The sequence below is a fragment of the Scyliorhinus torazame genome, chromosome 4 (genome assembly GCF_047496885.1).
Source record: "Scyliorhinus torazame isolate Kashiwa2021f chromosome 4, sScyTor2.1, whole genome shotgun sequence".
Classification (NCBI taxonomy): domain Eukaryota; kingdom Metazoa; phylum Chordata; class Chondrichthyes; order Carcharhiniformes; family Scyliorhinidae; genus Scyliorhinus; species Scyliorhinus torazame.
In genome coordinates this window covers 144,572,654-144,716,832 of record NC_092710.1, presented here as the reverse complement: position 1 = coordinate 144,716,832, position 144,179 = coordinate 144,572,654, and positions in this window count along the sequence as shown.

Sequence of the window (144,179 nt, the reverse complement as noted above, 5' to 3'; positions counted from 1 at the left end):
AAATTCAAGCCTGACAATTCACCCAGAGAGGAGGGCTATCTGGATTTTCTGCCCCTAAACCTGGTCCCCACCAATTTCACAAAGGGTGGAAATGATGGATGGACGTTGGGGGGGGGGGGGGGGGGGGGGGGGGAATCCAATTTACACATTCATGGTTCACAGGTAACAGTGTAGTTGTTGCCACAATCAGATCTGATTTTGACTCCTATTGTCGAAACCCGGGGGCGCGATTGTCCGAGCCAAGCGCCGGTCCGGAGAATGGCCGCAACCGCGCCACGATGCCCCGATGTCGGGGCGCGATTCTCTGAGGTGCGGAGAATCAGAGCCATTTGCGCAGGCCGCTGGAATCGGCGGGGCCGCCGATTCTCCGGCCCGGATGGGCCGCGCGGCCGCGCGGATACGACAGAGTCCCGCCAGCGCCGTTCACCCCTGGTCGCTGCCGACGGGAACTCTGTACGAACGGTCGGGGGGCGGCCTGTGGGTGATGAGGGGGGCTCCTTCATCGGGGGGGGCCCTCCAATGGGGTCTGGCCCGTGATCGGGACCCACCAATCGGCGGGCCGGCCTCCCCCCCCCCCCCCTCCCGGGGCCTACTTCCCTGCGCGGCCGGCCCCTGAACACCGACGCCATGTTGAGTCGGGGGGCCGGCGCGCTAAAGAAGTCCCCTGTGCATGCTCAGGTTGGCGCGGCGCCCATTTGCCGCCGGGAAATGAGGCAGTGTGAACCGCTCCAGCGCCGTGCAGGCCCCTTGTGGGGGACAGAATAGATCATAGCCGGGCCCGGTTCGCGCTGTCGTGAAATGCGACGGCGTTCATGACGGCGCGAGCACTTGGGCTCCATTTGGGAGAATCGCCCCTCAGATGTGCGCATTAGACCAGTCAGGAGATCTTGTTGTTAAAACGATAGAAACACTAATCACTTCTAAGGGATTGTGCAAACATGTTGTGGGTTTTTTTCACTTAGACTAGGCACATGAGAACATTTATACAAAGGTAGAAATATTAAAGACCTCACAGTAAAGCCACGTGTGTGTGGTTTGTGCAAAAGTACAACTAAGACTGGATTGCAGGTTACTTTTTAAGAGCGGCCAGGTGTCCCTTGATGCTCTTTAGGATTGTTAAAGGTGGACATGAATGTATGTAAAATATCCATTAGAACTGTCAAGAGAACTGTTAAACTGTAAAGGGATTTAAATCATCTGGCCTTTAACTCATAAAATGGTCTACAGTGCTTTAAAAATTCAGTGCTTGTTATTTCAGTCTGTTGACATAACCATGGGAGTTATCAATACAGGATTAGAGCTGTACGGCTGATTTCACAACCTTTCATTATCACAGTGCAGTGCCTGTCAGTTCACAGATTGACTGACCGCTCCAAGTGGTTGTAGTCTTTGAAGTAGGTCTATGATTACAAATGCTTGTTTTCATAAGGAAGTAAAGGGATTTAAAGGTAGTGAATGGATTTTATCCATGAGTCTTTTTTTAAATAGTGAATGAATCAAAATACTTTTTTTGCAATATTTTTACTCGGTTTTTAACATTTTATACATAAAAGCGAAAACACACCCATCCCATACAGAACTAGAACAAAAAGAAACACACACAACCCTCTGCACCCCAACCCACCCCCCAAAATCCCACTGCCCCCCATCCCGAACAGCTTCCGGCAACTAACTCTTTGAAATACAGTATGAACGAGGTCATCTTTTATGGAACCATTCGATTGCCCTCTCAAGGTGAACTTAACCTTTTCAGGTGTAGGAATTCCATTAGGTCCCCCAGCTATACTGAGGCACAGGGCGGAGAAGCTGACCTCCACCACAACAGTACCTGCAAGCGATCAGCAAGACGAAGGTTAAAACAGCCGCTCCCGTCTGCAGCTCCAGCAGGTCCTGCACATCAAATATGGATTGGGCTCCAAATCCATTTGCAAGATTGCCGACATTGGCCGGGCCCCTCCAACATTGCTCACACTGGTCCTCCACTCCCTCAAACAGCATCTTCGACTTTGTTAAATGTGCCCTATGCACTACCTTTAATTGAATTAACCCTCATCGTGCAGGCAAAGTGCTGATGTTCACTCTACATAACACTTCACATCACATCCCCTCCTCCAGTGCCATTCCCAACTCCTCCTTCCATTTAGCCTTCACCCCCCTCAAGCAAAACCATATCTTCCTCCAGAATCCTCCCATAAACCCCCGAGGTACCCCCTCCTCCATACCTGCCACCGACGCACTCTTTCTAACAACAAAGAAAGCGGCATCACCGGGAATGCCGGAAAGATCTTGCTTGCAAAATCCTGCACCTGCACATACCGGAACATTTACCGCACCTGCATATACTGGTTTGTGGGACTCCATACCTCTCCGTCAACTCCTCCAACCTCGCGAATTGCTCGCCCAGAAACAAATCTGTCATTCCTACCACCGCCATGTCCTCCCAGCCCCAGAACATAGCATTTAATCTAGCCGGTTCAAACAGGTGATTTGCACTCATCAGTGCCATCTTTGACACCGCACCTAACTTACAATGCTGCCAAAATTGCCTCAAAATCTTCTGAGTCGCTAACATCGACTGCCCAAGTATTTCCCTGTGGAGAACAGGAGTAATGCTGTCACCAGCAACTGCAAACCTAACCCCTTACATGAACCCGCCTCCACCTTCACCCAAATTGATCCCTGTACCATCTCACCACTGTCTCGGCTTTCGCTATCTAGTAGTAAATCAAATTCGGCAGAGCCAAACCACCTGACTGCTGACCCCTCTGAAGTACCGATTTCCAAATTCTGGCTGCCTTCTCCTCCCAGATAAACAACGTAATCAACCGCCCCACCCTCTGAAAAAACACCTTCAGCAAAATCACTGGCAGGCATTGGGAAATCGTGGTAAAATATTCACCTTTATCAATTGAACCGGGCCAACAATGACAGACGGAGGCTATCTAACCGCTGTAAGTCAGCCTTGACTCTATCCACTAGGCTCGTGAAGTTCAATTTACGGAGCTGGTCCCAGTCTCGAGTGACCTGCATCCTCAGATATCTAAAGTGGGAGGTCGCCACACAAAATGGCAACCCATCCAAATCTGCACCCTTCCCCGGCAGAGAAACCGCAAAACACTCATTCTTTCAGTTTGTATCTGAGAAAGCCCCAAAATCAGATCAACCACCCCATTATATTCCCCACCATGGGGACCGGGTCTCAGATATACAAAAGAAAGTCATTGTCATATAGGTAAACCCTATGCTCCACCACACCTTCCCCCTCCCACTACCCCCCTCCACTTACCTAACTGCCTCAGCGAGATGACCAAAGACTCTATCACCAACACAAACAGAAGAAGGGACATAGGGCACACCTACCTCATCCTATACAACTGGAAATATCCCGCTCATTCAGACGGACACCCGCTTTGGGCTCCCTATAAACCAACTTAATCCACGACACAAACATGGGCCCTATCCGAAACCATTCCAACACGCAAACAGATAACTCCACTCCACCTTATCAAAGGCCTTCTCTGCATCCAGTGCCACAATAGTCTCCTGCTGCCCCCTTCCTGACGGGGAGAGCACCATGTTCACAAACACTGCACATTCGTGGATAACCGCCTGCCCTTTACAAACCCTGTCTGGTCCTCACCAACCACCTGCGGAAGACACTCCTCCAACAAAAGCGACAGCACCTTATCAAGAATCCTGGCATGCACATTTCGTAGAGATATTGGCCGGTATCGACCTGCACTTTACCAGGTCCTTATCTTTCTTCAATAGAAGCAAGATGGAAGTCTGCCTCATCATCTCGGGGAGCAACCTCCTTGCCACCACATCCTCAAACTTCTGCGCCAAGAGTGATACCAGCCAGTCCACACACTTCTTCTAGAATTCCACCGGGAACCCAACCAGTCCCGGTGCCTTGCTCATTTTTCCAATAGCTGTCTGAACGTCCTCAAACACCAATGGCTTCTCCAACCCCTCCCTATCCTCCTCCTCCATCATAGGGCACTCCAATCCCTCCAAAATCTTCACCATCTCTGATTCATCCCCTGGCGGCACCGACCTATACAGCTTTTGATAAAACTCCTCAGATGCCCCATTCACCTTCTCTGGAGCAGGTGGGCACCAAACCCCCCCCCCCCCCCCCCACCCCCCGCACACTCGCCTCCCGTATCTGAACAATCTCCCGGGAGGACGCCTTTCACCTAAGCTGACCAACCAACAAAGGGCTGGCCTTCTCCTCATATTCGTACATTGCTCCTTTTGCCCACCTCAACTGGCCCACTGCCTTCCCTGTGGACAACAGATCAAACTGTGTCAGCAGTACCTTCCTGCTGGCCAGAAGCTCTGGGATGGGATCTTCCGAATACTTACCATCTACGTCCAAAATTTCATTTATCAGTCCCTGGTGCTCCTCCCTTACCTCCTTCTAATCCTGTACCATATGCAAGATTATCTCACCTCTCACCACTGCTTTCAAAGCCTCCCACAGCACCGACGGCGAGACCTCCCCATTCTTATTAAACTCCATATACTCATCTATCACTGTCGCCATCTTCACACAGAACCCCACACATGTCCGCCAACAGCCATACATCCAAACTCCAATCCAGCCACCTTGCCAGCCCCCTCTCCAACCCCGCATCCACCAGGTGAGGGAAATGATCAGAAATGACGATTGCCAAAAACTCCGCCCTCCTTTCCCTCACCAACAAGGACGTCCACATTATGAAAAAATCAATCCGAGAATACACATTGTGTGCCGGAGAAAAGAAAGAGTACTCTCTATCCCCCTCCCCAGGTTTAAAAACCTTTAATGGGTTTAAACCCTCCCATTTGCTTCAGAAACGGTGTCTTCACCTTCGCACCCCCAGCTGGGCCAAAGACCTTTGGCTTAGACCGATCCACTTTGGGTTACAATGATAATAATATTTATTACTGTCACAAGTAGGCTTACATTAACACTGCAATGAAGTTACTGTGAAAAGCCCCCAGTCACCACATTCTGGAGCCTGTTCGGGTTCACTGAGGGAGAATTCAGAATGTCCAATTCGCCTAACAAGCACATCTTCCGGGATATGTGGGGGGAAACCGGAGCACCCAAAGGAAACCCACGCAGTCACAAGAAGAACGTGCAGACTCTGCACAGACAGTGACCCAAGCTGGGAATTGAACCTGGGACCCTGGCGGTATGAAGCAACAGTGCTAACCACTGTGCTACCATGCTGCAACTGCCCCCCCCACCCCCCCCAACAAAAATAAACTGATGTGTGTCCATGTCGGCGACTGCCGGTAACAACTTCTTCATGAATGCTACAGGATCCCAATTGGGGGCAAACACCACCGACCTCCGATCCAAAAACCCATAACTATCATGTAGCTACCCCAATCTGCCACCATCTGAAACCGTACTCCCTTATTAATCGGTATCGGGCCCTACTATTAAAGCCAGAGTGAAACATCTGACTAACTCAGCCTTACCTGGTCTTTTACCCGCAAATGGGCCTCCTACAGTCACACCACATTGGCCCTCAAGCCCTTCAATGGGCAAAAACACTTGCCTGCTTTACCTGCCCTCCCAATCCCCGAACATTCCACGTTACTAACGGGGGGTCTCTCAGACCCTCCCCTCCCCACCCCGCCCCTGCATATCAGCCATGTCCAAGGGATAATCCAATCCCCCCCACTTGCTACTGAAAACCAGATAGCTGCCAGCCCCACCCCACGAATGGGACCAAAACGTACTCCCAGTCCCCGTCAGTCAGCTACCCCTCCCCTCCGATCCCAGCACCCCCAACCACTTCACCTCGAAGCAGCTCCTCTCTTCAATCCCCCTGCCATTCACACCGTGAAGGCAAGCTGAAGCCTGCCTCTCCAGATTCGGACGACCGCAACCCCTCCCCCACCTCGCTCCCGATCACTTGCCAACTCCAGTTCCCTAGTGAGGTGGCTCCCACCTCCTCATTCATAACAAAGGAACTAAAAACAACAACAAAAATATTAACAGGCCCCAACCACAAAACAAATCCCCCTCATCCCGACCACAACACCAAAGCCCCAATGTCTATCTCAGTTCATTCCCAAACCTTCCGTCTTCACGTACGCCTCTGCCATCTCAAAATAATGGTCCCTGGAGTTATGCATGACCCTCAGCCTCACCGGAAAACCACCCCGAAGCGCACTCTATTCTTGAAAATCGCTGCTTTCGCCCTGTTAACAGCCGCATGCCTTCTCGCCAGCTCCACTATGACATCCTGGTATATACACGAATGCCACTGCCTTCCCACCTCACCTCCCGATTCTGCTTGGCCCATCTCAGTATCTGCCCCTTGATCTGGTTGCTAAGAGAGCAGACAATCACAGCTCTTGACTGCTCGTTCGCCCATGGCTTCGTCTGGAGCGATAGGTGGGCCCTATCCAACTTGAGGGCCTCCTCCCCCTCCACCTCCAGCAGCTTTCCCAACATCTTTCCAAAATACTCAGTTTGCCTCAGGCCCTCCACACCTTCAGGCAATGCCACTATTCGGAGGTTCTGCCGTTCCTTCCTGTTCTCAACTTTGGCCACCAGGCCCTTATTTCTGTCCTCCACTCTCAACAACTCCGCTTCCAGTGAGGTGAGCTGGTCACAGTGTCAGGACAGTGCCCCCTCCACCCCCTTCAGCACCTCTCCATGTTCCCGGTCAGTCTCAGACATCTTTCCAAGAGCCTCCTTTATCAGGGCCAGCGACTCTTCCACCTATTTCCTCAGAGTTTCCATCATCTCCTTCCTTTGCCGCTCAGAATATTTGGTAAATTGCCGCTCAAACTCCACTGCCAACACCTCGGCCAGCATATCCACTGTAATGGGCGCAGCCCTGCCCAACGAGCTTGCTCGCCATCTTTCCTCCAACCACACTCCACGCCATTGTTGACTCTGCTGGCGGACCAGCACTCCCTCCCTTTCTCCCAGCATTCTTTCATTGGGACTTCAACACCCTCCAGTGCCCGCAACCCTATTTGGATGAGTTTAGCCACAAATTTCTCCCCAAAACTAGATGAAAAGGACAAAAACTAAGCAGGGGCCACCCAATGTGCGACCTCCACCTACATGTTGCATCCGGAAGTCTCCTGATCAAAAGACTTTTCAGAACTTAATTTCATCTCAGTATCGGACCTTATGTCTGCTCATGTTGGGTCCTGGGTGAGCTGATGTGGCAGGTGTAAGAGAAAAGGGTGGTGTGGTCGAGGGCATGGGTTGGCATGAAGTGTCACTAAGTTGCCATGGGGCTATGAAAGGCTGTGGAGGGTAGGTGAAGGGGCATAGTTTGGTATAGGGGCTATAAAGTGTCATCGGGGTTAGAGGAGGGACATAGATTGGCATGGAGGGTCTGCGAAGCCATGGATGTGGGTGGCATGGATAGGGCATGGAGCGTGTGGGGGGGGGGGTTGAGAGGGGTAAGGACTGGAGGACAATTCTTTTTCTTTAATTGTTTATTTTGATAGACTTGACAAAGTGTCAGTGCACCAATGCTGGCCTTTTGCCCAGCTCACTTCTGCACTATACCTCTTTCCGGAGTCGCCTGAAAACCTCCCCACCCCCTCCTTCCCGGACCAAAAAATTTGATATTCTGAGGCACTTTTTCTGGTTTGGATTTGTGGAATCGGGAATTTTCTCGACTCTGTGTCTCCCGACCCAGGAGCAAGATTCAGTCCTCAGTTTGATTTTTAAAATTTGGAGTGTGCATAATTCAGTGACTACAAGTTAGTGTCTTGAGTGCTTCTGGGTATAAGATAACACCTTAAACATAATGATCCAACTTTTCACTCAACTACTAGCTGTTGCTCAGTGGTAACAGTCTTCCCCTCCCTCCCTGCATTGTAAGGTTGAGGGTTCAAACCCCTCTCTAGAAACTTGAGCACATAATCTAGATTGACATGTCAGTAATACTGAGGGAGTGCTGCATTAACAAAGGTGCCATCTTTCAGATGAGATGTTTAAACAGGAAAAGACTGTTCTCGCAGGTGAATGTAAAAGATCTCAAGGTGCTTCGAAGAAGAGAAGGGGTGTTCTCTTTGGTGATGTGCACGTTATCTATCCCTTGAACAACATTGCTAAAACTATTAGATTGATATTGTGGGACCTTGCTGTATGCAAATTGGCTGCTGCTTTTCCTACATTACAACGGTGACTACGCATCAACAACATGCTTCATTGGTTGTAAAATTGTGAAAGGCATTACATAAATGCAAATCAGGCTTTCCTTCCAACTGTGAAAAATGGAAATTATGTCTCAGTGGACCGAATTCTGGAATTAACTTGCCAGCCAGTGAAGGGATTTCCAAATGGGTGCAATTCAGTTAACTAGGAGAAATGTTTCATATGAATTGGTAGGTGACGGTAAACTCTCGGGGCAAAGTGTATTGTCCTTCAATCCTCAGAGGCTAAGCTCTGTCTGTCTGGCAGCCACTCATGATCCACAGTCATTGCTCCTCAGGCGAATGGCATGGGCACAGCCAAGCAGAAGAAATGAAGTCAGTGTGTGGAGTGCCCATCATGTCACCTTCCTCACAAATGCACCATGTGGGGTCAAAATGATCGATTGCAGCAAAGCAGTATTGACCACAAAGCAAGCGTTTCTCGGGAGTCAAGTCTTCTAAAACCTGTCACGTAGGACAAAAAATCCAGCTATTTATGAATTCATTGGGCTAAGTGTACAGTGTCTCCTAGATCTGGGCAATGTTGCATGAAAGACTCACAGGGGACTCGTAGATGACAAGATTTGTACAATATTATTTCAGCATCTTCCTGCTCACAGCACTTGGCACACGAATGTGAGTTTTAGGTATGAGCTTTGAATATGTACAGTGCGACGTGATATCTCCTTTAAACATACTTGATATTGAATTGCATCAACACCATTCACTAACCTTTTCTTCTGGCGGGGCATCTGCTGAGTTTGCAATCCCTGGCGTAAAGCTTCTTGTGTTGTTCATGACATCAATCATGAGTAATGTATCTGGATAGCGCTGATAACACATGATGTAATTGTCAGAGGAGTTTAATTATCAGCACATTACTTGTGGGATTACTGCAAGAACAGGCTGTAATTTACTCTTGGCTAATTCATAATCAACATGACCAAAATCACAACAGCCAAACAAATGTCCATTTTGTTTGTAAAATATCGCTATTTTCATTCTTTGTGCTGAGTACAGTGGAATTGTGTTTTAGCCATTAATGCTTATACTGGCTTGAAATGATTGAATTGCTCCTGCTTAAATCAGGATCTGTGTGGCTGCTTTCACTAAAATGATAAATGGTGTGTGATTGTATTGATCAAGTTATCCGTTTTGCAGCTGTAATCAAAGTCTCTTATTTCCACAGAAGAAAGGACTTTACAGTTCATTCTGTGCATGAGCTGTGAAATTCTTTCTTGCACTGGAATAGATGTGTTCAACCATTAACCTTGTGTTTATGAAGCAAACCTTCAGAAGCAATCTTCTCGCTGAAACTTCCAGCCCAAGTCTGGATATTCTGCTTCTCCCTATTTATCCCCCTGAGTCTCGCTGCTCTATCCATCCCTGTGCATCTAAAGAAATAAACTAGCATTTATATAGCACCCTGCATGACTTCAGAACATCCCAAAGTGCTTTACAGCTAATTAAGGATGCTTGAAGGTTAGGCAATATTGCAATGTAGAAAATGCAGCCTTCAGTTTGTGCCATGCAGGGTCCCACAAACAACAATGTGATAATTTCCAGATTATTTGTCTTCTTGTGAAGTTGGTTCAGGGATCAATATTGACCAAAATATTGGGGTAAAACTTCAAATCGCGTCAGGCAATGTTTTCCATCCACCTGAACAGCTGGGCGGCATGGTGGCGCAGTGATTAGCAATGCTGCCTACAGCGCTGAGGACCCGGGTTCGATTCCGGCCACGGGTCACTGTCTGTGTGGGGTTTTCTCCCAGTGTGTGGGTAGGTTTCACCCCCACAACTCAGGTTAGGTGGGTTGGCCACACTAAATTGCCCCTTAATTGGAAAAAAATAAATGGGTACTCTAAATTTATTTTTACAAATCTATCTGAGAAGCCAGATGGGGCCTTGGTTTATTTTCCCATCCAAAAGACAGCATTGCACTGAAAGTCATCCTACATTAAATGTAATCCAGTCTCTGGAGCCGGACTTGAACCCAGAGCTGTCATGGTTGAGAAGCAAGAACACTATCAACTTAAACCACAGCTGATAGCTAACTGAAAGCTGACATTCTTCTCCTCCATGTCTACCTATGAATGAGACTGTTATGCATTGTTTCCCCATACAACCTGTTCCTGCCCTTACGGCAGTTCAGGAAATGTTGCTTTGCTATCTGACGTGTGAAGTGCACATCTGGATTCTGTAAAATGGCAGAATCCTTTAAAGATGCTGCCACTGAAAATGTTGATTCTAAATTTCAAAAGTACATGTTATTGAATGTACAACAACCAGCTGCTATTACATTCAACAATGGTGCTGAGAAATCTAAATTTGGGATCTTGCCGGGCCGGTCCGTCAAGCATAGGTGTGACACTGATCAGAATTTTGTGTAGATTGGATATGGGCAGCAAAGTTCTGGATGAGCTTGGTTAGAATTGGGGGTGAGGCATTGGAATTGATGCGGTTGCGGAAGAGGCAGAGGGCCGGCCGGTGACCGAGGATGATGACTTCAGTCTTCCCAATATTTTACTGGAGAAAAACACGGCTCATCCAGGAATGGTTAACTGACAAGCAGTCTGACAACGGCAAGTCAGCGGAGAGGGTTGGGAGAGGACGAGCTGGGTGTCAGCAGTCAATCTTTCCTTCTATCACTCATCCAATCTAATCTTGAATGTTGACAGAGTTCCTGCCTCAACCATTAACCCTGGAAATGAGTTTCACAACTCTCTCTCAAAAATGTTCTGGCATTTTCTGTTATATACATCTCCTACATTTAATCTTGCATTGGCATTTACCCTCTGAGAGCAAATGATTGTATGCACATTCACCCAACCTGTTCCCAGGTCCCTTTATCCCCATTTCCTTCATCCACATATCTAATCTTGAATATTGACATAGCTTTTGCCTCAGCCACCAATCGTGGAAATTAATTCCATAGCCTCATCTCTTTGTGCAAGGCAGCCTATCCTCTCCTGGAGTTAGATTTAATCTAATGCTTGTGGTCTCTCATTCTAGACCCTTCATCTTCAGACTGCTTTGATCAACACTGTGCAATTCCCTTGCATAATTTTAAACAGCACTTTCATATTGCCACATAAATCTGCATTGTTGTAAGGAAAAATCGCCCAGTTTTTGCAGCATTTTTTCATAGAATTACAGAAGGAGGTCATTTGGCCCATCAAGTCTGCACTGGCCCTTGGAAAGAGCACCCTATTTAAGCCAACACTTCCAATCTATCCCCATAACCCATTAACCCCACCTAACCTTTTTGGACAATAAGAGCAATTTAGCATGGCCAATCCACCATAGTGGATCTTTGGACTGCAGGAGGAAACCGGAGCACCCGGAGGAAACACACGCAGGCACGGGGAGAATGTGCAGACTCCGCACAGACAGTGACCCAAGCCGGGAATCGAACCTGGGACCCTGGAGCTGTGAAGCAACTGTGCTAACCACTGTGCTACCATGTTGGAATTTCCTCATCCTAGGAATCATCTGAGTGAATCTGTATCGGACCCTGTCTAAAATTGCACGGTAGCATAGTGGGGGCAGCATGGTAGCATAGTGGAGGCAGCACGGTAGTATAGTAGGAGCAGCACGTTAGCATAGTGGGGGCAGCACGTTAGCATAGTGGGGGCAGCACGGTAGCATAGTGGGGGCAGCATGGTAGCACAGTTGCTTCACAGCTCCAGGGTCCCAGGTTCGATTCCCGGCATGGGTTGCTGTCTGCGGAGTTTGCACTTTCTCCCCATGTGTGTGTGGGTTTCCTCCGGGTGCTCCGGTTTCCTCCCACAGTCCAAATATGTGCGGGTTAGGCAGATTGGCCATGCTAAATTGCCCTTAGTGTCCAAAAAGGTTAAATGGGGTTATTGGGTTACAGGGATAGGGTGGAGGTGTGTGATGTGTTGGGTACTCTGCTACACAGACGAACTACCATGGTTGCGAATGGTACAACTCAGTTTTATTGCTAACATTTATTTACAGTGGTAAACTGGTTACTGAAGTTCGATCATAACCCTAGAATCTGAGGACCTAATCCTAATACTATCTTGTAGTGGCACTCAGCACATGGTGGATGCCTGAGTGGCTTGCTATGAGCTCTGTGCCCTGAGCTGTCTCCTGCTGGAATGCTCAGGAAGTGTTGTGTTCCCTGTTTTGTACTGTGTATGCTCTTGCCTGTGATTGGCTGTGGTGTTGTGTGTGTGTTGATTGGTCCGTTGATCTGTCCATCAGTATGTATGTGCTATGGTGTTTACCTGAATATCATGACAGTGTGGGTTTGGGTAGGATGCTCTTTCCAAGGGGCAGTGCAGACTCGGTGGGCAGAATGATCCCCTTCAGCACTAGTAAATTCTGTTCTATGATTCAATGGACCAGTCCCATTATTGCGCATAGTATGCTCCTTGAGAGTCTGGTCATTTAGCAGATGATGCTATTAATCTGAGTTGTTTAAAATTTTGAGATTAGATAAACATGAATGGAGTTAGACTTGATTTTTCTAATTGGTTAAGCATGACAAGTAGAATTTTATAGATCTACATTCCACGGTCCAAAGATCCTAAGAAATATTTACAAAACCGTATTGATTCAGGTGATCTTCAAGTGTCTTTGGCATTGGGGTACTTGCATGTGCTAACAAAGGGCTAAAGCGCCTCCCCACAACTTCAGCAGTCCTTAAGGGAATGCTGGAGGCTGCCAACATACGATATGATGTGGAGATGCCGGCATTGGACTGGGTAGGGCATAGTAAGAAGTCTTCCAACACCAGGTTAAAGTCCAACAGGTTTGTTTTGAATCACTAGCTTTCGGAGCGCAGCTCCTTCATTAGGTGAGTGAAGATGTGGGTTCCACTACCACATATATGGACAAAGTCAATGATCGTAAAGATATGTTTTTGAAAATGTATCATACTGTTGAACATGTGAGCTTCTTCTGACACCAAACCACAACAGTGCAATGTTGTCATCCCCTGTTCACCTGCATCTGTTCATCATACTTCCCACCACAGGATTTGTCATAGAGCTATTGATAGCAACAACTTGGTAGATGGAACCATGTGAGCAACCTCAAGAGGCCTGGTAGATGTCCATAACTCACCAGAAAAATTCAAATGATGGCCCAGGCCCACTTTTGAATGAGCCTCAGGCTTCCAAATGCTGGAGTGCACAGCAAGCACACTGACAATGCTGGCACCACTCTCCATTTTAACAATGCAACTTTCAGGTACTTCACCGGACACATAATATACACAGAACCTAATCTACAATGACAAGGTAGTTTTTTTAATGAGTTGTAGCTAGGAATAGAAATATCAGATTTTATTTTAGTTTGGTGAATTTTATTTTGAACTCTTGAATTTAAATACATTTTACCTGTGTTGCTGGTGGGGTCTATGGGGTGGAAGTGGGTACCGGGTTTCCCAATTGGGCAGAGAATGGAGCATCAGACAAAAAAACGGGATTCGCGCTCAAACCCGTTCAGATGCTCCGATCCCCCGCCGGCGGCAACACCGAACTACAGGCCACACGCAAGTGGGAGGATGCAAATCGCTGATTTGTATCCATTTCCATCTGACTAATAGGCTGGAAGTCAAGGTCTCCAAACACCACCCCTGCCGCCGGCAAAATCCCCCCCCCCCCCCCCCCCCCAACAGATCCCAACAGTTGGAAATCTGCCGGTCGGGATTTGATGCAGGTTTGCCAGGCATGGCCCTGATGCAGCTAAGTGTTCACTTCCTCTTTCTCACAGCAGAAAACTTTCAATCGCCATTGATTTGACTGAAGAAATATGGAAAAATAATTTCCATGCAATATTCCATTTTTCATGGTATAAATGGATAGGCACACAAATTCTGAAAGTGGTACTTTGTGATAAGTACGGGCGCAACTCATTTAAACCATTATCTCCTTCGACCTTTGCTATGTAAAATGAGGCCAGTGCATCCATGTTCCATTCTCAGAGAGAAACCTTCAATGAAATTCTGGGCCATTACGCCATTTGCAAATATTAGGTGTGTTATTTTGGTGGAAGCGTGAAAACTGGCACTAAGTCGGTGCAATGCGAATAAGACACGGTATAGAAGTCTGGTTTTAACCTGCAGTTTGGGTTAATTGATGATTACGCCGTGATATAAATGCAGATAACTGCAGGTTTAAGCATTGATTCAGAAGTATTTCCCTGGAACCTTTCCCTGCACCCACTCCACTGAAGGTGTGAAGTACGCTGGCTGATAGACAATGAAAAATTTCAGGATAGTTCAAAAACTGAGTGAAAGGGTGCATGGTTTCGGGGACCCAGCTCTGAATGTACAGGCCAAGTAGGACATCTAGCAACATGCCCATGACCATAGAACATAGAACATACAGTGCAGAAGAAGGCCATTCGGCCCATCGAGACTGCACCGATCCACTTAAGCCCTTACTTCCATCCTATCTCTGTAACCCAATAACCCCTCCTAACCTTTTTGGTCACTAAGGGCAGTTTATCATGGTCAATCCACCTAACCTGCACGTCTTTGGACTGTGGGAGGAAATCGGAGTACCCGGAGGAAACCCACGCAGACACGGGGAGAACGTGCAGACACCGCACAGTGACCCAGCAGGGAATCGAACCTGGGACCCTGGTGCTGTGAAGCCACAGTGCTATCCACTTGTGCTACCGTGCTGACCAAACATTATTTTTTTCCTGGTGACACCCATATGACCTTCAATAAGATGAGTGGCACAGCAGTCAATCTCTTTCAGTGAAGATGCTTGCAGAATTTCTAAAGTAAGTATTGTCGAGGTCTTGACAAAGTGTCCCAGACTGTCTCCCAACGTGTCTCAAAAATCGCTTCCATATTTCATCTTGTCAGGCAATCACCAGCAGCAAGTGAACAGTGAAAGCTGAGCTTGGTCAAAATCCTCAGCAAAATCCTTTATTCCTATTCAGATGGTGACTGTTAGGAGAGGTTGATAATTGAAAATATCATGCAAACAAAAGCAAAATGCTGGAAATCTGAAATAAAAACAAAGCGCTGGAAATACTCAGCAGATCAGGAAGCATCTGTGGCGAGAGAAAAACAAAGTTAACATTTCAGCGTGGTAGCATGCCCCTTTTAAGGGCGCGTTCTCGGAGGATCATGTGATTTGTTTGGCCAATCGGGCCAGAGCGTGCAGATCCTGATGCTGAGCGTGCTTTTTCCTCGCCCAGTTTTTGGAGTCTGGAGTATGTTAGCCTTTATCTTACTCTCTGTAAATAGTTACTTACCTTAATAAACTGTTTACTCATTGATCTTCTTGGTGGCTGTCAGTCTTATAGGATATTACATTCAGGTCGATGATCTTTCTCAGAACTGTCGATGTTAACTCTGTTTTTCTCTCACAGGCACTGCCAGACATGCTGAATTTACCATCCAGCCTCTTTTATGAACACGAGCAATCAATTTAATTGTCAATCATTCTCTTAGTGATCCTCAGGCCTCTCTTCCTTGTGGAAGCTTTAAATTCTACCAAGATGGCACCATGCGCTAAAGGCCAACATTACAACCGAAGATCCCATCTTGGCCACTTTGGAGGCTCCTTAGCACTTAAGGTACTGGAAAACCAAATGTCCCTAGACATTGGAAGAGAAGATTTCTTAATAATGTTCAGAAAGTTACATTGATATAGGTATTGAAATGGAAAGATAAGGCTATAACAGGTGATCTGGGCTGTACAACGTGGAAGGTAACACGTTGCTTTCCATTTGTTTAATGTTGAAACAAAGCGTACATGGTTTTGGGTAGATTATGACACCTGCACAGAAGAAATTATCTCTGGACCATAAAATTTACATGTATTGGATAATTAATTGTGAATGTCAATGAAACTATTGAAAATATCCACAGTTTTGCTTGTCTCTTGCCAATTTCAGCCTGCTGTGAATGTTCGGGCTGCAGCTTTTGCATTCACAGAATTTTCATGTGTTTTGTCTTGTTTTAATTGTTAATTAAGTGACTTGATCTATTGTAATGACAGCTTCAATATATATTTGTTCAATCTTGGCTTGTAAGCTCTGAAAGCATACTTATTAACAGTTTCAATAATGTTAATTGTTAGTTTGCTGCGGTTGGAATGAAGTGCCATTCTTCTGGGGAAAGAAGATATGACATTCAGACCTCTAATCTCATCTATACATCACAAGCTGCCAATTGAATGGGAGCTTGATTGCCTTACAATGGGATTATACAGAGTTTACCAGCACAGAAACAGGCCATTTGGCCTATGCAGGCGTTTAGGATTCAGAAACGCTTCCTCTCCCTCTGCCTCATCTCACCCTATCAGGATAACCTTCAATGACTGAATAATTCAGGTCTGCTTCAATTGAACAGGCACTTGTCTTTGTTCAAGGTAAGGTTACATTCTCTCAGACGTTGGAAGCGCACGTGTAGGTGTGCCTCAAGTTCACTTTTAGACTGACCATCGATGAGAATGTTATCACTGGTGTTCACCGTGTCTACTAGTCCTTGCAGCGCAGGCTGAATCTCATATTGAAAAACCTTAGCTGCTGAGTTGACTCTAAGGCTGAGCCTCTTATGTCAAAAAACTCCAATGTAAGTGGAGAGTACAAGAAAATGCCTTGAATTTTCTGCAGTTCGACTTGACGGTAACCAGCATTGAGGTCAAGTTTCGTAAATGTGTTTAGCACCATTCACTTGCTCTATGATATCATCAATTGTCGGTGTTAACTATCTTTCTTGTTTTATGGCTTGGTTTGGTGATTACTTCTGTTACCATCCACCACAGATGAGGTCCCCCAAAATTGTTGATCCAGGTGAGACCCTCAATTTGTCACCATCTGCCTGGGATACCCCCAAATTGTTACAAACCCAATTGGGGATGGATAAATCCTCTCTGATGGTCGCAACAAGATTCAATCTAAAAGGATCCCTCTTCGTGGATACCTTTTCCCCCAACCCAACAGGTATGTTTTAAAGTGGTTAATTTAACTAGGCTTTCTTGAGATAAAGATAGAGTGAGTTTATTAATTAAAGAGAAAAGAAAATGGTAAAACACATGCAAATACATTCATCCAGATTATAGGGGAGAATTGAGTTCAAAGTAAAGAAATATTTTTTTAAAAAGTTTACAGAATCGTCCTTGACTCATGAGTAGTAAAGGATTAAGCATTGCGGTCATTGTGATTCAAGATTCCAGTACTGTTGACTTCAGTTGGCAAATAGTCAGTTCTGAGGTTCCAGTAGAATTGAATTTAGCAGGCATATAGTTGTTTCTGCGATTCTAACGTTCTATAGTTTGGCGGAGAAGCTGCCCAGTTCTCTTTTCAACTGCGGTCCTTGCCAACTTTATAAACTTCCACAGTCAGAGAGAGAGAGATTCCTGCAAAATGTCTATTTGCAGAGTACTGGGCTGTGTTTGCTGGCTTTTACTTCTGTGTCAAAACCTCCAGGGCTTGTTCTCACAGGGCACAGACAGACAGACACCAAAGGCAGCTTTTCAGCTGGCTTTTAACCCATTCCTTCCATATCCCATGATGTGGAGATGCCGGCGTTGGACGGGGGTGTGCACAGTAAGAAGTCTTACAACACCAGGTTAAAGTCCAACAGATTTGTTTCAAATCACTAGCTTTCGGAGCACTGCTCCTTCCTCAGGTGAATGAAGAGGTAGGTTCCAGAAACATTTATATAGACAAAGTCAAAGATGCAAGACGATACTTTGAATGCGAGCATTTACAGGTAATTAAGTCTTTACAGAGCCAGAGAGAAAGGTAACCCCAGGTTAAAGAGGTATGAATTGTCTCAAGCCAGGACAGTTGGTAGGATTTTGCAAGCCCAGGCCAGAGGGTGGGGAGTGAATGTAATGCAACATGAATCCAAGGTCCCGGTTGAGCCCATACTCATGTGTGTGGAACTTGGCTATAAGTTTCTGCTCGGCGATTCTGCGTTGTCGCACATCCTGAAGGCTGCCTTGGAGAACGCTTACCCGAAGATCAGAGGCTGAATGTCATCGACTGCTGAAGTGTTCTCTGACTGGAAGGGACCATTCCTGCCTGGTGATTGTTGCGCGATGTCCGTTCATCCGTTGTCACAGCGTCTGCACGGTCTCACCAATGTACCACGCTTCGGGACATCCTTTCCTGCAGCATATGAGGTAGACAATGTTGGCCGAGTCGCACGAATATGGACCGTGTACCTGATGGGTGGTGTTCTCATGTGTAATGGTGGTATCCATGGCGATGATCTGGCACGTTTTGCAGAGATTGCAATGGTGTATGGTGTCGTGGTCGCTGTTCTGAAGGCTGGGTAGTTTGCTGCAAACAATGGTTTGTTTGAGGTTGCGCGGTTGTTTGAAGGCAAGTAGTGGGAATGTGGGGATGACCTTGGCAAGATGTTTGTCTTCATCGATGACGTGTTGAAGGCCGCGAAGAAGATGTCGTAGTTTCTCCGCTCCGGGGACGTACTGGGCAACGAAGGGTACTCTGTCGGTTGCGTCCTATGTTTGTCCTCTGAGGAGGTTGGTGCGGTTGTTTGCTGTGGCGCGTTGGAACTGTCGATCGATGAGTCGAGCGCCATATCCCGTTCGTTTGAGGGCATCTTTCAGCGTCTGTGGATGTCTGTTATTCTCCTCCTCGTCTGAGCAGATCCTGTGTATACGGAGGGCGTGTCCATAGGGGATGACTTCTTTAATGTGTTTAGCGTGGAAGTTGGAGAAGTGGAACATCGTGAGGTTATCCGTGGGCTTGCGGTAAAGCGAAGTGCTGAGGTGACCGTTCTTGATGGAGATGAGTGTGTCCAAGAATGCAACCGATTCTGGAGAGTAGTCCATGGTGAGTCTGATGGTGGGTTGGAACTTATTGATGTCATTGTGTAGTCGTTTCAGTGATTCTTCGCCGTGGTCCAAAGGAAAAAAATGTCATTGATGTATAACGTCGGCTGAAGGTCCTGTGCGTTGAGGGTCTTGTTCAAACTTGTGCATGAAGCTGTTGGCATATTGAGGTGCGAATTTGGTCCCCATGGCTGTTCGGTGTGTCTAGATGAAGAACTTGTTGTCGGAGGTGAAGACATTGTGATCCAGAATGAAGCGGATGAGTTACAGAATTGCATCTGGAGATTGGCAGTTGTTGGTGTTGAGTACTGAGGCTGTTGCAGCAATGCCGTCGTCATGGGGGATGCTGGTGTAGAGTGTTGAGACGTCTATGTGACGAGGAATGTTCCTGGTTCAACTGGTCCACGGATGCTGAGTTTCTGTAAGAAGTCTGTCGTATCGCGACAGAAGCTGAGCATTCCTTGTACTATGGGTTTCAAGATGCCCTCGATGTAGCCAGAGAGGTTCCCATACAGGGTCCCATTGCTTGATACAATAGGACGGCCTGCTGTGTTGGCCTTGTGTATTTTCAGGAGACAATAGAGATCCCCAACATGGGGAGTACATGGGATGAGAGCACGTAGGGTTCTCTGAAGGCCTGGTTTGAAGGTCTTGATCAGTCTGTTGAGTTGGCGAGTGTGTTCCTTGGTTGGATCTGCAGGTAACTGTCTGTGGTGTCCCTGGTTGTTGAGTTGTCGGTACTCTTCTTTGCAGTAGTCCGTTCTGTTTAGTATGATGGTGGCCCCTCCTTTGTCTGCTGGTTTGATGACTATGTTGCTGTTGGTCTTGAGAGCACAGATGGCGTTGCGTTGTGCTTGGGTAACGTTCGGGGCTGTCTTGTGAATGCGACTGATGAATCTGGCATTGACGCGACTCCTGAAGGCTTGAGCATACATGTCGAGTCTAGGGCAGCGGCCTTCCGGAGGGTTCGAATTCGACTCTTTCCTCTCCGGTTGCCGCAAAGCAGATCTCTCGGTCTGCTGTTCCGGTTCAGTGGTTGTCTCATTGTGTTCGCTGTTGGCCTCTTGTGGTCTGTGGAAGAATTCACGTGATGAATTCCTCCGTGTCTGCCGTGAGACTGATGGGGTCCATTTTGGTGGTGGTGCAGAAATTGAGCCCTCTGCTGAGGACTTCAATTTCGTCTGGTTGAAGGGTGTAGTCCGACAAGTTGACAATAGATTTCCCTGTATTGTTTTCTATGTGATACCAGGGGAGCCTTGGTTGCTGCTGGTGGTGATGCCGAGTTTCATCAAGTTTCCTGTTCTTGGTGTGCATATAGGTGGCATAGTATCGTTGTCTCATCTGTTTGGCGGTGTTCCGCAGCTGGTCTGCTGCATCCTGAGCGCAAGTTGAGAATATGGCCTCTATCTTGTTTTCAAGGTTGCGTTGTCTGCTGTAGAGCTGTCATACGAGGTGGTTGAGGAGTGTGAGAAAGGTGTGACGGCAGAGTCACTCAGTGTGCTCTGTGTTGTAGGTCGACTTGAGTGGGTTTGTGATCTGTAGCCCTTTTGGATTCTTGTCTGCTTTCTTGCATCTTTGTGAAAACTTAATGTTAGTGTCCATATGCGCGATCTTCTTGGAGATCCTCTCCATTTTGAGCCAGCAGTTTGCGGTGTTAATGGTAGCCATGACGTGACGATACCGGCATTGAACTGGGGTGAGCACAGTAAGAAGGATTACAATACCAGGTTAAAGTCCAACAGGTTTGTTTCAAATCACTAACTCTGTCGGCTTGCTGGCTCTGGCTCTGTAAAGACTTAATTACCTGCAAATGCTCGCAGTCGAAGCATCGTCTTGCATCTTTGACTTTGTCTTGTCATGTGAGAGTAACTTTAAGACATGGATGTTTAAGCAATGCACCTTTAAGAAACCAGTGATGTCAGAGAGTGGGTGGAGCTGAGGTCAGGTCAGCCATTTTGCAGTTTAGTTTTGCAGTTTGAAAAGCAGCTTGTGTGTGTCTGTGTTTTGCTGTGAGCTGGATCTCTGCCATAAAAGACAGTTAGTGTCTGGATCATTTGGGTGATTTAAACTTATGATAGTGAAGCCTTTAACCTGATGTGATTTTGTTTAACGGTGTTAAGTCTCTTGGAAGTTTGAAGGAACATTTTGAGGAATTATTTACTGTTGTAATATTTTCGGAGTTATCTTTGAAGTAAGGGGTGTAAAGAGATCCAATGTTTATTTTAGATGTTAAGGTGAGTTCATGGAATAAACATTGTTTTGTGTTTAAAAACCCACGTGTCCATAATTGTAATCCCACACCTAGGAAACAAGCCGTGTGCTAGGAAAAGCAACAAATACATTAAAGGGAGAGGTTGGTTGAACTCCATGATACATTTTGGGGTTCTGAAAATGCCTCGCCCATATCAGTCTCGATAAATGTTTCTGGAATCTACCTCTTCATTCACCTGAGGAAGGAGCAGTGCTCCGAAAGCTAGTGATTTGAAACAAACCTGTTGGACTTTAACCTGGTGTTGTAAGACTTCTTACTGTTCCATATTCCAAGCAGGAAGGCACATTATCTGAGCATTACATAGCAATTCTATTGATGAGGTAGCAATTATGTCAACTTTTCTTTATCAGAAATGGAATTAGTTTCTGAATGCATTTAGAAGTACCCTGTCTGGTAACAGACTGGGTGGGGTTCCATTGTCCCTTAGAAAAGCAAACTGCAGCAATGTAGCCATAGACATGTGTGCCTTATTAAAAAAACTCAAGTCTTTTTTAAAGATGGATTTCTAGGCATAATTCAATGTTTTCTCCTTCATTATTATGGCACCTCAGCAATGAATTCTACTCTGGTTCTTGTTCGTGTGTTCCTTGATGATGTGCATGGGTGAGAACCAAGGGATGAGCTCACCCCCAGCTTTCTTCATGATGTCAAGGTTAAGTTCCATCTCTTTTTATAATAATGACAATTTTTATCATTGTCACAAGTAGGCTAACATTAAGACTGCAATGAAACTACTGTGAAATGTCGCCACACTCCGGGAGCGCCTGTTTGGGTACACTGTGGAAGAATTCAGAATGTCCAAATTACCTAACATTACTGTCTGTTTCCTGACATGAAATAGTATTTGTCTACATTGATGTGTGACTGGGGCACATGAGGGCCTACATGCAGCTTACATGCGACACCTTTTCAGTTTGCTGAGACCAGTGAAGCGGTCAACATACAACTGAAGAATATTTTTGGTGTGCTTAAGGAGCTGCTCACGCAATAAAAGAATGACTAGGGTAAGAGTAGGGCCAGTCAAGGACAGTAGTGGGAAGTTGTGCTTGGAGTCCGAGGAGATAGGAGAGGTGATAAAGGAATATTTTTCGTCAGTATTCACACAGGAAAAAGACAATGTTGTTGAGGAGAATACTGAAATTCAGGCTACTAGACTAGAAGGGCTTGAGGTTCATAAGGAGGAGGTGTTAACAATTCTGGAAAGGGTGAAAATAGATAAGTCCCCAGGGCCGGATGGGATTTATCCTAGGATTCTCTGGGAAGCTAGGGAGGAGATTGCTGAGCCTTTGGCTTTGATCTTTAAGTCATCTTTGTCAACAGGAATAGTGCCAGAAGACCTGAGGATAGCAAATGTTGTCCCCATGTTCAAGAAGGGGAGTAGAGCCAACCCCGGTAACTATAGACCAGTGAGCCTTACTTCTGTTGTGGGCAAAATCTTGGAAAGGTTTATAAGAGATACGGTGTATAATCATCTGGAAAGGAATAATTTGATTAGACATAGTCAACACGGTTTCGTGAAGGGTAGGTTGTGCCTCACAAACCTTATTGAGTTCTTTGAGGTGACCAAACAGGTGGATGAGAGTAAAGCAGTTGATGTGGTGTATATGGATTTCAGTAAAGGATTTGATAAGGTTCGCATGGTAGGCTACTGCAGAAAATACGGAAGCATGGGATTTAGGGAGATTTAGCTGTTTGGATCAGAAATTGGCTAGCTGGAAGAAGACAAAGGGTGGTGGTTGATGGGAAGTGTTCAGACTGGAGTCCAGTTACTAGTGGTGTACCACAAGGATCTGTTTTGGGGCCACTGCTGTTTGTCATTTTTATAATTGACCTGGAGGAGGGCGTAGAAGGATGGGTGAGTAAATTTGCAGATGACACTAAAGTTGGTGGAGTTGTGAAAAGTGCGGAAGGATGTTACAAGTTACAGAGGGACATAGATAAGCTGCAGCTCTGGGCTGAGAGGTGGCAAATGGAGTTTAATGCAGAAAAGTGTGAGGTGATTCATTTTGGAAGGAATAACAGGAAGACAGAGTACTGGGCTAATGGTAAGATTCTTGGCAGTGTGGATGAGCAGAGAGATCTCGGTGTCCATGTACATAGATCCCTGAAAGTTGCCACTCAGGTTGAGAGGGTTGTTACGAAGGCGTACGGTGTGTTAGCTTTTATTGGTAGAGGGATTGAGTTTCAGAGCCATGAGGTCATGTTGCAGCTGTACAAATCTCTGGTGCGGCCGCATTTGGAATATTGTGCGCAATTCTGGACGCCGCATTATAGGAAGGATGTGGAGCATTGGAAAGGGTGCTGAGGAGATTTACCAGAATGTTGCCTGGTATGGAGGGAAGACCTTATGAGGAAAGGCTGAGGGACTTGAGGCTGTTTTTGTTAGAAAGAAGAAAGTTAAGAGGTGACTTAATTGAGGCATACAAGATGGTCAGAGGATTGGATAGGGTGGACAGTGAGAGCCTTTTTCCTCAGATGGTGATGTCTAGCATGAGGCGACATAGCTTTAAATTGAGGGGGGATAGATATAAGACAGATGTCAGAGGTAGGTTCTTTACTCAGAGAGTAGTAAGGGTGTGGAATGCCCTGCCTGCAACAGTAGTGGACTCGCCAACACTAAGGGTATTCAAATGGTCATTGGATAGACATATGGACGATAAGGGAATAGTGTAGATGGGCTTTAGAGTGGTTTCACAGGTCGGCGCAACATTGAGGGCCGAAGGGGCTGTAATGTTCTATGTTCTAACTGAAATCACACACTGGTCTGTTGTGAGGTAATTGATAAGCATGTCACCATCTCCAGATATGTCATAGAATGCTACAATTTTTTATTGAGGTCTTTGAATTTCTCAAAAGACGCAAGAACCTTCAGAGTTTCATCACTGCGTTAAAAACAAAATTCCTGGTTTGCAGAGAATGGGACAGCTCTGAAGTTTGTTGAATGTTTTGCCTCCCATGACGTTGGCAGATGCTCCTGTATCTATGAGAACATCTGCTTCCAAGCAGCCAATGGTCACTGCCACGAGCGACTGCTGGCCATGTCCGAAAGAGAGAATAAAAATATTTAGTGCTATCCGAGTTCACGTTGCCTACTTTCTCTCCTTTTTACTTTGATACATACATGTGGCATCTTTCTGACCATCGGAGTTGTGTTCTCTGATGAGTGACAATGCGTGCAAAGTGGCTAAGTTTTCCATAGGCATTTACACTGTGAGTGGCAGGACACCCTGCCTGGTCTGGCCAAGTATTGCCACAATGACTGATCAAAACCCCAAATTACATATGGACATATTGAACTTTTAAATAAGACATGTGTTTTTTAAAATTGTTATGGAAGCCAAAGGTGGCTGAGGATGTAAATCCTGAGAATATAAATTCAGTAACTGTCTGAATTTAGTTGTTCCTGTCTGGATTATACTAAGATCTGGGGGAGAATGGCAGGTCACACCAGGCATGACGAGGATGAGACCGTCCAATGTCAGAAGAAAATGGACGACCTCCAACGAGGAGCAAGGGTAAGTTACCCACGCTCTCCCCACACACAATTCACTGGCTGACACCACTCATCTCCCAGCATCCGATATTCAAGTTTGTTCCTCAGAAGCACCTGGCACCCACCAGCACAACCCTTTCATGTCTAGACTCCCTGAAACATTGAGCATGTGGCTCACAATGTCCCCTCTTTGTCCTCGCAGGAGAAGATAGCCCATAATAAGAGGGAAAGGACTAAGGACTCCTGGAGATTCAAGTCCTCATCCCCTATGAGGAACTGGCCCTGGAGATCACTGGGTTGCCCGAGGAGAGAGCAATACCTGACAGCGAGGTTGGTCTGCACCAGAGAAGTGAGGATCCATTGTTCCTTCATCCAGATGACCTGTCTCAAGTGAGTTGTTCATATTCCATAAAATGATCCTTCCTTCTCACTGTCCACATATCCATCGTCTCGCAGGATCACCATCCAATGGGGCTGGGCCATCCGGAGATGCACCCACCTCCCTGCCACCCAAGAGACCATCTCAGAGGAGAGCGCCGAGTAGTAGCATCACAGCTATTACCCGCACCTTCCACCAGTGCAGAGACACATACCTCGGTGGGTGACATTAGTGGTCAGGCCTCAGGGGCATCATCTGATGAGCACCCCACAGTTGCTGATGCACATCAAGTGGAGGCAGGACATCAAAGGGAGACTGCAGTCGGAGGTCTGCTGGATCCCAGGACTCAGCTGGGTCCCAGCCAGATGTTGGGCCTCTGGAAAAAGTTCTCCTGGAGCTGATGTAAATGATAGGTCACTGCTGTGAGATTCATGAGGAGGTGTCAGCGACAGTCCAGGTACTGCAAGGCCAACTGAGGAGTTTCAAAGCCTTTCAGGCACAGGGGATAGTGTCGGCAATGTGTAGCACCAAGGCCAACACTGCTAGGGTGGCGACCGCAGTCGAAAATCTGGAGCACGACCTGTGCGCCTTGAGTGGTGGTATCTAAGGTATGGCTCAGTCTGTTGCGACCATGGCTGAGGGCCTCGGCATCATGTCCCAGTCAATGAGGGATATGTCCCAGACACGTGAACATTGCTGAGGCACTGCAGAGCGTGGCCCAGTCACTGAGGACCATCGGTGAGGGTGGCATCTCCATGGTGCAGCCAATAGGGTGTCTCCAGGACTTGCAGTGTCAGATGACCCCAGAAGCTCCTGCCCCATCAAGCGCATGGCTCACTATGCCCTCTCTTTGTCCATAATAAACGGCAAAGGGCAGAAACAGAGGGGGAACGGAATCCCAGAGATCTGAGTTCTCCCCCATTGAGGAACAGGCCCTGGAGACCGCAAGGCCGATCGAGAAGAGAGAGCAGTTACCGACAGCGTGGTTGGCCTGCGCCACAGAGGCGAGGATCCACTGTCCCTTCACCCAGATAACCTGTCTCAGGTGACTCGTTCATGTTAGGCAAAATGATCCTTTCCTCTCACTGAGCACATGTCCATTGTCTTGCAGGATCTCCATCTGATGAGCCCGGGCCACCCGGAATAGCTTCCCCCCCCCCCCCAACCGTCACCCGAGAGACCACCAGGAAGGAGAGATCTGAGGAGACCACCATTGAGGCGTTACAGCTGTCACCGCCATCTTCCACCAACGCAGAGACACACACCTCGGTGGATGATATTAGTGAGCAGGCTTCTGGGGCATAACCCGATGAGCACCACACAGTTGCTGATGTGCATCAGGTGGAACGTCCAAGGGAGACAGCAGTCGGAGGTCTGCTGGATCCCAGGAATCAGCTGAGTCCCAGTCAAATGTCGAGGTGGGGTTACTGGGTTGCGGGAAAAGGGTGTGGGCTTCAGTAGGGTGTTCTTTATGAGGGCCGGTGCAGATTTGATGGCCCGAATGGCCTCCTTCTGTACTGTAATTTCGATGATTTTATGATTCTCTGGACAAGGTTCTCCCAGAGCTGATGCAGATGATCGGACACAGCCTTTGGGACAGATTATGGAGGGCACAGCGTACCACCACAAAGCGGGAGACCCTCTGGGCAGCCGTACTGTAGAGCTCAGTCAGAGCGGTCCAGACATCGGAACTGCATTTTGAGCAGCCCGATGGTCTGCTCAGTGACAGCAGGGGTGGCAGGCTGGGCCTCAATGTAACGGGTATCCACCTCGGTCTCCGGCCTCTGCACTGGCATCATCTTTCCAGGTGGTTTCCTGGCATTTGAATGATGAGCAATGTCCACATGAGTTGAACTTGGTGTGGGGCAGTTACTGTCGACAGCCTCAACTTCAGTAGCTCTGGACTCTGAAAGCGATAGTACCCTTGCTAACACCAGCAACTCTTGCACCTTTCTGTACTTCCTGATGCCTTTCAGTGTGGTTGGTGAGCGAGACAACTGTAGCCATCTGGGATGGCCACTTCCAGAATACAAAATGGATGCTCACAAAGAATGTAGGGAAATGTGGACAATGCTAGACAACAAGCAGGCACAGTGCCTGAATGTATATTTGGGAAGCAGTTACCAGACGGAATCGAAACACTGGGTCGATTAGCATATTGATGGCCTATCTCCGAGGAACGAAGGACTAATGCTCAGGTAGTTGATACTGTCGCAGACATCCCGGCGCCAGTATCCCAACTGAAAGGCACAAACAAAGCAAGGCCAATGGCCACCTAGGACACGCCCAGCCTTCAGGGCACCCACCCCTTTACTGGTTAAGATCGATAACTATGATCGAGAAGCGGCCCAATTAATTAGGACCAAGTTTAAGGCCTGCCTAAAAGCACGCAAAGCCCCTCCAAGTCTAAGAAGGAGCCCCCACCAGAGATTCAGCCTCTTGGACTTGGCTCTCAGGCAGAGAGACCCTTCCACCAACATCACCAGAAGCAAGTAAGTTCAAGGTCAACGCTCGCTACCAGACGGAAGATCTTAGCTGTTCTCTAGTTTCTCTTCGAACCCAACAGCCTCAGATCTGAACAACGGCCATTGTTCCTCTGATTAAGTGGGCACCCAAAGTTAAGTATAGGCGTTAGCGTTAGAGATAGTTTAGTTTGTAGTACAGTTGTGCATGAGTAGATCTTACTGTGTGTGTAAATAAATAGTATTGACTTTGAACTGACTAACTGGTGTATTGGCTCTTTGATCGGTATTCGGGTTGAACCTTGCGGCGGTATCGAGAGATACCTGTGACTCTGAAAGTAGAAATGTAAACATAATTAGGATTAAGGAAGGCGACCATATTAACCGCCATATTTATAACCAGATAAATATAGAAACATTACTGCGACTCTGGTGGGACTCGACCTGGGCAGCACGGTAGCATTGTGGATAGCACAATTGCTTCACAGCTCCAGGGTCCCGGGTTCGATTCCGGCTTGGGTCACTGTCTGTGCGGAGTCTGCACATCCTCCCCGTGTGTGCGTGGGTTTCCTCCGGGTGCTCCGGTTTCCTCCCACAGTTCAAAGATGTGCAGGTTCGGTGGATTGGCCATGATAAATTGCCCTTAGTGTCCAAAATTGTCCTTAGTGTAGGGTAGGGTTACTGGGTTATGGGGATAGGGTGGAGGTGTTGACCTTGGGTAGGGTGCTCTTTCCAAGAGCCGGTGCAGACTCGATGGGCCAAATGGCCTCCATCTACACTGTAAATTCTATGATAGACGTGGCTTTGTCACTCCGAGAGAACCGAAATTTGAATTAGAATCCAATTGGAAAAAGAAAAACCACAAGCGTAAGACCAATACCGATCAAACTTCCAAGATTCGGAAGTGTGTTATTTGCACGCGTACTAACAGAGATATAAGGTAACCCTGAGAGATTTGTTGCGTAAAACTGTCAGGAGATTTGTAGACCGGAAAATAGCATAAGCCGTACCCGTGTTTACATCACCACTTTATTCCCCCCTGTTCCAAATTCGGTAGAAACCGCAGAGATAACAATAGAAATGGCAATGAAGGCAATGGAACGCCTTATGAACCCCCAGGAATTTGAGGTCGCAGCGACCAGTAGAGTAGGACAGTGTCCCGTATGGGAAGAGGAAATTAGAAAATATCTCAAAGGGAAAGGATGGCCCCTTTTGGAGTGAATTTTGTGCGAATGATGAAACGGGTCCCAGAAGTATAGGGCAATTTTATTCAAAGTCGAGGGCGCGACCTGCGGGTGGGTCGCGGGCGGGTGTCGGGAGGGTAGCGGGGCCGTTGACCGCGGCGCTCCCTATCGCATAAATCCTGGCGCAGCAGCCGGCCTTTCATAACGCCGGCTGCAAGCGGCTGCGAACATGTTTAATAAAAAAGATTTGGGGCTGCATTGTGCATGCGTGCATGATGATCGCCGATGATCGTGCACGCATGCGCAGTGTGCGGCCGCTATTTTTTAAAAACTGTTGCAGATTTTTGTTTTACAAGTTCTGTAGTGGTTTTTATTCATTCATTCATTTATTTTATTCATTTAATTTTTATTTTTTTCATTTATTTTACTCATTTTATTTTTATTATTTTTTACAAGTTCGGGGGGGTTTATTTGATAACATTTTACAGGAAAAAAATTCAGAACTTTGGACAGATGGAGACTCCATACTTTCCGACACCAGAAGGTTTCACCTTCATCCAACAGGATCCATTGGAGGAGCGTGTACGAGGGCCAAAGGGACCCAAAACAATTTCCTCCATTTTTGTCAGCAGCAAACAAGGTAAAAGAAAATGGTGGGTCGCGCAGGTCAGCCGGTTGGTAAAAATGGGTCCCCAGAAAAAAAGTTTGAAGAACACTGGTATAGGGCATACTTGGCGGGAGAACCTGACAGAAATCCATAAGAAGAGCTTGGGGAAAGCTTGTAAGCCGATGGCAACCGTGTCCTGCTTGGCACAATTGCGAGGCACAGAGGAGGTCGTGAGGACGCTCCACCGAGAGATTGAAGAGAGCGATAAGAATCGTGGGGGAGACGTGAGTGAGTACGAGAAAGCAAACAAGGTACTGAGAGAGCAGTTAGCGGTGAAGGACAAGGAGATGGCTGATGTCAAACGGGCACACCAATCTTGTCTCGCCCATTTAAGCAGCTTTCAGTCGCATTATGATAAGGCTTACCAAGACACGCAACGCGCGGTGTTGGTAAGAGAAAAAACAGAACACCAAGTCGAGCAGTTACAGAAACAATGTAACGATTTAAGAGTAGCCCTACGAGCACTCCACAGTTCCACGACGGAACAAAGGCAGAGCTCGGTAGACCACGCTAAATGCCGAAAGCAAATTGCAGACCTGCGATCTCTGCTTTCTGTACAAAATGGATTCCAGAACACGTTTGGACTCCATTTAGACCAAGAAAATTGCCCCGATTGGCAGGAGTTAAATGAGACCATAGATATGTACATGGAACATGTACACTGGACAAACCACAGAAAAGGAAAGCACCCCCACCCCCGACTGTACAGGCAGAACACAATCCTATGAAGTCTGTCAACCCTACAGTGCAGGGCCACAACAAACGGAGACCCAGACTTTCTGTACACCACCCCATTAACAGTCACTCAATTAAGGGACGCGTGCGATAAGATTACACCGTTTGTACCCACATCGGACCCACACCATTATTTCGCAAGAGTCAAACAACAGGCGACCATGTACGGCCTGGATGAGAAAGAGCAAGTGAAGCTCACAGTTCTGAGCCTCGACCCCTCAGTTGTGTCAGCCCTCCCCGACCCACAAAATGTAGGAGGAGGCACCCTCCAAGAAATGCATGCAGCGATCCTAGATGCGATTGGCTACAACAAAGGAGACCCCGTAGAAGGCCTAAACAAATGTAGGCAGAAAAAGACAGCGCGCCCCACAGCGTTTGCTGGACGCTTGTGGATTCATTTCACAGCAGTATTTGGAGAGTTAGCCCGCGCCCATTTGACACCAGAAAATATGGCCAAATGGACTCGAATCCTAGTCTCCCACGCGACTGAAGCAGGACAGAGCTTGCGCCAATTATGACCCCTCAGACCATACACACAATGAGAAATGGGTTTTAAAAAGATTATGCTGCGCTTGGGAACAGTCCCTTCAGGGAAAATCAGATTACAGTAAAGCAGATGAAGAGCAGGCAGATGCTAACATGCATCCAGTCAGGACACATCAAAACCCCGCATGGATAAACGAGGGAAGAAACAGCCCACCGCAGTCTAAATCCCAAGAATGCTATATTTGTAGACAGTTAGGGCATTACGCACGAGAATGTCCAGCCCCACTGAAACAGCAACGGAATCAGCCCACAAATGCCCCCCGAACCAGCAACGACACCAACAGCCCCAACCCCCCACCCAGGGAACTATACCCAAGGGAGCAATGCATCAGAGAGCCTGCTCCACCTTCCGTGCCCCAGGGGTCATGTTATAACTGTGGGCAGTCAGGTCACTTCGCCCGAGATTGCAGGAGACCCCCACCAGCTAGACTAGCCCCCAGATATGAAGGAGAACACCACCCACAGCGGCTACAAAGTCCTAGCTGCCCTATGCAAACTGTGAGCGCTTACCCACCGCTTCTCATGGCAGGGACACCTCAGCAATGCCACTTCATTTTTGTTTCTCTCCTCCTTCCTCTCTTCTTCGGTCACACTACACTGACTCCATATGCTAGTTACACCCCAAGCCAAATGTGATTTATTGTGTCCTTCTTTCTGATGGAGCCTGCCCGATTTTGTTATTTTAATTTTTTAATTTTTTGTTTGTGCACTTAGTACAGTTTATTCATGGCCCCATGCCACATTTTGAAATCGTCATAACCACTCTTTTAACGCCAAGTAGCAGTTAAAGGAACATGTTTGTCGGCAGACACCCATTCATAGCTACTCTTCTGATTCGAAGGTAATCATAAGAGGCAGTATCCACGATGAACACATTCTTCCCATTCTTGTCCAGTCGCTCAGGCAGTGGAGTAACGGCACTGATCCCCGCCCTGCCTGAGGACCCCCATCTGGTCAGCTACGCACTGGAAGTGCATCTACGGCACTGACCACCATCCTACCCAGGGATTCTACCCATTCTTGCCCCGCTGCGGCCCATAGGCACCCCATTCGGAGCTTTTGGTTCGAAACTCTTTTACTGTTCTTTTAGTCTGTGGTTTAAAGAATATTCTTTGCCACAAGGTTTGTTTGTTTTCCGGCGACCCTTAGCACTTGGATGGCACACTCACTGCATCGATCACACAGGCTGTGAGACTGCTCTCGCTTTGACAGTATTTTCTTTTGCATGTCTTGTCCCCAAAATTTTTGGTTTAAAAAAAAAATGAGGGAGTCACATATGGTAACAATTCTAATGGGCAATTGATAATAAAAGGACAGACAGACAGACATATGAGATATTAAACAAGGTAATAACAGATATTATGCTTGTGTCCACAGGAAATCCAGAACAACAGAAGACAAAGGAAGATCAAGAAGGAAAAAGACAACATGAAGACAGACATCATGATCTACATTTGGATCTTCGTGGGATCACTACAGTTGCGCGCGGACGCGACCCCCTGACCCCTACCTCACAGGCAGTAAATGTTTCCCATCCCTGCCATACACCACACCCAGAGACAGGCACTGATACACCAACCTGGTGTGACAAATTTATCAAATGGTATTCCCTATCATACATCGTGGAAGCATTGTTAGTCATATTGATACTCTACAGTGTCATCCAGACACTGAGACTTAGAAAACGGCGAAGCAAAGCCTCCCCCACTCCGGTATTTACCCTCAGACACCCTATTTTTGGACTTCAGCAAACCCCCCACTCGCTTTAAGTGAATAAAGTGCATCGACTAATTTTTTGTTTTGTTCTAATAAAGATGTGAAATTCTGTACTTGACCGCCAAGATACAGAGACATGTAATGCTGCTATTGTATAGTTTATACTGTTGTAAATTCTTTTAATTGACTAATAGTTTAGAGAAGAATAGTTAGAGGTTCCAGTGTTTTAATTGTAATGCATGCCTGAATATCATAGCGCCCCTCAGGATTTTATAATAATGTGATATATATAAAGCAATTTAGGTAAAAGTTCCAATCCATAGGACAGAGTAGAGTAGAACCTGTCCTTGATTGCAGGTGCTCGACTTAGGCAGAGAACAAAGAAGACTCAGTAATATGATCATTCACGCTTCGCGTTGAGGATCACAAGGAGGGAGTGTAGCCATCTGGGATGGCCACTTCCAGAATACAAAATGGACGCTCACAAAGAATGTAGGGAAATGTGGACAATGCTAGACAACAAGCAGGCATAGTGCCTGAATGTATATTTGGGAAGCAGTTACCAGACAGAATCAAAACTCTGGGTCAATTAGCATATTGATGGCCCATCTCCGAAGAACAAAGGACTAATGCTTAGGTAGTTGATACTGTCGCAGACATCCCGGCGCCAGTATCCCAACTGAAAGGCACAAACAAAGCAAGGCCAATGGCCACCTAGGACACGCCCAGCCTTCAGGGCACCCACCCCTTTATTGGTTAAGATCGATAACAATGATCGAGAAGCGGCCCAATTAATTGGGACCAAGTTTAAGGCCTGCCTAAAAGCGCGCGAAGCCCCTCCAAGTATAAGAAGGAACCCCCACCAGAGATTCAGCCTCTTGGACTTGGCTCTCACAGCGGAGCGACCCATCCACCAGCATCACCAGAAGCAAGTAAGTTCAAGGTCAACGCTCGTTACCAGACGGACGACCTTAGCTGTTCTCCTGTTTCTCTTCGAACCCAACAGCCTCGGATCTGTACAATGGCCATTGTTCCTCTGACTAAGTGGGCACCCGAAGTTAAGTATAGGCGTTAGCGTTAGAGATAGTTCAGTTTGTAGTACTGTTGTGCATGAGTAGATCTTACTGTGTGCGTAAATAAATAGTATTGACATTAAACTGACTAACTGGTGTATTGGCTCTTTGATCGGTATTCAGGTTGAACCTTGTGGCGGTATCAAGAGATACCTGGCGATGAAAGTAGAAACTTAAACATAATTAGGATTAAGCAAGGCGACCATATTAACCGCCATATCTATAACCAGATAAATACAGCAACACAACCTTCAATGACTTGTGTTTTGATTTCCCGCTCAACATGTTTCAACATCAGTGAAGTCAAGGCCTTTTACACATATGTGAGAAATATGAGAATGACTAGAGCGAGGGTAGGTCCGATCAAGGACAGTAGCGGGAGATTGTGTATTGAGTCTGAAGAGATAGGAGAGGTCTTGAATGAGTACTTTTCTTCTGTATTTACAAATGAGAGGGGTGATATTGTTGGAGAGGACAGTGTGAAACAGATTGGTAAGCTCGAGGAAATACTTGTTAGGAAGGAAGATGTGTTGGGCATTTTGAAAAACTTGAGGATAGACATGTCCCCCGGGCCTGACGGGATATGTCCAAGGATTCTATGGGAAGCAAGAGATGAAATTGCAGAGCCGTTGGCAATTATCTTTTCGTCCTCACTGTCAACAGGGGTGGTACCAGGGGATTGGAGAGTGGCGAATGTCGTGCCCCTATTCAAAAAAGGAACTAGGGATAACCCTGGGAATTACAGGCCAGTTAGTCTTACTTCGGTGGTAGGCAAAGTAATGGAAAGGGTACTGAAGGATAGGATTTCTGAGCATCTGGAAAGACACTGCTTGATTAGGGATAGTCAGCACGGATTTGTGAGGGGTAGGTCTTGCCTTACAAATCTTATTGAATTCTTTGAGGAGGTGACCAAGCATGTGGATGAAGGTAAAGCAGTGGATGTAGTGTACATGGATTTTAGTAAGGCATTTGATAAAGTTCCCCATGGTAGACTTCTGCACAAAGTAAGGAGGCATGGGATAGTGGGAAATTTGGCCAGTTGGATAACGAACTGGCTAACCGATAGAAGTCAGAGAGTGGTGGTGGATGGCAAATATTCAGCCTGGATCCCAGTTACCAGTGGTGTACCGCAGGGATCAGTTCTGGGTCCTCTGCTGTTTGTGATTTTCATTAATGACTTGGATGAGGGAGTTGAAGGGTGGGTCAGTAAATTTGCAGACGATACGAAGATTGGTGGAGTTGTGGATAGTAAGGAGGGCTGTTGTCGGCTGCAAAGAGACATAGATAGGATGCAGAGCTGGGCTGAGAAGTGGCAGATGGAGTTTAACCCTGAAAAGTGTGAGGTTGTCCATTTTGGAAGGACAAATATGAATGCGGAATACAGGGTTAACGGTAGAGTTCTTGGCATTGTGGAGGAGCAGAGAGACCTTGGGGTCTATGTTCATACATCTTTGAAAGTTGCCACTCAAGTGGATAGAGATGTGAAGAAGGCCTATGGTGTGCTCGCGTTCATTAACAGAGGGATTGAATTTAAGAGCCGTGAGGTGATGATGCAGCTGTACAAAACTTTGGTAAGGCCACATTTGGAGTACTGTGTACAGTTCTGGTCGCCTCAGTTTAGGAAGGATGTGGAAGCTTTGGAAAAGGTGCAAAGAAGATTTACCAGGATGTTGCCTGGAATGGAGAGTAGGTCTTACAAGGAAAGATTGAGGGTGCTAGGCCTTTTCTCATTAGAGCGGAGAAGGATGAGGGGCGACTTGATAGAGGTTTATAAGATGATCAGGGGAATAGATAGAGTAGACAGTCAGAGACTTTTTCCCCAGGTGGAACACACCATTACAAGGGGACATAAATTTAAGGTAAAAGGTGGAAGGTATAGGAGGGATATCAGAGGTAGGTTCTTTACCCAGAGAGTAGTGGGGGCATGGAATGCACTGCCTGTGGAAGTAGTTGAGTCGGAAACATTAGGGACCTTCAAGCAGCTGTTGGATAGGTACATGGATTACGGGAAAATGATATAGTGTAGATTTATTTGTTCTTAAGGGCAGCACGGTAGCATTGTGGATAGCACAGATCCATGGTCCCAGGTTCGATTCCGGCTTGGGTCATTGTCTGTGCGGAGTCTGCACGTCCTCCCCGTGTCTGCGTGGGTTTCCTCCGGGTGCTCCGGTTTCCTCCCACAGTCCAAAGATGTGTGGGTTAGGTGAATTGGCCAATGATAAATTGCCCTTAATGTCCAAATTGCCTTTGGTGTTGGGTGGAGGTGTTGAGTTTGGGTAGGGTGCTCTTTCCAAGAGCCGGTGCAGACTCAAAGGGCCGAATGGCCTCCTTCTGCACTGTAAATTCAATGATAATCTATGATTAATCTAGGACAAAGGTTCGGCACAACATCGTGGGCCGAAGGGCCTGTTCTGTGCTGTATTTTCTATGTTCTATGTTCTATGTTAAGTCACATTTGTTTGCTCGTTAATGCATTTGCATGCAATATTGATCAATTGTCTCATTTGCTTCTTGTTTAGTGCATCAGAAGACAATCCTTTTGTGTATTGTATTTTTCTTCATTCTTGGACATGAAATATGTTGTTAGCACATTTTCTTTGTCCTATCGTCATCCAGCCTTGTCGAACCTTTTCACTTGAGGGCCAGATTTCCATAATTTTTCTCATTCAAGGGCAAGTGAGCAAATTTTGGAAAGAGGTTTAGCACACCTTTAAGCTGAAATTCAAAAGAGTATTAAAAAATGAAATAATTGCTTAGCAAAGATAAAGTAACATCATAACAATAAATAGTTAAGATAAAAAAAGTATTGAATAAAAATGACCAGAGTGTGAGGGAGTCTCACTCACTCACGTGTCCATGTGTTTTGTGGGGATGGTGAGAACAAAGAAGAACAAAGAATAATACAGCACAGGAACAGGCCCTTCGGCCCTCCGAGCCTGTACTGGTAATGATCCCACCCTTGGCCAAAATGCTAAAGGACAAAGAACAATATAGCACAGCAGCAGACCTTTCGGGCCTCCAAGAATGATGAGAAACCAATGACTCGGAGTAAGGCAGGCACACTCATTCTCTTATTCCCATACACACACACACTCTTATTCCCACACATACACTCACTCTCTTATTTCCACACACACACACACACACACTCATTCCCACTCACACTCATTCTCTCATTCTCACACGCATACACTCATTCTCCCATTCCCAAACACATGTACACTCATTCTCTCATTCCCAAACACATGTACACTCATTCTCCCATTCCCAAACACATGTACACTCATTCTCTCATTCCCACACACTTACACTCATTCTCTCATTTCCACACACAGGTACACTCATTCTGTCATTCTCACATACATACACTCATTCTCACACATGTACACTCATTCTCTCCCACACACTTACACTCATTCTCTCATTTCCACACACCGGTACGCTCATTCTCTCATTTCCACACACAGGTATGCTCATTCTCTCATTCTCACACACATATACTCATTCTCTCATTCCTCCATATACAACTCACTCTCTCATATTCACTCACAGACGTTCTCAATCTCCCATACACTCATGCATTCTTTGCCTCAATCTCCCACACACACCAGTCAGCCTGTCACCCACCCACCTCCACTCACCTGGGGCTCCGCAGCACCACACACCCGGGCCTTGCAGCCAGCCTCTCCTCCCAGGGCCCCGGCACTCTGGTTCCTGCTCCCTGAACCCCAGCATTCTGGTTTCCCACTACTAGGCTCAGCATATGTGGAGAGAAATGGCCTATGATTGAAGGAGCAGCTCATTACAAAATCTTTCGCTTCAACTTACCTGTTCGAGCAGAATATTGAAAACTGACTTTGGGGGCTGCATCCGGCATGCGGGCTGCTGGTGGGCGAGCCTGTGTAGTCATTTTAATCTTGCGCAGAATAAAGTGCCTCAAAGATATAAGGCAGGATCCTCCGTTTCGACGGTGAGGGGGTGCCCATAATGGGAAACCCCATTGGCCTGCTGCAGGGTTGGAGAATCCCTCTGCCAGTGGGGGCGTGCCGCAACAGCAAATGGGTACCGCGAGAATCCCGCCTATATTCTTCACCTCCAAAGTGGAGAACTAAGGCCTTTTTTCTCTTGTCATCTGTAATTGCGCCTTTGAGATGTCACAGTGGCTTTTGCCAACATGACAGTATAGATGATCCCAACTGCATGTCAAAAGGTAGTAGATTGGTCATGGACAAGAGCATTTTGATTGGTAGTGCAGTGATAGTGTGTAATCAATAATCCAGGACCGCATTTCATTCAAAGAAAGGTTCTCTGTAATGACGGGAGAGTCAATTAATTCCCCATTTGGAAGATCAGAATGTATGTATTATGCGCAAAACCCCCTGTTGTTAATTCCAACAGAAGTGCAATATGTGGGCACGTGTAAGTGCATGTGCGCGTGTGCCTGTGTGTGTGCACGGGTGTGTAACAATAGGGTACAGCTTCAATGTGTTCCCTAAATCCCCAACATTAAATGCTGTCTCCAGACACACACCTTCCAAACATTGCATGCCTCAAAGCAACGTTTCATATTTTCACCACCTTTGTTGCCATTCTGAAGTTCTTGGGAAGGAACAGTAAGGTTCAATAAGAAGCAGAACTGCATGTGCTGTTAAAACAATGGATTCCTTTATTCTCCTTCCAGGCTCTCTCCACGGACACGTCTAAATGAGAACCTTAAGTGGACAAAGTGCACAATGCAATTTTCAATGTACTCAAGCAGGAAGCAATTTGGCTGCCCAGAAGTGGTCTGGAATTAAGGCCTGACCCAACTCTGGACCAAAACAGTATGAGACTCACTCACTACCACACCATTTTAGATTGGCAGGATACGGAGTATAAAACAAATGTGCCTACAAACCGGGTTTGCAAAATGTTTAGGCCCTGGGCATTCTTTTCAAAACTAACTAATCTAAACATCAATGTTTAGTGAGCAAGAATGTTCCTCCTCAGCATCTGAACTTTTAAGGGTTTAATTATGGGACAGTGGGGTGGAACTTCGGCTCACAATTGGATTTGTATTGAGGGCACTCTGTGACAATTCCTGCCAAAGAGGAGACAAGCAGCGCAAACACAGTTCTGCCTGGGCTGGAACACGAACTGCATCAGACTTGTAGCTGAAACGTAAATGCAACCTTAAAATATCTGCATTTTCTGTGATTATGGTCCTGGATTGTTTTGATGATGAAATTATTTCCCATATTTGTATGTAATTACAAATAAGATATGAAAATAATGAATAAAGTTCATCTTTGGTAATGCAAATACCTTGTAATTTGCAATGTGCAATCATTATGGGTTCTTTGTTCGCCATTTGATTTATAAAAGTTTTGATATGATCTCTGACATTTGAAATGTTTTACAACTTAATGAACTTCACAAGAATGTAGTGGAGAGTCACGCGGAGATGATGAATATCCTTTTGTTGACGCTATAAGTTGATATTGGTGAAGAATTGCATAATTTTCAATTTCTACCTGGAGCTGATCCTGAGAATGCAATTGTGACCTCTACTATTTAGCATCACAGCACGGTACAGTGCTCCTTCATTATATATTAGATACCATCAATATCAAGAGCTATAACAAAGGTAACAGTTAATATGGTCCCCTGATGATTGACGCCACTGATACTGAGAATTAGACTGAGCCATACAGTGACATAGGAATGCATTTTGGAAAAAAAATTGCCAAGTTATAGACAACAATGGAAGCACTTTTAAACAGTATTTATTTTTAGTAATGATTTGTAGTGACAGTGGAATTCTAACGACCAGTGAAATAATGCACAATTGTTTCTTTCGATACACTTAGCATAAGTTGAGGGTAGCAGGACAGCCAAATTGGAAGATATGTTCTGCTGAATAAAAAGAATGTTCAGCATTCTTCAGTGACCATCAATAATTTTTTTCAGATTGAAGTGGTTTGCTCTGGAAAAGACTTGCATTTATACAGTAATTTTCACAACCACCTGACATCCCAAAGTGCATTACAGGCAGTGAAGTACTTTTGAAGCATAGCTACTGTATAGTATAACCTCCTGCCCACATGAAGAAGGATGAGTTACAATTATTAGAAATGATTGCCCATTTGAGTTTCAGAATCCTTTCTTGCTTCCAGTGAATTTGCTATTCAAGAGCATGGTGGTTAAAGTGCACAGCAGTGACACTAATGCATTGGTTTCTGCAGAAAATATCTATTCAAATACCTTCTGTCTACAACATAACAATCTACGCGATCCCTGTTATATGATTTGGATGAATTACAAACAGGATTCATGTTTGGTGTTTTAGGTGATTAGGACACTGCAATTGAGAGCAGAAAACAATTCTGATATGTTGATCCAATGGCAAAAGTTCCAATTTCTGGTGTAATTGAGAGTGTGAGGAAGACACGTGTATTGTGAGAGAGAAGGTGGGATATAATTTCAATGGGATAAACTAGCGAAACCAACTTCAAAAACAGTGCTTTGAAATGTGATAATGGTTGAACATTGTGCTCTAAATTGACCTAATATTGTGGTAGATTTAGGCTTTGTGAGATTATATAAAGCCAGCAGCCCATTTTAGACCTTTCCTGATCTTTATTTCCATTGAAGTCAATGGGATACCAATACTATCACTTTGAATGGGTCATGGTTTATGATGTATTTTAGAAATATTTGATTATGTTACAGACTAACTGAGGTAGATCTTGACTTGGTGTGACTTCGGTTAATACTGTCACACCAAGTCAAGATCTACCTCAGTTAGTCTAAGTAACATAATCAAACATTTCTAAAATATATCAGAAATCATGACACTATCATTCAAAAATGTTACATATCTGATCCTGAAATGCTTTGCAGCATTTTATCTCTCTCCATGTGCTGTTAACCAAAGATTTAAATTTGTCCAATGTACATTGAACATTGATTTGACCTTAAAAGACCTTCCGTTCTGTAGGACGCAATCTACCCGAATGGGGACAGAGTCCTGTAATGCATGCGATTAGCTGGGTGTTTCCCAGCGCTCGGATCACCGAGTAATACCACGCTATCGAACAGCTATCCTGGTAGATCAGGGGCCTCAGCGGGGAACGCACGGCCAAGGCTGCATTTAGTCCCGTTCCCTGTACTGAGAATCTCCCATCGCCGAAACTGCCCAGTTCAGGATGAGATCATGATGCCATTTATAAATGGTGACCCAATTTCTCGAAACCCCAACGCGACCCCCAAATCCCTCCCAGGCCACAACTCACCCATAAGGGGGTCCTCCACCCCCCCCCCCCTCCACATACCCCCAGTCCCACACAGGCACCCCTGGACCTGATCCCCATCATGGGAAGAACACCATCCTGGCACCCTGGCAGTGCCAGGCTAGAAGTGCCAAGGTGGCACCAACACTGCCAGGGTGCCACTCTGCTCAGAAGGCAAGCACCCGGGAGCCTCTGATCCCCTGGGAAACCCCCACTAGTTTGCTGAACACCTGTGACCTTGCGCTGGAAGTCAACATCCCGCCATTTCTTCATGAGCTCAAAGTTCCAGACACCATATTTAGAGGGCAATCGGACACCCCCCGCCGCCCCCCCCCCCCCCCCCCCCCCCCCCCTGCCTTCCCACCCAGCTTGCTTGCCAGGTCCACTGTTCCACTCTCCCCCGTGACCCTTCCAGCCTTGGTGCAGCTTTTGCTACTGACATTGGACATGAATGAAGTTATGACAAATCTCCAAGAGGGTGAAAGCAGCATCTACTGATCTCAAAGTCATGGATGAAGTAAAGCTCATCAGGAACATGCCACTATATACATTCACAAAACAAAATGTTCGAAACTTAATTTGCCGGGGAAACTAAATACTGCCGAGGTGGCCATTTCATGAGCATGCACGATGATAAGACAATACAGGCGAAAGGGCTTCCCGGCATTGTTTGTCAGGAAACTTGAACCGCCTTTAAAGTCCCTAGAACAGACTTCTGACAGTTCGGGGCAGCACGGTGGTTCAATGGTTAGCACTGCTGCCCCATGGTGCCGGGGAACGGGTTCGATCCTGGGTCACTGTCTCTGTGCAATTTGCACATTCTGTCAGTATCTGTGCGGGACTCACCCCCACAATCCAAAGATGTTCAGGATAGGTATATAGGCCACGCTACATTGCCCCTTAATTGGAAAAACATTAGGAAAAAGAAATCACTGGACATCCGACAGTTCATCCCAGTGTTGGGAAACTGATTTTTGGCCTCATACCAAATTAAGTTCCCCGGCTCGCCATGCTCCTTGCTGCTTGTGAGACCATAAGAATCTGCACTTTGTTTCTTCCACGTGTACCTGTCTGATGTTGCGAAGGAGTTTCCCAATTCATCGTGACATTGGGAGAAAGAGGAGTCTTCGAAACTACAGGTGACAAGCAGCTGAAACAGTCAAGTGATCTTCCTTCAATAACACTGAAGGTCGGATAATGATCAACCCATATTCAACATTTATGTACAGCTTGTATATCCTAGAATTGTTTTAGCATTCTGATGATATTTTGGATTCATAAATTGCAAATGTGAATGAATATTGGAAATGTTTTAAGTAGAATTTCTTTCATCGTGTCACTGGGGTGGTTGCCTCGTGGTCACTGGCTCCAGATTCATTGTGCTTTCTTCTTCTACCTTTTGTCCACTCTCTTATGGCAGCTCAAAGTCATGCAGCGTTTTGGTTCCACACTGCTCAAAACCGCACCATGCACTGCCCGCATGGCAATTCTTTCTGTGCGAATGCTGAATTTTCTTTGAGAAATCTCCTGAGCATAACTAATGCTGCGAGAAAATTTAAACTATGGAGCCAACTGAAGCCAACAATACCTAACAACCCTTTGGTGAGCCTTACGTGAGATCTCAGCCCATTATTCACCCTTTCTGAGGCTCGAGTGAGTAGAGAATGGGGCAGACAAAATGGAGGGATAAGAAGCTGAAGGATTATGCTTGGATCTGGAAACAAGTGAAAGAGCACACTGGCACTGTTTAATGACCATTAGATTCACATGAAGCTGCAAGAGGTGCAGGCAAAAGACCTAGTTGCAATCAACCCTCAGAATCTCTTCCACCAGCCTTCTCTGCCCGTCCTGCCTTTTCCCTATGTGCCAAAATCAAAATAAACTCCCCCCCGCCCCGCACCACTGCCTTGGGTGCCTCCCACAATGTGACGGCTGTGACCTCCCCCCGTGTCGTTGAGCTCCACTTACCCCCGAATGGCAGCCCTCACCCGCTCGCACACCTCCTCGGCCGCCAACAGCCCCACATCCAGCCTCCACTGGGGGCACTGCGACCCACCCCGCCACCGAATCGCCGGATACTCTGAGTCGACCACCCCCGCCAACAATGCCTGTCCACCACACAAAAGTCAATTCGGGAGTACATGTGGGCAGCACGGTAGCATAGTGGTTAGCACAATTGCTTCACAGCTCCAGGGTCCCAGGTTCGATTCCCGGCTTGGATCACTGTCTGTGCGGAGTCTGCACATCCTCCCCGTGTGTGCGTGGGTTTCTTCCGGGTGCTCCGGTTTCCTCCCACAGTCCAAAGATGAGCAGGTTAGGTGGATTGGCCATGCTAAATTGCCCTTAGTGTCCAAAGTTGCCCTTAGTGTTGGGTGGGGTTACTGGGTTATGGGGATAGGGTGGAGGTGTGGGCTTGTATAGGGTGCTCTTTCCAAGAGCCGGTGCAGACTCGATGGGCCGAATGGCCTCCTTCTGCACTGTAAATTCTATGATTCTACACCCTGTGCACATGGGAGAAATATGAAATTCCTTCGCCCTCAGCCTCCCACACCTCCATGGGTCCCCCCCCCCCACCCCCTCCCCTCCCCACCGCCTATATGCTCCATTAACCCATTTAGATCTTTCGCCACAGCCAGTACCTTACCTGACCTCGGGCTTGACCGGTCCAAACTTGGCTCAATGACCGTGTTAAAATCCACCCCCCCCCCCACCACCGATCAACTGGTGTGAGTCCAGGTCAGGGATCCTCACCAGCACCCGCCTCATGAAACCCAGGTCCTCCCAATTTGGGGCGTAGACTTTTAGCAGGACCACCGGCATCCCTTCCAGCTTTCCACTAACGATCACAAACCTCCCTCCCGAATCTACCATTATGTTTGCCACCTCGAACCCCCCCCCACTTATTCACCAGCACAGCCACCCCCCTCGTCTTCATGTCCAGTCCCGAATGGAACAGCTGCCCTACCCATCCTTTCCTCAGCCTTGTGTGGTTCTCAATCTTTAAATGTATGTTTTGTGAACAAGCCACGTCTGTCTTCAGACTCTTCAGGTGGGCGAACACATGTGACAGTTTGACCAGCCCATTTAGCTCACTCACGTTTCACGTGACCAGCCTGGTTGGGGTGCACCCTGCCCCCCCCCTCCCCTGCCAATCAGCCATACCCTTTATTGGGCCAGCCCCGGTCTGTGTCACACGACCTCTCGGCCCACCCTTGGATGTCCACCTCCTCCTTCAGTCTCTTCTGGGTCTCCTACATCATTCCCACCTCCTGCCACCAATGAGGCCAACTGCTCCTCGTGCTCCCCAACTGCCTCCTCCACTTTTTGGATCACCCGGCCCTGGGACTCCGGCCTCTGCTCCACTCTCTCAATACCCGCTTTGAGCGGCTCCACCACCTTGGCTCGGTCCTCCACGGCCTTCCTCCTCTGCCGACTGAACTTATCATTTGAAAAGTCCACCAGTTGCTCCGTTGACAACTGGGCGGGCAGATCAGGCCCTTTGCTCTCCGCCATCTTAACCTGTGATGGACCTTAAAGTCCCTCCTGCTCCAACAGCTTCCTCCTCGACCCACTCCTAGTTCCTGGATCCATTCACCAGCCACACCAGAGGAGTTACACCTTCTCCTGACACTCCACCACCTCTTTCCATCCAAAGTTCCACCCCTCAGATGGGGAAAAGAAAAAAACGAGAAATTCCACCTTGAGCAGGAGCTACCAAATGTGCGACCGCTCACTCCATGGCCGACACCGGAAGTCTCTTCGTCAAAAGGCAGTGGAAGCAGAGTCTTTGAATGTTTTTAAGGCAGAGCTAGATAGATTCTTGATCAACAGGGGGATGAAAGATTATCGAGGGTAGGCAGCAATGTGGGGTTGAAGTTACAATCAGATCAGCTTGATCTTATTGAATGGCGGGGCAGGCTCGAGGAGCCAAGTGTGGTACCCCTGCTCCTAATTTATATGTTTGTACATAAGGCAAACATCCTATTCATATGCAGTGTTAATGTAAGCCTACTTGTGACAATAATAAAGATTATTATTATTTAATATTCAGCTGTTGCAATACTGACTAAACGTCAGGTGTTAGAGTGAAGTTTGGGCTCAAAGGCTGGCTGGCTAATTCCCCAGAAGGACAATCAATGTTGAACCAGACCCTGATGACACACCGTCCAGCAAAGCCTTTGTTTTCCATCAGGAAGAAGGACTATACCCAATTCATTACATTGGAACAGTAATAGAAGGCTTACTCTCCACTTCACTGAGCCTAAGCGTGGCTAGTTTGATAGGCACAGCCATTTCTACTAAAAATATGAAGCTGGAATTTTAAAGTCAGTTCATATCTCTTTTTTTAAACTTCCAGGACGATATACCACCATGTTATCTGTGCCCTCTCACTCGCGATCCTTTCACGAGTGGGAGCAGTTTCTCCCTATCTACTGTGTTTCAGACCCTTTTCCATTCTGAACACCTCTATCAAATTTTCTCCAATCTATCTTCATGACTGAAGTTCCTCATCCTTGGAACCATTCTTATGGATAATTTCTGCACTCTCACCAACACCTTCACATCCTTCCAAAGTGCAGCACCCAAAACTGGATGCATTGCTTCAATTGAGGCTGAACTTGCATATGTTCAACATAACCTCCTTACTCTTGTACTCTATGCCCTTATTAATAAAGTCCATTTATTAACTGCTTTCTCCTGCTGTCCTGCCACTTTGAGTGACTTCTGCACAAAGCTAACCCAGGTCCCTTTGCTCCTGCACCTCCTTTACAGTTGTACCATTTATTGCATATTGTCTCTCCACGTTCTCCCTACCAAAACGAATCACCCCTCACTTTTCTGCATTGAACGTCATCTGCCACCTTTCTTCTCATTCCACCAGCTTGTCTATATCCCTTTGCTGTTCTATACAGCCATACAATCATAGAATCCTTCAAGTGCAGAAGGAGACCTTTCGGCCCATCGAGTCTGCACCGACCCTCCGAAAGAGCACCCTATCTAGGCCCAATCATCCATCACTCCACCTAACCGTTGGACACTAAGGGGTATGGCCTGCACATCTTTGGACAGTGGGAGGAAGCCGGAGCACCCGGGGGAAACCCACACAGACACAGGGAGAAAGTGCAAACTCCATGCAGACAGTCACCCAAGGCCGGAGTTTAACCCGGGTCCCTGGCGCAGTGAGGCAGCAGTGCTAACCACTGTGCCACCATGCCGCCCTGTCCTCCTCAAAGTTCACAGTTCTTCCAGGTTTGTATTATTTGCAAATTCTACTGGGTAACACCACGAGAAACCTTCTGTGGTGATCTGCATATCTGTATGTATACAAGGGGTCAATGTATAGCCATAACAGCTGAGTGATCTAGATGGTAGCACTAGACAGGGGTATAAAAGACAAACTCAAGCTGAGTTCCCGCCTCTTCGTGTGGATAGTGACTAGTGACCAGAGGTAGAGAGAGATAGCTCAGAGTGCAGGTGTAGTTAATCATAGTTAAGTCTTATTCAATCTTGTTTATTTAATATCTAGTATAAGTATTGGAGAGAGAACAAACTCACAGCTTATTTGTTAAAGTTACTCAACTAATTATTTGCTTTAATTGGAAGACTACGAGTGTTAATCAACATCAATTAAGAGATCATCTTGATAAGAAGCACATGAGTAACATATATTACACAAGGTAATATAACATGGTACCAGGTTATTGACTTCAAGAAAGTTTTCTAGATAGATTAGATACGAATTAGCAAGAAAAAAAAGAAAAGTTGTACCGACTATTTGACTTTGGAAGGCTTCGCAGCATTCAGATCCCTCGAAGAACAATTGACTCGATGGACCGCGTTCAAGCTCCACGTCAACTAAAAACGGTAATCTTAACTCAAATTGGAAACTTTTCAATACAACACCTTACTCCAGCACAAGAACATCCATTACTCTCTGTTTAGGGGCTTTTCACAGTAACTTCATTGAAGCCTACTTGTGACAATAAGCGATTACTATTATTATTATTTCCTGTCACACAGCCAATTCCATATCCATGATGTTACTGTCCCTTTTATTCAATGAAATTCCAGACTCTGCCTTACATTACACACTGTCCCTTTTCATTTCATTAAATCAATGAAGAAGAAAATCGATTGTTTTATATTATAGAACTAGTTAGCAGTCAGCATTTTGCTGACTGATGAGACTAATTTGTGCCAAGAATGAGTATCCACAGAGTGAACAGTGGATCCCGAGTCACCAGGTTGGACATTTTCAGGTGAGACTTCCTGAGCTGACAATTACATTCAACACAGCATTGCAACAGCCTCATAATAGGAGATTTTCATGGCTCATTTTTTTCACATGATCAAGTTGTTCCCACTTTTGGTCCATGTGCACGATTTCAAAGGGACATTTAAACTGCCTCTTTCGCTGGCCAACATGAGATTGCTTCCAGCAGTCATTGTGCCACCAAAGGCATTCTTTTGTGATTTGTTCCTCAGACATACACATGGTTTGACCTGACCAGCCTACTCATGTCTTCTTGTTCCGAGCCTCTATGCGTTGTGTGTCTGCTTTATTCTGCATTTCAGTGTTTGGGATCTTATCCTGCCATCTGATCTTTATGACTCATTTCAGACAGCTTAAATTATTTAGTTTCTCAGCCCGGGATTTTGCACTTCCCCGCACCGGGTTTTCCTCTGGCGGATGCTGTTAGCCATTAGTCGCCGATGAGATCGTCCAACCCATCAAACCCACAGACCTTTGGGAAGCTCGCTGGCAGAGCTGCTGAGGAACCGACCGCAAGGGGCCGACTTCAGTGGAACTGGAAAATCCCACTGGTAAGAAGCACTGGAAAATCCCTCACTCGATGTGGCATGCATATATTATCCATGTTTCGCAGGCTGAAAGGAAGATTGTCAGATTGACACTTTGAGCTGGGCCTGCAGGTTGATGCTCTCCAGGAGTGGCACGACAGGCAGATATTTGCCTTCGAACTAGTTGGAAATAATGTATAGAATAAAAAAAAGGCATTGGGGACATGTATTTCATTTTTTTTTATTGTCATGTGTGAGTACCTTTAAGAAATGGGTGGATATAAATGGGTGTGTATATAAGTATCTGTAGTGAGAGTACCTTCAAGAAATGGGTGTTTATAAATGGGTGTGTATATAAGTATCTGCAGTGAGAGTACCTTTAAGAAATGGGTGTTTATAAATGGGTGTGTATATAAATATCTGTAGTGAGAGTACCTTTTAGAAATGGGTGTTTATTACTGCAGTGATGTCAGAGAGTGGGTGGAGCTAGGCTGTCTGTCAGCTTTTTACTTTCGCTTTTGCTGCAGGGTGGGTTTGGTTTCATTTTAGTTTTGGAGAAGCTGCAATCATAGAAGGATGAAGGGGCTGTTTAGCACAGGGCTAAATCGCTGGCTTTGAAAGCAGACCAAGGGAGGCCAGCAGCACGGTTCAATTCCCATAACAGCCTCCCCGAACAGGTGCCGGAATGTGGCGACTAGGGGCTTTTCACAGTAACTTCATTTGAAGCCTACTTGTGACAATAAGCGATTTTCATTTCATTCATTTCATGTGTGTGAATCGCTGCAAGCTTATGAATGTCCATTTGCTGATTTCAACGTGGCAACTGTTCTCAGTAGTGAATTGAAACCTGAAGTGTTTCTGTTAAAAGGTTTTGTTTTAAGTCTTATGGATGTTCAAAGGAAAGCTCAAGGATTACTTAGTGTTGTATTCTTTGGGGGTTGTATTTGAATTGATGGTTGCTGAGATGTTCACTGTATGTTTTAAAATGGATAACTTGAGTTCATAGAATAAACATTGTTTTGCTTTAAAAAATACTTTTCCATTTCTGCTGTACCACACCTGTAGAGTGGGCCATGTGCTCCCCATACCACAATCTATGAAAAATTGTGGGTCAGGTGAACTCCAGGATACACTTTGGGGTTCTTTAAACCCGTGCCCATAACAAATTGGGGGCTCGAGGGGGATAAAAGTCTATCTATTGGATTGGCTTAGTGAACTTAAAGACAGTGAGGGGTGAGCATATTATGGTTGCTTTTCAGGTGTGGTATTCCAGTTTAAGTGGGGAGTGTGTTGTGGACAATGGCTCTTTCAGGGGCTCTGAAGTTTTTGGGGGTGGAGACGGTCACACGCAGTACCTTACGGACAGAGACTAAAAACAGACTGTTAGATTTGGCAAAAACATTGCAGTTAACATTACCTGACAAAATGTGAAAAGGTGAGGTAATTATGACGGTGGCTAAGCATTTAAAGTTGCCTGACATACAGTTTGACTCATTGTAAATGGCAAAAATTCAGTTACAAATTAAACAAATGGAACATGAGAAAGAATTAAAGCAGCTTGAATACGAAAGAGAGGAAAAAGAAAGAGAAAGAGCGGAAAAAGAAAGAGAACGAGATAGCGAGGAAAAAGAAAGAGAGAGAGAGGAAAAAGAAAAGGAGAGAGAAGAAAGGAGAAAAGAAAGAATAGCCCTAGCAGAACAAAAAGAAAGAGAAGGGGAGATACAGATCAGGGAAAAAAATAAAGAGAGAGAGTTTGAACTTCAGAAAATGCCGCGAAATATGACAGTCAGTTAAAATTGACAGACATAAAGGGAAGCGTACAGTTGGATGATAGCGATGAGGATAGTGAGAAAGAGCGTCAAAGCCGAAGGCTTGGTGGGGATCTATTTAAATATGTCCAAGCATTGCCAAGGTTTGACGAGAAGGAGGTAGAAGCCTTTTTCATTTCATTAGAGAAGTTGGCTAAACAAATGAAATGGCCACAGGACATGTGGGTATTACTGATTCAAACCAAGCTAATAGGTAGAGCTAGTGAAGGGTTTGCATCACTACCGGAGGAGGTATCTGGGACGTATGAGGAGGTGAGAAAATCCACCTTCGGTGCATATGAACTGGTGCCTGAAGCCTACAAACAAAGGTTTAGAAATTTAAGGAAAGAATTTGGTCAAACATACATGGAGTTTGAAAGGCTCAAACAGAGTAATTTTGATAGGTGGATAAGGGCTTTGAAAATAAACCAAATGTATGAAGCTCTCAGAGAAATTATACTTTTGGAGGAGTTTAAAAATTCAATTCCAGATGTAGTGAGAACTCATGTGTAAGAGCAGAGGGTTAAAACTGCAAGGTTAGCAGCAGACATGGCAGATGATTATGAATTAGTTCATAAATCAAAGCTTGGTTTCCAACATCAGTTTCAGCCTGTGAGGGATAGAAACTGGGGACATGAGAAATACTCAAGTGATAAAGGTAAAGGTGATCTGATGGGAGATAATGAGAGTGTACCTCAGACTAAAAAAGAAATCCAGGACGGTGGAAAAGAAACAAAACATTTCAAATGTTTTCACTTTAATAAACTAGGCCATGTAAAGCCACAGAAGAAGTGGTTGAAGAAAAGCACTGGGAAGGCTGATGTAGTGAAACAGGATAAGACAGTCGGGTTTGTTAAAGTGATAAAGGAAAGCCCAAGTGAAGCGAAGGAGGTGCAAAAGATTGTACCGCCTGATCAAGAGGTGATTAATAAGAAGGTGTGAGGTGTCTTTAAAGAATTTACTTGTGTGGGTAAAGTATACTCATGTGTATCAGGAGGAGCAGGTAAAGAAGTCACAATTTTCAGAGATACGGGAGCTAGTCAATCTTTCATGGTAAGAGATGAGGAATTATGTAGTTTGGGAAGAATATTGCTAGAAAAGGTGGTCATATGTGGAATTCAGGGTGAGAGGAGTAGTGTTCCATTATATAAGGTAAGGTTGGAAAGTCCAGTGAAGAGTGGTGAAGTGGTAATAGGAGTAATAGAGAAACTATCTTCTCCAGGAAACAGTTTATCTTGGGTAATGATAAAGCTGGATCACAGTGGGAGTGATGCCTACTGTGGTTGATAAGCCAGTGGAAAAATCAGACAACTGAAGTGTTGAAGGACGAATATCCTGGGATTTTTCCGGATTGTGTAGTAACAAGGTCGCAACGTCACAGGTTAAGACAAGAGGAGAAATCAAAGAGTGAAGATAAAGTTGAAGTGCTATTATCAGAAACGATTTTTGATCAGACGGTTGAAAAAGAACAAGAACAGGTGGAGGATGAGGCGGATATTTTTAGTTCAGAAAAATTGACAGAGTTACAACAGAAAGATTTAGAAATAAAACAGATGTTTCAGAAAGCATACAAGGAAGAGGAATCTGAGTGTCTATTAGAGTGTTATTACCGGAAAAGTGATGTCTTGATGAGAAAATGGAGACCTTTACATATGCAGGCGGATGAAAAGTGGGCAGATGTTCATCAAGTAGTATTGCTGGTAGGGTATAGAAAGGTGTTGCGAGTTGCACATGAGGTACCAGTGGGAGGTCATTTGGGAATAAGGAAAACTCAAGCTAAAATACAAAAACATTTTTATTGGCCTGGACTACATAAAGATGTAGTTAAATTTTGTCAATCATGTCACACATGTCAAGTGATAGGGAAACCTCAAGCAGTGACAAAACCAGCGCCCTTAATATCCATTCCAGCATTTGAGGAACCTTTTACAAGGGTCCTTATTTATTGCGTCTGACCACTTCCTAAAACAAAAAGTGGGAATCAATATCTTTTGACTGTAATGGATGTGTCTACTGGGTTTCCAGAGGCCATTCCAGTATGTAATATTACAGCTAAAAAGATTGTGGAGGAGTTACTTAAGTTCTTTACTAGATCTGGACTACCCACAGAAATACAATGTGATCAAGGCTCAAATTTTACCCCAAAGAAGTTATGGATAGCTTAGGAATAAAACAATTTAAATCAACTGCGTACCATCCAGAATCGCAGGGAGCGTTAGAAAGGTGGCATCAGACATTAAAGACAATGTTGAGGGCTTATTGTCATGATTATGCAGAGGATTGGGATAAAGGAATTCCATTTGTACTGTTTGCAATTAGGGATATACCTAATAAGTCAACCAAATTCAGTCCTTTTGAACTAATTTTTGGTCATGAGGTAAGAGGACCACTTAAATTGATTAGTGAATTATGTGGTAAAAACACCAGCTAGAAGGAAGACTCACCGAGTGTGTCATGTGAATATGCTTAAAAGGTACTTTGAAAGGGAAGGAGACAAAAAGGAGGAGGTTTTAATGATTCTAACTCAAAGTGACAAACCAAATCCAGTTGACTGCGAATTTGACATACCTCAAATTAAATTGGAAAATGAGGATGTGCTTAAAAATTGGGCTAGATTGTTGAGTTACCATCCAGAGGAAAAACAAACTGACCTGAAAGAGTTATGGATATCACATGGGCAAGTTTGTAGAGATAAATTGGGAAGTACTAAAGTGGCTATAATGATGTAGATGTGGGAAATGCTGGCTGTTCCAATTAAACAACGTCCATTTCGCTTAACCCTTTAAAATTGGCACAGGTTAACAAAGAGATTGAGAGTGTGCTTAAAAATGGCATAATTGAAGTGGGTTGCAGCCAATGGAGCTCACCCATAGTGGTGGTCCGTAAACCGGATGGTACCCAACGGTTGTGTGTGGTCTATAGAAAGGTTACTGCAGTTACAAGAACGGACTCTTATCCTATCCCACGTTTGGAGGATTGCATTGAGAATGTGGGACAATCAGCTTTTATTTCCAAACTGGATTTACTTAAAGGTTACTGGCAGGTACCTTTATCCAAAAGGGTGAAGGAGATTCCAGCTTTTGTGACTCCAGATAGTATATATCAATTCAAAGTTATGCCATTTGGCGTGAAAAACGCCCCAGCCACATTTCCACGGTTACCAAACAAAGTTGTTTCAGAATCACCTAATTGTGCGGTATAGATCGACGATCTGGTAATTTTCAGCCAGACATGGAAAGAACATTTAAAACATCTGAGGAGTTATTTGATCGACTTCAGGAGGCGGGTTTGGTGATAAACCTAGCCAAAAGTGAATTTGGAAAAGTCCAAGTCACTTTCCTTCCCATACAATCGGGCAGGGTCGAATGGTCACACGGGATGTGAAACCAACAGTTATTGAGGAGTTTCCGATACCCTCAAGACGAAAGGAAATAATGCGATTTCTTGGCATGAGTGGATTTGGTTGCTCCACTGATGGACTTGCTGAAGAAACGTCGAAAATTTCATTGGACAGCGGAGTTTCAACAGGCATTTGATTGCCTGAAAGCTGTGATAACCAATGCTCCTGTGTTGGAGAATTACAAGGGACTCTGTGATCAGATTGAACTAAAGTATCTGACTTTAAAGAGAAATGCCGAGGCGTAGAGAAATGGACGGATTGTGCAGAGACCTTCTTGTTCAAAGACACTGTCAATCGAGATGGATTCCAGTTGGAGAAGAAAAAAAAAATGGACTATATTATTATACCTGTTTGCGTGTTTTGTTTTCTGAAACGAAAAAGTATATTTACTGTGTGCATTTCTTAAAGGGTGGTGAAAAGGTGAAAAATGAAACCATCTTGAAGCTGATAGTTTTTTTTTTCTTGAGGGGACGTGTCATGTGAGGGTACCTTTAAGAAATGGGTGTTTATAAATGAGTGTGTATATAAATATCTGTAGTGAGAGTACCTTTTAGAAATGGGTGTTTATTACTGCAGTGATGTCAGAGAATGGGTGGAGCTGGGCTGTCTGTCAGCTTTTTACTTTTGCTTTAGGCTTTTTGCTGCAGGGTCGGTTTGGTTTCATTTTAGTTTTGGAGAAGCTGCAATCACAGCAGGATGTGTGGGAATCTCTGCAAGCTTATGAATGTCCATTTGCTGATTTCAACATGGTAACTGTTCTCAGTAGTGAATTTAAACCTGAGGTGCTTCTGTTAAAAGGTTTTTTTTAAAGTCGTATGGATGTTAAAAGGAAAGCTCAAGGATTACTTAGTGTTGTATTCTTTGGGGGTTGTATTTGAATTGATGGTTGCTAAGATGTTCACTGTGTGTTTTGAAAAGGTTAACTTGAGTTCATAGAATAAACATTGTTTTGCTTTAAAGAATACTTTTCCATTTCTGCTGTACCACACCTGTAGAGTGGGCCGTGTGCTCCCCATACCACAATCTAGTAAAAGTTGTGGGTCAGGTGAATACACTCCATGATACACTTTGGGGTTCTCTAAACCCTGGACCATAACATTACACATAATTTACTTTATTTGAGCTGTACCAGCTCATTCAATCTGTTAAGAAAATGCTGCAAATTGCTTCCAATTGTAAAACAGTTCAAACTTCAGAGTATTTATCTGGCGAAATATACTATGTTTTTTTCCCTAAGTAATTGCCTCTATTAGGAGACACAATTTTGATTCTCACGACTTAGGAACATTGCAACATTTCATCGTTCCTGTCTGAGATAATCTTTTTAACCTTCAGTTCCATTCGTAGGTCGATAATTATCCAGTTCTTTTTTTAAAGAGGTTAATTGATGCAACATTTACTGAGTTTTCTGAGCAAATTAATCTTCTGATCTGTTGCCCCTCTGATAAGGCAAACACAGACACAGTAATGGTGAGTTAATTCAGTACTAGCTCCAAACAGATAGAGTGTAGTGTAGCCTATCAGCAGTCTTAAAGCTGCCGGAAATCAGACAGCTATGAACAATGTATACAGGTTTGGTAAAACTGTAAACGCAACATTACTTATTTTAATTGGTTTACACGCTGGATAATTAGCTCGACTGGTGCTTTTAGTTCATTAGTGGAGCTTATTGCTGAGCTGAAAATATTTTGAAATTAAAACTTACCATTAACATTGTTGAATCCGATGTTGGGCGCGATCTAACGGAAACGTTTTTAAGCTTGGTGGCGAGCGAGAATTGCCGGGTGCTTCACGATGGCCGACACGGCATCTGACGCCAATTCGAGCCGGTAAAGATGCCCCACGGGCTTCAAGTCGGAAATTACTGACCCGCCAGCTGATTCGCCTGGACAGCTAAATGCTAACGAGGGGAAGCAGCACTTTAACCAACCCCACAGAGCTAACCCCAGACAGCACGCAGCCATGCCAACAAGGATCGCAATTCGGAAATGCCGACTTGGCCAGACTGTTGGACACGGTGAAGTCCAGACAGGATACCCTGTTCCCCTGAGGGCACCGGAGGGTCAGCCACAGGGCAGCCAGTGCCATATAGGAGGCAGTGGCAGCGGCCATCTGCGCGGGGGGTGTGACCAGGATGACCGCCACCCAGTGCTGCAAAAATCTCAACAATCTCCACTGGGCTGCACGGGTGAGTTGGTATCAGCCACCTGTCACCGGTCCTGCCTACCACCCCTCCTGCCAACCTTCCCCCCCCCCCCCCCCACGACAACCCTGCGGTAGGCACTGCAGCAGCCTCAGCACAGTACCACACCTGTGCCCCAGCACACCCTGGCACCCACAAGCACACCCCACCCATTCCTAGCACGGTGCCCATGCATGTCCCCTGCCATAGCCACCCCTCATTCCCGCGATGCATGAAGCCTACTGCTCACAATGTCCTCTCTTTGTTTCCGGGGGAGAAGTGGGCCCATAACAGATGGGAGGGGGCCCAGACGGGTGGCGGAGTGCCAGGCATTAGAATCCTTTCCGCTATGAGGAATGGGCCCTGGACGTCACGGGGTTGGCCGAGGACAGGTCGGTCACCGACTTTGAGATTGGCCTGTGCTGCAGAGGTGAGTATCTACCAGCCCCCACTCCGATGTCCTGTCACACGTGTGTTGTTCATGTCAGACATAATGATCCATCCCTCTCACTGACCACATGTCCATTCTCCTGCAGGATCTCCATCCGATGGTGCCGGCCCATCCGGGATTCCCTCCCGTCCTAAAGAGAATGCCTCGGAGGAGAGCTCCGAGGATGCCACCGTCGAAGTGTCACAGCTGTCACCTCACACTCCACCAGTGCAGAGACTCACTGGGCGAATGTTGTGGACAGGCTTCTGGGGCACAATCTGGCGAGCACCTCAGTTGCTGATGCACATCAGGCGAAGGCAGGAATGTCCAAGGGGCCAGTAGTCAGAGGTCTGCTGGATCCCAGCTGGGTCCCAGTTAGAATTTCAGCCTCTGGAAAAGGTTATTCCAGAGTTGATGCAGACAGTAGGATGCGCTGTGAGATTCAAAGGGAGTTGTCAGTGACACTCCAGTGGGTCCTTAGCCAATTGGAGGACTCCCAAAGTATGGTGGTGCAGGAGATTACACCAGCAATGCGCGGCACCGAGGCCAACACTGCTCGGGTGGCAACAGCAGTGGAGATCCTGGAGCATGATGTCAGCAGCATGAGTGGAAGTGTCCTAGGCATGGCTCAATCACTGACGGCCATGGCTGAGGGCCTCGACTGCATGTCCTGTCACTGGAGGACGTGTCTCTGATGCAGGTGGGCTTTGCCAAGGCGCTGCGGAGTATATCTCAGCCTCGGGTGGGCATTGCCGAGGCATTCCGGTGCATGTCCCAGTTGCTGAAGTACGTCCCAAACTCGGGACCTTGCCGGGGTGCTGAGGAGCATGTCCCAGTCTCAGATGGGCATTGCAGAGGCGATGCTAGCAGAATCCATCTTAGACCTTACAAGAGCCAGAGAACTGGCATTGTTCCTGGAAGGAAGGAGCTCAGGAACTCCCACTGCCTATTCGACATTCAGTCACGGCACTCAAAAATATGGATGGACGGCTGAGAAATTCCAGAAATATTAGGGAAGTTTCCCCAGAGGACTTCAGGGGACAGTCGCAAGTTGCTGGACCTGTGGCTGAAGGACAGACCCAAGGCAAGGCTGTCAAAATTGTTTGCGTGCTTGCTACCCAGGCCGGAAGCCAAAGCCACCTCAAGCCCAGGCCTTACAAATTCACAAGCCTGAACAGGCCAAAATGATACAGTTGACCATATCACCAGCCTCAAGGTTTCCCCAATTAAAATCGAACTCCAGGTCAATGGTCGCTCCTTGGAAATGGAAGTGGATACTGGAGCCTCCGCCTCCATTATTGGAGAAGAGACTTTCAAGGACTTCCAAATGGGCATCGTGCCCCTGGGCCTGTGTGTTATCAGGGTCAGGCTGGCCACATAGAATTATCATAGAATTTACAGTGCAGAAGGAGGCCATTCGGCCCGTCGAGTCTGCACCAGCTCTTGGAAAGAGCACCCTACCCAAGGTCAACACCTCCACCCTATCCCATAACCCAGTAACCCCACCCAACACTAAGGGCAATTTTGGACACTAAGGGCAATTTATCATGGCCAATCCACCTAACCTGCACACCTTTGGACTGTGGGAGGAAACCGGAGCACCCGGAGGAAACCCACGCAGACACGGGGAGGATGTGCAGACTCCGCACAGACAGTGACCCAAGCCGGAATCGAACCTGGGACCCTGGAGCTGTGAAGCAATTGTGCTATCCACAATGCTACCGTGCTGCCCCATATATGGTTCCACATATATGGGGAACCTCTATGGATTATAGGAATCACTGTGGCCCTGGTTACCTATGGGCATCAGACAGTTCAACTCCCTCAGAGAGTCGTACGAGGACCACGGTCTAGTCTTCTGGCAGAGACTGGCTCCAATGGATTTGTTTGGATTGGTGGCAAATTTTCTGACTAGGTATTAGCAGTCTATACGAGTTGATCGGAAACCCTAACCCTAACCCAAGCTATTTCAGGAAGGCCTCAGTAAAATCAAGGGCAAACGTCTATGTAGACGCCAATGCACTACCCAGTGCAATTTGCATAATGGGCTGATGCAGTAACCCCGGTCCTCAAGCACAAGTTAGTCCGCCTTTTCGTGGACTATAAACTGTTAACAGAACCTTCCACTCTACCCCATGCCACGAATCGAGGATCTCTCTGAAACTGACAGGAGACCACACATTTACCAAGCTTGATATGAGCTGCACATATCTCCTGATAGAGCTTGATACGGCACCCAGAAGATAAAGCTTGCATGAATACACCTGCCTGTCTTTTGGAGGCTCATCGGCATGCCCATTTTCCAGCGCATATTGGAAAATATCCTTCAAGGGCTGCCTAAGGTAGCAGTGTATCCAGATGATGTGTTAATCACAGGAGCCACCGCAAAAGATCATCTGGCAAACCTGGAGGAAGACCGACGCTGATTCTGTAACATGAGTGTTCACCTCAAGCTGGGAAAAGTGTTTGTTTGGTCTCCACCTTGTTCCAGGCGGGTGAGGTTACACACCTCGGCTATTGAGCCGATAAAGACGGCCTATACCCTATGGAGGACAAAGTGAAGGTTATAAAAGGGACATCGACCCCACAAAATATGACCAAAATAAAGTCGTTCCTTGGCCTCATAAACTATTACAGAAAATTCATCCCCAACTTGGCTACTATACAGGCACTCTGACACGTACTTTTGAAGTAGCTCCAGACGTGGTTGTGTAAGACACCACAGGATAAAGCATCCATGAAAGTGGAACAATAGCTGCTATCGTCCAACATCTTGGCGCACTACAATCTCACAAGACCGCTGGTATAACGTGTGATGCATCTCCATACGGAATAGGGGCAGTCCTCTCCCATCAATGGGAAAATGGCACAGAGCGACCAATTGCAAATGCATCATGAACTTTGGCAGATGTGGAACGGCGCTATGCCCAAATCAAAAAGGAGGGACTGGCTGTGATATTTGGACTAAAGAAATTCCATTTGTACGTCTAAGGTTGGCGGTAATCATGGACCACAAACCCCTGTTGGTCCTTTCTAAGGAGGACAGAGGAAGTTCCTCCCCTCCACATTGCCTCAACTCAAATCCAACGTTTGGCACTATTACTGGCGGTCTATGAGTACTCCTTCGGGCACCGCCCTGGCAGACACATCGCCAACGCTGATGCCCTGAGTCACCTACCACTGCCTATAAGTTTAGCCTCTTTGCCAGTAATGGAAGAAATCATAATATCACTTTCCTGGATACCCTGCCTGCACCTGAGAAATACGTACACGCGTGGACCCATAAGGACCCCCCATTGTTAAACTGTGCCACATGGTGGAATTCGAAGACACCAGAGGATATAAAGCCCTTCCTATCCAGACACCAAGAATTCAGTGTGGAAGATGATGGGGAGTCCATCTGGTCATCCCCCAGCCAGGTTAGCACCCAATCTTGACAAAGCTACACAATGGTCACCCAGGGGTCTCCTGGATGAAGGTGCTTACATGGAACTATGTCTGGTGGCCTGGGCTTGAAACTGACATTGAGAACATAGAATTCACAATGCAGAAGGAGACCATTCGGCCCATCGAGTCTGTACCAGCCCTTGGAAAGAATAACCCACTTAAGCCCCACAACTCCACCCTATCCCCGTAACCCCACCTAACCTTTTTTTTTTGGACACTAAGGACAATTTTAGCATGGCCAATTCACCTAACCTGCCCTCTTTGGACTGTGGGAGGAAACCGGAGAACCCGGAGGAAACCCACGCAGACACGGGGAGAATGTGCAGACTCTGCACAGACAGTGACCCAAGCTGGGAATCGAATCTGGGACCTGGCGCTGTGAAGTAACCATGCTAACCACTGTGCTACCGTGCTACCCTAAACTTTGTGAACTGTGCCTTTTGTGCCTTTTGTATCAGGGGAACTAGAAGCTCCCATCTTCGGCCTCGCTGCACCCGTGGGAATGGCCAAGGAGACCTTGGGTCCAGGTCCCAGCTACCAGATGCCCTCCACGACTTCCAACATTAAAAAAAAAAATTTTAGAGTGCTCAATTAATTATTTCCAATTAAGCAGCAATTTAGCGTGGCCAATCCACCTATCCTGCACATCTTTTGATTTGTCGGGGTGAGATCCATGCAGACACGGGGAGAATGTGCAAACTCCACACAGGCAGTGACCCAGGGCCGGGATCGAACCTGGGACCTCAGCGCAGTGAGGCAGCAGTGCTAACCACTGCACCACCGTGTCACCCCCCCATGTCCATGGAGAAACTTGGGCAGCCATTTTGCATTCTAGGGATACCAGAGGCCTTTGTGTCAGACAACTCCCCTTCACCAGTGGAGAATTCCAGGCATTTGTGAAGTCCAAAGGGATTAAACATCTCTGAACACAGTGCCAGATGACCATCGGCTGCTTTCCCTTTTGATGGGGAGAGCTGACTGGTGGCGATTTAACCTGACGATCACCAAACCTCAGGCACGGGACAAAGTTGAGAAGATGAGGTCTTCATGAATAACCTCAGCCGGTACAGGAATTGAACCCACGCTGCTGGCCTTGCATTGCATCACAAACCAGCCATCTAGCTAAGTGAGCTAAACCAGCCCTTTTGTATATGGTGCACACTTCTCCCACTATGCATTGGTGGTGGAAGGAGAATAGAATTTATAGGATCAGCGAATTTACAGTGCAGAAGGAGGCCATTCAGCCCATCGAGTCTGCACCTGCCCTTCGAAAGAGCACCCTACTTAAATCCACACCTCCACCCTATCCCCATAACCCAGTAACCCCACCTACCCTTTTTTGGACACTAAGGGCAATTTAGCATGGTCAATCCACCTAACCTGCACATCGTTGGACTGTGGTAGGAAACTGCAGAACCCGGAGGAAACCCACGCAGACACGGGGAGAATGTGAAGACTCCACACAGACAGTGGCCCAAGGCGGGAATCGAACCTGGGACCCTGGAGCTGTGAAGGTTCGATTGAATATTTAGGGTAGTGGATGGGATGGCGATCAAGTGTGTGCTTTCTTGAAGTTATTGAACCTTTTGAGTTCTATGGAGCTGGACTTATCCAGTCAAGTGGAGAATATCCCATCGCACTCTTAACATGTGCCGTGTAGTTTGAAGACAGGTTTTGAGGAGACAGGAAGTGATTTACCCAGCTTCTCTCCTATTCTTGAAGCCACAATATTTATTTGGTTGATTCAGTTCAGTTCCTGGTCAATGGTTACTTCCAGGGTAGTGATATCACACGGAGTGAATCGAACAGGCTGAAGATTGACATCTATGGTGCTGGGAACCTCAGGGGAGACGAAGCTGGATGACCTACTCAGCATTTCCGACTGAATATGGTTGTAAACATTTCAACCTTATCATTTGAGCTGATGTGCTCTACTTCACCATCATTCAGGATGTTAATGTTCCCATTTGTTGTTTAATTATCCACCACCATTCATGACTAGATGTGACAGGACTGCAGAGCTTTCAGTTCTGTCTCAGAGAACCTGGGGCTCTTTGCCCTGCTCGAGGTCGCAGAGACATTGTTAGTGAAAAAACTGGAATGGACATTACCATCGAGCTGAAGGATCCAGTGGTCTGCTGCAGCATCACTCATCACTGCTGTTTGTCTGGATCCCCTCAGATGTAAGTTGTACATAATTAAGAAACAAAGAAATATTAGAAAATGCAACATTGCTTAATACCTTTATTACTCCATTGGGATTATTTTTATTGGCATAAGCTTTCTCAGCTGCCATTGATGGCATTCTGCGAGTTTGGAGATCACATTGCTTATCAATAAAACAGAACATATACTTATAGAATCACTTTTCATGGCCTTTGGTTGTAAGGTGCTTTGGGATATCCTATGATGTAATTTTGAAATAGCTGTTGTAATGCAGGAAATGCAGTGGCCATTTTGTGCACAGCAAGATCCCGCAAACAGGAATGTGATAATAATGAGATGCCAGTTGAGGGACACATATTGGCCAGAACACCAGATGATCTGTTATTCTGCATAGTGCCTGGGATCTCTTAGACGATAGACAGGGCTTGGTATAGCATCTCATTAGAAAGATGGCAATCTTTGTGGTTAAGTCAACCAAGGGCTGAAGAGGTATATGAATAAATGCATGAAAGCAGTTGAAAGTTAGGCAGTGAGAGTTTGAAAATAATTTCAAGGGAAGTGCATCTGCTACCAACTAAACCAAGCTGACTGATTCACAAGGCATGAAATCCATACTATCATCAAAAGGGTATGATCTGTCCAGACATACATAGGCACAAATGGGCTAAATGGCCTCTTTCTGTGCTGCACGGTTCCTATGGGTGGAATCTTGTGGAGGCGACATGGACCTTAGCTGTCGGCTGGAAAGCTGGCATGACCACCGCATGTTGAGCCACCCAGGCACCTGAGAGACCACTAGGAGGTCGTCCCCCGGGATCAAGAAGTACTCCTGCCTGCCCAGAACTACTGGCGAACCAAAGGCTGGGAACTCTTCTGTACACAGCAGCGCCAAAGGGGTAGCATTGGCTGTTGCTGCTTCTAAACCCACCCAAAGCCTCTCGTCGAGGATTGAGCCAGGCATAGGTGAGTGATGATGGGATGGGGGACGTGGGGTGGGGATCTTGGAGGAGGGGTTTGTGGGCTGGCTGCGAGGGCAGGCTGGTGGTTCTCAGTGGGCCCTTATTTCTTGATGCTATAACCCTCAATCAGACACTGAGTGCCTTTGAACGGCCCTAAGCTCCCCCACCCCTGGAAGCAATTTGACAAAGTTACTGCAACGCTTATTGAATCCAGATTACGTGCTTCTTTTTTGTGGATGCTGGCTGTTGCAGTTTGGGTATGGTGTGTTCTGTACACATGATACAGTCTCTTACTGTATGGGGCTGGTTTAGCACAGTGGACTAAACATCTGGCTTGTAATGCAGAACAATGCCAGCAGCGCGGGTTCAATTCCCGTAGCGGCCTCCCCGGACAGGCGCCAGAATGTGATGATTAAGGGCTTTTCACAGTAACTTCATTGAAGCCTACTTGTGACAATAAGTGATTATTATTATACCAGTGCAGTGAGAGTAACGAATATGCACTTTTTTGCCAGAATTTTCAATGTTGTGGCATTTGATTGTACTGATTCATCGAGTTTCTGGTTGGTGATGTTCAAAACATCAGTCCATGATGACATTTTTTATGGGTGCATGTATCTGTTAACATTTTTCAACTGTACCTCAGGGTCCTCTTCGTCATCCTCCCTTTGAAATGCGAAGGATTGAAATCTTTTGACTGCCTCCGGGCCCGCTAGGTTCGACAACATGAATGATTGTACTTTCTTCGATCTATCAGAAAGACTAGCATGACAGTATACACGCTCTTCCTTTTCGAATTTTTTCCAATTGTCGGCAATGTTCTCATCAAAGATGAGTGGATCAATGCACCAAACACCTTGTGCCATCTCAGTGAGCTCCTAGCACCACTTAAAATTGCTGGATTGTGTAGAAATGATGAAAAAGGACTACAGATTTAATGATTTGCTATGAGACCTGCAGCAGCTCTTACACGCCATGTCAGTAGCTGCTCTGGTGAGAACTCCTGTGCTGCTTCCTGTGTACAGGTCATGGCAATATTTATATGAATGCACATTCTACACTGTTCCTTCTTGGGCAATGTGGCAGCGGGCACTGGGAACATAATCCCAGTTAACAGTCACTGGACTTCGGGAGAGAACAAGGTTGCAAATAAATGAAATAAGGTAAAGTGAGATTCCTGGGTACTTGGTGCTGCCTGATTTTCTTTCAGGTTGTTAATAGTTAAACACAGATGTGGTCATTTGAAATAGCTTTTAAGTAGATTGCACACTATGAAGATCATTTACTCCAAATAGCCGGAATGAAACATAAACACAGTAAGCTAGATTCTTACAGCAAGATATTTGTGTTTGGGGTGATGTAATCTTTTTGTGATGATAAATGGGTAATGACAAGTAAAGCCAGTCAGCGTCAACACTGGAGTAGCTGAAGCAAGTACTCAATGCTTCAGCAGTCTGACTTCATTACAGTAACTCCACTATAGCTCAGTGCTATATCTAGCACATTGCCTGAAACATTTACTTCATCTGTATCATTTGGATCACCTCAGAGACAAGTTGCATTTAATTTTAAAATGAAGTAAATAACAGCCCAGCAACTTTCAGAAAGTAATATAATGCTCCTGATTTACATCGACATTTTATTATTTGCATAATATTTGACTGAACAGGTCCTATACTTTGGATTTTGTATGGGTTTAGTGTTGAGTGAATCAATCATATCAGCTTGACTTAGTTGATAGCATACACATGTTTTCCTCCAAATCATTTTCAAACTCCCAACTGCCGAACCTTTGATTTTACATTCTTTACAATAGCTTTGCAACTCTTGATTTGCTTAACCACTCCCTCACCACGACCTTTGACACCTTTGTCCCCAGCAGAACTGCAATTGTCTCACATACCAGCCTTCCTGGTGCTATGGCTCCCATCTTCAGTCTTTCAAGTCCAACAACATGCAAGCTTAAGCATATGTGTTGTAAAAATGCCTTCGCCATCCATTGCAGATCTGGCTGAAAGCATTGCATCGCCTGCTCTCCTCTGCCAAAAAACATTCAATGGCTTAAGATTAGCCTGGAAGAAAATTCTCTGTTGTTCTTCTCCACCATCAAGGTCTCCTTAAATCCTGCCTCAAAAACATCAGCTGCTTTCCCCTCATTTGCCTTGTCAACCAGGCCAAACCTCTTCCATATCTCCCCTATCTTAACCCTATACATCTGTCTCTTATTAGTTTTTCTTACTTCCATCAATGCCCTTGCCAAGCTCATCTCATTTTTAAGACCAACCTCTCACTCCTTCAACACCATTCGTATAACATTGCTGTCCTCTCAAACTCCTTTCCTAGCCCTACGCTAGCTCTCTTTCCCTTTAGCCTTAAACCATCCATGAGCATGATGCTGCCACCAGATCAGTATCCAACTCTCTTGTAATGCTGTGTTTAAATACATCCAATCAGGTTTTCACCTCTCCTAAGCACCAAAATGACCCAAAGCAGAGTCATAGAATGACAGAATCATAGAATGGTTACAGCACAGAAAGAGGATATTTGGCCCGATGTGCCTTTGCTCGCTCCCTGAAGGAGTAATTCACCTTGTGCCATGTCTCGGCCTTTTCACTGTACCCCTGCAATTTTTCAGTTCATGATCCAATTCCGTCTTAAATGCCTCGAGTGATCCTGCTTCCATCACACTCTTAGGCAGTGCATTCCAGATCCAAACTACTCACTGTGTGAAACAGTTTTTGTTCTCATGCCGCTTTCGAATCCGCTAAAGTAGCACGCATGGGCCAAGCAGGTAGAAAACAAAGGTTGGATTTATTTACGGTACACAAGAATCTCCACTCCCCGAAGGGTCTCCCTCCCCGTCCTGCACCCAGGTTGGGGTTTTATACTCGTGATGGTGAAGCCCCACCCTCATTATCAGAGAAGTTCCTATTCAGTGGAGATCAAGGGGAATCTGATAGTCTTGAGGCAGTGACATCCACTAGGGTTACAACACCCCTCCCCCTCCAAGTCCGAAAATACGTCTATGTCCATGTCCGCGGGTGGGACCAAGGAGCTCCTAGTCTTCTTGGCCCGGGAATGGCCTTCGGAGCCGACCTTGTGACATCCGGAGGCATGTACTGAAATGGGGAGCAGCATTTTCATGCGGAGCGCCTGGATGGGGTCGGCGGAATGGAGGCGACTGTGGGTGCCAACACGATGGGCTCCGATGGTGGCAATATGTCCATGTCGGTCTCGGAGTCATAACTTAGCGGGATCTCGTCTGACATCTGGGGGGGAAGGGAAAGTCAGGGAACCAAGAGGTGAAGTAATCAGCGGGGAGCGTAGCTGCTTAGGAATACAAAAAAACACGAACAGACAAAACTCAAGAGTGGTTACGATTGTCCCCATCCCACAAAATATGACACAGTGTATGGAAAGGCTCAGTAAACCAAGGTCCACCACACTAAGAAAACAAAAAGGGACGGTCAATAGAGAATTAAAGGTGCTATATTTAAATGCGCGCAGTGTACGGAGCAAGGTAGATGAGCTTGTGGCCCAGATTGTGACTGGCAGGTATGATGTGGTAGGCATCACAGAGACATGGTTGCAGGGGTTTCAGGACTGGCATTTAAACATCCAGGGATTCACAACCTATCGAAAAGACAGAGAGGTGGGCAGAGGGGGCGGGGTTGCCTTGTTAATTAGGAATGAAATTAAATCAATAGCACTAAACAACATAGGGTCAGATGATGTGGAGTCTGTGTGGGTAGAGTTGAGGAACCACAAAGGCAAAAAAACCATAATGGGAGTTATGTACAAGCCTCCTAACAGTGGTCAGGACCAGGGGCACAAAATGCACCACGAAATAGAAAGTGCATGTCAGAAAGGCAAGGTCACAGTGATCATGGGGGACTTTAATATGCAGGTGGACTGGATAAATAATACTGTCAGTGGACCCAAGGAAAGGGAATTCATTGAATGTTTACAGGAGGGCTTTTTGGAACAGCTTGTGATGGAGCCCACGAGGGAACAGGCCATTCTGGACTTAGTGTTATGTAATGAGCCAGACTTGATTAAAGATCTTAAAGTAAGGGAGCACTTAGGAGGCAGTGATCATAATATGGTCGAATTCAATCTCCAATTTGAAAGAAAGAAGGTAGAATCAGATGTAAAGGTGTTACAGTTAAATAAAGGTAACTACAGGGGCATGAGGGAGGAACTGACGAAAATCGACTGGGAGCAGAGCCTAGTGGGAAAGACAGTAGAACAGCAATGGCAGGAGTTTCTGGGAGTAATTGAGGACACAATACAGAGGTTCATCCCAAAGAAAAGAAAGGTTATCAGAGGGGGGATTAGGCAGCCATGGCTGACAAAGGAAGTTAGGGAATGCATCAACGCAAAAGAGAAAGCCTATAATGTGGCAAAGAGTAGTGGGAAGTCAGAAGATTGGGAAGGCTACAAAAACAGAGGATAACAAAGAGAGAGATAAGGAAAGAGAGGATCAAATTTGAAGGTAGGCTAGCCAGTAACATTAGGAATGATAGTAAAAGTTTCTTTAAATACATTAAAAACAAATGGGAGGCAAAAGTTGACATTGGGCCGCTCCAAAATGACGCTGGTAATTTTGTGATGGGAGACAAGGAAATAGCTGAGGAACTGAATAAGTACTTTGCATCAGTCTTCACAGTAGAAGACATGAGTAATATCCCAACAATTCCGGAGAGTCAGGGGGCAGAGTTGAATATGGTAGCCATCACAAAGGAGAAAGTGATACAGAAACTAAGAGGTCTAAAAATTGATAAATCTCCGGGCCCAGATGGGCTACATCCTAGAGTTCTAAAGGAGATAGCTGAAGAAATAGTGGAGGCGTTAGTTATGATCTTTCAAAAGTCACTGGAGTCAGGGAAAGTCCCAGAGGATTGGAAAATCGCTGTTGTAACCCACCTGTTCAAGAAGGGAGCAAGGAAAAAGATGGAAAATTATAGGTCAATTAGCCTGACCTCGGTTGTTGGCAAGATTCTAGAATCCATTGTTAAGGATGAGATTTCTAAATTCTTGGAAGTGCAGGGTCAGATTAGGAAAAGTCAGCATGGGTTTAGTAAGGGGAGGTCGTGCCTGATAAACCTGTTAGAGTTCTTTGAAGAGATAACAAATAGGTTAGACCAAGGAGAGCCAATGGATGTTATCTATCTTGACTTCCAAAAGGTCTTTGATAAGGTGCCTCACGGGAGACTGCTGAGTAAAATAAGGGCCCATGGTATTCGAGGCAAGGTACTAACATGGATTGACGATTGGCTGTCAGGCAGAAGGCAGAGAGTTGGGATAAAAGGTTCTTTTTCGGAATGGCAACCGGTGACGAGTGGTATCCGCAAGGTTCAGTGTTGGGGCCACAGCTGTTCTCTTTATATATTAACGATCTAGATGACGGGACTGAGGGCATTCTGGCTAAGTTTGCCGATGATACAAAGACAGGTGGAGGGGCAGGTAGTATGGAGGAGGTGGGGAGGCTACAGAAAGATTTAGACAGTTTAGGAGAGTGGTCCAAGAAATGGCTGATGAAATTCAACGTGGGCAAGTGCGAGGTCTTGCACTTTGGAAAAAAGAATAGAGGCGTGGACTATTTTCTAAACGGTGACAAAATTCATAATGCTGAAGTGCAAAGGGACTTGGGAGTCCTAGTCCAGGATTCTCTAAAGGTAAACTTGCAGGTTGAGTCCGTAATTAAGAAAGCAAATGCAATGTTGTCATTCATCTCAAGAGGCTTGGAATATAAAAGCAGGGATGTACTTCTGAAGCTTTATAAAGCATTAGTTAGGCCCCATTTAGAATACTGTGAGCAATTTTGGGCCCCACACCTCAGGAAGGACATAGTGGCACTGGAGCGGGTCCAGCGGAGATTCACACGGATGATCCCAGGAATGGTAGGCCTAACATACGATGAACGTCTGAGGATCCTGGGATTATATTCATTGGAGTTTAGGAGGTTGAGGGGAGATCTAATAGAAACTTACAAGATAATGAATGGCTTAGATAGGGTGGATGTAGGGAAGTTGTTTCCATTAGCAGGGGAGACTAGGGGGCACAGCCTTAGAATAAAAGGGAGTCACTTTAGAACAGAGATGAGGAGAAATTTCTTCAGCCCGAGAGTGGTGGGTGTGTGGAATTCATTGCCACAGAGGGCGGTGGAGGCCGGGACGTTGAGTGTCTTTAAGACAGAAGTTGATAAATTCTTGATTTCTCGAGGAATTAAGGGCTATGGAGAGAGAGCGGGTAAATGGAGTTGAAATCAGCCATGATTGAATGGTGGAGTGGACTCGATGGGCCGAATGGCCTTACTTCCGCTCCTATGTCTTATGGTCTTCTGGTCTTATGGACATCTCGGTATCCTCGACGTCCGAATCCTGCTTCTCCACGGCAGGTGTGGCCGGGACCAAATGGCAACAGCTGGAGCGGGAGTGGTAACTCGAGCTGAGGGCGGCTTCGCATCGGAATATCTGGAATCAGATCTGGCATCTCGGGGATGCGCCCACGAAGGTGATCCGTGTGCCGATTCGACTCACACTGTTGCGCCTGCACTCAATAAGAGACCGGCACAGACTGGGCTAACACGATGCCCGGGATTCACATGGTGCCTTCACCAAAGTTACAGACATACGCCAAGTCCCCCAAAGCGAAATGTGCAAAAGCTGCGCCAGCCTGCATCAGCAAATTGGTCAGAATGGCTCCAGTCGTGCCGTGTGGCTTTGTCCGGTAGCAATAATGAAATCATGCCAGACGAGTCTCCCAGGAACCAGAGGTCAGCTTTTTCATTCAGGTTTTGGACATCTGGACTGCCCGCTCCGCTAATCCATTCGAAGCCGGGTGGTATGGGGTATGGGCAAGTGTCGTATGCCGTTGGCGGTCATGAACGCCCCAAATTCTGCACTCACGAAAGCCGTTCCATTGTCTGAGTCCAGCACCTCTGGTATCCTGTCTGTGCTACAACATTGCAGCAGCTGCTGATGGTGGACCGAGCTGTCTTAACTTGTATTTTATGGACCGCCATCCACTTTGAGGGGGCATCTACAATGATGAGGAACATCGCTCCTTGGAACAGTATCACAAAATCTATGTGGAGGCGGGACCAAGGACTGCCCGGCCATTCCTATGTGTGGAGCGGCGTCACCGGTGACAGTTTCTGGTGCTTCTGGCACTGGGTGCAATGTTGGACTACTTTCTCTATATCCGCATCAATGTCTGGGCACCATACGTAGCTGCGGGCTAACATCTTCACCTTTGACACCCCTCGCGTGTCCATTGTGCAGGTCCTTTAAGAAGTGCCTCACGTCCGTGCTCAGGAACCACCAGACACATGCCCCACAGAATGAAACTGTTCTTGATGCTTAATTCGGGTATCTTAATAAGAACTGGGAGCAGGAATAGGACACCTGGCCCTTCGAGCCTGCTTCGCCATCCAATGAGATCATGGCTGATCTTTTGTGGACTCAGCTCCACTTTCCCGCCCAAACACCATAACCCTTTATTCCTTTATTCGTCAAAAAACTATCTATCTTTACCTTGAAAACATTTAATGAAGGAGCCTCAACTGCTTCACTGGGCAAGGAATTCCAGAGATTCACTACCCTTTAGGTGAAGAGGTTCCTCCTAAGCTCAGTCCTAAATCTACTTCCCCTTATTTTGAGGTGCGGTGTTGTGCTCCATACTGGATGATGTGACGCACCCGGGACAACTGTGAATCTGTCTGAGTCCAGCCGTGGATGCGGGAAGCCATGACCAGCAAGGAATCCATAAAATGGAGGGGGGCGATGACTTTGTCAGCTGATGCCGGCGCAGACGGCCTGGTGGTGAGAGGGAGGCTGCTCAAAGCATCGGCGTGCGGATTCATGGACCTAGGCCGGTGCTCCAATATGCAATCGTACGCTGCTAATAGTTGCGCCGTTGGGTCCTGCCAGAGGCGATGGGTGGAATCATCCGGTCCTCCTTAAACAACGTGAAGACGGTGAAAGAATGTCCATAAATGCACTGGTGGAATTTTTTCACCCAAAATACCACAGCCAAACTCTCCTTCTCGATCTGTGCAGAGTTTTTTTTGGTGTCTGCCAACGTCTGCTGTGCAAAATCAATGGGGGCGTTCTGACCCATCATCCATTCGGTGGGCGAGGACAGCCCTGACCCCAGAGGGAGAAACGTCGCACGTCAATAACATTGGTTTGGTAGAGTCAAAGTGGGCCAGTAGACATGAGGAGGATAGCTGCCTCCTCACCAGCACGAAAGCCCTGATTTCTGGGCCTGGACGATTCCCAATGCTGAGCATTTTTTAACAGATGGAACATAGAACATAGAACAGTACAGCTCAGAACAGGGTGGCGAGACTCGGAATAAACTTGCCATAGTCATTTACTTGGCAAGCGTAGTTCTGATGGCCCATTGGGTACCAAGGCCGGACGTATGGCCTCCATGGGACGCAACCCACGGTGATCCACACGCTAAACCAGGTAGGTGACCTTGGTTTCATTGAAAATGTATTGCTCCCTGTGGAGGCAGACGCCTGCCTCTTCAAAACGCCCCTTTCAGAGGAGTTCGGGCAGATTCTGGTCAGACAATCCCGTGATCAAAACACCATCAAGGTATATCGCCACTCTTGGGAGTCCACACAGGATGTTCTCCATCACCTGCTGGAAGATAGCGCAAGTGGAAGAAATCCTGAAGGGCAGCCGGGTATACTCGTACAGCCCGCGGTGCGTGTTGATATTCTCAATTCGTCTGGAGTCTGCGGCCAAAGGCAACTGGAGGTACGTGTGGCTCATGTCTAATTTGGAAATTGTGTGGCCTCCGCTGAGCTTGGCATGCAGATCTTCAATGTGAGGGACGGGGTAATGAGCCAATTGGGAGACGCGGTTAACCATCATCTTATAGTCCCCACGGAGGCAGATGGAGCGGTTGGGCTTCATCATAGGCACAATCGGTGCCATCCAATCGGAGAACTGGGCAGAGCATATTATCTTCAAACTTTCGAGACGGTGCAACTCCACGTCCACTTTCGACCGGAATGCATATGGGACAGGTCGGGTGCGGAACTTTCTCGGTTGGGCCATCGGGCCAATGCTGATCAGGGCCACGGCCCCTCTGATGGTGCCTAACGCCCCCATAAACATGGATGGGAACCTGACCAGGGCCCCCTCAGGGCCATGCGGATACATTTAGCAAACCCTTTCCCGGTCCAACCAGAGATGACACAGCTAGTCGCGTCCCAATAAACTCGGGCCATTGCCATTGACAACCACCAATGGCAGGTGTGCCATCTGTTTCCTGTATTCGACTGGGACCTTGGAGGTACATCCAATTGCCAGCAGTCCTCTAGTGTATGGTGGGCCCATTGGTATCATAGAATTTACAGTGCAGAAGGAGGCCATTCGGCCCATCGAGTCTGCACCGGCTCTTGGAGAGAGCACCCTACCCAAGGTCAACACCTACACCCTATCCCCATAACCCAGTAACCCTACCCAACATTAAGGGCAATTTTGGACACTAAGGGCAATTTATCATGGCCAATCCACCTAACCTGCACATCTTTGGACTGTGGGAGGAAACCGGAGCACCCGGAGGAAACCCACGCACACACGGGGAGGATGTGCAGACTCCGCACAGACAATGACCCAAGCCGGAATCGAACCTGGGACCCTGGAGCTGTGAAGCAATTGTGCTATCCACAATGCTACCGTGCTACCCCACGTCCTGGAGGGTAAGCGCCTGGAGGTTGGAGTGAATCCAGTCGAAGGTACGACAGCTGACCACGGATACTGCAGCACCCATGTCCATCTCCATGTAGATGGAATGCCCATTCACCTGCAACGAAAGTTGAATAGGGGCGACCCGAGGTCGAAACCATGCAATGCAGCCAGCGATAGCCTCTACTTGATCGTCCACATCGTGGACCTGGTCCCTGTGATGGTGGTCGTACCTGGCGGGGCAGCGGGCCCTTCCTTGGACAGCTGCATTACGGGCCTACAACCAGCAGCCGCCAGACGGAATCGCGGTCAGTGAGAATGTTTGGTGGCATTACGGGCACCGGTGGCGCCGTTGGCCTGCGTCTCTAGGTAGGCGTCCCACCACTGAGGTCTGTTTCTGGGGCGGGACTCAAGAGGTGTGCAGATTGGCGACCGAGGTTCAGCGCCACCATTCCTTGAAGCTCCAGGACCCCTTTCTCCGTGCTCTCTTGGGAGCTGGCGATTTCCATGGGACATTGCAAAGTCAGGTCAGTCGCAGCCAGCAGCTTTCTTTGCACAGCGACATCATGGATTCCATACACGAACCTGCCTCGCAACGACTCATTGAGTGTCGCGCCAAATTCACAGGTTTCAATCAATTTGCAGTCAATTTGCAGAGGTGGGCCAGGAAGTGGCTGGGCGACTTTGACTGGGCCTGAGTGGCCATATGAAATCGGACTCGCCTGACGATTAGCGACGGCTTTGGGCCAAAATGCACCAAGGCTACCAATGCAGCGAATGACCACGTATCCAGCGCATTCGGGCGGGTGAGGCTATGTGTAAGCCCATCACAGGCAATCAGTAATACCACAGTCTGCTGTTTGTCCCCGACAATCCCGTTGAAATGAAAAAAATTTGCATACACTTTGCATACTGTCTCCAGTCATTGTCATCTGTCTGAAATTATTCAAGCTTGCTGATATATGACACTTTAGTGGATGGATGAGAGGTCTCACTGGGCCGAGACGAAATGGCTCTGGCTTGCAGTACCTTGCAGCTCCATTTTATTCTCATTGCCAGTGTAGAATCTGTCAAAGTAGCACGCATGGTCCAAGCAGGTAGAAAACAAAGGTTGGATTTATTTATGGTACACAGGAATCTCCACTCCCCGAAGGGTCTTCCTCCCACCCTGCACCCATGTTGCGGTTTTATCCTAATGATTTTATCCCTTGTTAAGGTGAAGCCGGGGATGTTCATATTCAGTCGAGGTCACGGGAATCTGATAGTCCTGATGCAGTGACCCCTGCAAAGGTTATAACAGTTGCCATTACTTCTTTTGCAAATTACCTTAAATCTGTGCCCTCTATTTTTTGATCCTTCCACCATTGCAGACAGTTTCTCCCCATCTTCTCTGTTCAGACCCCTCATGATTTTGAACACCTTTATCATTTCTCCTCTCAGCCTTTTCTTCACCAAGGAAAACAATCCCAGCTTTCCAACCATTCGACATAACTGAAGTTCCTCTTCTCAGAACCATTCTCCTGAATCTTTTCTGCACCTTCTGCCCATCTTCTCCTTTACCTCACTTTTTTGATCACTTTTCCAGAAAATCTACTTCTCCAGCTTAGCATTCATTTGTCCCTGCAAAGCATCTTGGGACATTGCGCCATGTTAAAGGTGCTATATGAATGCAGGTTGTTTGTTGTTTGATGATGATATTTATGAAGATATTCCGTTCCTGGACTCCAGCGAGAACTCACACAGCAGTGCTGCACTGTCAGAGGCACTTTAACAGATGAGAGGTTAAACGGAGGTGCAAACCATCCGTTCCAGTAATTGAATTTATTTTACAGCATCATATGAAGAAGGACAGGGAATTCTCTCAGTCACCCAGCCGATTCCTATTTTGACCAACCTCACTGAAGAAATAGATTATCTAATCATTGCTGTTTATGGGCCCTTCCGATAGGCATGATTCCACTGTTATATTTACCACTCCTACAATAGTGATAATCTTCAAAGTAAGTGACTGTATGTCAAGCACTTGGGGATCTGATAAAATGCAATATGTTATTTTTTTATTCCAGTTTATGTTCATGTACATTGTGTGCTCACTCTAACTGCCATTCTTGTCCCAATACAAAGCTTCTTGGTGTGATGCCAGCTTTGTCAGTTTACTTGACCTTCATTCAACGAACTATTCAAATAGCCGAGGTGAGTTCCAACTGTATTGAGGTCCCAAGGAAGCATAAATATTGGAAAGAAGAGGCATACACATCAAGTTCTGTTATGCAAAGTTAGAATAGGTTTTGCATGAAGCATTTACATGCAAATGTGTTTGGGTGTATTGTAGGCAAGCACTTGCAGATTGCTTAAGGGATCAAAATGTACTGAAAGCTTGACTGTAAATTGCAGATGCCTGCTTTCAACTTGGATTTCATAAAATGATAAGGGTAAATTGTAGAATTTTGTGAGTTCTTGAATCATTGACAACAAAGACTTTCAACAAAGAGCATTTTATTCACTGAGCAGTTCCTTCAACATTTGTGCTCTGCCCTCGCTCCCAGGTGTTACGGAATAAGCCACGTGACCTCTTGTGTCGGTGTGTTATCACATGACTCCTCGATCTACATTGTCTCCGTTTAGTTGGAACACATGGTGGCATGAGATGTGACAGTATGTTAAACATAGAACATAGAACATAGAAAATACAGCACAGAACAGGCCCTTCGGCCCACGATGTTAATAGGAAACTATGTACAGACCATTGTGTAACATACAAGTTAAATAAACTAACAATGCATAACTATTAACATGTACAATGAGGCATGGATTGAGCCATTGCAGCTGATGCATAGCCCCTTATATCTCCATCCAACCCACCCCACCCTCCTTCTGTGGTTGTGGAAAGGTGCAATTCAAAAGCCAGTTCTAGGATAAGTGGTAATAAAGCCCTGGAACGTCTTTTTCGGTTTGCTCCGCCACCCTGAGCGTGTAGCGACAGCGGTTGGTGGTGTTGTAGTCTTACTCTGGCAGGTGTCCTTAGTGTAGCTGACCCAGAACATTCATTCAGCATGTTCTGTGGGTGCAGGGCTCACTAAGTTGGCCTCTGGAGTAGTCTACATGTTCCCTGGTATGGGGCCCCTCACAATGGGCCCGATGCCTGAAGTGCCGTTCCATCTGTTGGTGCCGGTAGAAGGTGTCTATAGAAGGTGAAAGTGATTGCATCCATAATGGACATCATCTGAGGCTACCACTCAACTGCTTGGTTGCAGGGCATGGCTGTGTACAACTGCCAATTGGTCATGGCCATTTGCTGTCTGAACCCTGACCGTTTAACGAGGCGTTAGAGGGCCGAGTCTGTCGGCATCTCGACCACAGTGTGTTTTGCTTTTCAATCTGTGTTGCAGGGAGGCATCATCCACGTTGGTTTCATGTTTGGGCAGCGGCACAGCCTTAGCAGGAAGAATCGTGGTCCTGGTGTGTCTGGGTAAAAGTCATTTTGCTGCTGCGGGTAAGCCCTGTCATGGTAAATTTCACAGGCTAAGGAGCGCAGTCTTTGTGATCCCGTGCATATTTCCCTTGAGTTTGCTTAGCTGAGTAAACCGCTCTTTCTGCCAGATGTGTTTGGCTGTGGATATAGAGGCCTGCTCATGATATGCTCAAAGTTCCATGTGTTTGCCAAGTCCTGAAATTCAGTGAAGACGAATTGTCGAGAACCCACATATCGCACTGAGAACGCTGATCACCTTGGCATTTGGCATGTCACCTCTCACCTGTTTCACTTTCTTCATGGGGTGATGTGGTCTGAACCACTTTGTTCAAGTGCACTGGGTCAGTGCATACCCTGACCATGCTATGTAAAGGGCTGGTTTAGCTCAGTAGGCTAGACAGCTAGTTTGTGATGCAGAACAAAGCCAGCAGTGCGGGTTCAATTCCCGTACCAACTTACCCGAACAGGCGCCGGAATGTGGTGACTAGGGGCTTTTCACAGTAACTTCATACTTGTGACAATAAAGGGTTATTATTATCTTTCTTTCTTGCTGCTATCATTGCTGAAACCCATTCTGTGGCCCCACCTACAGGAGTTATGACGCCTGGTGTCATCTGATACAAACCATTGACTACTTTCTGCTTCATGGCTATTGGTATCCTTCTCAGAACACAAATTGTTGGCTGTTACCGAATCATCTAGTCTCATGTGATATACAACTGGTAACTGATCAATGATGCCACAGTTGAAGAGGTCTTTTTATGTTGTCATCTCTGGGGCTTGGAGTTGTAAGGCATGCACTTCTGGACCAAGTTGGGTGAGCCCCAATGGACTGCTGTCCGAAAGACCTCGCAGTGGCTTTACACCAAATATGAGGCCGATTTTGCACCTGCGCCGTTGTCAACGAGAACGGCAACAGGGGATGCAAAATCTCATGAGAATGAGAAGCGGGATTCTCACCGGTGAGATATCGCTTCCCGATTTTCCACGCCCCTGTCCAAGGGAGTAATGAGGTTCACGCCCACGAAGGGCAAGAACCTCATTTTAATAGATTTAATTGTATTTTAATCTCATTACCTAGCCCCTTGCCCTTCCCGCCACAGGATCCCCTCCTCACAGGTTTGGAAAATGGTCAGTCGAGGGCATCTCCCCAAGGGGCAAAGGTAGGTATAGCCCATAGGGGGGAGAGGGACATGTCAGGGCTGTGCTCTAGCACTGCCCCTGCCCCTGGTTGGCAGTGGCAACCTGTGCCGGGACAGTGCTGGGTGGACCCTTTGGGGTGCCCCATTTGGGGCAGGGTTCGTGTTATGTTTGTTGCGTGGGGGGAGAAGCCACTTATGCTTGCTAGCAGATCCCCTGTGTCTGGGGGAGAGGGGAGCGCAGGGGTGGGGTGGGGGGGGGGGTGGGTGTGAGGGGCTGGTGCTGCGGGAAATTTTATTTTCTGTGTTGATCGGGGTGACCTTTAACCACCTCGATGAGGCACCACCTCATCACTGTGGCAGCAGAAAGCACGCTCCCTGAAGTTTGTTTTTCAAAGTGGCTCAAAATCTGTACTGAAAACTGGCCGGTACAGTGAGAGAGCTATATTGCCGGATTTCAGTCAAAGACTGACTGACAATCTTGAAAAATACCAGAACATTTCACCCTCTATGAATCTTGGTGCAGATGGTTTGTCTGCCATAAGCCATGAGGTGCGTCTGGCTGCTGGAATCTGGTGCTGCATATGGGTATGGTTCCCGTAACGTTCGGCTGAAAAGTACGTTGCACTTTGCTCCAGTGTCAATCTATACCTTTAGTCTTTCATTACTGCTAATTATGTTGGGGTTGGTAGAGATCTCACCCTTTTCTATAACAGTGTCGACATTCTCACAATAGAGAGTTGTTTGAGGCTCTGCAGTTTTGCTGCTTTGACTGAGCTCTAATTCATTCACCCCACCGATACTCCCAGCCCAGAAGGTCCGACCAGCTGCCATGTTGCTGATGGCAGGGAAAGGCTGCCGTGGTTTCGATCAGCAGCACTTAGCGGAGTGATTCAATTTCCCACATTTGTTGCATCTTTTCCCGTATGCAGGACAAATTGTTCTGCTGTCAGGGTGCTGGATTCTGCAGTTGGAGCAGGGAGTACTGTGACTATTTCTGTTTCCCGCCTAAAATCCCTGCTTCTTTTTTCTGATTGTTCATATAACATACAGGAATTAATGCCTGCTTGGAGCATTAAGTCTTTCTCTCGCAGCAGCTCCTTGCGCACTAAATCGCTATGAATTTCACAAATTATTCAATTCCAGATTAGCTCACCAGCAAGAGTTCTAAACGCACATTACTTTAAAAAAAAATGTATTTTATTACAAGCATGTATAAAAACAGGTTACAGGACAGAATGGTGGCACAAGTGGTTAGCACGGTTGCCTCCTGGCGCCGAGGTCCCAGGTTCGATCCTGGCCCTGGGTCACTGTCCGTGTGGAGTTTGCACATTCTCCCCGTGTTTGTGTGGGTTTCACCCCACAATCCAAAAGATGTGCAGGGTAGGTGGATTGGCCACGCTAAATTGCCCCTTAATTGGAAAAAATGAATTGGATACTCTAAATCTATTTAAAAAAATAAAAACAGGTTGCAGCAAATAAACACCCCCCCCGGGAAACATGCTTCCCAGCAATCAACTATACAGTCTGTACAATCTTTCCCTTTTTTCAGCCCCCCCCCCCCCCCCCACCCCCCACCCCCTGCACCAAACAGCTCCTCAAACACGGTCAGAAACAGCCCCCACCTTTTCTCAAACCCCCCTACTGAGCACCTTAACTCATACTTTATCTTCTCCAACCGCAGGAAGTCGTACAGGTCACCCAACCAAGCCGCTACCCCCGGTGCCGATGCCGACCGCCACTCCAGTAAAATTCACCGCTGTGCAATAGAGAGGCGAAGGCCACAACATCGGCCTTCCTCCTCTCCATGAGCTCCGGCTTCTCAAATATCGCCACCAAAGCATCTGGGTCCACCTCCTCCTCCACTATCCTGGCTAAGACCGCGAACGCTCCCGCCCAGAACCTTCCCAATTTTTCACAACCCACAAAATATGTGGCCGTGATTTGCTACCCCCCCCCCCCCCCCCCCCCACCCCACCCCCACCCCCCCACACACCTCTCACACTCATCTGCTACCCCTGGAAGTACACACTCATTCTTGCCCGAGTCATATGCACGCTGTGCACCTCTTTAAACTGTATCAGGCTCAGCCTTGCACAGGAAGAGGTCCCATTTACCCTACGCAGTGCCTCACTACTCCCCAATTGATCTCCACTCCCAACTTCGCTTCCCATTTCCCCTTGACCTTCACGACCTGTTCACCTCCCTGTTCCCCCAGACACTTGGACATATCCCCAATTCTTCCCTCCCCTTCCATATCTTAAGCAGCAGTTGCTCGAGCAGGGTGTATCCCTGCAACTTAGGGAACCCCCTCCATATCTTTCGCGCAAAGTCCCTAACATGCAGATACCTGAACTCACTTCCCCTCGGCAGCTTTACCCTTTCCCTTAGCTCCTCCAGACAGCAAACCCTTCCTCCAAATGCAGATCCCTCACCTTGACCAACCCCACTTCCCTCCACCTGCTGTGTACACTATCCATCACCCCTGGCTCAAACCCATGATTCTCGCACAGCGGTGTTAGCACCGACATCCCTTCCACCCTAAAATGCCTCCTCAGCTGATTCCAAATTTTCACCGTGGACTGCGCCACCGTGCTCCCTAAATACCTACACGGCATGATTGGCAATGCTGGCAGCACCATAGCCCTCAAACTGGACCCCTGACAAGATTCCTCCTCCATCCTAACCTACTCTACTCCTTCTCCCTCCCATCATCGACGCACCTTATCTAAATTTACCTAAATGCACATTTGGTTACCAATATTTTCAGGTGGTCGTGTATTGATTCATCCACCCTTTAGTTTGTTGAATTGAACACATACCTATCTCGGTTTTTTTTACTGGAAGACAGATACTCTTGAACATTTTTAGGATTATTTCAGAGTCCTCTTTTTTTCCTCCTCTGTTTGGAAAACATATAACTCAAATTTTTGGGGGCCTGCTAAATTTAACAGAATAAAAGCCTGTACCTTTTTGGTAAATACACCGCTCCTTCTCGAATTTTTCCCGATTAGCCACAATCTTTTCAGCGAAGGGGAATCGGTCGATGGGCCATATTGCCAGCTTCTGATCACCATGTAGCTTTTGTGGGTTCCCTGATCACTGACAGCGAGGACTTCCAACAAAGTGTCGTTTTTTCACTACCTTCGCAGTCACTTAAACACTTGTGGCCTACACACGCACCCTGGGATCATCTCCACCATGTGACCTCATACGCAGCCATGGCATCTCATTCTCATGTGACCACTTGGTCTACGTAAAGAATAAACAATCACTTAGGCAAACACGGCGTTTTAAAAAAAAAATGTTTTTATTGGATTTTTGCAGAGTATATTTTGCCGTTATGTACACAGGATATGATATATCTATATATATGTAAGTAGGCGTCCATTTGTGCTGGCGAGGCACTTCCAGAGGGCAATCCTCGAGTGGGTCTGGTGCCGGTGTTGCCCCTCGCTTCTCCCGGTCGGATTTTGCCGCCGTTATCTTCTCGTGCACGCTGCCGCTTATGCCAGCCCTCCCGTCCTCCACCTGTATTCTCCTTTCTGTTCCTGTGGGTGTCAGGTTGGTTAACGTTTCCCTGCCTCCCCGCCCCCACCCCCACCCCCCTACCGCCTTGGCTCTCCTCTATTGTTCCCTGTCTCTTCCCTCTTCCCCCCCAGCCCCCCTGCGGTTCGCCTTTCCTTTCCTCCTCACCGCCCCCCACCCCGTGGTTCACCTTTCCTTCCTCTTAGAATGAGTTGCCCCCCCCCCCCCTCGCCCCTCTCCCATTCTATCTCTCCCTCTCGTGCTTTGGCTGCTCTCCCCTGGTTCCTGGCTACCTGGCTATTCTTCTGCTTGTTTGTTGGCCACAAACAGGCCCTGGAACAATTGGGTGAATGGCTCCCATGTTCTGTGGAAGCCGTCGTCTGACCCTCGGATGGCGAATTTAATTTTCTCCATTTGGAGAGATTCTGAGAGGTCGGACAGCCAGTCTGCAGCTTTGGGTGGTGCTGCTGACTGCCAGCCGAACCGGATTCTACGGCGGGCGATCAGGGAGGCAAAGGCAAGGGCGCCTGCCCTCCTCCTCAGAAATAGATCTGGCTGGTCTGAAACCCCGAAGACCGCCACTTTCGGGCATGGCTCCACCCTCACCCCCAACACTTTGGACATTGCCTCGAAGAAGGCAGTCCAGTACTCCAGGACCAGAACATGTGGGCGTGGTTGGCCGGGCCTCCTTGGCACCTTTCACATCTGTCCTCCACCTCCGGGAAGAACCTACTCATACGGGTTCTTGTTAAGTGGGCTCCATGTATCACTTTTAGTTGCGTCAGGCTGAGCCTTGCGCAGGTGGAGGTGCAGTTGACCCTATGCAGTGCTTCGCTTCAGAGTCCCCACCCTATCTCGATCCCCAGGTCCTCCTCCCATTTCCTTCTTGTTGCATCCAGTACGGTGTCGTCCCTTTCTACCAGTCGGTCATACATGGTGCTACTGTTTCCTTTATCTAGTATGCGTGCGTCCAGTAACTCTTCCAGTAATGTCTGTCATGGCAGTTGTGGGTACGTCCTTGTCTCCTTTCGGAGGAAGTTTCTGAGCTGCAGGTACCTTAGCTCGTTCCCCCTGGCTAGCTGGAATTTCTATGTCAGTTCGTCCAGTGTTGTGATCCTGCCGTCCGTGTATAGGTCCCTGACTGTCAGTGTCCCTCCGTCCTGTCTCCACCTTTTGAAGGTGGCGTCAGTCAGTGCTGATGTGAACCTATGGTTGTTGCAGATGGGAGCTTTGTCTGACATTTGGTCAGGCCAAATGGCTGCTGTAGCTGGTTCCAGGACTGGAGGGTGGCTATCACCACCGGGCTGCTGGAGTGTTTTTTGGGTGGGGATGGGAGTTCTGCCGTGGCGAGGGCCCGGAGGGAGGTCCCCTTACAGGAGGCCTCTTCCGCGCGCACCCACTCGGCTTCTGGCTCCTTGATCCATCACCTTACTCGTTCGGCCGTCGCCGCCCAGTGGTAGAATTGTAGGTTTGGGAGGGCAAGCCTCCCCCCCCGGATTTCGTTTTTTGTAAGACCTTCTTTGTGATCCTAGCATTCATCCCCCCCACCACCCAATACGAACGCTATGATTAGTTTGTCCAGTGCTTGGAAAAAGGCCTTGCGGCTGTAGATCGAGATGGCTCTGAATAGGAAGAGGTACCTGGGCAGCACGTTCATTTTGATCATCTGTACTCTCCCCGCGAGGGAGAGTGGGAGTGTGTTCCATCTTTGCAGGTCCTTTTTTTACTTCCTCCGTCAGACTGGTGAGGTTCCATTTGTGGATCCCTTTCCAGTCATGGGCTATTTGGATCCCCAGGTAGTGGAATTTGTGTCGCTCTTGTTTAAATGGCAGTCCCGTTAGTGCTGCCCCCCCTACTTGTGGGTGTACCAGAAAGATCTCGCTTTTGCTCATGTTGAGTTTGTCGCCCGAGAAGGCGCTAAACTCTTTCAGGAGCGCGATGATTCCGTCCATGCTGCTCTGTGGGTCCGAGATGTAGAGGAGCAGGACCCACGCCGTTTTTGAATTAAATATGCCATTGAGAGGAATGAAGTGGATACGTCCTCTTCAGAATTTAAATATTCAAGCTGCATCTTGTGGAACGAATAAAATATGAGGGATCATTTAAATTTTAAATTTGAGCAAAGGCGTAAGGATGAAGCATCTTGTGTATTGTGAGATGTTATCAATGGAACAATAAATTGAACGATGATGGAAAAGTAAATCTTAGAAATATAATTCAAGTCAAACAATTATGGCAATAGGAATAAATTGCAAACCATAGAAGCACGGAACAGAAGAAAAAGTCTTACTAACACTTGCATTTTTATATTTGGATGCATAATCTGTCTTCCAAACCTGTTTCTCTCCTGTATTTCTCTATCTGCTGACTGTTCCATCAACTATTTTTTTCATACTGGTCTGGTACAGGAACGTAACCATGTTATCAATCTTTTCTCATCACAACATGCAATTTATAGTAGAATAGTCAAGCCAGACCTTCTCCTCACTCAATATCGATGCACACTCTCATTTCAGCAAGATTTACTGACTCATTACCAAGCGTGGAATGCAATGGGGTAAGAATATATTTGAACATATAGAACATAGAACATTACAGCGCAGTACAGGCCCTCGATGTTGCGCCGTCCTGTGAAAACACTCCTAAGTCCATCTACAATATTCCCTTATCGTCCATATGTCTATCCAATGACCATTTGAATGCCCTTAGTGTTGGCGAGTCCACTACAGTTGCAGGCAGGGCATTCCACACCCTTACTACTCTCTGAGTAAAGAACCTACCTCTGACATCTGTCCTATATCTATCTCCCCTCAATTTAAAGCTATGTCCCCTCATGCTAGACATCACCATCCGAGGAAAAATGCTCTCCATGTCCACGCTATCTAATCTTCTGATCATCTTGTATGCCTCAATTAAGTCACCTCTTAACTTTCTTCTTTCTAACAAAAACAGCCTCAAGTCCCTCAGCCTTCCCTCATAAGATCTTCCCTCCACACCAGGCAACATTCTGGTAAAACTCCTCTGCACCCTTTCCAATGCTTCAACATCCTTCCTATATTGCGGCGACCAGAATTGGACGCAATACTCCAAATGCGGCTGCACCAGAGTTTTGTACAGTTGGCTCCGAAACTCAATCCCTCTACCAATAAAAGCTAACACACCGTACGCCTTCTTAACAACCCTCTCAACGTGGGTGGCAACTTTCAGGGATCTATGTACATGGACACCGAGATCTCTCTGCTCATCCACACTGCCAAGAATCTTACCATTAGCCCAGTACTCTGTCTTCCTGTTATTCCTTCCAAAATGAATCACCTCACAATTTTCTGCATTAAACTCCATTTGCCACCCCTCAGCCCAGCGCTGCAGCTTATCTATGTCCCTCTGTAACTTGTAACATCCTTCCGCACTGTCCACAATTCCACCGACTTTAGTGTCATCTGCAAATTTACTCACCCATCCTTCTACGCCCTCCTCCAGATCATTTATAAAAATGACAAACAGCAGTGGCCCCAAAACAGATCCTTGTGGTACACCACTAGTAACTGGACTCCAGTCTGAACATTTTCCATCAACCACAACCCTTTGTCTTCTCCCAGCTAGCCAATGTCTGATCCAAACTGCGAAATCACCCTGAATCCCATGCCTCCGTATTTTCTGCAGTAGCCAACCGTGGGGAACCTTATCAAACGCTTTACTGAAATCCATATACACCACATCAACTGCTTTACCCTCATCCACCTGTTTGGTCACCTTCTCAAAGAACTCAATAAGGTTTGTGAGGCATGACCTACCCTTCACAAAACCGTGTTGACTATCTCTAATCAAATTATTCCTTTCCAGATGATTATACATCCTATGTCTTATAAATCTTTCCAAGACTTTGCCCACAACAGAAGTAAGGCTCACTGGTCTATAGTTACCTGCGTTGTCTCTACTCCCCTCCTTGAATAAGGGGACAACATTTGCTATCCTCCAGTCTTCTGGCACTATTCCTGTAGACAAAGATGACTTAAAGATCAAAGCCAAAGGCTCAGCAATCTCCTCCCTAGCTTCCCAGAGAATCCTAGGATAAATCCCATCCGGCCCAGGGGACTTATCTATTTTCACACTTTCCAGAATTGCTAACACCTCCTCCTTATGAACCTCAAGTCCTTCTAGTCTAGTAGCCCGAATCTCAGTATTCTCCTCGACAACATTGTCTTTTTCCTGTGTGAATACTGATGAAAAATATTCATTTAGCACCTCTCCTATCTCCTTGGACTCCACGCACAACTTCCCACTACTGTCCTTGTCTGGCCCTACTCTTACCCTAGTCCTTCTTTTATTCCTGACATATCTATGGAAAGCTTTAGGGTTATCCTTGATCCTACCTGCCAAAGACTTCTCATATCCCCTCCTGGCTCTTCTTAGCTCTCTCTTTAGGTCCTTCTAGCTAACTTTTAACTCTCGAGCGCCCTAACTGAACCTTCATGTCTCATCTTTACATAAGCCTCCTTCTTCCTCTTGACAAGTGTTTCGACTGCTTTAGCAAACCACGGCTCCCTCGCTCGATCACTTCCTCCCTGCCTGACAGGTACATACTTATCAAGGACACGCAGTAGCTGTTCCTTGAACAAGCTCCACATTTCCATTGTGCCCATCCCCTGCAGTTTTCCTCTCCATCTGATGCATCCTAAATCTTGCCTCATCGCATCATAATTGCCTTTCCCCCAGATATAACTCTTGCCCTGCGGTATATACCTAACCCTTTCCATCACTCAAGTAAACGTAATCGAATTGTGGTCACTATCACCAAAGTGCTCACCTACCTCCAAATCTAACACCTGTCCTGGTTCATTACCCAGTACCAAATCCAATATGGCCTTGCCTCTCGTTGGCCTATCTACATACTGTGTCAGGAAACCCTCCTGCACACATTAGACAAAAACGGACCCATCTAAAGTACTCGAACTATCGCGTTTCCGGTCAATATTTGGAAAGTTAAAGTCCCCCATGACAACTACCCTGTTCCTTTCGCTCCTATCCAGAATCATCTTTGCAATCCTTTCCTCTACATCTCTGGAACTTTTCAGAGGCCTATAGAAAACCCCTAACAGGGTGACCTCTCCTTTCCTGTTTCTAACCTCAGCCCATACTACCTCAGTAGACGAGTCCTCATCAAACGTCCTTTCTGCCACCGTAATACTGTCCTTGACTAACAATGCCACCCCTCCCCTTCTTTTACCACCTTCCCTGAGCTTACTGAAATATCTAAACCCCGGCACCTGCAACAACCATTCCTGTCCCTGCTCTATCCATGTCTCCCAAATGGCCACAACATCGAAGTCCCAGGTACAAACCCATGCCGCAAGTTCACCCACCTTATTCCGGATGCTCCTGGCATTGAAGAAGACACACTTTAAACCACCTTCCTGCCTGCCGGTACACTCCTGCAACTTTGAAACCTTACTCATGATCTCACTACTCTCAACCTCCTGTATACTGGAGCTACAATTCAGGTTCCCAAGCCCCTGCTGAACTAGTTTAAACCATCCCAAAGAGCATTAGCAAATTTCCCCCCCCAGGATATTGGTACCTCTCTGGTCCAGGTGTAGACCATCCCATTTGTAGAGGTCCCACCGACCCCAGAATGAGCTCCAATTATCCAGAAATCTGAAACCCTCCCTCCTGCACCATCCCAGTAGTCACGTGTTCAACTCCTCTCTCTCCCTACTCCTCGTCTCGCTAGCACGTGGCACGGGTAACAACCCAGAGATAATAACTCTGTTTGTCCTAGATCTAAGTTTCCACCCGAGCTCCTGAATTCCTGCCTTACATCCCTATCCCTTTTCCTACCTATGTCGTTGGTACCTATGTGGACCACGACTTGGGGCTGCTCCCCCTCCCCCTTAAGGATCCCGAAAACACGATCACAAACATCATGGACCCTGGCACCTTGGAGGCAACACACCAACCGCGAGTCTCTCTCGTTCCCACAGAATCTCCTATCTATTCCCCTAACTATGGAGTCTCCAATGACTAATGCTCTACTCCTCTCTCCCCTTCCCTTCTGAGCAACAGGGACAGACTCTGTGTCAGAGACCTGTACCCCATGGCTTACCCCTGGTAAGTGCCCCCCCCCCCAACAGTATCCAAAGCGGTATACTTGTTACGAAGGGGAAAGACCACAGGGGATCCCTGTACTGACTGCTTCCTCCCAGCCCCTCTCACCGTCACCCATCTATCTTTATTCTTTGGAGTAACTGCATTCCTGAAGCTTCTATCTATAACCACCTCTGCCTCCTGAATGATCCAAAGTTCATCCAGCTCCAGCTCCCTAATGCGGTTTCTGAGGAGCTGGAGATGGGTGCACTTCCCACAGGTGAAATCAGCAGGGACACTGACGGCGTCCCTCACCTCAAACATTCTGCAGGAGGAACATTGCACTACCTTCCCTGCCATCCCCTCTAGACAAAGAAAAAGAAAAAGGAAAGAAAGAGCTTATCTGTTATGCACTCTACCCCTTAGGTTAAAGGAGGTGGAAGGGTGGGGACACTACAAGTGTAGTGTCTAGGGTTTAGAAACTGCCCAATTTAAATACAGGTAAAAATAAAACACTTAACCAGCAACCACTGCGCCCCACATGAAAACAGCAATCAGCTGTTATGGGCCTGCGCAAACAATTTAAATCTTTACTAATTACCCAGCAGTCACTCTGTCCTCACTCCGACTGGATTCAGTTGGAAACTCCCTACAGTAAGTTTTTAAAAAATTTACTCCCCTTCTCAGCAACCACTCACTCAGCAACCACTGCGATAATACCTCAGGGAAAAGAAAATCTACTTACCAGTCATCAGTCAATCACTTACCTGCAGGCTGTGATTCAACGGTTCAACTTCTTTCTACCTGTCCTTGAGCCTTCCTCTCGGCTGGGATCCTTACAGCGGTTGATTTTATAAGTGCTGAGATGTGCTGACCCATAATTAGCAGGGTCGCAGAGAAGTTGCTTTAGTACCAGGCCACTTGCTGGCATCTGTGACACCAGGGACACATCTTAAATGCCGACCACTGAAGAGACTTCATGCTGTTCTAGAAGAGCTGCTGGTTGGAAGAGTTGTTTAGGACCCTCCTCAAAAGGTTACAACACCTGGGGCAGGATTCGCTGCCGGCTGATGCCGAAATCGGGTAAGGCAATTGGGCGGAGATTCAATTTTGACGCCGAATCCATGGCGGGCGCCGGGTTCACGCCAAATTGCAATTCTCCAGTGCCTCAACAGCGACATCAATGCGTTCCACTTCACACGTACAGCAAACGCTGTTTGCATATCATTAGCTGGCCTGACTCGGTATTCTCCGGGGCTTCTGCAACTGCAGCCTCCAACAATGGCAAGGTTCACTTGTGCTCTCCAAAATCGTGACAAGGTGCCGCAAAAGCATTTCACAAAGTGTCGCATAGGAGACTGTTAAATAAGTTAAGAGCCCATGGTGTTGGGCAGCACGGTTGTGCAGTGGTTAGCACTCTGCCTCACGGCGCCGAGGTTCGATCCCGGTTCTGGGTCACTGTCCGTGTGGAGTTTGCACATTCTCCCCATATTTGCATGGTTTCGCCCCCACAACCCAAAGATGTGTAGGGTAGGTGGATTGGCCACGCTAAATGCCCCTTAATTGGAAAAAATGAATTGGGTACTCTAAATTTTTTTAAAAATAGAGCCATGGTGTTAAGGGTAAGATCCTGGCATGGATAGAGGATTGGCTGACTGGCAGAAGGCAGAGAGTGGGGATAAAGGGGTTGTTTTCAGGATGGCAGCCGGTGTGGTGTGCCTCAGGGGGCGGTGCTGGGACCACAACTTTTCGCAATATACATTCATGATCTGGAAGAAGGGACTGACGGCACTATTGCTCAGTTTGCAGATGACACAAAGATCTGTTGAGGGATTGGTAGTATTGAGGAAGCAGGGGGGCTGCAGAAGGACTTGGACAGGCTAGGAGAATGGGTAAGGAAGTGGCAGATGGTATACAATGTGGAAAAGTGTGAGGTTATGCATTATGGAAGGAGGAATGGAGGCATACACTATTTTCTAAATGGGGAAATGCTGAGGAAATCAGAAGCACAAATGGATTTGGGAGTTCTTGTTCAAGATTCTCTGCAGGTTAACGTGCAGGTTCAGTCAGCAGTTAGGAAGGAAAATGCAATGTTAGCATTCATGTCGAAAGGGCTAGAATGCAAGAGCAGGGATGAACTTCTGCTGCTGTATAAGGGTCTGGTCAGACCCCATTTGGCGTATTGTGAGCAGTTTTGGGCTCCGTATCTAAGGAAGGATGTGCTGGCCTTGGAAAGGGTCCAGAGGAGGTTCACAAGAATGATCCCTGGAATGAAGAGCTTGTTGTATGAGGAACGGTTGAGGACTCTGGGTCTGTACTCGTTGGAGAAACTAGAAAAACTAGAATCAGAGGACACAATCTCAGACTAAAGGGACGATCCTTTAAAACTGAGATGAGGAGGAATTTCTTCAGCCAGAGGGTGTGAATCTGTGGAACTCTTTGCCGCAGAAGGCTGTGGAGGCCAAATCACTGAGTGTATTTAAGACAGAGATAGATAGGTTTTTGATCAATAAAGGGATCAGGGATTATGGGGAGAAGGCAGGAGAATGGGGATGAGAAAAATATCAGCCATGATTGAATGGCGGAGCAGACTCGATGGGCCGAGTGGCCTAATTCTGCTCCTATGTCTTGGTCTTATGGAAACAAGCGCATGGCTACTGAAGGGGGAGAGGGGGTACAGAAAGTGTCCAACATTGCCAAAGTGTGCTGACCGTTGTGCCCGCTGGCCAGGGGCCTTTGCCAGGGCAGGGGGAGTAGCAGGGGGTGGCAAGGAGGTGGGCTGTGGGGTCGGGCTGGACGGGCATGGAACACCTTTGCCACAGCCAGCAAGGCAGCCATGCAGCTGCGCACGCCGCCGACTGCCCACTGTGAACCTAGTGCTCCAGGTCGTATGGGTGTCCCCCAGGCCACCCCCACAGGTGCCCTCTGGTTCCAGCCGACCCATCGATGGGGTGAGTACGCTCCAGCGTAACCAGTGCCATCTTGTTAGCTGGGATGGTGTGTGTGGGGAATTAAATCTTGATATCTGGCTGCAGCTTGTCATCCTCCTGAGTGTCAATCACGGACCTGGTGAATCCCACACTGATTTTAATTGGAATCGGTCGTGTTCCACATGGTACCAGTGCTAGCCCCTCAATGATCGCTGAATCGGTCCTGGTGCGATGTCAGTTTTACTTTTGTAGAAGTCCACGAATCCTGCCCAGCGTCAACACTTAGTCTCTGGAACGGAGAATACGGTCGCTGATTCCTGGTTGGTCAGGTATGGGAATGGTGCTAAAAATTCTTTGAAATTCCTTGGGCGTCATTCTCCGACCCCCCAGCGGGTCGGAGAATGGCCGTTGGCCGCCGTGAATCCCGCCCCCGCCGGTTGCCGAAGTCTCCGGCACCAGATATTCGGCGGGGGCGGGAATCGGGCCGCGCCGGTTGGCGGGCCCCCCCGCTCGATTATCCGGCCCGGATGGGCCGAAGTCCCGCCAAGAAATTGCCTGTCCCGCCGGCGTAAATTAAAGTAGGTATTTACCGGCGGGACAAGGCGGCGTGGGCGGGCTCCGGGGTCCTGGGGGGGGGCGCGGGGCGATCTGACCCCGGGGGGTGCCCCCACGGTGGCCTGGTCCGCGATCGGGGCCCACCGATCCGCAGGGCGGGCCTGTGCCGTGGGGGCACTCTTTCTCTTCCGCCTCCGCAACGGCCTCCACCATGGCGGAGGCGGAAGAGACGCTCCCCACTGCGCATGCGTGGGAAACTGTCAGCGGCCGCTGACACTCCCGCGCATGCGCCGCCCGGGGATGTCATTTCCGCGCCAGCTGGCGGGGCAACAAACGCCGTTTCCGCCAGCTGGCGGGGCGGAAATCCCTCCGGCGTTGGCCTAGCCCCTCAATGTTGGGGCTCGGCCCCCAAAGATGCGGAGCATTCCGCACCTTTGGGGCGGCGCGATGCCCGTCTGATTGGCGCCGTTTTGGGCGCCAGTCGGCGGACATCGCGCCGTTTCGGGAGAATTTTGCCCCTTATGTCAGAAATCATTTGGGATCCAGGCCCTAATCCTAAACCTGGTCATCCAGATTGCACCCAAGCCCATCATTTGGATATTTCACAAGGCATAGCACAGACATCAATGTACCAAGTCCCAGGACATGGGAGCCCCAGCAACGATTCTTAGCCTTTGGGTCCAAACCGCTCTTCTGCCGTAGGCTTCGCACTAGATGGATGAAGACTTTGATTCTCACAATTCCCTGCCAAATCCCTGAAATAAGATCTCATGTAACTGCACCAACCCAAATTTCCATTGAAGTTACTGTAGGAGTATAGGGCAAGGGGTCACAGATTTAGTGGAGCTGGTTAGTAAGGCCGTCACTTCAGAAAGAATCTCAGGCTTACATTGGATACTCAGAAATAGTTGCAGCTAGACACTGCATTGAGGCAGCAAGAACTACAGAAACCTTTAGACTGACAAAAGAGCCTAACCTAAACACATAAGGAATTTGCAGCCTGGCTTCCGGAAAGTTACTGATTACATGCACTGGAGCTCGGCACCACAAGTCATGGGCCCACGGGAGATCCCTGAAACTTGCTTACGATCCTTCATGACGGGTACCATTCTGACTTAATATCATTGATTGGCCTGGCGGCATGAACAAGCAAGCATTTGCATTCCAATATCCTATGCATTCAGAACAACAAGCTTATGGCTGTCTGTATTCTCTCAAACACCACGTTCCATTCGCTCATCATTCTTTACTCCAAATAGGCAGCCTACGCCCCAGGCTTTGTAATGCCTTCTGAAACCTTCCCGGCTCTCTTTCTTCCTTTAGAATGCTTCTTAAAACTTACCTCTGACCAAACTTTTGATTATCGGTCCTAAGGTCTCATTCCTTGGCTTGGTGTCCTTTTTATGTTTGGTAATGCCCCTGTGAAACACCTGGGGCAGTTTACTCCATGATAGAAATTGGCTTTCTAGTTAGCTATAGATGATACAGGTAAAAGGTTTAATTGATAACTCATTAAGAGTAATTAACTAAATCACATTAACCATGAGAGTGAGGAAAGCCGAATAGCTGGGAACATTTTGCAAATTGCTTGAGACTTGCTAGAGACTGAAGGAACAGTGACGTCAGCTGGCTGAAAGGCCCATTGTGTGAAAGAACTGGTAGTTCCATCTCTATAGTAACAGCCAGTCGAGGGCTGATAATTTCTTATCATAAACTGTGTTTTCCTATTTAAATTGGCAAGCAATGGTATGGGAAAGTGGAACCATGATATTCAAATACATATCTCTCTTGAATTGACGGACAGACAGTTTGGCCGAATTGAGTGAATTATAAGTTAATTAATTATAAATAAATTAATTAAAGCCAATCACAGCTGGAAAGAAGGCGCGACCTTAAGGTAATAATCTCCTTCAGAATCACTTGTTGGGATGGAAAAATCCATTCTGGAATTAATCTATCTCTTTTTGAAACCTATTTTCTTTAGTTGCTTTTGCTAAATCGCCATTCTTTTCTTAAAACCTACCAATAGGTTTGCATCTAACTTAATATTTTATCCCAATGACTATTCTGATACCAGCATCGTAATACATTCATTTCCTAACGGCAGCATAGTGATTAGCACTACTGTCACACGGTCCCAGGAACACAGGGTGACTATGTGGAGTTTATACATTCTCCCCGTGTCTGCGTGGGTTTCCTCTGGGTGTTCTAGTTTCCTCCCATAGTCCAAAGATGTGTGGGTTAGGTGGATTGGCCATGCTAAATTGCCCTTAGTCTCTAAAGATTCAGTAGGAAAACAGAGATAGGGCAGGGGAGTGGGCCTAGGGCCTGGGTGGGGTTATTGGTATTATTAAAATATTTTTTGTGAATAAAATCCAGATGTAGCAGCAATATGATTTGTCCTTATCTACCTTAACTTTTGCTGAATGTGTCCAGGTGCCGATGTATTGCCACAAGCCCATCTTACAAATATGTGTTTGAACAATAATGTATCCCAGAGGAGGCACAACACTAAACCTTGCTAATTGAGCTGTACACTGTAACTTTGTTCTTGCCAATAGATGCGCTCCCCTCTCTCTACTGAGTAAGTACAAACTAAAAAGAGAATTTGAATGAGTCCAGTCAGCTTTATGAATCAATTCAATGCAATATTTGATATGAAATGCATGAAATTTAAAAACTACAGTTTTGTCACAGAGTTTTAATCAATTTTCGATGTCTTCTTGTCTGATGAACCATTTGGCCCCCAGCCTCCATTCTGTGTGGAAACTCTCTTTTCAAGCTGGCTATCCCTAAACACACTCTCGGTGTCCCTGTCATTCTCTGTAACCACTCCTCCCACCAGCGGTCTCATTTGCATATCCCTGGACATATTCCAGAAACAGCAGCAGCAGCCCGGGGGAAGGGAGGAGAATGTCAGGCGGATCCCTTGATCAGGGTGGGGAACCGGGACACTGGGGGTATAAGCCTTGCCAGTGATGCACATTCAGATCCATAAAACAATTAAAAAAGGAGTGAATTTGAATGCAGGCAGCAGAGTTTTGATGAGTCTAAGTTATCAGTTGGTGCAAGCTGGCAGGCCAGCCCGGCGACATGAGAATAGATGGGTCTGGAGTTAACAAAGTCAGAGGTGAGGGTTTCTGCGATTTCCTGGGGAGCTCTACCAGTATCCTGCTGGACTGAACACAAGAGTCTGTGCAATCCAAGGGTCAGACATTTTTACTTCAGCAACAGCATAAAAAATGTTCTGGTACAGAACCGGCATAGAAATATTTTGAAAGACCCCTCATTGCTGGCAGAACTAGTTTATATTGGAAAATAGCTGGCAGCGCATCCTGTTCACCGACTATCCCGATGCTCACTGACCGATATTGGCTCTCAGTCCTAGTCTGAAGAAAATACAATGTCGGCTTTTCCGGCCCTTCCCACCAGCGAGATCTTCCGGCCCACCGAAGGGGGCTCCCTGTGGCAGGTTCCCCAGTGGCAGGGTGGGCGAGTAATGCAAATCCGCATTGACTTTCGGGGGGGACTGGAAGATCCGGCCAATGGTGGGATGCCTCCGCCACCAGAACGCGGTGAGGGGGGTGGGGGACGGCTATCATTTTAAAATTCTCCCCCTTAACTTTGAAATCCTTCCATGGCCTCATCATTCCCTACCCCCAGCCTTACATACTTCCCAGACTTCTGTGCTCCAGCACATCCCTGATTTCTGGCTCTGCACCATTGACGCACTGACTTCAGCCACTTAGGCTCCGAAATTCCTTCCCTGACACTCTCCACCTCGCTCCCCTGCTTTAAGAAGCTCCTCAAAACCTACCTCTTTGACCAGGTCTTTGGTCACTTGATTGAGCATTCTCTCATGTGTCTTTGTTTCAAATATTGGGCGTGATCTACCAGCCTCGCAGCACTGAGCGAGAGAAGGAGCAGACAGGTTAAATAATGGGAGAGGCCGAAATTGGGAACCATACTGGGCGCCAATCAGTTTCTGATCTAACCGACCCGCACCCGTTGGCGAGATCCGGATCACGCCGTGGCAAGAAACCAATAATCACCAATTAAGACCAATCTCAAGGCAGCACGGTGGTGCAGTGGTTAGCACTGCTGCCTCACGACACTGAGGTCCCAGGTTCGATCCTGGCTCTGGGTCCCTGTCCGCATGGAGTTTGCACATTCTCCCCGTGTTTGCGTGGGTTTTGCCCACACTACCCAAAGATCTTCAGGGTAGGTGGATTCGCCACGCTAAATTGCCCCTTAATTAGAAAAAATGAATTGGGTACTCTAAATTTATATTTAAATAAAAGACCAATCTCCATCCAAATAGTTGGAAGGACCCCCTATCAAATGGCCTCCCGTGATCTAACTGCCTCCCCAGTGAGTGATCACGTGGGTGCTGTTTAGTACACCTATTTAAAAATGTAAAGCTTGCAGAAGAGCTGCTTTGGGGATCCGATGGGTTGAATAGCCATCTTGCAAATCGGTCAGTCAGCCCAAGGGGTCTGGGGCTCCTGCCCCGGTACGCGGGTGGGGGGAGGGGGAGGAACCTGGGGGGAAGGTTCGGTCGGGGGGTGGGGGGGCACCGCCGCCATCAGTGATGGGTCGCCCCTGGTACATGGGGGGCAAGAGGGTGCAGCTCCAGCTGCTGCCTGCCCGTCCCATCGAACACACCCGGGACTGAGCCCTGTCCGTGATAATATGGTGATGGTCACTTTAAATCCAACTGACTGTGGCGGCCACAGGCCGTTCGCTGAAGGCTATTGCTAATGGGGAATTGGCAGTTCTAGTAATGCGAGCATCTCACAGCTGCCAAGTGGATCTCTGTGGCTACATATGCCATGTCATGGGCGGTTGTTACTGCCTAGAATCCCAATCAGACTATGGCGACTATCTGGAGTACAAGGTCTGTGGCCCAGGGGCCAGGGGTGCAGGGCAGGTTGAATGGCAACCAGAGTGTTGGTAGGGGTGGTGAGGGTGGGGGATACTTGGGGATCCGAGGGTCCCGGGGTAAAAGCCATAGCTGATTGTCAGTCTCTCACCCTCGCCAATACCTTACGGATATCATATTAGGGACGATATTGTGTACCCCATGGAAGCTGCCATCGCAGTGCTGGTGGCAGGCCGGTTGGCAGCAGCAGTGTCGACAGATGCCCGAGGCTGTGGTCCATGTGCAGGGCCCCGCCCCACACTCTGAGGACCCGGCCGCCCATCAGGCCAGGGAGGGCGGCGCGGGCCCAAGGTTTTTCAGGCGTCACTGGTCTTTCGAACTGATGACGGACAGCATATGCCGCAGGAGTGCGGTACAACACCGTCTCAACAAGGAGACGGTGCGGCAGCTGGTCCATGTCTTCACAGACATGGCACCATGTGGAGGAGGAGTGTACCCACTCCCAGTGGCCGTCAACATCACTGCAGCCCTGAACTCAACGACTCCTCCTCGGACTGATCTGTTCCCTGTAAGGACACTGTTCACGATGCCCTGTGCTGCTCTTGCTCATGTATTTGCTTTGTTTGGCTTTTGTTCCACACTGTAACCAATCACTATTTGTCGATATGCCATTTGTCAATGTACTCTGTCGATTATTCTTTTTATCTACTATGTACATACTGTGTACGTTCCCTTGGCCGCAGAAAAATACTTTTCACTGTACTTCGGTACATGTGACAACAAATCAATCAATCAAACTTCAACGCTACGGGATCATTCCAGACCTCGAGCGGGGACCTGTGCGGCATTTCCCAACCAACAGTCTACAAGTGCATCCATTAAGCCATGGATACCCTGTTTGCCTGGGCAGCCGACTACATAAACTTTGACCAAGACCAACACAACAAGATGCCCAAGCAGCAGGATTCTCTGCCATTTCTGAGATGTCCCAGGTCCAGGGGGTAATAGATGGCACGCATGTCGCCTTGCATATACCGGACATCCAGGAGCACCATTCATCAACAGGAAGGGGTTCCACTCCCTGAATGTTCAAATTGTGTGTGACCACCACATGAAGATCGTGCACATGTGTGCATGCTTCCCCGGAGTGTGCATGACAGCTTCATCCTGTCATAGTTGGAGATCCCTGGCATCTTCGTGGACTACTCCAGGATGACTCTTGGGGGATAATGGGTACCTGCTGAGGTCCTGGCTAATGATGCCAGTACAGAGGCTGGTAACCGATGCGGAGAGCTGGTATAACAAGGCCCATGTGGCCACCAGAGCTGTCATTGAGCGGTGTATCGGACTGCTTAAGATGCAGTTCTGATGCCTTGACTGCTTTGGTGGTGCATTGCAGTACTATCCCTCCGAGGGTCACCTGTTTTGTGGTGGTCTGCTGTGCCCCCCACAACCTGGCACAACAGTGGGGCGAGGTGCTGGAGGTGGAGGAAGAGGAACATGCGGCCACCTCCGAAGAGGTGAATGAGGAGAAGCCGGACCAGGAAGGGCTGGAGGACGAGCCCTGGGAGGACCCATGGGACCAGCCAGAGGATGAAGTGGTGACAGCGAGGGTCCAGCATGCTCGGAGGACTACGGAGGCCCTCATCCATGGCGGCTTGACATACGACGTGGCTCCATCCGTCATCACTCCCCCTCTCCCATTCCCACCCACAGTGCCCTACCCCCAAAACCGTCCACCTCACCCTGCCCACTCTCGTCCCCTCCCTCCCCACTGCAATCCCCCGAACCAGCCACCTATCACCTGGTCCCTTCCCCCCACCCCCATCTCCCTGTTCCACTCTCCCAGGGTCTGTGTCACATCATTCCACGGTGATGGGCCTATGTTGGCACTATCAGCAGGTCAATATACAAGGCAGGAAGTTCAAGATAACTTGCTGTGAGCTAAGCTCTGGTGCTAGTCAATCTATGCCATAGTCTGACTCCTGTCTGTCAGCAAAGTGCACACTCACACCCATCACCTGCATGTGGTAAGGCTTCATGGGGACAGGTCCCGTAGCAGGGAGCTCGGGGTTAGTGCCGAGGGAGGGCAGCGGGAAAAATGGGGAAGGGGGGTGCAGATCGGCCCGCAGTGTGGAATAGCATGATGGAGGCCTCACATGTCTCAGGTACCAACATATGTTTAATGGTATACAAATACAACAGTGACCTCAACTGTCCCTAGCTACTGATGGTGCCACCAGCACCCCCCCCCCCACCAACTCCCCCACCCCCCACCCTCTGTTCCCTCTCAGTAATCCTCAATCTTCCTAGCCCTCTGTGCTTCCACCTCCACGTCTAAATGTTTTCCCATGATGGACATCAGAGGTGGAGGCAGCCTGCTGCCTAGCGCGTCCTGTGGCCTTAGATGCCCTTGGCGGACATCCTCTGGAGGGCTGGGACATGCTGTCAAGGCGCTCAGCCATGACTAAGTGATGCCTTGGACACCACCACTCATGCTGCTAATGTCATGGTCCAGTCTTTCAACTATGATTGCCACCATAGCAGTGCTGGCCTCGGTGCCATACATTGCCGGCACTATCTCCTGTTCCCTTAGCCTCTGGGACTCCTCCAATCGGCTTTGGACCTGCTGGAGTGTCACTGACAACCCTCGCTGAATCTCACAGCCACATCCTATCGACTGCATCAGCTCTGGGATAGTCCGGTTCAGAGACTCAGCATCTGACTGGGACCCTGCCGGGTCTTGGGATCCAGCAGACCACCTGCTTCCTCTGGGATTTCCTGCCTCCACCTGATGTGCATCTGCAACTTTGTGGTGCTCACCAGATTATACCCCAGAAGCCTGTCCACTACATTTGCCTACCGAGGTGTGTGTCTCTGCGTTGGTGGAGGGTGGGGTTGACAGCTGTGATGTGATTATCCTCCGAGCTCTCCTCTGAGGTGGTGCCTTGGGAAGCAGGGATGGGGTGCCCATCCGGTGGGGTGCCCACCCTGGACCACTCTGGGTGGCGGGGGGGGGGGGGGGGGGGGGTGGTCAATGGATCCTCACCTCTGCAGCGCAGTCCTATCTTGATGTCGGTTACCGACCTGTCCTCTGCCACCCCCGTGCCTCCAGCTCCTATTGGGCAAGGATGCTGAGGTACAGCTTCTCCTGCAGAGCCACAGAGGGGACATTGTGAGGCAGACACTTCATGCATTGCGGGGGCGGGGGGGAGGGTGCTATGGAAGGGAACAGGTGTGGGCACCGATGCCAGGATGTGCTGGGGCATGTCGTGGTATTGTGCTGCTGGTGGGGAGGGGGCAGGCATGGGGTCGAGAGGGGCGGGGTCAGCCAGGTGCGACAGGCATGTCCGGTGCCAAGGGGCCGATGCCAACTCACCTGTGCAGCCCAATGGAGGTCGTTGAGATTATTTCAGCACTGAGTGGCAGTCCACCTTGTCACACTCCCAGAGCTGGTAGCCCCTGCCACTTCCTCCCAGATAGAACTGGCTGCCCTGTGGCTGACCCTTCCACCCCTTTGGGGGAACAGATGTCCCATCTGAACTCCACCACATCCATGAGCATGGCCACGACCACAATCCCGGTGCAGGTCTACACGGTGGCATGTCTCCCTGTTGCCTGGAGTTTGCTCTGCAGGATCGCTTTAAGTGCTGCTTTCCCTCATTAGCGGGGAGCTGCCGATTGTGGTCCCGGCGAATCAGCCGGCGGGATGGTCATTTGCGACGTGAAGCCCGTGGGGCTCCATTAAATGGCCTAATTAATGATAGATACCGGCGATGGCCTCCTCGCGACGGCTGTCGGGAAACACCCGGGGCGGGATTCTCCCTCCCGCCAGCTGACCATTGGGTTTCCCATTGTGGGCACCCCCATGCCATCAGGAAATCCGCAGATGTGAGTGCGCTGCTGGCAAAACAGAGGGTCCTGCCAACGGAGAATCCAGCTCCCAGCATTTCCTGCTCGCTAATACATTCAGAAAAAAGTTCTGTTAGATCGCACCCATTGTCTGATAATGTTGCCAGAGAACACTTGAGGATCTTGTCGGACATTAAGGGTGCAATCTAAATGGAAGTCGTTGTTGGACCCTCCACTTCCCTAGGGCATCCATTGGTTTTGTGCTGGAGTTACAGCAGAGTGCCGGGAGATCTGATGCAGCATTTCAGCCATTCTGTGTTTGCAGACTTAGCGCTCTGCAGCAATATTTAATGAAAACAGCTCTCCAAAAGGAGTTAATCACAAGAAATAAATAATGTCCCAGAGAACTCCAAGCTACATAAATATTATTTTATTCACAATGCTGTTGACCCTGAACTAGCTGAGTTGCATTGGGCCCAAGCTCTGGTATCTGATAGCCAGGAATCTGGATGACATTGATGTTGCCTCAGGGATAGGAAATATGGTAAAAGAGAAGCAACTACATTACACCCTTGAATTCTCAGTCACTATTGGAAGCAGTAGCAGCCGCTCAAGCTTTCCTTAAAAATATGAAGAAGTAAACAGAGACTTATGTATATCAGAATGGGGGCAGGCTATTCAGCTCACAAAGTATGTTTTGTCACTCAGTTTGATCCTGACCAATCTGTTTCTTAACTCCATCTACCTGCCTTAGTTCCATAACCATTAATTTGTTTGCCCAACCATAATCTAGCAATACCAGCATTGAAATTTTCAATTGCCTTAGTCTCAACACCTTATCGTGGAAGAGACTTCTGCACTTATGCCACCTTAAGTGTGAGGCAATGCTTCTTAACATCACCCTCAGCTCTAATTTTAAGGTAATGCTCTTTTGTTCTGGACCCTCCAAGGCAGGATTTTCACAGTTTTAGGGCACCCAAAAGTGCTTGACTGCCATCGTACCTTTGAAGTGTAATCACTGTCGTAATACAGGAAATGTGGCAGTGAAATTACACTCAGCAAGCCCCCACAAACGGCAATGGGATAAATCCCCAGGTAACTTGTTTTAGTGATGTTGGTTCAGATGAAAGCATTGTCTGGTACACTGGGGAAAATTGCCCTGCTATTCAGTGGCCTGAAATTTATCCTCAGGGCCGCCCAAAATCATTGTGGGCGGAAGCGGATGTGAAAACTGCTCCAGCCCGAGACCGCGTTGTTCGGGCAATATTATGTTGAGTGGCGAATTAAGGCCCGCCCAGTGTGTAACAGTCTGCCAGTTAGGTGCCTGTGCAGCTGGGGGCCTTGTCCAATGTGGACCCTGCGGGGGTGTTTAAAACCAGAGGAGACAGCTCCCTGAATGCTGCAAGGAGTTTTGAGGAGGCTAAGGGCGCTGTGTGGTTTAGGAGCAATAACCTTTCTGCTGCCAGCAATTCCATAAGTGCAAGGGGGCCATGGAAGGCAGGAGGGCACATGGGTGGGCTAAGTGCCCCTCCCCAATACTCAGATAAGAGCCTGCCTGCATTAGTGCAGGAGGTCAGTGCCAGGCCCAACATCCTGATGCCCAGGGATGGGAAGAGAATGCCGCCCCACCTCTAACAAGGCCTGGACTGAGGTGGTAGCCGACTCAGTGGGCACAACATTGAGCACCGCACCTGGCTGCAGTGCCGCAAAAGGTTCATCAATCTTCTGCTGCTGGCAAGGGTAAGTGCAGAGATGGCATAGACTTGTGCGGAGAGGTGTGGCTGGGTGTCCACGCCCCTGTGCACTCAGCGATCTGAGTGGGTATGCCAACTGGCACAGAAGCCTGTCCTGCCAGGGGGAACTATCAGCACATTAGGCTGCAGTGTATTTGAGTGGGGAGGTGTGCCACAGCTAAATGCCCATTTAGGGTGGGGGGGGGGGTGGGGGGAGGGGGGGAGCCAAGGGAGGGGGGGCACCTGCAATGGCCCTCGAAGTGAATGGAACACTAATGAGTCTTTCTATTGTCCACTGCCAGTAGAAGACAAGCCAAAATACTGCGGAGCACCGTCGAACTGGTGAGGGAATCTCCAATCTGCTGGTCCTGACTCGGAGCGAGAGCAATGCCTTGGATTTGGATTGGCACCGGCCAGCTCAGTCCTTCGGTCCTGGTGAAACGTGGATCTGGGATGAAGGTATTGTGTTGGCCTCAGATGTGTGTACAATCAGAATGGGCGAGGTCATGGGCTCCTCTTATCCGAAAGTGAGCTGTCCCAGTCAGAGTGCTCATGCTGCACCTCTACATTGTCTCAGCAGGACAGCAGCATGCATAATGATGATGATGATTGAATTCACTGATGTTGTGTCTTCCTTCCACACATGAGCCAACTGCAGCAGCCACAGGTAATTCTGAAGACCCCCCCTGTCAAGCACGCTGGAGGACATTGCTCCTGCACCCACATAATGATGTATTTTGGAACCAGGCCCAATGCAGATACTCACATGTCGGTGGGCATTCGGTCATCGCCTCCACCGGTAGTGCACAGTGGTGAGGGCACATCACACTTATGTGAGGAGGTGACAGAGACAGAGAGGTGACAGGGCACTGACAGTGGGAGCAGGTACTGCTGGAGACCAGGACTATGCTGAGTCAGAGGCAGATGACGAGGTTTTGGAGATGTTCGTCAGGGCCTCTCCCCTTATCTATCTCTGTCTTCGTCTTCCTTCTTTATCTGTCCATTTCCCCCCTTATTTGTCCCCCTCTCCTGTTCCCCCTTTATTTCCCCTCCCTCTCCTCTGCCCCCCCCCCCTATTGTTCCCTCTCTCCCTCTTTTTTCTGGCTATCTGTTTCAGCTGATACAGTTTCAGATGGCATCATTATGAATGCTTGGTTGAACTCCAAGCTCAATACTGGATCAGTTCAGCAGGTGTCTGTATACACAGGCTGAAATAGAGTGTTAGTTTTGATTGATTGATATCTTTATAATGTTAGAATTTTTTTCATTGCCTGTATGTTTATTTGAATTAAAAGACGTGAACTGGATTAAATTTCCTGTTATTGAAACGATGAATAACAGCATCTGATTTACATTTTCATAAGGTTGTAAGAGCAGCAGATATTTTTGAAGCCTGGATATCTTTTCATGAGCATTTCAGGGCTTGCCAATTATTATCTGGTTCATCAATTTGCTACATAATGCCTACTGGGCGAGTGGACATGGAGGATGCCTGGAGGCACAGAAGGGACAACAAACAACAGTAGAACAGATTATTAACGGAACAATAGAAAAGGCTATTAGAGGAAGCCAGGGAGGAAATAGCAAACGTTCTGAGGATAATTTTCTAATCCTCACTATATACAGGCAAGGTACCAGAGGATTGGAGGTCTGAAAACGTACCATTATTTTAAAAAGGCAGGAGGAATAGACCAGAAAATTACAGACTGGGCAAATCATTGGAGTCAATTCTGAGAGGCAGGATAAACTGTCACTTAGAAAGGCACGGATTGATCAGGGTTAGTCAGCTTAGATTTGTTAGGGGAAGGTCATGTCTTCCTCACTTAATTGAATCTTTTGAGAAAGTAACACGGATAATTGATGATGGTAGTGCAGTGGATGTTGATTACATGGATTTTGGTAAGGCATTTGACAAGGTCAGAAAAGTAAAATCCCATCGAATAGAGGAGAAAGTGATGAGTTGGATCCAAAATTGGCTCAGTGACAGGAAATAAAGGGTAATAGTCGTTGGATGTTTTTGCAAATGGAAAACAGTTTCCAGTGATATTCCACAGGACTCAGTGTTGGGGCCCTTGCTGTTATTAATCATTTAGACTTAAACATGTGAGGCATGATTGGGAAATGTGCAGGTGACACACAAATTGGCTGCGTAGTTGATAGTGAAGGGGATAGCTGTCGACTCCAGAATAATATCAATGGTTTAGTTGAGTGGCAGAAAAATGGCAAATGTAATGCAATCTGGAGAAGTGTGAGGTTGTGCAAACAAAGCTAAGGAATACACAGGTAAGATATTGAGAGGGGTGAGGAAGTGAGAGACCTTCAGTACATGTCCATAGGTCCCTGAAGGTGGCAAGACAGGTGGACAATGTGGTCAGGTGGGCATATGGGATGCATTTCTTTATTGGACAAGGTATTGAATAAAAAAGCAGGGATGAATGCTGGAATTGTATAAAATGCTGGTTAGGCCACAGCTGGAATTGTGTGTACAGTTCTGGTCACCACATTAGAGGAAGGACATAATTGCACAGGAGAGAATGCAGAGAAGATATACAAAAATGTTGCCAGGGCATGAAAATTGCTGCTATGAGGAGTGATTGGATAGGCTAGGGTTGTTTACCTTGGAACAGAGGGAGCAGAGGGGTGACCTAATTGAAGTGTACAAAATGATGAAAGGCCTAGACAGGGTCGACAAGAAAGAGCTGTTTCCTCTAGCTGAGGGGTCAATTACCAGAGGGATAGATTTAAGGTGATTGGTAGAAAGGTTAGAGCAGACATGAGGAAAAGCCTTTTCACCCAGAGGGTGGAGGGTATTTGGAATTCACTGCCTAAGTTGATGGTTAAGCCAACACATTTAAACGTTGTCTGAATCTGCATCTGAAGTGCTGTAGGTTGCAAGGCTATGGGTCAGGTGCTGGAAAATGGGATTAAAATGAGTTTCTCGTTCCTTATATCCTCTCTTTTTTGGCTGGCATTGGTGGCCTCTTTCTGTGCTGTAACTTTTCTATGGTTCTACTATCTGGCCATTGTCACATTGCTCTTTGTGGAACCTTGCTGTGTACAAATTGGCTGCAGTGTTTCCTCTCTTACGAAGGTAACTACACTTCAAAAATACTTACTTGTCCATAAAACTGCTCCCTTGGTGTTACTTGAGATATAAATATTGGCCAGGATATCAGGGATAAATCTCCTGCTCTTCTTCAAAGTAGCACCACAGGAAATTTTCCATATGCCCGATTGGGTGGATGGAGTGTTGGGTTAATATCTTATCTGAAGGACCGCACCTCTGTCAGTGCAACTTTGGGATATCTTGAGGTGCCATATATGTAAATATCTCTTTTTAACTGTGAATTGTATCCATTATCTGTGCAGCACACCTTGATAGGAGTCTCAAAGGACTTTGGTAAACTATATGCAGGGTGCTAATGAGACTTTGATTTTGAATACTTTGAGTCTAATCATCAAATGGTGAAAAACATGACAAAGAACTGGAATGAGTTTTTAAAAATAATTATTCTGCTGTAAAATTTGTTAAGACCAGGGGCAGCACGATGGTGCTATGGTTGCACTGTAGTCTCACGGCGCCGAGGTCCCAGGTTCGATCCCGGCTCTGGGTCACTGTCCGTGTGGAGTTTGCACATTCTCTTCGTGTTTGCGTGGGTTTCCCCCCAACAGCCCAAAGATGTGCAAATAGGCTAAATTACCCCTTAATTGGAAAAATTGAATTGGGTACTCTAAATTTATATTTATTTTTTAAAAATTTGTTAAGGCTGACCACATTCTACAGAAGCACGTCAAGAAAACCCATTGCTAATCTACATGGTTGTTGCTGCTATTTACAACTCGTTTACTTGGCATTATGTTTGAGCTTAAGATTTTCTCTCCACAGGAAACAATTCTATCAACGAGAAGGCTCTAGAATCATGAATTTGTTCGATAAGGATATCAAAGCACTTGGCGCTAATACGGCTTATAAATGGATTTGGGGGTCCAGATCACCCATGGTCTCAGTTGACTGGCCTACTTGTAATCAGCCAAGATTTGCTACAATTCATTCACGTGGAAATTAACAAAGGAGGGATAACACAGCTAAACTTGCCACTCTTGCTCAATTATCTGCGCTCCCTATCAGAAAATTTATATAGGAGGACTGGGTTGACTCCGCCATGATGCCTGCCTAACTGAATAGTCTGCCAACACTCCCTGTCTAAGTAGCCTCAGATATGAATGAAAGACTGGATATTTACAGGTGCCCACAGACCCTGAACTCCCTCTTGGGTTTGAGCCTCCAGTTGGTGGCAAGTGAAGTGATAAAAAAGAATAACAATTTGGTACATGACTGAAACCTTTCATTGTACTTTGTGAATCCTGGAAGTAGACTGATTTCAGTAGTTTTAATTTCAGATTCATAGAATTATCATAGAATCATCATAGAATTTACAGTGCAGAAGAAGGCCATTCGGCCTATCGAGTCAGCACCGGCCCTTACAAACAGCATCCTACTCAAGACCACGTCGCCACTCTTTTCCCTCAACACAGCAACTCCCACTTAACCTTTTTCTTTGGACACTAAGGGCAATTTAGCATGGGCAATTCACCTAATCCTCACATCTTTGGACTGTGGGAGGAAACCAGAGCACCCGGAGAAAACCCACGCAGACATGGGGAGAATGTGCAGACTCCGCACAGACAGTGACCAAGCCAGGAATCGAACCTGGGCCCTGGACTTGTGAAGCAACTGTGCTAACCACTACGCTACCATACTGGGACCACTGTGCTGTAGTGTTGTTGAGGAAACCTGGATTGCGTTGCAATTTGAAAATTAGCATCCAGACAGGGCTCCTGTGGAATGCAATGAATCATCCCTTTAGATAAATATCATGCACAAATAAATAGCTGAATTGTTAATAAAGAAAATTTGTGTCGTACCGGCTGGATTTACTTTACTGGGGTTTATGACTACCACTGGCGTGGTACAGGAACACCCTACTTTAAAAATTATTCTGCACAGAGATGGGATTTCTCCCCCATCCAGCACAAGTGTGGGTCAGCACCAACCAGCCCCTCGCCCTACCCCCGTCACTTAGGATTACATAACTGTGCTCGACATATTTGGGAGCATTTCATTCGGTATGAATTGATTGCGAGTTATAACCGATTGTTTCACCCATGGCTCTCTGCTGGCTGGTAGCACATTTGGATAGGGTCACCAGTTATTGCTTGAAGTGAGTCAAAGACAAAGATCAATCCCAGGCATGGGCAAGTGGATGATTTTGGTCCAGGTCTTCGTGGAGCAGTTCTTTGGTGTCACAGGTAATACATTGGAGGTACATTCCCCTTAGATCTTGGTTCACCCTCATCTCCTCTATCCTGTATCCCTTCTCCATTAAAACTGGGCAAGCAAATGGCAATTTGAATATATGTGAAAAATGTGAAATTGCCCTCTTTGGCAGAAAGAATAGAAAAACAGCATTTTATTTAAATGGAGGGAGATTATAGAACTCTGTAGTACAGAGTGATCTGGGTGCCCTGGTACATGATTCACAAAAGATTAGTGTGCAGGTAGAGCAAGTGATTAGGAAGGAAAATGGAACATTGTTGTTTATTGTAATGGGAATGGAATATAAAAGTAGGGATGTTTTACTACAATTGTATAAGGCGTTGGTGAGACCACATATGGAACACTATGTACAATTTTGGTCTCCTTATTTAAGAAAGGATAGAAATGCATTAGAAGCAGTTCGGAGAAGATGCACTTGACTGTTACCTGGGATTGGGGGTGGGGGAGCGGGGGTGCTATTTCACAAAGGTTGGACAGTTTGGGCCTGTGTCCTTTGGAGTTCAGAAGATTGTGAGGTAATCTTATTGAAACACGTAAGATCCTGAGGGGACGTGACAGGGTGGATGCATGAGAGGATGTTTCCCATTGTGGAAGAGACTAGAACTGGGGATACAAATTAAATATAAAGGGGTGCCCATTTAAGATGGAGATGAGGCAAATCTTTTTCTCTTGAGGATCGTGACTATTTGGAACTCACTTCCCTGGAGAATGATGGGACATTGAATATTTTTAAGGCAGAGGTAAATAGATTCTCGGGCGCCTGCGGGATCGCTGCCGCGCTGGTCTGGGGCCTTTGAAAACGCCCCCCCCCCCCCCGGCGATTCTCCGGGCCCAGACGGGCCGAGTGGCCGCCGAGTTCAGCCGAGTCCCACAGGGCGTGGGTTACTCAGGTCCCACACGGCGGGACCTGGAAGGTGTGTCTGCGGGAGCCGTCCTGGAGGGGGGCGGAGGGATCTGACCCGGGGTGGCCTCCACGGTGACCTGGCCCGCGTTCGGGGCCTACCAATCGGCGGGCGGGCTGGTTCCGTGGAGGCCTATGTTCCTCCGTGCCGGGCCCCTGTAGGCGACCGTTGACCCAGGAGTATTGGCGCCGTTTATCACGCCGGTGTCAGAACTTGGATGCGGGATTGAAGAATCCCGGCCATGTTTGTGTACACACAGTGGTCTTTGAGAATTTCACAGCAGGTACCCAGAACCCCTTACTCGGCTTGAGACATAATGTATACCCTTAGTTTCACAGGCTGTTAGGTTGTCAGACGCTCTATCCAATTACGAAGCAAAAAACAAAATACTTTTGAAGTTCTTCTGCAATTCCAGAACTTTCTCTTCATAGTTTCTTCAAGCTCAGGCTCTCTTCAATGACAGATCTTTAATGTAGCCTCCTGCTGGATTGGCAGCTGGACTGCACTGATTCCCCAACTCCGAGCAGACGATTTTCGAGAAGAAAACTGATGGAAATGTTTCCAGCCCAGGATTCACCATTGAAAATACTGCTATGCTGAGAAGGTGAGCTGGGAAATGTATAATTTGTGAATTGTTAGCTTTTTTCTTGTTGAATCTGAAAGAGGGTAGCATCATGGCACTCCCCTTGCAGCTGGGCACCTTAGCACTGCGAGCCTGGCACTGCCAGGGTTCCAGGGACACTGCCAGGTTGGGGGTGTCAGGGTGCCCAGTGCCAGATTGGCACTGAGGGGTCAGGCCCAGGGGTCTTTGCCAAGTAGAGGGGAGGCGAGAGGGATTCCCTGGGGCCTCCCCAAGGTTTGGGACGAGGGGCTGTCAATAAAGCGGTGGGTGGGGGGGAAGATTGGGGCTGCTGGGCAAAATGGCACCACTTTCCAGCAGGAAATCCCTCAAAGTGCGGCCTTGATGGGGAGAAACTCCTCGAGGCCAAAAGAAACGGCAAAGTGCCATTGGACAGGGGGTTGTTTTTCGGTGTTGCAGCTACTGAGAATCACCCCACTGAATTGAATGCACCCAACAGTGGACTTTAGATTCAGTCACTGAATCACGCCGAGTCTTAAAAGGATTTACTTATGTGTACCTGAACAAGAATAATTCATACTGAGTGGTGGATTTTCACAGAGTTGGGTCGACTCTGGAGGCCTTTAAAAATGGAGTATGAGACCCATCTCCAGGATTCCCATTCCAGACACAGGCAATATTCGCTGGTGAGGGATAGGAGTCCAGGTAGTGAACTTGCACCCTGTACTCCTCACCGAGCCCTGGCCAGCTCAGTTGGAGGGGTAAGCAACTCAAATCTATCCACCGCAATTTACATGGGGCTGGGCCGACTTATCGAAGACACGTGGATCACAGGCCCTCAGAGGATTTGTAAACTGTAGACTGGAGCCAAGAACCTTTTGAAAGATATGTTTAAAATGTCTTACAAATCACTCACCTGCCTCTGAAGGCACAGGCCCAATTCTGTCCCACCCCCGCCCCCTCGGATCGCAAATATAATGATCCCCTTTTAAAGGGGGCGGGGTCTGCCTATCTGAAGCTTCCCACTTTGATGGTGAAAATCTGGCTTTGTGAGGGCGGCACGGCGGAGCAGTGGTCAGCATTGCTGCCTGCAGTGCTGAGGTCCCAGGTTCAATCCCAGCCCCTGGGTCACTGTCCATGTGGAGTTTTCACATTCTCCCCCTGTCTGCGTGGGTCTCACCCCCACAACCCAAAGATGTGCAGGGTAGGTGGGTTGGTCATGCTAAATTGCCCTTTTATTGGAAAAATAATAATTGGGTCCTCTAAAGTTGTTACAAAAAAAGAAAATCTGGCTGTCCGTACATACGGAGGCTGGAAAGCTATCGCAGTTCCCGACGGTATGTTCCCATCCTGACGGTGGCGACAGCCTGCCACAGGTTCCCCAGCAGCGGAGGGTGCGAAGAGTAATGGGCAAACCCATTGATGGACCGGAACATCCCGCCGCTGACAAATGATGGGTCACCTCCGCCACCGCAAAACACATTGCGGCGGCAAATGGTGCGAAAAATCTTGCCCATCATGTTAGATATGCAGTGCTGAAGATAATTAATGCTGGTTTCTGGGAAGTGACGGATTTTCTGGTCTGGAAAACCCCCCAGAAAGTATTGCATTTAGGTAGCACCTGTTACAACTTGCAGATCAAGGTAGCACAGTGGTTAGCACTGTTGTTCCACAGCACTAGGGTCCCCGACTTGGGTCACTATCTGTGCCAAGTCTGTATGTTCTCCCTGTGTCTGCGTGGGTTTCCTCCTGGTGCTCTGGTTTCCTCCCACAAGTCTCGAAAGACGTGCTGTTAGGTAATTTAGATATTCCGAATTCTCCCTCAGTGTACCCGAGCAGGCGCCGGAATGTGGCGACTAGGGACTTTCACAGTAACTTCATTGCAGTGTTAATGTAAGCCTGCTTGTGACAATAAAGACTATTATTATATCCCAAAGTGCTTCATAACCAACTAAGTACTTTTTTGTGGTGAAGGTACTACTGCAATATAGCAAATGCAGCAGCCAAATTTCACACATTAAGGTCTGACAGACAGCAATGATCTTGGAGTTTGGATTTTGTTTATTGCCACGTGTACCGAGGTACAGTAAAAAGTATTTTTCTGCGAGCAGCTCAACTGATCATTAAGCACATGAAAATAAAAGAGAAGAAAATACATAATAGGGCAGAAAATACATAATAGGGCAATGACCAGAATATCCATTGCAGTGATCGCTCCTCTGCCCTGCTTCAAACTAGGCTTGTGAAATATTTATGCCCACCTGAAAGGGTGGACAGTTCTTGATTTCAAGTCTCATCTGTGAAACAGCACTTCCAACTGTACAGCAGTCCCCCAAAATGGCACTGGAGCATCAGTCCACATATCATTCTCAAGTCTGTGGAGTGGGACTTGAACCAACAACCTTCTGATTCAGAGACAGAGTGCTACCACTGATTCATGGCCAGCCCAGCTAATGTGCGACAAAAACATGTCCATTTAGCTTAGCATCCTGGGGCCCCAGATTTCTATGTGATGGCTGTGTCTGGATGCAGATCAAAGGACAGGAAAAGGAAAAAGGTTCAATTTATTTTTATGGACTTAATGCACAAGGCACGTAAGTAAACAGATGTATCTTACATCAAACAGGAGATGGATGTAAGAAAACATCAAAAATAAAACTGTAAAAACAAGGTTTTGTGTTTGGGATCAATTACACACATATTTCAAATCGGACTTGTGCATATGCATTTCAAAAGGACCATCTCAGAATCAAAAGGAATGGACTCATTATATACAGTTGTTACTGATTAGAAATCCATATTAGCATAAGGGGCCATACTATTATTTTCAAAGAAAACATCTTAAAATTCTCTTTGCATGTCCATAAATGCTTTTATACATGCGTATGTTTGCTTGTGCATGAAGGCAGACACATGCACATAAATAAACACACAAGCAGACATGCAAAGGCATTCCTGACACAAATACATGCACAATATTAGACTGGATGATATTTTATTCCTGTTATCAGTGCTATGGGAAGTTTGTTTTCAACCACCAACTCACCTTCTCTAATTCTTCTGGGTTTCAATGATTTTATACTCCACTCTCTTTCAGCATGCTTCTGTGGGGTGGCATGGTGGTGCAGTGGTTAGCACTGCTACCTCATGATGCTGAGGACCCAGGTTTGATCCCGGCCCCGGGTCACTGCCTGTGTGGAGTTCGCACATCCTCCCTGTGTCTGCGTGGGGCTCACCCCCACAACCCAAAGATGCGCAGGTTAGGTCAATTGGTTATACTAATTGGAATTTTTTTTTAAAAAGTATGTTTCATACATAATTCTTTTTTTAAAAACATGTAAAACTGGTAGACTTTTAGACCCATTTCAACTGAAAGTGCCATAGATTTACTTTCTCCAATGGAAACACATTGAAATGTCCGAGCGACTGACAGAATAAACTCCACAGAGGTTCAGAACTTCCACCTGCCGGATTGACTTTGAATTGACCTTGTCCCCAATCTTAGGGCTGAGTTCATTTAAATAACAGGAGCGCTCTCCGTGGCTGGTAACAGCACAACAGGGGCAGCTGCTCGAGCCAAGTGCCTAATTTTCAAGTGGCATCCAGCTGCTCTGAGAGGAGAAGCCAGGGCGCGTCAGGCCAAAGTAAAAAAAAGTTGGTTTGAATCCCAATTACTGATGTGCGCCGACTTGGTTAATCCCAGCTGGGGCGAGCAGTGGGCAGCTATAATTAGCATTCACATCTTCAGATTAAGGAGGGGAAATCGTGGGGTTGTCCATGACTGTTTTTTGCCAAGTGACTTTTGCTGCAAAGTTGAACATGTGTTAACCGGCTGTTCCCACAGGAAGGAGGAAAAGAAAAACAGACAACAGATTTCAATTTACATAGTACCTTACACAACCTCAGAATGCCCCAAAGTGCTTTATAGACAACAAAGTACATACGGACATATGAATTAGGAGCAGGAGTAGGCCACTCGGCCCTGGTCTGCCATTCCATGCGATCATGGCTGATCTGATTGTAATCTCAACCCCGTATTCCTGCCTGTCCGCTATAACCTATCACCCCTGTGTCAGTCAAGAATCTATATAGCTCTGCCTTCAATGACTCTGCTTCCACTGCCTTTTGAGGAAGGGAGTTCCAAAGATTCAAGGCCATCTAAGAGAAAACGTTTCTCCTCGGCGTGAATTTTACGTTGGTGTTGCGGGCAGATGCCTGACCCAAACTCACGTGAAATTACAAGAGAACACGCTGGCCATGCATCCTCACGTCATTGCACCCTTGTGCAATATTATGGCTGGCGGGCGGCGCAGCAATCAAAAGTGCGTCTGCCAACAATCAAACAGGCAATTAAACCCATTATCAAGCCAATTGTTTGGAAATTTTACATTGTGCGGATCAGCAACAAGGGCTGGCGGCCATCACATTTAAAAAAAAAAGATATTTTATTTCAAACACACACATCAACAGTATATACAGTCCATCAAAGCATTTTCAAAAGTTTGGACAGTTTTTTCCCCCTTTTGTTCCCTCCCCCCCCCTCCACAATGAACACCTCCTCAAATGATGTCATGAGCATCCACCGCACCTCAAAATCCTCTTCTGATCCCCTCAACCCGAACTTGATCTTCTCCAACCGGAGGAAGTCATACAAGTCCCCAGTCAGTCCTCCACCCCCGGTGGCATATCCAACCTCCAATTTAACTAGATCCTTCATCTGGCAATCAGAGAGGCAAAGGCCACAACATCAGTCCCCTTCCCCTTCAGCAGCTCCGGCTCCTCCGAGACCCTAAAGATCGCCGCCATAGGGTTCAGTCTGACCTCTTTCCCACTATCCCAGATAGTATCCCAAATACCATCTCTCAAAAGCACTCCAGCTTCTTGCAGCCCCAGAACATGTGCTCATGATTCGCCGGCCCCCCGCCCACCTTCTCACAGCCATTGGTCACCCCCTCCCGGAAGAACCCACTCATCCTCGTCTGAGTCATGTTCACCACCTTGCACTGAATCAAGCTAATCCTCGCGCTGGAGGAGATTGAGTTCAACCACTGCATAGCCTCACACTGTAGTCCCCAACCTATTTCCCCATCAACTCCTCCTCCCACTTATGCTTTATCCTCACTACCTATGCCTTGCCCTACTCCCCTAATCAACTGCATATATCCCCAATCCTGCCTTCCCCAAATCATCAGGGAGCAACAGTTGCCCCAACAACGCATACTCCGGTACCTTGGGGAATGCCCTTCGCTCCTTTCGCTCAAAATCCCGCACCTGCAAGTACCTGAACTCACTGCCTCTCGGCAACTCAAACCCCTCCCGCAGCTCGTCCAGCCCCACAAACTTCCCCTCCAAGAACATATTCCTAACCTGCTCCAGCCCCATCTCCCTCCACTTTCCATAAATCCCTCCCACACCCCCGGCTTAAACCTGTGGTTCCCACACAATGGTGTCAACACCGACTTTCTTTCCAGTTTGAATTGCTTCTCCAACTGGTTCCATATGCAGATCGTCAACTGCACCACCAGACTCCCCGTATATATTCCCGGGGCTATTGACAACGGGGCCATCACCAGGGACCTCAGACTAGAACCCTACAGGACTCAATCTCCAGCCTGATCCACTCCGCCCCCTCCCCCCACCACCACCATCACTAACGCCTAACCTTCTCCATGTTCGCAGCCAGTAATAATACATCAAGTTCGGGTGTGCCAACCCCTATTCTGTCTCTGCCTCTGCAGGAGAGCCCTCTTCACCCTCAGTCCCTTCCCTGCCCATATAAACTCCGAGATCGGTGCCTCCGTCCTATGAGAGAAGACCTTCGGCAGAAAGATCTGGAGGGTCTGAAAGACAAACAGGAAGCTTGCCAGCACATTCATCTTTACCACCTGCACCCTCCCTGCCAATGTCGAGTGTAAAGTGTCCCACCGCTTGACATTGCCCTTCACCTCCTTCCCTAACGCTGTCAAGTTCCACCTATGTATCGTGGCCCACTCACGCATTTCCTGAATCCCCAAATACCTAAACTGCTCTCTTGCCACCTTAAACGGCAGTGCCTCCGAACTGGCCCCCCGCCCCGCCGCTTTCACCGGAAACACCTTGCTCTTCCCTACATTCAGCTTATTCCTGGAGAAGGCCCTGAACCTCTCCAGCAGGCCCATGATTCTGTCCATACTCTCCAGCGGTCCGACACAAACAACAGCAGGTCGTCTGCGTACAATGACTCCCAGTGCACCCTGAGCCCCTCACAATTCCTTGCAACCCGACCGACCCCCTAAAGGCCATGCCAAAGGCTTAATCGACAACGACATCGGACACCCCTGCCTCGTTTCCCTGTACAACCTGAATTATGCTGAGCTTGCCTTATCCACAGCCTTACGTCCTCGATCGCACCTGATTCTAGTTCATTCACAGAGATAATGGATTTGGGAAGGGACCCTATCATCCAAAGCTCTCAGTCATCGTGCAGCATTTTAAGTTTAATTTAATGGGGAAAGTCCCAGGGGAGACCATTGCAACCTACATTACAAAGCTAAGGCAAATCGCAGAGCACTGTGACTTTGTGGAACCCCCGAATGATATGCTGAGAGTTTGTTTAGTTTATGGAGTCAATAATGAGGTAATCTAGAGAAAGCTTTTAGCGGAGACTGATATCAATTTTAAAAGGTGCAGGGATAGCACAAGCGATGGAAAGCACTGAGAGGGGCGCACAGGAGCTTCGGAATGTGCAAAATGGTGGCACGGTTCATCGTTAGGGCGGGAAGCTGAATTCAGCAGTAGTGCCAAAAGTGAAGATGCTGGTTGCAAACGGGAATCAGGTGTAACAGCAAAGAGTCAGAAGATTTAGGAGAGTGAATGGATCAAAGCAGAGTGTCACCGGTGCAGGAGTAATCACACCCCCCCCTCAAAATCTTGCAGATTTAAGGAAGCTGAATGCTACTCATACCGCAGGAAGGGGCATTTGAGGCACTGGTGTAAAAGCAACACAGGCCTGTTTAGCAGTAGCACAACACAAGTACAGAGTGTAGAAGATTTCCCTACAAACTATTTGAGTGTTCATTCACTGAGCAATGTGAAACGGGAGATGTAGCACCCAGCACTGTGGTGCTTTTGGTTAATGGTAAACCAATAGAGATGAAAGTAGACATGGGGGCATCCTCTACCATGATGGGGAAACACACGTAGAGGTACTTGCGAGAAGGAGTTCAGCCTTTGGGTTTAAGGAATGCATTAGCAAAATTGGCAAACTATACGGGAGATGCCATCAAGATCATGGATAGTATCACTGTACCAGTGAGATATCAGCAACAATATGGTCAGCTCCCACTAATAGTTGTATCAGGCTGAGGATCAAGTTCACTGCGTCGTGACTGGCCCAAAAAAATTAAATTAAATTGGACGGAATTGTTTCAATTAAAAAAAGGAGGCCTGTTATAATTAATAAAGAAGTCCGAAGATGTACTTAACGACAAACGAGGGTAAATTAAGGCCCTGAACGCAAAGATCCATGTAACCGATAGTCAGCCCCACGGTTTCTCAGGCCAGACCAGTGCCCTGTGCCCTGTTCAAAATGGGGGAGACAAAATTGAAAAGGTTAGAAGAACTGGGAATCAACCAGCCAGTCCAGTTTGCAGAATGGACAGCCCCCCTGGTCCCTCTGATAAATCCAGACACGACCACTCGCATCTGTGGGGACCATAAATTGACAGTGAATCAGGCTGCCAAGTTAGACAAGTACCCAATTACAAAGACAGAAGATAGGTATGCAAAACTAGCCAGCGGCCAATCTGACACTAGGTTAGACATGAGCCTTGCTTTCAGCAGCTTGAGTTAGACGGTGCTTCCTGAAGTTATGTTACAATGAACACACACACAAGGATTTGTTTCAATACGCGTGCCTTTTTTTTGGCATGTCATCAGCTTGTGCCATATTCCAGAGAACGGTGGAAAGTTTGTTGCATATATTTTATTGTAATCAAGGGTTGCCACATGTAAAAACCAGGATGATTATTGATAATACAATCGACAGAAGTCGAGCACCTAGCTAACTTGGAAGAGGAGCTGAGAAGATTTCTAGAGGCTGGAGTGTATCTCAAGAAGGGGAAAGGTACTTTTCAGGCCCATGGTGTGGCTTACCTGGGTTACCGGGTTGCACCTCATGGAAGACAAGGTTAGAGCGATAAAGGAGCCACCAGCCCCCAGAAACACATCTGAGCTTCAGTCCTTCTTAGGAATGATGAATTATTATGGGCGTTTTCTGCCAAAATATGTCGACACTGTTGGTCCACAAGCATGTGTTACCAAAGGAGCACCAGCGTTGGTTTTGGAGGACGCCTCAGAGAGAAGCACTTATTACATTTATCTTGTTTGGTGGTGCACTTCGACCCATCCAGAATACTAATGTCAAATTGTGACGCTTCTCCTTACGGCATCGGTGCAGTTTTGGCTTAAAAAAATGGATGGGTCTGAAAGACATATATGATATCTCTCCAGATTCCTCTCGGAGGTCAAAAAAGGCTGTTCTCAGATTGAAAAAGAAGAGTTGGCTGTCATATATGGAGTAAAGAAATTCTATCAGTATGTGTATGCAAGGCAATTTACCATTGTAAAGGACCATATAGCACTTCCGGGGCTTTTTAAGGAAGACAGGGCTATTCCGCTGATTGCAACAGCAAAGATTCAGCATGAGGCATCTGATCAGCACACGAGGATACGTTCCGTCACCAGCCTGGAACGCAGATAGCAAATGCAGATGCAATGAGTCACCTACCATTGCGTGAGAGTGTAGCACCACCCCCAGGAATGCAGGAAATAGTGGTGGCACTAAACGTCTTGGATACCTTGCCAGTTTCAGTGCAGCAAATCAAGTATTGGACCACCAGAAACCTGCTGGAGTGCAAAGTGAAGCACAGAATATCAGCAGGGTGGACCAATGAGCCAGTGTCTGACAAGATGAAGAAATCGCATTTGGCAATCAGCCGGAGAATACCCGATTCCGACAAATCTGGGGCGGCGCCGCTTTCACGATACTCCGCCCCATCCAAAGCGGTGTACTCGGAGAGTACGCGCCATGTATCGACGGTCTCAGGACATTGCCTGAGGCTAGCCCCCCAATGCTCCGCCCCCGACCGGCCAAGTTCCCGACGGCATGTGTCGCGTGTGGTCTCACCATCGGGAACTCTGCGTGGCGATTGCGGACTCAGTCCAGCACTGCCACAGTTGGGGGAGGGCCGATCCGTGAGCAGGGGGCGACATTATTTGGGGTTGGGGGCACTGTGTGCGGGTGGTCCGGGGTGCGCGAGCCGGCCGAATGGGGGGACTATTTCACGGGCTGGGTCCGCCATGTAGCACGGTGCGGCCGCTGAAGGCTGCCACCGTGCATGGACCCGGCAATTCTCCGGGGCGTAGCGGCAGCTAGAACCGGGTGCTCTACACTGCCGCCCTGCTGAGCCCCAGCAAAACGGGGAATCGGTTGCCGTTTTGCGACATTTTCTCTGGACATAGCCCCGGAATCGGAGAATCAAACCCATTGTGTTCAGAAAGATTAATTCAATTGTGAAGATTGCATCATAATTTGGGGAGCAAGAATCGTCTCTGTACCAGGAAAGGAGTTGCAGAGTGCCCATCCGGGTGTGTCAAAAATGAAGATGCTCGCCAGGAGTTGTTTGGTGGCCTGCCATAGGTGCTGACTGTGGTAGTCTGTGCAGAAGTATTACAGTACCTAGTAATGCTGGAACACCATTGGTAGATAATGTATGTTTCCCATTGGTCAAGCCGTATGGTAGCTCCGGCTTGCAAGGCGGGGTATAAGAGCCCGTGCCGCCCCAGCAGCCTTCATTCTGCACCTGAGCTGCTGGGGGAAACATCTATCTTATTAAAGCCTTCAGTTAGACTACAACCTCACTTTAGTAGTCATTGATCATGCATCACTGACATTGAGAGGTTTGTGAAGCACTGCGATCAGTGCTTGTTGCAACAGAGGTTGCCTGATGCAGCCCGTTTGCACCCTTGGGAATGGGCTGGTCGGCCATGGGTGTGTGTCCACCGTGATATTGTGGGACAATTTTTGGGCACAATGTTTTTGCTCCTAATAGATGCAATTGGATGGAAGTGTTCAAAATTAAGTCCACAACAAAGTTGAGGAATTGCATCGTTGTTTTGCATTCCGTGGGACTGCTGAAGAAATCATGTCGGATAATGGAACAGCCTTCACCAGTGCTGAATTTCAGAATTTCACCTCCACGAATGGTATAAAGCATATCCGGGCTGCGCCATACACCCAACATCCAATGGACTGGCTGAACGAGCAGTCCAATCCTCCAAGTCAGGTCTTAAAAAGCAGTCAGGTGCGATTCTGGGAACCCAGAATGTCTTGATTTCTTCTAGGGTACCAGAAAACACCACATTGCACGACGGAGTGCTGCCAGCAGAATTATTGATGGGCCGGCATCTTAGGACCAGACTAAGTCTGGTGTTTCCAAATTTGTCAAATGGGGGAGAGGCCAGTCAGTGGCAGTCAGAAGATAAAACGCGATTCAGGCAAAGTAGCAAGGTCGTTTGGAATAGATGACGCAGTATATGCCAGAAATTTCGGAAGGAGACCAAGCTGGTTCCCAGCAGTTGTTGTAGACAAGACAGGGCCGCTGTCTTACAAAGTGAATGTACAAGATACAATTAACAGGGAACGTATGTGGATGAGAGTTGTCAGAAAGCATGGGCGTCATTCTCCGCCGGCGGGAGTCTCCGTTTTGCCGGCGCCCGGGGGTTTCCCGACGGCGTGGGGCTGCCCCACAATGGGAAACCCCATTGACCGGCCGGTGTTACGGAGACTCCCGCCGGCCGGTCGGGGCAGAAATGTGGCGGGGCGGGTAGGAGAATTTCGCCCATAATTGCCAACAAGAAACATTGTTGGTTGTCCGAGTAGTGAAATACGGAGTCAACCAGGAGAGCCTGCCATCACCACAGAAACGGATGAGGCCAAGTTGCCGGTGGAGTTACTTCACCCTGCCAGAAAGCAGGAGCCAGCAGAGAGACTAAGGGCGCAAATCTCCTAAAAGGGAACAAAGTCCCATTCCAAGCGCGTTTAGCCGCATGTTTCCTGGCGACATGCGTTGAATAAGGGGCCTGAATGTGGAGCACGCAACTGAGGCTGCACATTGTCCTGTTTTGCACAAACAGCGTAGTGAGTGATTGGGACACCATTTAAAAATGGCCTCAAGGGACGAAATTCTCCAGAAACGGCACGATGTCGGCCAACTGGCGCCCAAAGCGGCGCTGATCAGTTGGGCATCGCGCCGCCCCAAAGGTGCGGAACGCTCCACATCTTGGGGGGCCGAGCCCCAACCTTAAGGGGCTAGGCCGGAGCCGGATGAATTTCCACCCCGCCAGCTGGCGGAAAAGGCCTTTGGTGCCCCGCCAGCTGGCGCGGAAATGACATCTCCGGGCAGCGCATGCGCGGGAGCGTCAGTGGCCGCTGACGGCATTCCCGCGCATGCGCAGTGGAGGGAGTCTCTTCCGCCTCCGCCATGGTGGAGACCGTGGTGAAGGCGGAAGGAAAAGAGTGCCCCCACGGCACAGGCCCGCCTGCGGATCGGTGGGCCCCGATCGTAGGCCAGGCCACCGTGGGGGCACCCCCCCGGGGCCAGATCACCCCGCGCCCCCCCAGGATCGCGGAGCACGCCCGCGCCGCCTTGTCCCGCCGGTAAGGTAGGTGGTTTAATCTACACCGGCGGGACAGGCATTTTAGCGATGGGACTTCGGCCCATCCGGGCCGGAGAATCGCGGTGGGGGGGGCCGCCAACCGGCGCGGCGCGATTCCCGCCCCCGCCAAATATCCGGTGGTGGAGAATTCGGCAACCGGCGGGGGCGGGATTCACGCCAGCCCCCGGCGATTCTCCAACCCGGCGGGGGGTCGGAGAATCTCGCTCCTGATCTCCGAGGCCCCCGAAACGATCTTCGACCTCTCCCCCTCCCTAGTCCGAGTGCACAATGAGAGGGTCCCTGCCCCGGCCCCCCCCCCCCCCCGCCCCCCCTGCACCCCATACAACACCCATGCCGGGCAACCCCGGCCCAATCGTGTGCGTGCAAAAAATGCCAGCTTGGCACCTTGGCAGTGCTCATGGAGAATCCCACTGGCGCGAAGAACCAGAGAATCCCGGCCAGTATGTTGTAAATAAACATTAGTTGTTTCATACCTAGCTAGTGTGAGCCAAATTTTATTACAGATACTCAGGCCACTGAAACAAACTAAATATTTATCGCTTTTCATGAGTAACAAAAAAGGAACATAACAAATAATACATAAAACTGGTGAAATGAAAGAATGTCATCCGTGAAAACCCTATCCTGTGCTCACGGTGCCTTAAATTTACCTTTGCGAGTGCTATGTCTTGGTACCCACCCCCCAGAGTCTGCTGACTCTGCCGTCCTTCGGCACTGATGATCTTGGTAGTTTTCCTCTGGCCGTTGGTGCCTGAGGGGCCACCACCTGGGAGGGCGAGTCCAGTGCCAAAGCTGGGCACTCCTCAGTCAAGGTGGCCTCATCAGATGGCACCCCTGGCATAGAGCGTAGAAGAACTGTTGTCATCATCTGGAGCACTCTGAGAGGAGCCTGCAGAGATGAGGAGTTTGTCTTCCACCAGCATGAGGAACATTTGTACATCCCTGCTCATCATTGATGGAGGGGCACCTTGCTGAGAATGGGTGCCACATCCAGCTCTCATACTGGCAGTGACCACTTGAGGTCACATCCGGTGTGTTGGATTGCAGGTCCGAACATGATCCCGGGATCCCATGACTCTGTTCCTGGCGCCACCACTCTCTCAATGGAGGATGTTGTGTGTCCAGTGCTCACCGTCAAAGCAGTGCTCACGCTCCCACATGGACTCCTCCATGATAGATACTGATGGCATGCAGACCCTTAGGGATTTATGCCAGATCTTCCCCTGCATCCTGCTGGACATCTAGCATCTGCCATCTGATGCACGACTATGGAGGCCAATCATGTGTCTCGGACTCAGCATGGTCCTGGTGTCCAGCAATCCTCTGACTGCCGTCAACCTGGGAGCTCCCTGCCTCCATCAGCTGCTCCCTGCCTCCATCAGGTATGTCATGCCCTCCCTGTGAATTATGTATAATGTATAATTATGTCTCATTCAGGGTTAATGTAATACTCTAACTGACCACTAGATGGAGCTGGGGAGAAGACCTATGAAAAGGAATGCCTCTCGGGCTTTTGGGAGAGTGAAGAGAAGGCGGGTGAGAATTAGAGAGATTAGGAGCAGAGCAGAGAACAATTCAAGATAGAGTGCATGAGACAGATGTTAGTATCGTCTGGATTGTAGTTTAGTTATAATATTGCTTGCTTTAAGAATAGTGATCGATATGTAGTGTAATAAATTTAGCTTTGTTTATTAGACTTAGCTTTTTGTGGTCCTTGTGTACACTACGAATCCATCCTGAGTATTAGGAACACTAATAACATCGCACTCCCGACTGTGCACTACCATCTGAGCCGAAGGTCTGAAGCCCACCAATGTACTTCTATCTGCGCTGATGCCTGGTTCACAGAGCGGATGCATATGTCCATGGTTCCTCCTCACGAATCAAAGGAGGGTCCTCTGGGTCCTGGCTGCGTCAGGAGGAGGAAGACTATATGTCAGTATTATTAATCATCACATAGACAATGTACATTCTAGGTGAGCTAGTGAGACTATGGAAAAGTGCATCATGGTGGCATTGTGGTTGCTGGATCACTGGAAGTCTTGCTTTGAACTTGTGATGAGACATTCCTTCATTGGTTGCAGTCTCTGCCAGTTTCACACCTGTCCACTGGACTCCTACCTTCGCCTGATACCCCAACTTCTCCATGACCTGAAGACCTTCCTCCATGCTCGAGATTAGTCCTAACTTCGAACAGCTCTCCATTGTAGCACTGAATCTGTTGTACTTTGCACAATCTCCCGTGACATCTTGGCCCAAGATGGTTGGAATGAAGAATCTTACATGGAATTAGTTGACCATTTTATGTCCAAAACCAAAAAGAAAATGCTGGAAAATCTCAGCAGGTCTGGCAGAATCTGTAGGGAGAGACCATTTTATGTCAACAGCACCTTTTCCTGAAGCATTGGCCTAGCAATGCCACCGACAAGCAGAATATGCAACTTCTGGAATTCACTAATGCTAACAACCTGGAAGATCCCTAAGCAACTATCTGGGTTATTCATTTTACCAAGATTGACATTTTAGCATTCAGCTTTCAAAGAACAAAGAACAAAGAAAAGTACAGCACAGGAACAGGCCCTTCGGCCCTCCAAGCCCATACCGACCATGCTGCCCGACTAAACTACAATCTTCTACACTTCCTGGGTCCATATCCCTCTATTCCCATCCTATTCATGTATTTGTCAAGATGCCCCTTAAATGTCACTATTGCCCTGCTTCCACAACCTCCTCTGGCAGCGAGTTCCAGGCACCCACTATCCTCTGTGTAAAAAACTTGTCTCGTACATCTACTCTAAACCTTGCCCCTCGCACCTTAAACCTATGCCCCCTAGTAATTGACCCCTCTACCCTGGGGAAAAGCCTCTGACTATCCACTCTGTCTATGCCCCTCATAATTTTGTAGACCTCTATCAGGTCGCCCCTCAACCTCCGTCATTCCAGTGAGAACAAACCGAATTTATTCAACCGCTCTTCATAGCTAATGCTCTCCGTACCAGGCAACATCCTGGTAAATCTCTTCTGCACCCTCTCGAAAGCCTCCACATCCTTCTGGTATTGTGGCGACCAGAACTGAACACTATACTCCAAGTGTGGCCTAACTAAGGTTCTATACAGCTGCAACATGATTTGCCAATTCTTATTCTCAATGCCCTGGCCAATGAAGGCAAGCATGCTGTATGCCTTCTTGACTAGCTTCTCCACCTGTGTTGCCCCTTTCAGTGACCTGTGGATCTGTACACCTAGATCCCTCTGACTTTCAATACGCTTGAGGGTTCTACCATTCCCTGTATATTCCCCACCTGCATTAGACCTTCCAAAATGCATTACCTCACGGATGTTTGAGGGCAAATCAACATCTGACATGTGGGAGGCTTTCAAGTGGCAGTTGAAAGGAATTCAGGACCGGCATGTTCCTGTGAGGAAGAAGGATAAATATGGCAATTTTCGGGAACCATGGATGACGAGAGATATTGTAGGCCTCGTCAAAAAGAAAAAGGAGGCATTTGTCAGGGCTAAAAGGCTGGGAACAGACGAAGCCTGCGTGGAATATAAGGAAAGTAGGAAGGAACTTAAGCAAGGAGTCAGGAGGGCTAGAAGGGGTCACGAAAAGTCATTGGCAAATAGGGTTAAGGAAAATCCGAAGGCTTTTTACACGTACATAAAAAGCAAGAGGGTAGCCAGGGAAAGGGTTGGCCCACTGAAGGATAGGCAAGGGAATCTATGTGTGGAGCCAGAGGAAATGGGTGAGGTACTAAATGAATACTTTGCATCAGTATTCACCAAAGAGAAGAAATTGGTAGATGTTGAGTCTGGAGAAGGGTGTGGAGATAGCCTGGGTCACATTGAGATCCAAAAAGACGAGGTGTTGGGTGTCTTAAAAAATATTAAGGTAGCTAAATCCCCAGGGCCTGATGGAATCTACCCCAGAATACTGAAGGAGGCTGGAGAGGAAATTGCTGAGGCCTTGACAGAAATCTTTGGATCCTCGCTGTCTTCAGGGGATGTCCCGGAGGACTGGAGAATAGCCAATGTTGTTCCTCTGTTTAAGAAGGGTAGCAAGGATAATCCCGGGAACTACAGGCCGGTGAGCCTTACTTCAGTGGTAGGGAAACTACTGGAGAGAATTCTTCGAGACAGGATCTACTCCCATTTGGAAGCAAATGGACGTATTAGTGAGAGGCAGCACGGTTTTGTGAAGGGGAAGTCGTATCTCACTAACTTGATAGAGTTTTTCGAGGAGGTCACTAAGATGATTGATGCAGGTAGGGCAGTGGATGTTGTCTATATGGACTTCAGTAAGGCCTTTGACAAGGTCCCTCATGGTAGACTAGTAGAAAAGGTGAAGTCACACGGGATCAGGGGTGAGCTGGCAAGGTGGATACAGAACTGGCTAGGCCATAGAAGGCAGAGAGTAGCAATGGAAGGATGCTTTTCTCATTGGAGGGCTGTGACCAGTGGTGTTCCACAGGGGTCAGTGCTGGGACCTTTGCTCTTTGTAGTATATATAAATGATTTGGAGGAAAATGTAACTGGTCTGATTAGTAAGTTTGCAGACGACACAAAGGTTGGTGGAATTGCGGATAGCGATGAGGACTGTCAGAGGATACAGCAGGATTTAGATTGTCTGGAGACTTGGGCGGAGAGATGGCAGATGGAGTTTAATCCGGACAAATGTGAGGTAATGCATTTTGGAAGGTCTAATGCAGGTAGGGAATATACAGTGAATGGTAGAACCCTCAAGAGTATTGAAAGTCAAAGAGATCTAGGAGTACAGGTACACAGGTCATTGAAAGGGGCAACACAGGTGGAGAAGGTAGTCAAGAAGGCATACGGCATGCTTGCCTTCATTGGCCGGGGCATTGAGTATAAGAATTGGCAAGTCATGTTGCAGCTGTATAGAACCTTAGTTAGGCCACATTTGGAGTATAGTGTTCAATTCTGGTTGCCACACTACCAGAAGGATGTGGAGGCTTTAGAGAGGGTGCAGAAGAGATTTACCAGAATGTTGCTTGGTATGGAGGGCATTAGCTATGAGGAGCGGTTGAATAAACTCGGTTTGTTCTCACTGGAACGAAGGAGGTTGAGGGGAGACCTGATAGAGGTCTACAAAATTATGAGGGGCATAGACAGAGTGCCCATGTGCGAGCCGGCGTCGCACAGTCACAGACAGGGATTGCCAACCCCCTGAGCTCCATGGCTGCAGACCCCTGTCGATACCAGCACGGGCCTCCAGGACTGGCAGCGCCAAATGACGGGGGGGCGTCAGATGGCCAGTCCGTTCGCATCCCCCACCCATATAGAGGCCTGGGGGCCATCGGGCACCCCGAGTGAGGAGGAGGTGCTGGGGCCCGTTCCGGGTCCCATTGTAGGGGAGGTCCCAGTACACCTCAACACCTCGGGCTCCCCCCTTCTGTCCCAGGTGCATCGGGTGGGCAACGGGCAGGACAGGCTGGCAGCTCGCCATCCCAGTCGCCCGGGCCGCAGCCTGGCCCATCTAGGCCAGGACGCCCCAGGAAACGGCCGCCAAAGGGATCCCGTGTCAGAGGGCAGGAATCGCAGGAGTCCACCTCCAGTTCTGCTGTACCGTCTGGGGAACCACCTAGGCGTAGTCAAAGGGCCCACAAGGCCAAACAATTAGACACTGAGTAAGTTGGCACGGGTGCAGGGCACAGATGAGTTTTAGTGGCTAGCGCACGTGCATGAACTCCTTTCGTTATTAAAGTCAATGTAACACCTACAGAAGTTGCCTTTATGCTCTGTCCAAAGCGTGCCGGGGTGTTACGTACATTGAGCGCCAGTGTGTGTGTGAGGGGTGGTCTTACCTCATCCCCAGGTGAGTCTGCCCCCTTCCTCCTGGGCCGCCATCAACATCCCCCCAGGCAGAGGACGGGACCATGCGCTGCAGTGTCACAGCCGCATGCAGGGATGGTCCGGGTGGATGGTGGTACTGTGGCCATGGGTCAGACATAGTCCAACGATGTAGAGCCAGGAGCTCATCGCAGGGCGGGTTGTCATCATCCTCCATGGCCTGCAATAGACACGCGTCCACCCGCAACTGTGTGAGCCCGGCCCGTTGTGCCGCAGGTGGATCGGCAATGGGGGGGGGGGGTGTGGTGTGCATGCGGGTGGGGTGAGTGGGGTTGGGGAGGGGGGTGAGGGTGCTGGGTGGGTGGATGGGTGGCGGGTGTGGGTGGTCGGGTGTTGCCATCGTGTGCGGCCTGTGGCCATACTATCCGATTCCCACACCCATCTAGTCAGTGAAGCGGGCGTCTATCAGTCTGTCCCGTGCCCGCTGGCCCAGCCGGTAACGGTGGACAGCCACCCGCCCATGCCTAGCCCGTCTGCCCTGACCATTGCCCCCATCCCCCTCACCTGGGGAGGACTGGGCCTCTTCCTGCTGCTCCTCCACTCCGCCCTCCTCTGCCTGCGGCACATCGCCCCTCTGCTGGGCTATGTTGTGCAGGACGCAGCACACCACAATGATGCGGCCGACCCTATCTGACCGATACTGGAGGGCGCCCCAGAGAGGTCCAGGCACCTGAAACGCATCTTCAGCACGCCAAAGCACCTCTCTATCACACCCCTTGTCGCTACATGGGCATCATTGTAGCGGTTCTCCGCCTCATTGCGTGGCCTCCGTACAGGCATCATCAACCACGATCGCAATGGGTAGCCCCTGTCGCCCAGCAACCAGCCCCTCAGCCGGGGATGGCGTCCCTCATACATGCCGGGGATGTATGACCGCGACAACACGTATGAGTCGTGTACACTGCCCGGGTAACGGGCGCAGACGTGCAGGATCATCATCCGGTGGTCGCAGACCACCTGTATGTTCATCGAATAGGTCCCCTTCCTATTGGTGAACACGGCCCTGTTATCTGCAGGTGGCCGCACGGCGACGTGCATCCCATCAATCGCGCCCTGGACCATGGGGAACCCGGCCACGGCAGAGAAGCCCACGGCCCGGGCATCTTGGCTGGCCCGGTCCACAGGGAAGCGGATGTAGCGGTGCGCCATGGCATATAGGGCGTCTGTCAATGCCCGGATGCACCGGTGCACCGATGTCTGCGATATGACGGACAGGTCCCCACTCGGTGCCTGGAATAACCCCGTTGCATAAAAGTTCAGGGCCACCGTAACCTTGATGGCCATGCGGTGACAGGTGTGCCAGCAGGTGGCAGATGTGTGCCACGGTTTCCCGGCTCATCCGGAGTCTCCTCCTGCATTCCCGGTCCGTGAGGTCCTGGTACGACAGCTGGGGCGTCCTCGGGTGCCTCCGTTGCCGTGGGGCCGCGACGTCCTCCTCACCCTCCTCGTCCTGTCGGGCGGGTGTCCCTCCAGCCTGGGCGGCTGCCGCCTGTCCCTCTGCGGCAGCCGGCGCTGCCTCTCTGGCACGCTCCTCCTCCTCCTCCAGGGCGACATGGACATTAGCAGCTGCCGCCACGGCTGCCGACATCGTGGGGGGGGGGAGCGACGACATGTCATCATTGCCCATACCCCCTCCTCCCCCAGCCAGGTGGCATGGACCGCATCGGTCCGACTGTTGGAGGCTGGCACCTGGCCATGTGGACCAACTCACTTGCCCTCGCATCCCCCCTCCCCGGCACGCACCTCCCCGTCCCCCTCCCCGACACGCACCTCCCCGTCCCCCTCCCCGGCACGCACCTCCCCGTCCCCCTCTCCGGCACGCACCTCCCCGTCCCCCTCCCCGGCACGCACCTGCACGTCCCACTCCCAGGCACGGACCCCCCCCCTCCCATCACGCACCTCCCCGTCCCCCTCCCCGGCATGGACCCCCCGTCCCCCGTCCCCCTCCCCGGCTCGGATCCCCCCCCCCGTCCCCCGTCCCCCTCCCTGGCAGTCATCCTCCCGTCCCCGGCACTCATTCCCCTCCTGGCACCCCCCGGAGCCCACCTCACTCTAACCCCTCCCCCCCCGCCGCACACACACACACACAACCCTACACACACCTCTCCCCCACACATACAGACTGCGGCCACGCCTTCACCTCTCCAGCGGCCAACCCCCCAGGCCGTCACCCACCTCCACGCTGGTCGGCGTCAACTTTGAGCACTGGTTGACGCCGATTTAAAGGTGTTTTGGGTTCGGAGAATCTCGCCCAAGAAAAGGAGAGCGAGATAAAGGGCGTCATTCTCCGACCCCCCGCCGGGTTGGAGAATCGCCGGGGGCTGCCGTGAATCCCGCCCCCGCCCAATCTCCGGTGCCGGTTGGCAGGCCCCCTGCTCGATTCTCCGGCCCGGGGTCCTGGGGTGGGGCGCAGGGCGATCTGACCCCGGGGGGTGCCCCCACGGAGACTCCCTCCACTGCACATGCGCGGGAAACTTTCAGCGGACGCTGACGCTCCCGCGCATGCGCCGCCCCGACATGTCATTTCCGCGCCAGCTGGCGGGGCACCAAAGGCCGTTTCCGCCAGCTGGCGGGGCGGAAATTCCTCCGGCGTCGGCCTAGCCCCTCAATGTTGGGGCTCGGCCCCCAAAGATGCGGAGCATTCCGCACCTTTGGGACGGCGCGATGCCCGTCTGATTGGCGCCGTTTTGGGCGCCAGTCGGCGGACATCGCGCCGTTTCCGGAGAATTTCGCCCAAAGAAGCAAAGAGGTTAAGTGCCAACATTCAGTGTTTTAGCTCTCTCTCTTTTATCTCTGTAAATTGCATGTATTAACACAATAGTGCCAAATCAACAAACTGCTAACAAAGTCACAAGTGCTGCCGGCATTGGTAATTGGAAAACGTGTTTCAGCCCTTGGGCAAAATTCTCCAGTATAGGCGCGATGTCGGCCGACTGGCGCCCCAAACGGCGCAAATCAGTCGGGCATCGCGCCGCCCCAAAGGTGCGGAATGCTCCGCATCTTTGGGGGCCGAGCCCCAACCTTAAGGGGCTAGGCCGGCGCGGGACGAATTTCCGCCCCGTCAGATGGCGGAAAAGGCCTTTGGTGCCCCGCCAGCTGGCGCGGAAATGACAACTCCGGGCGGCGCATGCGTTGGAGCGTTAGCAGCCGCTGACGGCATTCCCGCGCATGCGCAGTGGAGGGAGTTTCTTCCGCCTCCGCCATGGTGGAGACCGTGGCGAAGGTGGAAGGAAAACAGTGCCCCCACGGCACAGGCCCGCCCGCGGATTGGTGGGCCCCGATCGCGGGCCAGGCCACCGTGGGGGCACCCCCGGGGTCAGATCGCCCCGCGGCCCCCCCCCCCAGGACCCCGGAGCCCGCCCGTGCCGCCTTGTCCCGCCGGTAAGGTAGGTGATTTAATTTACGCCAGCGGGACAGGCAATTTATCGGCGGGACTTCGTCCCATCCGGGCCGGAGAATCGTCCGGGGGGGGCCCGCCAACCGGCGCGGCGTGATTCCCGCCCCCACCGAATATCCGGTGCAGGAGACTTCGGCAACCGGCGGGGGCGGGATTCACGCCAGCCCCCGGCGATTCTCCGACCCGGCAGGGGGTCGGAGAATGTCGCCCCTGGTGTGGACGGCGCCGGTGGGAACCTGTCGTGTTGGGCAGGCCGCTCGGCCCATCCGGGCCGGAGAATCGCCGCTTGCCCGTTACAAACGGCGAGCTGCGATTCTCCGAGCAGCCAGCCGCGATTCTCGCCGCGCCGGTTTGGGAGGGTGGGACAATCGCGTGCGGGCGTCGGGGCGTGTGGCGGGACACGCGCGGCGCCCCGGCGATTCTCCCAACCGGCGTGGGGGAGGGGAGAATTCCGCCCCTTAGAAAGAAATGCACCAAAAATTGAAAAATAAATTGATATTGAAGATGGGTACTTGTGCTTAGCATTCTAGTTGTTTATAATTAAGCACACTGATATAAATAGGCCTGTTATGCCTATCTGAATGCTAGATGAGGTTGTAACGGTTGTCTTACAATTTGATTTATAATGAGCGATGTAAACGAACACTTGCAATTGAGTGGCCGCATGTTAAATGCTGTCTCTTTCATGTTGCAAATGCCAAGGCCATTTTGTGACTGAGTGAAATTAGGCCAATTTGCCATGTTTTAAATGTACAATTCGGGAATTACACAATTACATTTATACTTCATCAGTTTTTGAGATGTATGAATGAAATATATATTTTCAAAAGCTAATCGAGGAATGGAATAGGGTTGTCCTGTTTCTCTTGCTTGCATGGGGTTGCATGTAAAGTAAGGCATTTGGGCCTGTAATCAATTAAAGGTCTCCATTAATGAACTAAGATTTTCAATAACTGCTATACTCTTCACAGAATTAGTGACAAGATTAATACCCAACAGTCTCTTGCCTGAATGGAATTAAATACATTTTTGAAATGATGTTCTGTCAAACCTTGGGCGGAATTCTCCCCCCCCCCACGCCGGGTGGGAGAATCGTCGGGGCGCCGCGCGTGTCCCGCCACGCCGCCCCGGCACCCGCACGCGATTCTCCCCCCCCAAACTGGCGTGGCGAGAATCACGGCTGGCCGCTGGGAGAATCGGCGCTCGACGTTTGTATCGGGCAAGCAGCGATTCTCTGGCCCGGATGGGCCGAGCGGCCTGCCCAACACGACGGGTTCCCACCGGCGGCGTCCACACCAGGTCGCTCCCAGCGGGAACAGCGCGGGAACGCTGGGGGGGGGGGGGGCGGCCTGTGGGGGGGGAGGGGGTTCCTGCACCGGGGGGGGGTGTTCAAAAGGGGTCTGGCCCGCGATCGGTGCCCACCGATCGGCGGGCCGGCCTCTCTGAAGGAGGACCTCCTTTGTTCCGCCGCCCCGCAAGATCCATCCGACATCTTCCTGCGGGGCGGCCTCGGGGAGGACGGCAACCACGCATGTATGGGTGACGCCAGTTCTGCGGTGCCGGCTGCGTCATTTACACGGCGCCGCTTTTACACGGCGCCAATGCTCGGCACGCATAAATGACGCGACGCCGCTCCTAGCCCCCCGGGGGCGGGAGAATAGGGGTCTGGGAGCAGCCTCCGCCGCCGGAGTGAAACACTCCGGTTTTCACTCCGGCGTCGGCACTTAGACTCCCGATGGGAGAATTGCGCACCTTGTTGCTACAGAGTTGAATATGTCCCAGGCCCTGGGCGGGATTCTCCAAACCTCCGCCGGAATCGGGCCCGGTGGAGGGGCGGAGAATAATCGTTCACGCCGGAAATCCGGCACAACGGCGCTTCCGCGAGTCTCTGCGGACCCGCCAGTCCCGCGTGCGCGGTCGACGCGACGCCGGTCGGGTCCTTTGGAACAGGCCCCCGTGGTGATTCTCCGCAGTCGACCGGCCGAACTCCTGCCGGTGTGGTTTACATGTGGTACCACCTGTCGGGAGCTGGGACCCGTGGCCGCAGTGGCGGTCCTGGTGGGGGGTATCTGACTCTGAGGAGGGCCTCAGCGGTGGCCGGACCCATGTCTGGGGCCACCGATCGGCGGTCCATTGCGATCTGGGAGGGACCTACCTTCTTCTGCGCAGGCCCGCTGTGTAGTTCCGCCATGTCGGTGGCGCCCACGCCGAGGTGGGCCACCGCGCGCATGTGCGGACCTGCTTGCGGCTACGCGGTCTGGCTAGCAGGGCCCTGCCGGCAGCCATAGCTGTGGGATGCACGCCGGGGCTCAGCTAGCACCCTGGAAAACAGAGAATAACCCCGGACCTTCGAGGAAAAAGTCCGGAGTGATTCTCGCCCGTTTTCCGGCGGGCATGGGGAGCTTGTCCCCAGAAGGGAGAATCCCGCCCCCTATCTTGCTTCATTTCTCAGCTTTCCCATCAATGGTTTCAAACACTTTCAGATGTGAAGAGCCATGCCTCCGGGTGCTCTGGTTTCCTCGGACATTCTGGATTTAAGGGCTGGTTTAGCACAGGGCTAAATCATTGGCTTTGAAAGCACACCAAGGCAGGCCAGCAGCACAGTTCAAATCTCGTACCAGCCTCCCGAACAGGCGCCAGAATGTGGCGACTAGGGGCTTTTCGCAGTAACTTCATTTGAAGCCTACTTGTGACAAGAAGCAATTTTCATTTTTTTTTCATTTCTCCTTCCGCGTACCCCAACAGGCACCGGAATGTGGCGACTTGGGGCTTTTCACAGTAACTTCATTGCAGTGTTAATGTAAGCCTACGTGTGACAATAAAGATTATTATTATTATTTTCCCCCATGCAAATTTGTATGTTCCGTTTATACGTTGTATATATTTGATATTCACCACCTGACCTACGTCATTTCTGTCTTTTGATTATTGTCAGACTAATAACTTGTGGACAGCGGTGTTTTTGTGGTAAAACATTTTATATCTGTAGCACCATTTGCATAAACAAATTCAGATTAATACAGTGGTATTAAAAGAGCACTGCATATGGCACTTTGGGGTGACCATTGACTTTTGAACTGTTGGACCTGGTTTCATATCCAGCCTGAAGTTAGGAGATGAAAGTCTCCTGGATGTTTAAGCTCTCTTACATTTAGCACCTATTCAGTTTGAATTGTAGTGGATTGATGTCTGTGTCCCAGCAACCAGCATTTACTTTGGTCAACTGGGCTCTCTTATTCTGACAGCAGACTTTCAGAGTTGCAATTCCTTGTTTTGTTTTTTCTTTCTCTCTCTGCAAATCACAGAACTGTGTGGAAAATGTTTTCTAACTGTTTTAACTTCCTCAGCAAGGATTAAATTGCCATGTAGATAGGATGAGAATAGATCTATGTGGACCACTGGGTTTTTTTTTAATTCATTGTGTGCAGACACATGCATCATAGAGAAATCACGTACACAACTTAATGAATGCACGTGTCATGCGCTGAAGTGTACACACCATATAATTAAATCAGAACTGCAGCTTGGGTGGAGGGGGGTGGGGGGGGGGGGGGGGGGCTGCTAGTGGCGAAGCTGCTTCAGGACAGTAGATGGAAATGTTAATTAATGGTAATAGCAGGTTACAGTCTTTGAAAATAGGTTTGAAACGATGTCCCAGCCAGGGAATTGCCTTCAGGTAGAACCTCTACATAAAAGGAAAGACTGAGCACAAAATGGAGAGAATCTGGGGAAGGAGGTGGAAATGCTGGTATGCAAATGGTGCAATAAAATGTGTGAAATGGGATGTATAATGAAGCGCTTAAATAGATAAAAGAGACAGGGAGATGGCGGCAGACAGAGGAGCTGACAATGAGTGCAAAGTAGACAGGGCAGGTTATAATGAGTATAAAAGGAGGAGATTAGATTCCGTGAGAAAAATTGACAGGGGAAGAGGGAGAAAATTGGAGAAGATTAGATTGCTTTTAATGAATATACATCTCAATATACATCTCCGCTTGGTTAAGAAAATATGCAGGATGAGCAATATGTTCCTGTAATAACTGTCAGCAGTATTTGTTTTTATAGCTAATAAATTCTATAAATATAGCCTTACTGAGGCCTATTTAACTGAAATGAATGTTGGAATGCTTAATATCCAGAACAGTTTCCAGGAGTAGAATCAATTTAAAGTAACTTTGGGCCCTATTTTTCCCATGCATAATGTTATTGTTTATTTAGTGCAATGCTTTTTGTAGTTACCCTACTTTTACAGAAATGATCATTGGAATGCATTTTGTGTTGGCAAAGAACTAAACGCAGTATGAATTGATTGCCCTATGTTTACCAATAAATTAAGTACTTGAATAAAATGCAAGGCAAATTTATCCACATTCGAGTATGAAAGCCTGGCAAAGGGAAATCTGATATAAAATAGGTTTTAGCTACCCTCAGTGGTTCATTGACCATACTAGTGAGTGTCCGAGTCAAACAAAAAAAACTAGGAGGGAATCCTCATTTTATGTTGTGATAGCCCTTGCAGTTGATCCCAGTGTCTATGGGATATAGAGGAATATATCCAGGTTTCCTACACCTGAGCCCAAACAGTGAGGAGGTGGGGGGGGGAGAGAGATTATCTGGTCACGCCCACCCCAAGACCAGAGATTCCCACCTGAGGTCAACGGACCTTTAAACGGTCCATGGCATTTTCCGTCCTGCCCGCGGCAATTCCTGCGCTATGCGCGTCTGGAAATTTTACAATTGAGTTTTTCCAGGCTTTTCAACCATAGGTCCATCACACCTGAGTTTTAGTCTTTGAGTCCAGACATGTACGCTTTCAGCAGCTACGAGGAGCAGGGCGCTGCTTAACTTCATGGGCGGGTCGGAGAATGGCCGTTGGCCGCCGTGAATCCCGCCCCCGCCGGTTGCCGAAGTCTCCGAAGGGAGAAAAGTCGGCGGGGCGTTAATGGCGCTGCTGACGTCGGAGAATGGCACGGGTGTGCGCAAGGCAGCCGATTTTGGGCCTGCCGATATTCTCCCTTCCGGATGGGCCGAAGTCCCGTCGACGTGATGACCGTTCACGTCGACGTAAATCAAACCTCCTTTTCACCGGCGTGAACCTGTGCTCCAGGTTCACGCCGACCAGCGTGGAGGTGAGTGACGGCCTGGGGGGTTGGCCGCTGGGCAGGCGATGGCGTGGCCGCAGTCTGAATGTGTGGGGAGAGGTGTGTCTCGGGTTGTGTGTGTGTGTACGGCGGGGGGGGGGGGGGGGGTGGTTAGAGTGGGCTGGGCTCCGGGGGAGTGCCGGGAGGGGGGTCCGTGCCGGGGAGGAGGATGGGGGATCCGTGCCGGGGAGGAGGTTGGGGTCCGTGCCGGGGAGGGGGATGGGGGGGTCCGTGCCGGGGAGGAGGATGGGGGGGTCCGTGCCGGGGAGGGGGATGGGGGTCTGTGCCAGGGAGGGGGATGGGGGGGTCTGTGCCGGGGAGGGTGGGGGGGGGGTCCGTGCCGGGGAGGAGGTTGGGGTCCGTGCCGGGGAGGAGGTTGGGGTCCGTGCCAGGGAGGAGGATGGGGGGGTCCGTGCCGGGGAGGGGGATGGGGGCCCGTGCTGGGGAGGGGGATGGGGGGGGGGGGGTTCCGTGCCGGGGAGGGGGATGGGGGGTCCGTGCCGAGGAGGAGGATGGGGGGGGGGTCCCTGCCGGGGAGGAGGTTGGGGTCCGTGCCGGGGAGGAGGTTGGGGTCCGTGCCGGGGAGGAGGATGGGGGCGTCCGTGCCGGGGATGGGGATGGGGGGTCCGTGCCGGGGAGGGGGATGGGGGGGCAAGTGAGTTGGTCCACCTGGCCTGGTGCCAGCCTCCAACAGTTGGACCCATGCGGTCCAAATCCCTGAGGAGTTGGACCCCCTGCCAACCTCCAATTCCAGCCCCCCCCCCCCTCGAACATTGGGGCACCAACTCCAGTGCCCTTGAACTCCAGGCCAGAATATGGAAATGGCTAGTCATCTCACTTTCCCTCAGAGCCATTAAACATACATACATTGAACATACATACATACAGTGCAGGAGGAGACCTTTTGGCCCATCGAGTCTGACCGACCCACTCAAGCCCTCACTTCTACCCTATCCCCGTAACCCAATAACCTCTCCCAACCTTTTTGGTCGCTAAGGGCAATTTATCATGGCCAATCCACCTAACCTGCACATCTTTGGACTGTGGGAGGAAACCGGAGGAAACCCGCGCAGACACGGGGAGAACGTGCAAACTCCGCACAGGCAGTGACCCAGCGGGGAATCGAACCTGGGGTCCTGGCGCTGTGCCACTTGTGCTCCCGTGCTGCCCACTTCATGTTTTTGAAAAGGAGTACTAAACGACGCCCACGTTTCTTCCCGCAGGGGAGTTAGGTAATTCCTGGGAGTCCGCTGTCTTCGAGTTCAATCTCGTTAATGAGACTGAAATGAACGCAAATGAGGGTTAATGATATTCTCACCATTTTTGGGCGTCATCCGGAACTCTCCATTGGGAACGGGTCGGGTGAATCGCAAAATGGTTTGCGCCCGCCATGGATCTTGATTTTATCCTTTCCCGTTATTCACCCGGCATGCCCGGATTCGCGCCAAGCACAATGTGATTGCTGAATCCCACCCAATATTTCATTTACTCGTGAGAATTTTGCATGTGCAAGATCTTTTAAAACATTTTTCAGAATGTGCTATGTATAACATGATGACATATGAAAGGATGTAATCATATATGCTGCACTGCAGTGATTTATTTTAATTATCTCAATGGCACCTTCTATTATACCCCTGTAGAATGGGTCAGTGCATTAGAAAATTAAAGCTGATGTAAGCTGTTCATTTTTATTCACATTCGCAGCTAAGACTGTTGTAGCAGTGATGAGCTATAGAGCTGAATCTGTTACAATAATAAGCCTCGATGGAAGCTTCATAATTAGTAACTGTTGGTGGCATACTATTAACACTGTAAATTATATATTATCTTCCTCTAAAACATTTTCTGCTTATATTTCAGATCTAGCTGTCCAGAATCTAACCTTTCAGGGATATCTTTCTTTTTAATTATGATACAATGGTCTGCTCTAACCTACGCTGTCAACTTCTGGCATGTATCCGATGGAAGTTGCCCACTAAAATAAAGAAGAAAGAATCAGATTAGCTTCTTCCTAACGCCAATGGCAGTGTGGTATCAGCAAGGTCTAGTTTCTGTGAGTCACAGGAGGGTGTAAATATTGCCTCCCGCAGCAGTGACAGTCATGTTTTGTTTTAGTCAACAATAAGGGTGCAGGTCGTTGAAGCGGTATGGATCCATTCCCATAAGTGGCTTTTCCCTTTGAGGGGCAGAGCTGACTGGTGATGATTTAATCTGAGGATCACATCTCAGCGAGGGGCAAGGTTGAGAAGGCGAGGGCCTTCATGACTAACCTCACCAATGGAACCACTACAGACCCAATACGTGTGCAAACTGGGGTCAAACATGGCTGCATCATCGCACCAATGGTCGTCTCCACCTTCCTCGCAGCAACACTCCACCCCATCACCCTAAAGCTCCCCGCAAGAGTGGAGCTAATCTACCGGACAAGCAGAAAACTTTTCAACCTCCAATGCTTCCAGGCCAACCAAGACCACACCAACCTCTGGTATCGAGTACGCAGTCAACACCTGTGGGTGTGCACACTGAGAGGCTGAGCTACAAACCATCATCGACACATTCATAGGGCCATGTGAGAGAATGGGCCTCAGACTAAACATCCGGAAAACAAAGGCTCACTACAAGCCCGCTCCTGCCACACAAAACTGTACCTCCGACGATCAAAATCCATGGTGAGCCCTTGGACAATGTGGATCCTTTCCCATACCTCGGGAGCCTCCTCTCGGCGCGAGCAGACATCGACGATGAAATCCAGACTCGTCTCCAATGCGCCAGTGCAGTCTTCGGACGCCTGAGGAATAGAGAGTTCAAAGACCGAGATCTCAAATCAAGCACAAAGCTCATGATCTTCAGAGCGGCCTTGGTCCCTGCCCTCCTGTATGCATCAGAAACGTGGAAAATGTACATCAGACACCTCAAATCCCAGGAGTGATATCACTAGGGTTGCCTCTGCGAAACCTGCAAATTAACTGGCAAGCTAGGTGTACCAATGTGAGCGTCCTCTCCCAGGCCAGTGTGCCCAGTATCAAGGCACTGGTCACACTCGACGAGCAGCGATTGATGGGTCACATTGCCCGCATGCCCCACACAAGACTCCCGAAACAGGTGCTCTACTCCAAGCTCCGCATCCGGAAACAAATGTTCACTATCAGCCCGCTCCTGCCACAGGAGGACAGAGGAAAGGCTACAAGGACACTCTTAAAGCCTCCCTAAATAAATGTAATATCCCAATCGACACGTGGGAGTCGCTTGCCTTAGAACACATAAACTGGAGAAAAAGCATCTGCCAGGACACTAATCACCTCGAGTGTCTTAGGGTGGAGCATCTGGAGGCCAAGCGTAAACAGCAGGTTAATCACCCACCCACCTCATCAAACATCACCTGCCAAACCTGGCAGATTCTGCGGATCCAGGATTGGACTATTCAGCCACTGCAGAACCCACCTCCCCGGAAGGGAAGCAAGTGACGCGTGACCCTGACGGACTGCCTAAGAGAGACGAGAGAGATTGATCCATTCATCAACCTGAGGTGTTGACCCTCTGCGTTTTTCTCTTTCTGTAGAGGCGACCTTCTGTGCTGAGTGCGTTCAGCAATTTCTGTTTCCAACTTTTGTTCAGCAGTTTCCTTCCCTAACCATTGCTGCCATTTCCCCAACAACGGTGTCTTGTGGGCAATACAACAGAAACATTTCTAAAAGCATTTCTGCAAAATGAACATGGCCTTAAAGAGAAATTCCATATTTTAAAGTTAATAATTTTATCTGCAGCATAGTGGGGGTCCTCATGCATCAATCACAGAAAGCTAGCATGCAAATTCAGCAGGTAATTGGGAAGGCAAATAGAATGTTGACATTTATTTCGATGGGGATGGAATATGAAAACAGGGAAGTCTTGCTAAAACTATGTAAGGCATGAGTTAGACCAGTGTTTTTCAAACATTTCTTTCGGGGACCCATTTTTACAACCGGCCAACCTTCGGGACCCACTCCGGCCGACCTTCGCAACCCACGCGGGCCGACCTTTGCGACCCACGCCGGCCAACCCTTGCGACTCACGCGGGCCGATATTCGCGACCTAACATTAATCCCCAACCAACATGACTGAAAGAGATGATTTGGCTATTGTTTGTGGGAGCCTGTCTGCACATATTGACTGTTGCGTTTCCGACCTTACAACAGTGACTACACTTCAAAAGTACTTACTCGGTTGTGAAGCATTTTGGGAACATCCTGAGGTCATGAAAGCTGCTACATAAATGCAAATTGAAACAGTCCCGGGATGAGCTTGCAGTGCTGGGAAGGACCACACTATCCATCAGGACTCTATTGAAATTCGGGGCCTCAGTGGGTACCCCCTGCCGAGGCTGCACTTTATCCCGTTTGCTGCACTGAGGAGCTCCACTCGCTGGAACTCCTTAGTGCAGGAAGACACCGGGGAGGGAGGGGCGGGGGGGCAGTGGTGGTGAGGTGGGGAGTTGGCGTGACCCCGCTTTGCAGTCAGCGGGAGCCGGGGCTGGACCTCATCAACGACAGAGGCAGGAATAGACCCTTCATTGGCCACTCAAGCAGCTCAATTGAGCTCTTGGTAGCGGGAAAATTACAGGTACGTCTCTACCAGACCGCCCCCGCAAATGTGCATCCTTCCCGCCTCCCTATATCACTATACTGGCCACCTTGCCTCACAGCCCATCTCCAGCTGCCTGATTAAATCCAGCAAATTGAGTTTGCATCCCACAATCAATTAAAATTTCTTGTTTTGTCAGTTCAATAAGCTTGCAGGAAAAACCTACCCAACAAGCAGTTCCAAAGCCTAAACACCCACAATGCATATCAAAGTGTTTCGGTATTAGAAACATGTTAGGAACGTGGTTCTGCGCATGCACACCAATGAGCAGACACGCATGTGCAGAGCGCCCGTGTTTTTATTATGGTCGCGGACGTCTTTTTAAAGGCCGTTTGCGGCCTGCATTGTTAAAAGCCGGCTGCTGTAGCTGTTGCGCGCAAATTTGCGCAATCGGGAACGCCATGACAGACGGCTCCGCAACCCTCCCGACTCCCGACCCCGGCTTTGAAAATGCCTGAGTTAGACCACACCTGGAATACTGTGAACAGTTTTGGTCCCCTTATTTAAGGAAAGATATACTGGCATTGGAGGCAGTCCAGAGAAGGTCCACTAGATTGATCCCGGGTTTAGAGATATTTTCTTATAGGTAGAGGTTGAGTAGATTGGGTCTGTACTCATTGGAGTTTAGAAGAATGAAAGGTGACATTATTGAGACATATAGGATTCTCAGGGGGTTTGACAACGTAGATGCTGAGAGGTATTTCCCTTGTGGGAGAGTCTCAGTCCAGAGGGCATAATCTCATAGTGAGGGGTTTCCCATTTAAGGCAGAGATGAGGAGGAATTTCTTCTCTCAGAGGATAGTGAACCTATGGAATTCTTTACAACTGAGGGCTGTGGAGGTTGGATCGTTAGATATGTTCAAGAGATAAATATTTAAGCAGAAAGGGAATCAGGGGTTATGGGGATAAGGGAGGAAAGTGGAGTTGAGGATTATCACATCAGACCAGTCATGATCTCATTGAATGGAGGAGCAGACTCGATGGGCTGAATGGCTTACTTCTGCTCCTATGTCTTATGGTTAAGCATGACAGCTCTGGATGATGGGGTACTATTGCCTAATCATGTCATCGGATGTCCGTATCTCAGGGGAACTGAAGACAAGGAGCATTGGCAATGAGCAACCATACAGCAGGGATATCAAAGGTGGAGGTATTGGGAATCATCTGTAACTAGAAACAGCAACAAAAAATGTATTAAAAACTAATGGCTGTCCCCTTAGGTTTTCCCCTATTTTTTCTCGATTAGATTAGAAACACTGGGCTTTCGGCGCTGAGGACCGGGTTTAAATCCCGGTCCTGGGTCACTGTCTGTGTGGAGTTTGCACATTCTCCCCATGTCTGCGTGGGTTTCACCCTCACAACCCAAAGATGTGCAGGGTAGGTGGGTTGGCCACGCTGAATTGCCCCTCAATTGGAAAAAAATAACAATTGGGCACTCTAAATTAAAAAAAAAAGAAACACTGGGCTTTAAACTGTCTATGGGTGGGTAGGAGAGGAGTTTTATTGGGGGTTCAGGCAGTGTCTAGCAGGTTTGCTTGTTCAACTTTAACACTGTCACATCCCACCATGTTTGCTGCAGCCGCTCCTTCCAGTTCGAGGGCACCAGAGGAGATAGAGCTGGTAAGATGGTGCTATCTATCAGAAATCCTGCCAATTCTGCCGCAATTACCCAACACTAAGTGTGCCTGCATGTGGTGTGATGTAGGTACTCTAATTTGCCAGGGCACAAAATAGCATGTAAATATAGAATTGCACAATCCAATCAGAGTCAGATGTTGCCATTTGGAATTTTGAATCAGTCAATAGTTTCTTCATAAGGCAAATTACTACAGATGCTGGAATTTGGAACTAAAACAGAAAATGCTGGACAATCTCAGCAGGTCTGACAGCATCTGTGGAGAGAGACGGGAGCGAACATTTTGAGTCTGGATGACTCTTTGTCAAATAGTTTTTTCATATGGGCGGCACGGTGGCGCAGTGGTTAGTATTGCTGCCACGCGGCGCCGAGGACCCGGATTCGATCCCGGCCCCGGATCACTGTCCGAGTGGGGTTTGCACATTCTCCCCGTGTCTGTGTGGGTCTCACCCCCCACAACCCAGAGATGTGCAGGATAGGTGGATGGGCCATGCTAAATTGCCCCTTAATTGGAAAAAAAAGAATTGAGTACTCTATATTTGTATTGAAAAAGAGTTTCTTAATATTCTTTTGGCTGCAACAGCTGAGCCTTTGACATTGTGGTATGATTCCACGCTGACATTGTGACATTGGTGCAGATGCCACCAATGCCCTGCCCCTGTACAAATAAACTGCACCTTGGGATTGGAAACAGAGCCAAGGGAAGGGAAGGGGGAGTGGCAGCAGATTGGAGATCAGAAGTTGTATCCTGCCCACATATCTATCAATGTAGCAGTGGGCTAGGTGTCCCAGGTCAGCTGATTCCTGCTGGAGCAAAAGAGAATGTAGAAAAAAATATTCTTTACTTTTTTAAAAGGATAACAGTATCTCTTTCTGATCTCTGCGGGAATCATTCTGACTTTGGGTGGAAGAGCAAAGCATACAATATCGTGTCTGCTGCTGGCTCTATATCTCGCCCAGGAATGATACATAATGGATAGATCTGGGCCGGAATTCTCCGGCTGTTGAGATTCTCTGTTCCCGCCCACGGCGCACCCCCGCACGCAGGTTTCCCAGCGGCGTGGGGTGGCTTCAATGGGAAATTCCAGTGACAAGTGCCGGGAAGTCAGAATCCCACCGCCAGCGAACTGCGCGCTGCCAAGAAACACACGGCTGGGAAAGCAGAGCATCCAGCCCCTGAAATGGCCCATTCGGCACCATCTTCAATGTCAACGTAATCCCAACCTGTGATAAAATAGGAATACATGCAATATTTTTTGTTCATTCTGCTTCTACAACCCTTTGTTTAAACCAAGTAATGACAGCATCTGAAGAATCAGCCTTGAGAAGTTACAGAGTCTGACAGTATGATGGAGCTGTATGATCATCAGCCGATAACGTCATTTCAAAAAGGTCAGTCAGTGATTCTTGCTATCTCAACCATATGTGTTATCTCATCTCTCTTGCACAGCCTGACTGAGTAATTCTTTTGAAATTGTTTACCCAATGGCATCATCCTCACTCACTGCTAAGACAGTTAACAGATCGTATTTTTCTAATTTTACACAAAATGTTGGTAGAAAGAACTAAGTAGCACCTTATTCAGCATTGATAAGAAGATTCTCAAGTCTCCAGATGGGGAGTAAACCTTTAGCCGTGTGGTGGCATTCACACCTATGGATTAAAAGGCGACGGATTCGAACTCTACTCACACTCACCCTGGTGCAGGGGATCTCGAAATTGGTCTCTGAATGCTGGGTTGTCATCCAGCAAGGAACTCGGGTTCAGGTGGAGTCAGTGCTGACTTAACAGTAGTTACAGTTACATACATACAAAAGGAACTTTAAAAAGTCCATAAAGTAAATCTATCAGGCTAAACTCTGGGTAACATTGCAGGGCAGGGAGACTTTCCTCATGACCCCTGAGGACACGGGCAGATTCATCCTGGAAAACGGGCTGGGAAACTGGAGCAGAGACAGCTGTGAGAAGACCACCCGATGGGACTTTAATTAGGGATAGTAAGGGCATTAAGCTGGCTACAACAGGTCACACGCGCGACGTGGAACACAAAGGCACCAAAGGCAGCCACATTGGAGGGTCCCCAAACAAAGGGAAACCTCGGAGCACATCCACAGGGTAAGTATGGTTGATCCTGCAGGAAGGGGAGGAGGGACAAAAACCCCCATTAGGATAGTCACCTGGAATGTCAGGGGACTCAACGACCCAGTGAAAAGATCCAGAGTCTTCGCCCACCTGAAAAATATGAAAGCCGACATAGTCTTCCTCCAAGCGACACACCTGAGTGTGAACGACCGACTGTGGGTAAGGAAGGGCTGGGTGGGACAGACCTACCATTCCTACTACGGGACGAGAGCCAGGAGGGTAACCAAATTGTTAAATAAGAAGACGATGTTTACTGTGACAAGGATGGACCCAGGGGGACGGTATGTCATGGTCAGCGATGTCCTGGATGGGCACCAGTGGCTCTGGTGAATGTGTATGCGCCCAACTGGGAAGACCCGGAGTTTATAAAGATCATGGCAGAAATCCCCAACGTCGACACACACCGACTTATCATGGGGGGGGGGGGGGGGCAACTTTAACTGTACAGGGCCCATGGACAGGTTGAACCCCACAAAGAGAGGATCTCTAATGGTTAAAGAACTCGGCATATTCATGGAGCAGCTGGGGGCAGTGGACCAGGGGAGAAGGAGTTCTCCAACAGCTAGTTGACTCCATACTGGAAATAGAACCGAGACACTCCGAACCCCGAACAGAGAGTTCCTGACGGAGAGGAAGAAGCGACAAATGGACTTTGACCTGCTCTCCACGAGGAAAGCAGAGCACCAACTCCGCCAGGCATGGGGGACCCTATACAAGCACGGAGACAAAGTCAGCCAGCTGCTGGCTCATCAGCTGAGAAATCAGGCAGCCACAATGGAAATAGTCCAGATTAGAAACAGCAGAAGCAAGCTAGTGATGGAAAAGGTCAACAATGCATTCGAGGCCTTCTACCAGGGGCTGCTGCTGACCCCCCAGGAGGGGACTTGGAGATGAAACAGTTCCTCGATGGACTGGACATGCCAGTTTTGGAGGAGGATAGTAAACGGGGGCTGGAGGCACCGCCAGAACTGGGAGAGGTCATGGAGAGCATCAACTCCAAAAAGGCTGGGAAGGTTCTGGGACCAGACGGATTGCAGGCGAATTTCTACAAAACTTTTGTGGCGGCACTGGCCCTGCACCTGCGGAAGATGTTCGCAGACTCATTGGCGGGGGGCACCCTGCCACCTACGCTAGCACAAGCCTCAATCTCACTAATACCCAGGAGGGCAAAAAACCAACAGAATGCGGGTCCTACAGACCTATTTTGCTGCTGAACACAGACATGAAAATACTGGCCAAGATCCTAGTCAGGAAACTGGGGAAATCCGTACCTGAGGTGGTGGCAGAAGACCAGATGAATTATCAAACTCGTATTCTAGCCCTCTCAACATTAATGCTAACATTGCATTTGCCTTCCTAACTGTGGACTGAACCTGCACGTTAACCTTAAGAGAATCTTGAACTTGGACAAAGCCCCTTTGTGCTTCTGATTTCCCCATTTAGAAAATAGTCTCTGCCTCTATTCTTCCTACCAAAGTGCATAACCTCACACTTTTCCACATTGTATTCCATCTGCCACTTCTTTGCCCACTCTCCTAGCCCCCTGCTTCCTCAATACTATCTGTCCCTCTGCATATCCGTGTATCGTCTGCAAACATAGCAACAGCGCCTTCAGTTCCTTCTTCCAGATCATTAATGGATATTGTGAAAAGTTGTGGTCCCAGTACCGACCACTGAGGTACACCACTAGTCACCGGCTGCCATCCTGAAAAATAGCCCTTTATTCCCACTCTCTGCCTTCTGCCAGTCAGCCAATCTTCTATCCATGCCAGGATCGTACCCATAAGACCATGGGCTCTTAACTTATTTAACAGCCTCCGAAACGACACCTTGTCAAAGGCCTTTTGGAAATCTAAATAGATCACGTCCTCTGGTTCTCTTTTGTCTAACTTCCTTGTTACTTCCTGAGCGAACTCTAACAGATTTATCAGACATGACTTGCCCTTGGCGAAGACGTGCTGACACAGTCCTATTTTATTATGCACTTCCAAGTACTCTGCAAACTCATCTTTAATAATGGCCTCTAAAATCTTCCCAATGACCAAAGTCAGGCTAACCGGCCTATAATTTCCCGTCTTCTGCCGCCCTCCCTTCTTAAACAGGGGTGTTACATTAGCCATTTTGTAGTCCTCTGGGACCCTTCCTGCCTTCAGTGATTCCTGAAAGATCACCACCAATACCTCCATAATTCCCTCAGCTATCTCCTTTAGAACTCTGGGGTGTAGTCCATCCGGTCCAGATGATTTGTCTGCCTTCAGACTTTTCAGCTTCCCCAACACCTTTTCCTTAGTAATGCCCACTACTCTCACCTCTGCCCCCTGGTTCTCCTGAAGCTCTGATATGCCACTGGTGTCTTCCAGCGTGAAGACTGATACAAAGTAGCTATTCGTTCTCTGCCATTTCTTTGTTTCCTATTATTACTTCACCAGCCTCATTTTCCAGTGGTCCAATGTCCATTCTTGCCTTTCTCTTACCTTTAATATATTTTTTAAAAAACTCTTGCTATCTTCTTTTGTATTACTAGCTAGCTTACACTAATGTTTCATCTTCTCCACCCTTATTGCTTTTCTAGTTGTCCTCTGTTCACTTTTAAAGGCTTCCCAATCCTCTGGCTTCTCACCAATCCTCACCACCTTGTATGCTTTTTATTTTGCTTTTATGCTGTTGTTGACTTCCCTCATCAGCCATGGACACCTTGTCCTCCCCTTAGCATGTTTCTGTAGGGAGAAACAGCATTGAGCACCTCTTACCGCTCTGCACTGAATTCCCACTCTGCTTCAAATTCTCAAGTTTCAAGCTCCCTCTGGATGTGGTGTCTCCCACTGCTCGTGACAAAGCACCCTCGGGGAGGCTCGGAGATGTACAGCCCCTGGGAAGGGATGCAAAGGCTTTGTTGATCCTTTCTGGTGTGGTGACTAGCCTACCATTCCTGTCCCTAATCTGGGATATTTCCCTTGTGGCTGCCTGCTTTCTCAGCTGGTG